Source organism: Adiantum capillus-veneris, chromosome 21 (genome assembly GCF_014529385.1).
Source record: "Adiantum capillus-veneris isolate H3 chromosome 21, ASM1452938v2, whole genome shotgun sequence".
Taxonomy (NCBI): Eukaryota; Viridiplantae; Streptophyta; class Polypodiopsida; order Polypodiales; family Pteridaceae; genus Adiantum; species Adiantum capillus-veneris.
This window is the reverse complement of record NC_140951.1, coordinates 146,587,842-146,732,020: the sequence shown is the minus strand read 5'-3', so window position 1 is coordinate 146,732,020 and position 144,179 is coordinate 146,587,842. Positions and strand designations below refer to the sequence as shown.

Genomic DNA, 144,179 nt, shown 5'->3' with positions numbered 1-144,179 from the left:
ATGAGTGGAAAATCGCATATTCCTATTTCTTTTGCTGGCGAATTTTGGTAAAAAGGGCAAGAAGACGATGCATTGCCATTATTGCAAAGCTAATGATCACTTGATAAAGCAGTGTCCCAAGTTGAAGGCAAAAGAGGCCAAGAAAAAAGAGGCCAAATCCACTACAAGTGCAACTATTGTAGAATCTTCTGGGTAAGGAGATTGTGATGTTGATGTAGATGCAAAGTGGGCATTTTGTGCAAAGTGTACTTATGATCCTTCTGTCCATGATGCTTGTATGTGAGTTACTATAGATTCACATGTGTGGTACTTTGATAGTGGTGCTACAAAGCACATTACTTCACATCGTGACTTCTTTACCTCTCTCGAGTATGTCTTTCATGGGAATACAATCACGTGCCAACAATGCCTCTTATCTGGTCAAGGGAATTGGAAAGATTGTGCGAGCTACTACAAATGGCATCTTTTCAATGCTTTTGATGCACTTTATGTACCAAGCATAAAAAAGAACCTTATGTTTGTATCTACACTTGCTAGACTTGGTCTTTTGTCAAATTTGTGGATGATAGATGCTTAGTTCATGCTCCATTTTGGTGATGAAATAGTTGCATCTAGCATTTTTTGTGGTGGGTTGTATAATGCTCACTTTGTATGACAAGTGGGGGAAATTTTTTTCAAATGGTATTGTGGATTCAAAGGTTGTTTAGATGCAAAACTTTAGCATGCATGTTTTGGGCATATAAATTTTGCCAGTTTGTTGCGTTTGCAAAAAACTAATGTCGTTGCTTCTTTACTACTAAGCATGTTTGTGAAAGTTATATTTTGGGTAAGATGCAGCGTTTGAAGTTTCTAAAGGTAAGGGCTACATGCAAGTTGCAACTTGTGCATAATGATACTTGTAGACCTATGCAAACTCCATCCTTATGCAATTACCTATACTTTGTGATGATTACTCTAGGCATGCATTGGTGTATCCACTTCAAGCTAAGTCTGAAGTGCTCATGTGCTTCAAGCAATTTCTGGCTATGGTTGAAAATGACTCTAAATGTACTATGGGCACCCTCTATTTCGATCGAGGGGGGGAATATATGTCTCATGGTTTAATGCATTTCTAGCTAATCATGGGATAAAGCACCAATGCATAGTGTCATATACACCTTAGCACGACACTATGTATGGTCAAGAGTCAAGCTTTTCCACATTCGCTTTGGCTTGAGGCTTACCGTGTGTGCTACTTATGCACTTAATGGGTTTCCTAGCAAAGCCTTGCAGTCTATGACTCCTTATGAAGCATGGCATGATAAAAAGCCATCTATTGATCACATGCGCATTTTTGGTTGTTTAGCTTATATGCTTTGGTGCCACAAATGCAGCATAGAAAAGTGGACGATAAGGCTTTTAAATGCATTTTTGTTGGTTATAGTACTAAAAACAAAGGTTATAGGTTATACCATCTGCAAACAAAATGTACCTTGGTTGCACGAGATACTGTGTTTGTGGAAGATTCTATTCAGCCTTTGTATCATGTACTAGAGACAATAATGTAAGCTCATGGGACAGTAATGACACTTTGTTGCCTCTTTTTAATGGTGGAAACTTGAATGTAAATTCTAATAAGGCAAATATGTAGCCTATATGGATTTCTAAAAATGTTATGGATCAACCTATTACTGATGTAGATGTACTTGATGTGGAAAGGGTTGAGAATGAGGAGGCTAGAGGTATGCCAAAATGGTTGGTGCATACTTTGCGTGACAATAAATTGGATGCACCTATGTCTAGTTGTACTTGTTCAGGTTCTTACCATGTATCTTATGTGTCAAAATGTCATGCTTTGGCCGTTTCTAACCTCTTTCTTTTTGACAAAGCATAGGATCCAAAAAATTGGATGGTTGCCATGCAATCACAATATGATGCACTTATATAATATGACACATGGACTTTATGTGATTTGCCTCTTGGTAAAAAGACCATTGGTACGATGTGGATTTACAAGTGGAAACATAAGCCAGATGGAGAGATTGATCACTAATATTGATTGATCAAATTGCTATTGGATGCCTTATTTATGTATGCAATACGAGGCCAAAAATTCAATTTACAAACTAACATGTTAGAAAATCTATGCATAGCCCATGATCTAAGAATTGGGAAGATTGTCAAGAGGATCTTTTGCTACTTGAGTGGCACTTTATATCTTGGGTTGTTTTATCCCAAGGGGGGTTTATTGCCACCAGATTTACATGCTTTCTCGGCATTGGGCTGGTTGATATTGTTAAGTATGGAGCCTAATTCACCCCTTGTAATTTCTAGTCTTAAAAATGCACATTTGTAAGGCCCCCATTATGAGGAGAAGCCATTGTGCGTAAGAAAAATCACTCACCGAAAAACAAAAAAATCATCGGAATATTCTCTTTGTGTCGAAATAATATGGTCGGACGGTGGCTGGAAAGTGGTCGCAAAATGGCCAATCGGTTTATGGCCGGTGGCCAATGGGAAAAAGTCTTTGGCCAGTGGCCAATTTCTAGGCGAACTTGTCTTCTCAAGGGCGGCTACACATGGGCACACATGGGCACATTGGAGAGGCGGACTTGTCTACACAAGGGCGGCTACACATAGTTGTCGCTCATGAGAGAGGGAAGCCTTTTCTACACACATAAAAGAAGGCCTTTTCTACACACAAAATGCATTGTGAAGTTGTTGAAACAAGGTGTATGTGAGGTAGTGAGAGTGAAGCAAGGTGGGAGATCCATTAGGGGTATAATCCCATTGTAACCTACTTCTAGTTTGAACTACTAAAGCCATTGAGTGGCTTCTTTTTTGTGGACGTAGCCCGCATTTAGTGAGCACGTATATCGTGCTCTCTATCTCTCTCTCTCTCTCTCTCTCTCTCTCTCTCTCTCTCTCTCTCTCTCTCTTCTATAATCTCTGGTGTGTGAAAATTATCTCTCTCCAGTAAGTAAACTACTCTAATATCTACTTAGCTACGTCCTACTTCCTGAGTGGGAGTAATGGTAGAGGAAGGTAAGCTCAAGATCGAGAAGTTCGACGGAAAAAACTACCAACATTTGAAGATGCATTGAAGACTATCTCTACCAAAAGGACCTTTATTTGCCACTAGGCGGTCTTGCAAAGAAGCCCACAATGATGGCAGATGAATCATGGATTTTCCTTGATCGAAAGGCATTAGGAACAATCCGGCTAAGCTTGGCATCAATGGTGGCCTTCAACATTTTGGAGATGGACCACAAAGGACTTGATGAAGTCACTTGACGGCCTCTATGAGAAACCATCAGCATCCAATAAGGTATTTCTCATGAAGCGCTTGTTCAATCTAAAAATGGTAGAGAGTAGTTTTATTGCAAAACACCTAAACGACTAACACCAACATAAGTCAACTTTGATTGGTGAAGGTCAATTTTGACGATAAAGTGCAAGCCCTCCTTATATTATTGTCTATACCGGATAGTTGGGATAGTCTTGTGATGGTTGTAAGTAATTTGGTCTCCGACACAAAGATTCTTAAGTTTGATGATGTTGTGGGTGTTCTCCTAAGCAAGGAAATGCAAAGGAGAAGCACATGTGAATCATCATGTAACATTTAATGGTCTAGTAACTTGTGTGTAGCAGAAAATAGCATGAACATAGTGAGCATTTCATTAGAATAGCTTCCTAATGAGAATAACAAGAGTGCTTGGGTGGAGAGAGCAACAAAAAGCATAACACCTACTTAGATAGCATGAACAATACTTCAAAAGAGAGATAAATTAAGCAATTGACAACACTTGAGGACCGCATTTGCATGGAGCCGGTTCCCCCTCCAAAAGGCTTTCTATTATGGTTTCTCCCATCAAGAGAGACATTTTACAATACATTTCTTTGTGTTCTTCAATACTAGCTATTGCAATGAAGATGGAAACTTCATGCACTAAGAAAAACACTTATCAAACACAACATCGATTCCCTCACGGTCTCAGACCCAAGACCTCAAACACCTTCGAAGATGGTGAGAGATAGCGGGGTATGAGAGTAGATTGAGAGGAAGAAGGAGTATTCTTACGACAAAGATGTACATCTCCTCACATAATCACTCATATTAGCATAGCTTAGCTTAGTAATTAGCATGGTAGAGGAGATGAGCATGCATGGAAGCTTGGCTCTTGGTTGGATTTGCATCACAAAGCCAAGAGTTGTTGGTGTAGGCCTTCCTTCTCACAAGCTTGGAGTAGGTGATAAGCTTTCCATTAAAGCTTGAAAAGGAGAGAGAGTCTTCTTTACTTCACACATGAGATTGTGTGAGTGTGTGTGTGTGTGTGATAATGCCTTGCAAAAATCAGTCCCCCTCTCTCTCTTGGTCGACCCCTCTTGCTATTTGCTCTTGCTAGCACCCTATTGGACCTCCCCGGGCTTAGCCAAAGGTAATTAAGCAGCATAAGTGATAGCCTTCTGACATGTGTCCCCCTTTCCCCTTTTGTGAGAGCTTTAGGTAATTATTTAATTCAACTTAACTCTCATTGGACCCCTTTGCCTCCTGGCCAATAGGAATCAGGCAAGCCATTGGGCTGCTGAATGCTCATTGGTCCCCTTGGGAGATTGTCCAATAGTCTTCTAGAGAGCTTAATTCTTATTGGTTCTTTTATTAAGTGTTTTTAAATTAATCAAACTAGATTTACTCTAGCCTAATTCTCATTGGTTCACCTCCAAGGCCATACAATAGGAATTGGGTACACCTTGTGGGCATCTGGGCTAGGGAGCTGACATATGTCCCTCATTCCCTTTGTGTAAAGGGAGCTTGTGTGTGTGTGTGTGTGAGAGAGTTTCTCTCTCATCCCCTACTTGCAAGGCTCGCCCTCTCCTAAGTAGGGATTGACAAAGACTTTTTGTGACACACACTAAGCATCCAATTTCCCTAGTGTTTGGCCTTTCGACACAACCTTTTGAATTTTGGAACTCTTAATGGGATGAACCTTAGGGTCTTTTAAGCCCATTGTTGCACATTTCTCTTTTGCAGATGCCCCCCCCTTTGGATTCCTATTGTGGCCCAGTCTGCTAGCTTAACTCATATTCTAGCTTATTCTCCCTTGGCACTTCCCCATATTAAATGATCAGTTTAACATGAGAAAATCATTTAGGAGAATTAGATATTGATTATTATGACATTACCTCTCTCTTGAAATCATAGTCGTCCTCGACTATGGGGTAGAGAAGATAAAGCATATTCATTTGTCCTTTTTCTTAGCGGGTAGAGGATCCCTATGTTACCCTACAACATCATTCCACAATGGATGACTAGTCCATTTGGTGCTTGAGAGCCTGAGGCTTCCGCAAGCATGTATGCACATTAGTCCTATCATCTTCCATAGTAGAGTGACAAGATCTACTTGGTGTTATACAACAAAAATTTTGTTCATTTTTAACATCTGTACATTTGCTTACTCTTGGGAAGCATTGTAAGCATTGACAAGGTTTAGGTTATCCTTTAATTGTATGCCTTGCATCCATCTATCATCTTCAAAAGGATAATTCTTAAACTTAATAAGATATCGTCGGATAGTCTTACCGCCTCTTAGTCCCTTGTCTTCATGTCGAAGAATGGACTCGGGCTGCAACACCTCTTCTTGGTCCTCGATCTCCGGTGGGTCTTCAGTAGTTGGTTCTTGAGGTGGCTCTCCTTTGTAAGGCTTTAATAGGCTCACATGGAAAGAATTGTGTATGAGCCAATGGTTGGGAAACTTGAGTTGATAGGCCATCTCATTGATTGGCCTAAGAATCTGGAAGGGACCATAGTACCTTTTTGCTAACTTAGCATAGTACTTTTGGTGTCCCGTAGGATTCTTGCCCGTCGTGTGCCTTAATCGAGCCTTGGGAAATTTGAGTAAGACCCAATTATTTTCTTTTAAAGGCTTGGACTCTTTTGTGCTTGTCAGCAGCAGCAGCAACCTTTTTCCTTTGCTGTGAGATAGAGATTGCATCCTTAATCTTTTCGAAAGATTCTTGTAGGTCTTAGTTATGCTCATCTGCAGCGAAGATCTTCCCGTATACCTTAAGTAGCAAGGGACTTTTTGATCTTCCCTCAATTACCTCGAAAGGTGCTTTTCCCGTGGAAGTATGTACAGTGTTATTGTAGGCATACTCCACTAAGGGTAAGTACTTCTCCCATTGGGATCTTTGATCTACTTCCATTACATAGGATTTTAGAAGATCGAGAATTGTTAGGTTACATATTTCACTTTGGCCATCCGTTTGCGGGTGACTAAATTCTCAAAGAGACCCTTCCACAAATTATTGGTCATTCTAGGATCTCTATCCAACACTATGGCCATTGGCAAGCCATGGTACTTGAAGATTTGTGAAATGAAGAGGGTTGCCATTTGATGGGCTTTGATAGTCTTTTTTGACAGGCATAAAATGAGCTTGTTTACTGACTCGGAACCTGTCTACTATCGTCCATATTCCCGTATTCACATGGATAGACTTAGGCAATCCAAAGATAAAATCCATGGATATGCTCTCCCATGGTGAATTAGGGATTGGCAAAGGTTGAAGCAATCCAAGTTTCTTCCCTCTATCAAACTTCGTCTTTTGGCATACCACACATTTAGAAACATACTCTTCTATGTTTGCTTTCATGGTAGGCCAATAGAAATATGTTTCAATCCCCTTTAGGGTAGACTGAATCCCTCTATGCCCTACATAAGGAGGAGCATGAGATTCATACATTACTTTCTCATGTAGTGAGCTAGTAACGCATAGTCTATTGCCATAGAGAAGATAACCATCTTGTAAAGTAAATGGTTCCTCTTTCTTCCCTAGGGCAATAAATGAAATCACATCTCTAAAATCAGGATCAATAGCATACTCATCTATCATAGAAGATAGATCATTGTGAGTTGCTATGGAAACCGCATTCACTCTCGGTCGTCTTGAGAGTGCATCCGCTACTCGATTATGCTTGCCAGCAATGTGAGCAATATGAAAATGAAATTGCAAAAGGATATTTTCCCACCTCATTTGTTTGTCAGAGAGCTTGGTCTGCGTCATGAAGTACTTAAGACTTTGGTGATCCGTTGAAAGGAGTCCCCAATAAATAGTGCTTCCATGAGTCTAAGGCATGTAGAATTTCAAGGAGTTCCTTTTCATATATGCCTAGAGCTTGCTCAACAGGGTTGAGCCTTCGACTTTCATAGCCTATGGCGTGCCCTTCTTGAAGCAAAACACTTCCAAGGCAATCACCACAAGCATCACACTGGACCTCAAATGGCTTTGAGAGATCCGATAGTGTAAGGACAGGTTGAGAGATAAGCTTTTTGAAAGCATTGTTCTCCTTTGGCAGACCATGTGTACCTAACGTTTTTCTTTGTTAGGTCATGTAATGGTCCTGCTATTAGTGAGAACTTGTCTATGAAGCGTCTATAGTATGCACACATACCTATGAAGCTTCTTAATTCATGAAGATTCCTTGGTTTAGGCCATCCTTTTATTACCTATAACTTAGATGGATCCATTTGGATGCCATCTTGAGAGATAATGTGACCTAAATATTGAATCTCTTGTAAGAAAAATTCACTTTTCTTTCGATTAACATAAAGTTTATTCTCTCTTAGAACTTGAAATATTACCTGGAGGTGTTGCTTGTGTTCATCTAATGAATTAGAGTAGATGTTGATATCATCAAAGAACACTCCAGTAAAGGTTCGGTGAGGCCTGAATAGCTTCTTCATCAAACGGTTGAATGTGGCTGGTGCATTGGTCAAGCCAAAAGGCATGACAATATATTCATAAAGACCAAACGTAGTGTGAAATACGGTCTTTACAATGTCTTGATCAACTATCCTTATTTGATGATAGCCACTTTTTAGGTCAATCCTATTGAAGTAGGTAGACCCTTGTAGCTTATCAAATAGGTCTTCTACCCGTGGAACGGGAAACCTATTTTTGATAGTGATCCAATTTAGTGCTCTATAGTCGACACACATATGTGGCGTCTTTCTTTTGCACTAGTAGCACAGGAGAACAAAATGGAGATGAGCTAGGCCTAACCATTCCCTTGTCAACTAACTCATGCACTTGCTGCATAATCTCCTCTTGTTGAGCTTGAGAAACTCTATAAGGAGGTTTGTTAGGCGGTGAACTTTCTGGAAGAAGTTCAATTGCATGGTCATCATTGCCTCGTTTAGGAGGTAGCTCACAAGGGATGTTGTCAATAAAGACATCTTGAAACCCCTTAAGAAAATTGGATAACTCTAATTCCTTTTGATTGTGTATATTTTCTTTTGCTAAAACATTAGGTTCATTTTGAGAATCTTTAACAAAAATCATATACATGGAAATAGAGCTCTTTATTGACTTGTTGAAAGCTTGTGTATGTACAATGGGTATAGTGTTACCCATTTTCTTAGCATCTATATACATATCTTTTTCCCTGAACTTAAAGGAGATTCTCCTTTCAGGGAATTTAACATTGGCAGCCATGCAATCAAACCATGGTGCCCCTAGGATTACATCCTCATGCTTGAGAGGAGAGATAAAGAAGTCCTCTTTATCCACATAGCTTTGGACATGGAGCCTCAATTTCCCGATTAAGGGAGTGACTGAAGCTTCTTGCCCCTTGAAAGCACCGTCTGCGGGTAGGACATCTCCCATCTCGTAGGCTTGTATGCCTAGCTTGGTGGCCAACTCTATAGATATAAAATTGTGAGTAGAACCAGGGTCAAAGAGAATAAAGGCATCATGTTCTCTTACCTTTCCCCAAGCATGGCATAGAGGAGATCCTTTGTGGTGAGTTTCCTCCTCTTGGATTTCAACCAAGGTAGCTCTAGGAGGATCATGGCGGTTGTTCTTTTGGGGACAAGCGCAGTAGGCATGCCCTTGTTCGCCACACTTGAAACACCGGTTATCCTTGCGATAACTCTCAAGCTCTTCAGGAGAGAGTTTATTTTTGCCTTTGTAAACTCCCTTCTCCTTAGCTTTGTTGGAATTTCCCTTAGGAGACTTTTGGACATTGTCTTTCCCCTTAGGCTCATTGGAACCCTTGTTTTTAGGGGGCTCAAAATTCCTCTTAGGCCCTGTTTGGACATTGATTTGAGAGGCCACCATAGTATGATGTATTACCGCCGATATGGTGTGTGGCCTTTGGGAGTTGACATACTATGCCATTTCTTCGGTTAAGCGCACACAAAATTGCTGCTTTTGCTCTCCAAAATCCAACTTTTTGAAGACTTTGGCTTTGAGTTGTAGGTCCCAAAACTTGTCTGCATATTTGTGGATGTATTCATAGGTAGAGAGCTTTAAGCTTCACCATTCGGTGAGTACTTTGTCTTTGGCATTTGTAGCCAAAAACTGCTTTATAATGGAAGCTCTTAAAGCTTTCCATGTTCGTGGAGCTTCACAGTTTGGCCCGTAGGCTAGACCACCATTGTCTGGCGGACTTTTGAAAGTGCATAGCTACATGGTGTAGCTTAGAGGACTCCGTGAAGCCCTCATCTCCAAACGCCGCATCAAATTGTTGGATAAAGGCCAAGACTTTGTCCGTAGCACCAAAAGTGCCATCATAGGTAAGGAAAGAGATGCTCTTCCCTCCCTCTTTGAACTACTTGAGCTTGGATGACCTCTTCCACGCGGCATAGGATTTCCTATGCCCTCTTCTTTGTTATGGTTCAAAGGTTGCACCATCACTTTCTTCAGAAGATGAAGAATTTGAGGAAGATGGAGAAGAGGCTGACCTCTTTCTCACCTTTTTCTTGCCTTGATCTTCGTTGTCTTCACCATCACTTTCATAAGAGGAAGAGGATGAAGAAGATGGAGAAGAGGGTTTCCTCTTTCTCGCCTTTTTCTTATATTGCTTTTTGTCATCCCTCTTTTGAAGTATGGTGTGGAGAAGTATGCGATGGTCTTCTCCGTTTTGGAGGCGATGGAGAGCATTTAGCCCGCCGTCTTCATGGAGCCATCTCCGCCGAGGTGGCGGGAGACTCACTTCTTTCTCGTTCCTTCAGTGGAGGCTCTTGAATTCTCCTTTGAGAAGGAGATGCATCATCAAGGAGCAAATTTTGTAGCCCTTCATAGGCATCCTCTTCTTCTTCCCGAATCGGAGAGAGACCTCTTTTGGAAGTCTCGCAAGGAGGCTTCCTAGGTGTTCTCTCGTCATGGTGAGGAGCTTGGAGAATCCCATGAGCACGAAGCTTCCATTGCACTTCACTTTGGAGGGATAGATTGCCCATGGCTTGTTGAAGCCTAGAAACAATATAGTTAACAAGCATCGGGGCATCATTAGTAGCTTGCTCGTTAGCAAAATCAAAGTTATCAACATTAATTTCAATCTCTTTACTATTGTCAGCCATTCTAAAAGCTTTTAGGTGTAAACTTCCTAGGTGTACTTTGGCACTTCAAGCTCTAGTTGCTACTCCTCTTTACCCCTTTAGAAAAAGCACTCAAGCTACTGTACCCGTGGCTCCAATACATAGCTTAGCTTATTAATTAGCATGGTAGAGGAGATGAGCATGCATGGAAGCTTGGCTCTTGGTTGGATTTGCATCACAAAGCCAAGAGTTGTTGGTGTAGGCCTTCCTTCTCACAAGCTTGGAGTAGGTGATAAGCTTTCCGTTAAAGCTTGAGAAGGAGAGAGAGTCTTCTTTACTTCACACATGAGATTGTGTCAGTGTGTGTGTGTGTGATAATGCCTTGCAAAAATCAGCCCCCTCTCTCTCTTGGTCGACCCCTCTTGCTATTTGCTCTTGCTAGCATCCTATTGGACCTCCCCAGACTTAGCCAATGGTAATTAAGCAGCATAAGTGATAGCCTTCTGACATGTGTCCCCCTTTCCCCTTTTGTGAGAGCTTTAGGTAATTATTTAATTCAACTAAACTCTCCTTGGACCCCTTTGCCTCATGGCCAATAGGAATCAGGCAAGCCATTGGGCTGATGAATGCTCATTGGTCCCCTTGGGAGACTGTCCAATAGTCTTCTAGAGAGCTTAATTCTTATTGGTTCTTTTATTAAGTGTTTTTAAATTAATCAAACTAGATTTACTCTAGCCTAATTCTCATTGGTCCACCTCCAAGGCCATCCAATAGGAATTGGGAACACCTTGTGGGCATCTGGGCTAGGGAGCTAACACATGTCCCTCGTTCCCTTTGTGTAAAGGGAGCTTGTGTGTGTGTGTGTGTGTGTGTTTGTGTGTGTGTGTGTGTGTGTGTGTGTGTGTGTGTGAGTTTCTCTCTCATCCCCTACTTCCAAGGCTCTCCCTCTCCTATGTAGGGATTGACAAAGACTTTTTGTGACACACACTAAGCATCCAATTTCCCTAGTGTTTGGCCTTTGGACACAACCTTTGTATTTTGGAACCTTAGCATTTTGGAAGTCATAATAGGCTGAACCTTAGGGTCTTTTAAGCCCATTGTTGCACATTGCTCTTTTGCAGATGGCCCCCCCTTTGGATCCCTATTTTCCCTCCTTTGGATCCCTAATGTGGCCCGGTCTGCTAGCTTAACCAATATTCTATCTTTTTCTCCCCTGGCACTTCTCCATACTAAATGATCACTTTAACATGAGAAAATCATTTAGGAGAATTAGATATTGATTATTATGACACATCAAGTGCTGCATTGTCAGTGGAAACGAGGGGAAGATAAATGGAGAGGTTCAAAAACCAAAAGGGTTGTGATCGCTCAAGGCGGAGCAAGTCACACACAAAGTCAGTTCTTGAATATTGGAACTGTGGCAAGAAGGGCCACGTCAAGAAGGATTTCTGGTCCAAGAAGAAGAAGAAGGAGTCACAGTCTCAAGACAACAAGCCAACATCGGAGGCTAATGTGGCAGGTAAATTAGAGTAAGATGCTCTAATTATGTCTTTTGAAAATGTGTCTAATTCTTGGATAGTAGACTTTGGGGCTTCATTCCATGCGGCACCACTCAAGCAACATTTCCGAGATTACATCAAAGGTAATTTCGGGTATGTATACTTGGGAGATGATGAGGCTTGTGAAATTGTCGACAAAGACCGTACATTTTGTGTCAAAGTTTCTAATGGAAATAAATGGAAGCTTAAATATGTTAGGCATGTTCCTTCTCTTCGCAAAAAATTGATCTCTACAGGACAATTGGACGATGAAGGGCATAACATTGCATGCGAAAACAAATGTTGGAAGATCTCAAAGGGATCTCTGGTGGTTGCCAAAGGAGAAAAAGTTGGTACACTTTACTTGTGTACTGTTAGCACGCATCTTCAACTTGTGCAACAGCTTTAGAAGTTGACATGCGGTGTGGCACTACCGACTTGGGCATATGAGCACCAAAGGAATGCAATCCTTCAATTGAAGATGCTTCTACCAGGTTTGAAAGAAGTGGACTTAGAGTTCTGTGAAGATTGTGTTTACGGTAAACAAAAGAGGGTAAAATTCCTAAAAGCAAGAAATGAAAGAAAAAATAAAAAGCTTGAATTGGTCCATTGTGATGTTTGGGGTGTCTTGCGAGTACACCATCCCTTGGTGGCTCATTGTACTATGTAATATTCATAGACGATGCGACTAGGAAAACATACGTTTATGTAATGAAGAATAAATCCAACGTGTTTTTCATATTTCAAAGGTGGACAGCCTTTGTGGAGAATGAAGCAAGTACTAAGCTTTAATGCCTCAGATCCGACAATGGAGGCAAATATTGCAGCCAAGATTTTAAAAGATTTTGTGCTAGCAATTGCATTCAGAGGCAAAGGACAACCCTAAGGACACCTCAAAAAAATGGAATTTTTGAAAGGATGAAGAGAACAATCATGGAACGAGCATGAAGCATGCGGCTACATGCAAGCTTATCGTTTGAGCTTTGGGTGGAAGCAGTAAGTACGTCTGTGTATTTGATCCACCCGTCACCCTCAATGGCATTGGATGGGGTAGTTCCAAAGGCGGCATGGATAGGTAAAATTGTGAACTACTTATTTCTAAACGTTTTTGGGTGTGAGGCTTTCATGCACATAGATAGAAGCCTAAGATCAAAGCTAGATGCAAAGTCCAAAAATTGTTTCTTCATTGGCTATGGAGAAGCCTACTTTGGGTATCGCCTACAGAATCTCAAAGATAGTAAAATCTTTAAGAGTAGGGAACTAATTTTCAACAAAAAAAAATATGCATAAAGAAATCATCAAGATAGTGGTACTCGAAGTCCAATCGATGGATGTTGGATCACTGATTCAGAAGTTGCAACTCAAATCACTGTTTATTTTTGATATCTGACCTGACAAGTTTGTTACAAACACTGTAGAAAGCATAAATATCAAGTCTTGACCCAAATTGATGAAAAGGACATCATACGCGTATGATGTCTTTGACCTAATTTTGGACATATTTTGATACTTTGCCAACACAGATCCATTGTAATAGCTGTCTAGAGGTTATATTTCAAGTTTCATCCCGTTTGGATCACAATTGACCCAAAACAAGTCAAAAGCGAAAAATTGCCAAGAAAAGCCTAAATTAGCCATAACTTGCTCAAACAGAGTTCAAACTGAATTTTGTGAGTGGACAGAGCATAAGGGGTCTACTGAGAGTGAGCATAACCAGAATAGTCCAAATCTGTGAAAAAAGACATCATACGCGTATAATGTCTTTTTCAGCATAACTACAACAAAATTCTCACTTGATGAAACAGAAGTTGTCTAACTGACAAGATTAAACAATTGACCAAGTATCAATCAGTTTGGATCAATTCTGACCACAAAAACTTGGGAAAATAAATTGCCGAGACGGAAAAGTTAAAGTCCTTTAGGGGAATTGATGAATTTGAGATCGGGCAGGAATCTCCAGAATAACCACCAAAACAAGGGGAACAAGCAAGTGTCATATTAACCGAGGGAAGTGTGAACCAAAGTTGGGTGCAACCATTAGAGCCGATCTTTGAAGGAAGTGTTTCTGATACTTCTTCGGAGAGATCTTACAAGATTTTCACCGAACACTTGGAACACTTGAACCTGAACAACAGAGAAAATATGGCAGCAGGATCATCAAACCCTTCCGCCACAATGAAGCTATTGTTCATAAAATACCAGTACGACAATGAGCAAGGTTCCAAGATCTACAAAGATGGAATGGACCGCTATTGTGTAAAGATAGAAGATAGACCTAGTGAGTTCAAGGACTTAGTGCCTGTGAGCTATAGCGGAGATAGATATCTAGATGACGAGGGTACCATGTATTTGGTAGTCCTAAACCCTAACATTGTGGACAAGTGGGGATTGATGGGCACCAAAGCCAAAGTAGATGAAGAACTTGAGGAGAAAGCACCAATAATGAACTTCCCTGATGCGAGGTTAAGAAGAGAGAATGAAACTACAAGGATCAACACTGATAACATCTATGTGGGGCTATACAAATATAATAATGGGGAGCAAGATCTCTATTATAGATGTGAAGAACCCTACACCGGAGAGTTGACAGACCAAAAAAGACTTTATGTCTTTACCTACACAGAGGGATCGAAAGTGAAAATTGCCGCTTACGACAAGTATGGGAGGCAATACTCAACAATGGGCAAGAAAGAATTAGAAGGATATACATACTTTGGGGGACCACTACATCAGTATTATGTTACTTCTAGCTCACAAAGACCAGCACCAACAAATGGAGTGCAAAACCCAATGACAACAGGAGGACAAAGAACTCAGGCTGCTGACTCTTTCAGTCAACCTCAGTACTCGAAGCCCGGACCAATGGGATCATTACATTCCAGAGAGTCAATGGATACGAATCGAGGTAGTGCAATTCCAATCCCCACGTATACCACTCCAGGTCCAAGGTTCGAAGTGGAACCATCACATTTACCTCCTAGTAGTAGACTCAGGGCAGGGGAACCGACAAGGGTAACCCATGAAGTCCATGATGCTAGAGAAAGCTTTAGCCGAGACACAGGAGCAATGAGATTGGTAGCAGACCATAGACGTATGAGACCATCTCAAGTAGCCAAGTGTATGCCAAAGAAGTATGGTGGTTCAGGAGATCCGTATGCACATGTGTCACTCTTTAAGCAAGTCTTAAGAGCTGAGCAGATAACAGATTTCCATACACAATACGAGGGATTTGGCCTTACTCTAGAAGGTACGGCATTGACATGGTTTCAACCACTGAACAGAGGGGGATTCCATGACATTGACCATTTGCTAAGAGAGTTTGTTGAGGAATTCTCAAAACGAGGGATTAAGCACAATACGGTCTCACAAATATATGCTTTTAAACAGAGAGAACACGAAAAAGTGAAGGAAGCTTCACTTCGCTTCAAACAATACATTGAGAGATGTCCAATACGTGAACGACCACAAGATGACAGACTATCTGTTCTCTTTATTGAAGGATTGAGAAACGACACTCTCAAGAAGGACTTGCACTTGAAAGCTTGTACAAGTTTCAAGCAAGTAACGAGAGAAGCATTGTACTTAGTGGATAACTGTACGGTTTATGGAGAGGTGTCAGCGGATACAGATTTTGCATCCAGTAGCTCTTCCTCCATAGCGAGCGAAACTACCACTAAAAAGAATGTTCAAACAACAACCATGCCAAATGTAGAGCAAATGATAGAAGATGCTCTAAAAAGGATGGCACCAAACCAAAAACCATTGCCAAAACCACTAAAATGGTGTGCTATTGAACAAAAATGGACCAACCATCCAACAGAGGAGTGCTATTACAACAAAGGGTATGTAAGGGAGCGTCAGTATGCACCTCCTGCACAATTAGTACCACCTCAGGTACATCCAGTACCTCGATACCCAACGGGAAATGTACCAGGACCTATGGAGATAGAAAGACCGCAACCGGTATTGGGACAACAACCACCTTTACCAGGAGCAAGACCAGTGGGCATTAGATATGCACCAACCTTAGAGAATCAGGAAGAACAAGCCTTAGTGCCTCACGCCTATTATGAAGAATCTGGTGCACACATATCTCCAACTGTGTATTACCCACCAGAAGAACCCAAACAACCAGAACCATGGGGCATGATTGGGAATGTTGGAACACCAACAGTTACAAGTGCTTCTGATGAAGAGAGATACAATTTGGACGCAAGAACATTGATGTTCATAGCTCATGGAGGGTTAACAGGACAAAGACCATCCTATCCACAAAGGATGAATCAAGTGGGACCAAGACCAGCACTAGGACCTTGTTACAAGTGTGGAGGTGACCATCTGATGAATGTTTGTCCACATACGGAAATCATTAGAATTAACGGTTATTGCACTGAGTGTGGGGTTACTCACTTCATTGAGGATTGTTCAAAGAATCCAAACAAAGTGCAAAAGATGACATTGAATATGCTAGAAACTATTCCTACCAGCAGTGGGTCCGAAAATGAAACTTTGATACCAACGCAAGTTGTTACTAGGGCTCAAGCTAAGAAAACCACTAGAGAACCTGAGAATGAAAAGTTAGCGACTGAAGTGGTTAGTCAAGGACCGCGGAGTCAGAGAAACACATGGAAAGCTAGAAAAGCACGCATGAAGTTGAGAAAAGAACGTGAAGACGCTATTCTAGCTGAGGAACTAAAGCAAACTAAAGATAGATTAGAAAAACTTGAGAGTCAAAACGGAAAACGAGAGATGAGCCCGGAAAGAACGAAACAAAAGAGTATCAAAGAGACAACGAGCTTAAGCTCAGGGGGATCAGTGCTAGTCGACAAAGTACACGAACCATTGGACGCACTGATGAGAGCTTACGAAGCTAGGTTAAAGAACAACCAAACACAAGAACAGAGGTGGATGACATACCCAAACGCGGAATTGGAAAAGCAGAGACTTGAAATGTGCCAGAGAATGATCGAGAATGCACAAGCCTTATTAGAACCACCAAGAGAAACAATGAATTGTGGAACGGAAAACCCAATTCAGCAAGAGACTATCATTTCACGGGTAGCTGAAAAGACTCCCAGTGCACAAAAGCCTGAAAATACACACAAGGATGACCGCATAGTATTGAACACAACCGATCAGGAGATAGAGAGTTTTCATCCAGTCATATAGAAGTCTTACGGAAGAGATGAGGATTACAATGAATTTTGGAAACAAGTGAGAGAGGCAAACTTTGCAAACGAGCTAAGTTGCCAAGCTAATCAGACAAATTGGGAAAAGGACATCAGGAATCCTCCCATAGTGGAATTTGAGGCAGGATCTCAAGTGGACTTGGATCTGCAATCTTACTGGGGAGATGGGGGCTCTGTTAGAACAATGGAGAGCAAACCTCATTCACTGAATACCTTACCTTCATACTTAGTAGAGTATGAAGCAAAATCCGAGATTAGAGCACTTCCCTCACGAAGAATCTCATCAGAAAAAGTCATGGACTCGCAAGGATTGATAGAGATCTTGTCAACACCAGTGACATGCACTATCACTCTAGCTGAGCTTTTGAGGCTAAGACCACATATGTGGACCACTGTAGGAAAATGCTTGGAGAAATTTGGGATAAAAGACCCAACATCGAGACTGCAAGAGGGTATACAAGAGCTGAGCAAACCACAAAAGAACGCTAAGCATGTACCCTTAAACAAGGTCGGAGAGTATTGCGAAGGTGAAGAGGGGAATACAACCTTACCAGTTGAATTCCAAGGCGTGAACACGATGGCAATACTAGACAGCGGAGCTGGGGTAGCCATTGCTACAAAAGAAATCTGGAAAAAATGGAGGAAACCAGCAATAAGGAAGACTAGGTTGAAACTCCAATTAGCAGATGGACACATGGAGAAACCTATGGGGTTATTAGAGAAAGTCGTAGTGACTTCTTGCGGCATTGAATACGAACATACTTTTGCTATTGTCGATTTTGGCAAGGAGAATAACTATGATATCATACTGGGAAGACCATTCATGAGACAGTTGAAAATGGTCCAGGATTGGGGCTACGATCACATATACCTGAGAAATATGGAAACCACTACACGTGTGAACCTGAAAGACCATAGCTACAAAGATGTGAACCGAACACCGGTAGAGGAGTTTGATTCAGCTACTTTGGCGGGATCCGAATTTCCAGCTTGGTTAGGTAAGCCCAAGGAGTTATGGATGTGTGGAGCCTCGAAATGTGGAAGTCTGAGGCGAGAAGAATATGTTTTAGAAAGGGATATCGAAAACGAAACTTATATAGGAGAACCCTTTCCAGAGGACACGCTTGAACCATTAGAATGGACACACATTCTAGCAACTCTAGATGTTTGTGCAATTCCGGATGGTCCCACAACAAAATTTTGCGACAAGGACAGGTACGACGTGGTTCCGTACTTCATGCTGAGAACTACACTCAAAAAATAAACTGAAAAGAACGATACACTGGAAAAGGAAGATGAAGAATTGGTGTTTCACGACATTCCCGATCATCCAAAGTGGGGAAATGAAGCAGACAACGAGTCAACGGACAATTCAAGCGGAAACGAAGAAACTATAACGGATGTCAGATTTTATGATTTTCCGAACCAAACTAAACAACGCCAGAAACGCCATAGAGCAAAGAGAAAAACAAAGGGGGTTAGAACCAATCCGATGCCTAGAATAAGAGGAAAAAATCAACTCCTAATGCTAGTAAAGGCGGAAGATTGTGTTAAGGACAAGATTTCTGGAAGAATGAGAGGCAATGATCAAAAGAGCTTACGAAAAGACAAAAGAAGCTCAAGAAATCAAGTTCAAAGGAATGAAACGAAAACTGAAACAGAAAAATCAGAAAAGAACAAGCGCAACAGAGAACACACGGAGTCCAAGTTAGAACGTAGAAACAAGTACAGAGAGCTCAAGAAAACTCTGAAAGAAGTTTGGACGACAGAAATTGAGAGTGGAGAGGACGAAAACGCCAAAATCAAGAAAAACATGGATGTTCCCTCTCACTACAGGAAATTCACAATTGAGGATAGGAAGGTGGTATTAACCCAACCTATTCGAAAGAGAAAGGGGGAACGAATCTTATGATGGACCGGAGGATGCAAAAAAAGTTGATTTAGCAGCTCCGGGTGAGACACCTAGACCGGTGTACATAGCCACAGATTTGTCTCCAGGCGAGGAAGAGAGACTTTTGAGTCTTCTCAAAGAGTATAGGAATGTGTTTGCATGGTCTTATAAGGACTTAAAGGGAGTTGACCCATCGATATGCCAACACACAATCCCACTAAAACAAGATGCAAAGCCTAGCAGACAGAGACCATACACATATAATGATACGTTTGCTAAGCGAATCAAAGAAGAGATAGATAAGCTAATGGAAGTTGAATTCATATACGAGATTGAACACATCGATTGGGTATCTCCAATTGTGGTGGTACCCAAGAAGAACGGAAAACTCCGAGTGTGTGTCAACTTAAAGAAAGTGAATGCTGCAACAATCAGGGACAATTATCCCCTGCCGATAACTGATCCTGTTCTAGAGCGTGTATCAGGGAAAACAACATACACCTTTCTTGATGGTTTTTCAGGATATAACCAGCTAGCCATAGCACCGGCAGATCAACATAAAACAGCTTTTGCAACGGAGTGGGGAATTTATGCTTATCGGGTTATGCCTTTTGGTCTAACCAATGCTCCCGCAACCTTCCAGAGGCTGATGACGCATGCTTTCAAAGAATACTTAAGGTTGTTTCTAGAAATATACATGGATGACTTATGTGTACATTCTCTTCTGAGAGATGAGCATCTAGAACACCTAAGAAAAGTATTTGAGAAATGTAGGACATATCGCATTTGTCTCAATCCTGAGAAATGTGTGTTTATGGTCCGACAGGGCAGAATTCTGGGACATATTGTCTCACAAAACGGAATATCCACGGATTTAGAGAAGATAAAAGTTATAGTGGATATGCCTAGACCAACCAATGCGAAACAAGTACAGAGCTTTATGGGACATTGCGAATATTATAGACGATTCATTTACATGTACGCTAAAATAGGCCAACCACTTTACAGGCTAATAGTGAACTTTGAATGGACAGAGGAGTGTGAGGAATCATTCAAGAAATTGAAAGAGGCACTCATTACTGCTCCAGCCTTGAAATCACCAGATTGGGAGAAGATATTCCATGTGCATATAGATGCTTCGGCATATGCAATAGGATGCATTCTGGCTCAGCCAGAAGAAGGAAACATGGATTTTCCTATCTGTTACGCCAGTCGACAGCTCAACAATGCAGAGAAGAATTACACCACAACAAAGCGAGAAGGATTAGGCATGATATATGCTGTGAAGAAATTTCGGCATTATCTTCTAGCCAACAAGTTTGTGTTTTTTACGGATCACCAAGCCTTACTCTACCTAGTGAATAAACCATGCAATACCGGGAGAATAGTGAGATGGTTCATTATCTTACTGGAATTCGACTTCACGGTAGTAGTAAAGAAAGGAAAAACACATCTTAGAGCTGATCATCTTTCGCGATTGACGAATGGAGAAGACCCTATAGGAGTAGATGACGACATGCCAGACGCGTACTTGTTCAACATAGAAATGATACCGAAGTGGTCTCAAAATGTCGTTAGCCTATTAACCTATGGAGGAGAGTTTGATAGAAGAGAATACAACCACAAACATATTGCTATTCAGCAATCCAAGAATCTTCAATTGGTTGCAGGAAGGTTGTATCAATTGGGAAATGATCATGTTTTACGACTATGCATCAATCCTGAGGAATATAATATATATCTGTGCGAAGCACATGTTCAGGAATGTGCATTTCATTGTTCAAGAAGGAACACATATAGGAATTTGTTACAATTGGGAGTCTATTGGCCAGGAATGAAAGAAAGCGTACATGAATATGTCACTGTATGCATTGTATGTTCATCAAAACCGCCAGCAGAGTATTCGACATTATATCAGATAATGATCGCTCCAGAATGGAGTCAGTATATTGTTGAATATCTCACAAATAGAACTTTCCCAGAAGGAACGTCAAAAGCTCGTCAGAAATCTGTAGAGACAGAAGCTAGAGATTACGCTTTAATAGGAGATCAACTCTATAAGAGAGGTAAAAACAACCAGCTTAGGATTCGCGCATCAGAGTCTGAGTATGTGATAACCCTGGAGCAAGCTCATAGAGGAGTAGGCGGAGGCCATTTCTCAGGTGATAAGACAGCAAAACTTGTCTTAGCCGCAGGAATATGGTGGCCAACATTACATATGGACGCTGAGGAATACGTTAAACGGTGTAATGACTGTCAACGGACCAAAGTACCACTTAAAAGAGATGATATGCCGCTTAAACCAATGATGGGGGCAAGAGCTTTTGCAAAATGGGGGATTGATTATGTCGGACCCATTTCACCTCCTGCAGACTATCTAACAAAGTGGGTCGAAGCAAAGGCAACTCAAAAAGCAGATGCCAGGACCACGGCACAATTTCTATATGAATACGTCTTTGTACGATATGGATTTCCAATAGAAATTTTGAGTGATCGAGGCACACATTTTATAAATGAAGTGATAGAGATCCTTCTACATGAATTCATGGTAATCCATAGGAAATCAGCCCCGTATCATCCACAAGCAAACAGACAAGCTGAAGCAACAAACAAAACCATATGCACGGTCCTTACGAAGATTGTATCTGAGTCGAGAACTGACTAGGACCAGAAGTTTCATTCAACATTATGGGCATATAGGGTAGCATATAAAACATCAATAGGAACGACCCCATATAACATGGTTTTTGGGCTAAATGCTATCTTACCAATAGAATTCTTGATTTCAACCTTAAGGGTGGCTAAGGATCTAGAGTGGACAGGGCACGAGCTTTCTGATAGAATAGATGACCTGGAAAAGCTAGACGAGCTTCGCCTAAAAGCAGTAGCTTCTATCTACGCTCAAAAAAGGTGACAAAAGGAATTTTTTGATAAGCATGTGCGGACTAAAGAGTTTAAGGTTGGGGACTATGTCCTAGTTTACACTCTGAAACAGCATGCTAAGAAGCTTAAAAAGCGAGGGATGGGACCTCTGGTGATTAAAGATCTATCACCAAGTGGAGCCGTCAAGCTTGCTACATTAGACGGAGAAGAAATGCCCAATTGGATTAGTGGATGCAGAGTGAAAAAGTATCTTTTGCCGCTAACCCAAGACATGCTTCTCAAAATACATCAATAAAAGCTGCGTGTCCAGAAAAAGAAAAAGATTGTGGAGGAAGCGCAAGCCGAGGCGAAGGAAAGAATGGAGAAAAGAAGACTACTACGTCATAAACAGCGCAATGAAGGAGCAATACGAATAAATGCAGTCAGTATAACAGAAATGGATAATGACAAAGAAGAACCCATCATTGAATGCAAAGTAAGAACCAACCAAATAAAAAACAGAGCACTATTGGATTCAGGAGCTCAAACTAACCTACTTTCACTCAGTTTGTATAGACAATTGACAAATGACGCTAAATTACACAAGCAAGAGTTAAAGAGTTACTCTGAGAATTCAATCAAAACTGTCGGATGCACAATTTTACATATACAGTTAACCAGTATGTGTATCCTCATATGTTTTACGTGGTTGAAGACCAAGCTACACAACATCCATTATTGCTAGGATAACCATGGCAGAAGCAATACAATGCAATGATTGACTGGAGTTCTAAATCAGTGCTTATCAAATACGAAGGTGAAAGTCAATCAGCTAAGTTCACCAAAGGAGCAGAGCCAACTCCAAAGGAAGAATCCAAGAACAAAGGTAAACAACAACCAGAGAAAAACAAGAAGCAATGGAAACCAAAAGTTTCTATACAACTGGATTGCTCTTCGACGAGGAACTCTCAACATTGGATAAGGAAGACAAACAATAATATAACAGCTCAACCTTGGGAAAAAACGGAGTCAAAGTTGGTATGGAGACCAAAAAAGGTTGTGCCAGAGAACACAAAGGTGGAAAACAGAGTCTTCAATACCAGACAACAGAGTGATTCCAGACAATCAAGGACAGTGAAATAGATCTGGATTCCAAAGAAGTTCATGACGGCACAAAGCTATAGCAAGAAAATTTGGATCCCAAGGATTTGTAAACAGGAACTCCCTTCAGTACAATCCACGGAAACTCCTAGGTATTTCAAGGCGAGGAAATCAACACAAAGAACAAAGCAGGTTTGGGTCGCAAAGAGTTTGTGGCAAGCACAAGCGAAGCGGAAGCAGATTTGGATTGTGAAAAAGAACAACCAGGTAACGAAGAATCCATCTACTGATTCTACTACCGAAGTGCCAAAACCAACCCAAAACCCAACCACCAATCCTTCAATCAAACAAAGAGCAGCTTTATTGGAAAGACTGTTGTATCATCGCTCTACAATTGCATTGGGAACTTATGACCAAAACAACTACAATGCTTCGCCCACAGACACTTCATAGTCGTCCAGGAGGACTCAGACTAGGAGGGGGGGAGGTATACAGGTATACAGGAGCTACAAAGCAGCTACAAGAAAAAAAAACAAAAACAAAAAAACAAAACAAAACAAAAATTATATTACAAGGGCAGTGTCTTACATGATTTCGCAATTTTTATGTTTGATTGCGGATATTGATAATATTTATGCCCTTATATATCTTGTTTTGCAACAAGAAGAGATCAAATGATGAATTTGGGTCTCTAGACGTGTAAATATCACTAAATAAGAGTGTTTTTGGAGCTAAAAAGTGGAAAAAAGTGGTAGTCCAAGTCCAGAAATCACAAATAAGTATATATTCATATACACAGGGTTACCAGCTATTTGTTGTGTATGTTTGGAATTTTTTGGCTTCAATTTGCTATTTTCCTTTATTTTTTATGATTTTCTTGATAAAAGTAAAAGAAAAATAAAAAAGCAGGTGAAACGAGATCAGAAAAAAGAAAAGAATAGATGGTGATGATCCTAATGACAAGGGCAACCCATGGTAAAAATTGAGTACAATTCGGGAAAAGTTGCGGAAAGCCCGAAATGACAGAATTTTGGCAAAGTGGACAGATTTCTCAGAAAAAGGTCAAACGGAGTCCAAATTGAGAAATTTCAAATCCTAAAGTGCATTTCACGACGAGATAGGAGCACATGTCAAATTTGGTAACAAGTGATCCAAGAAGTCCAAAGTTAAGTATTTTTGACTTCACTTACAAGCTCATTTGCACTATTACCCACTTGGAGAGAGCAAAGAGCACACAGGAGCATCCAACCTTCTACGACTTCCACGAGAGCTCAGAGGACACCAGACATGAGAGGTAGACTCGTTGCCATAAGCTTTTGATGCTTATCATTAACTTTTGTCGCGAAAACTGACCAAAACCAAGAAACAAGAGCAGACGGGGAATGGGGTAGAATGCTAGGTAGTGGCACAACCGCCTAACCAAACCTGCAAGAACTTATAGGTGGGTTACCCTAGTATAGAATATGGGTTTCTAACACTCAAAGCTCGAGAAAGAACGACTGAAAAAACCCTAGGTCAACAGAGCCTGCAAGAGGCAAACAGGAAAAAGTTGTCGAAACGACACAAAACTTCTCAGGAAGCTTAACAACATCGAGGGCAATGCAACCATGAAGTATCTCCAGGTTTGGACCACCAAAAGTGGGTCAAAACAACCGATTCGACGATAGACACACAAAGCGTCATTTTGGCATAACAGCTGAAATTGACGACCGAATGAAATGAAACTTCACAAGCAGCTTCAAGTAACTATTGATGACTTATGTTTGCAAGCAAAACCCAAAAGAAAGCTGATTCACTTACCGATGGTGAAAAAGACGCTTTCGGGCAACCAAATGGAGAAAGATGAAGAACGGGGAGCCAAAGTCAAGTTCAACCAAATAGATGGCTTCACAACATATCCAATGAGCTGGAAATGCAACTCTCGAGAAGAAAAGTTGAAGAGATTCAACTCCAAGGCAAAAAGACGACTTCGGAGACTGAAATGCCTATAAGGGGGCTTTTTAGCTAAACTGATGACTTTTTAAGTTGAAAACTAGCTAGCAGGGCTTAGGGCACTAGCACAAAGCATTCTTTGCACAAAAAGACCAAGATTTCAAGAAAAGACATCATACGCATATGATGTCTCACAGCATGAATTTCACATCCATTTCAACATTTGAGTGCATAGCCTCATTCCACATGTAAATCACATCCTATGAACCAAGTATCATGAGAATTGGAGTTAGAAAACCCAAGGAAAACCAAAAAGACGCAAAGTAGGCCATAAAAATGATTTTTGGTCCTAATTTTGTCAAAATAACTCCAAACTCATTGAAACTTTGTAGGATTGTTGTTAAACACATCTACAAGCTATCTGGAACCAAAAAAGCACCATTTTGACACAAAAGACATCATACGCGTATGATGTCTATTTGCACTTACAGAGCCAAAACTGCTCATTTGTCATCATACATCCATTATATATATCTAATATATGCTACATATGAAATTTGGAACCATTTGGTCAAGAGGATCACCCCATTAGCCCAATTGAGGGAAAATCCTTCACCTAAAGCCTATTTTTGGCCCAAATCTAACATACTCAAGTCCAAACCAAGATTTGAGTAGGAACAGTCGTTCACTAGTACATGGGGTATCCATAGAACCAATCCCATGCAAAATTGATGAAAAAGACATCATACGCGTATGTTGTCTCTAGAGCCATTTTTAGCCCAAAATCTATCCAAACTTCATAAATCCACTGAATAAGCCTATCTAAAGCCAAATCTAAGCTTATAGAGAATTTTGGTCCAAAAATACACTAAAAGACATCATACGCGTATGATGTCTCACTATGTGATTTTGGCACCTAAGGGCTTCAACCACCAAACAGAAGTGATCTACATGCCATTTGAAAGTGAACCACCAAGTTTTATCCAATTTGGATCATAAAATCCAATTCCCTTTCAAAATTTTGCCAAGAGCCGGAACTGGACTAAAGTGGCCAAAACTTGACCAAATGGTATCCAAACTCAAATCCAAGCATATGATAATCACGTATACACTATCAGCTACAAGCACAACCAATATGAAGTCATTTTGACACAAAAGACATCATACGCGTATGATGTCTCCAGCATGATTTTGAGCCCATTTTGCATATTTTTTCACCTACCTTGCATCCTTAGGCCCTGAATAGCTCATGTCTCAATTTTCAAGTCATTTGGATAGTTAAAAGCTTCATTCCGGCTTTCAGTACTAAAAAGACGCTAACTTCTGAAATTGGAGTTACAGGATCCATGGATTCCACCAAGTCATCGGTAACGAAGAGAAAAAGACCGACAATCAAAGATGCTATTGCAGAAGCGGAACCCTTTGACATTCCAGCAGAAACCCTCAAGCCAACCAAAACTTGGGTGGAGGAAGCAGTATTGGAGAAAGAGGGAATAAAGATCTACCAGGGGACTTTCAGAGATCCTCAAGGGCAAGCGGTGGATGTACCGATGATCCCACAGGAATTGGTAGATTATAGCAGGTCAGGAGACATCAGCAGGTACCTGGAAAGGGCAGACTTGCACAGTTTCTTCACCTCGAGACCATCAGGTGTGGATACAAGAAGAGTGTACGAGTTGGCAACATCCATTCAGAAGGATGGAAAAGCCACATTGACAACCATGGATGGAGAGAAGGTAGAAGTACAGATCACTCCACAGCTAATTGCAGACGCATTGAAGCTACACAACAAAGGGAGCTCAGTCAGGGAAAGAAGAGAGGCCATAGAGGTCTATGGGCCCAAGAAACAGAATGCGACCTATGGAGATATGGCGGACCCAAGAGCGGCAACCCTTTGCCGACTGTACAACCAATTTCTTCATGTTTGCAGTAAAAGACCGCAAAAGTATACGACACCACCCCATGCCATTGCGACCACCATCACATGGGCATTAAAGAGCAATATGCCAAAAGAGGTGAATTACGCTCAACACATCCACGAGCAAGTAATTGCCATGCACAACGAGAAGCCAAAATACATAGGAGGAGCGAAAATTCTGACAAGAATAGCTTATGAAGCTATTGGAGCTAGAGATCAGTGGCCAAAGGCTCCCTCCCAGAATGAGTGGCTTAGAGAAGCCGACGAGGAGGAAGAACAGCCCGAAGTACCCAAGAGGGTATCCACAAGAGCACGCTGGAAACTAGAAGTAGTTTCAGAACCTGAAGAAGATGTGGACGAGCCACTTAAGAAGAAAGTAAAGAAGAAGGTTGCTCCCAAGCAAACCAAAAGTCAGAAAGCGGCAAGGATGGAAAGATTAGTGGAGCAGTTTAGAGCGGAAAGGGCTCTAAAGGGTGACTTTGAAGAAAAGTGGGTGCCAGACCCCACTAAAGTCAGAACTAGCTCGGCCAGGCCACATATTGATCAATACGATCAATATATTAAAGCTTATGAGGAGTCAGAGGCTATTTTGGAGCAGCAACCTGTCGAGCCATACACTGAAGAGGAGGTACAACAATTAAAAGCTAAGCTGAAAAAAGACGACAAGGGGAAAAGGAAAGTAGATGAGTCTACTAAGCCTCAAGAGAAAGATGGGCAAGCCGACAAGGGGAAATCCAAGGAAGCTGAGGACAAACATCCCTCTATGACTGATGTACCAAGCCCGAAGAAGACGGAAAAAGTTGTGGAAGAGACCACAGTAGAGGTGGACACAGATGTTTTGGAAAAGCCAGAAGCCGAGACCAAAGAAAAGAAGATAGATCCAATTCAGCAAAAGAGAACTGATTATGAGGATCTGGTAGAGATAGGATACACCGAAGAAGAGGCCCTTGAGGCAGTTTATGGGATCACCCTACAAAAACAAGATGAACGGAGAGGGATGGAGAAAAAGACAAAGAGTAAAAAAGAAAGTGAAGAGAAACTGGACGAACCGAAAGTACTAGAAGAGCCAAAGCCAGTGGAGGTGGTGGCGGAAAGAGATTTAGAGTTGACAGATGATGATGAAAAAGACATGCACATGGTGCATGAACTGCTCAGCAAGATAAAAGAAAGGTCCAAGGCAAAGGAAGTAGAGATTGAGACAGCCAAACAAAGGGAAGCGGAGTTGCAAAGAAATTTAGAGAATGCTATGACTGAATCTGAAAGTCATAAAGCATCACTCTATGACGCGGAAAACGAGAGAGATGGCTTGATACTCCAACTAGCCGAGGCTTCAAGAGAAGTAACAAGTGCAGAGGAAGCAAGGGAGCGGATAGAGGATGAGTTGGAGGTGGCTAAGGATGAGCTCATTGAGCTAAGGGAAAGAGTCGAGCTCCAAGAAAGAACAATCACTAGACTCAGGTCTACCCCTAGAGCTAGCAGAGCAGGAACCGAACAAGAGGGAGCTATCGTACCAGTGTTGGAAGACCAGGTCCGAAGCTTACAAAGAGAGCTAAGATTAGAGCAAGTGCAAAGGTTGCACATTGCGGAGGGATCATTGGCCGCAGAGGAGAGGCTCACATTAGAAAATCAAACACTACGGACAGAGAATGAGGCCCTCCGCAAACAGCTCCAAGATCTACAAGAGCAACAAAGAAGAGAGACAGAGACACCACAAGAAGAATCAGGTGGAGCAGCCATAGAGCTACCAGAAACTGGAGAGGCAACCACAATTGAAGATCCAGCCCTAGCTCAAGAGGTGGCCTCGACTTCAAGAATCTCTGAAGAAGAAGAACAAAGGCTCCATGACCAAATAGAAAAGTCAGTAGAGGAGAGTGCCAAGGCGGAAATGGAATGGGAGAGGAGACTCCTAATCTCCATTAGACTTCAAGGACTAGACACAAAAGTGCTCCATGAACAGTGGATGCAACCCAGCCTGCCTTTCCCTTTGATGAAATTTGAAGTGCTAAAGACGAAAAAGAGAATAGAGGAGGAGCAGTATGTCGCTCTTTACGAAGGCGACATCACAAAGGAGGAACAATCAAAGAAGATAGTAGATTCACAATCTAGATGGAGGAAAGGTTGGCTGAACAAATACCCAACCTACCTCATCTACTTGGTGGAGGCACCAAAGGAGATCCGGGAGGATGCAACCTTCTGCCCGGTGCCAAGAGTCAGAAACTGGAAAGAGCATGGCAGGATTGCAGAAAAGAAGCCAAATTGGCTTAATTATCCCAGGATACCAGGACCAAAGGCAGGAGAGAGAATAGGTAAAGCCTACATGGTGAAAACCCTAACGGGCACCATCAAGCTCTTTACTGGCTCTCCTGACCTTTCATGTCAGATGCTCAAGAAAATCTACAGGACTCTCTTAGCTTGCATTGAAGTGTTCGCGCCAGATAAAGCCACGACCTCGAGTCTACTATCGATGGCCGACACGGTGACTGATATGATGTACGATCTTTCATTGCAGCCTTCTCCAAAAGTGTTACACCTCCTATACCAAAGGATTATGTTTTTGCCTAGCTTCCATATGCAAACATTCGAAGAAGCTTTCTACACCGGCTTTTTCACCCACGAAAGCAAAATATTCGGCCCAACCTTGACCATCGGCAACCTACGATACGAATCACATTTGCAGATGCTCAAGACGACAGGACTTTATTGACCAAGCATAAAAGTCATGTCAGGGACGACATGAACGCGGAGGGGGGGAGTGTTGAGCCAGCAGAGGATCACACGCACATTTTTGCTCACACTCATCATTTTGTAACCATTGATTTTAATAAATGTCTTTCCGACATTAATTTTGATTTGATCCATTCATTAAGTAACGGAACTCAATTGAGTTTCCAGCTTGTAATCCCGAAGTAATTTCACTTGCTGATGTAATTAGTTAGAGATGTTCTCACCTCCAAGGCTGAGGTATATAAGCCAAAGTTTTTGTAACCTAAGGGAGATCAATTAATCAAAGTGAGTTTTTGAGCGCCGTGACTGTGTCAGAGAGAGAGAGAGAGAGAGAGAGAGAGAGAGAGAGAGAGAGAGAGAGAGAGTCTTATCTACTTGCTACGCGAGCTACGGAGCCGCCATTGGAGAAGCGACACCGCCATTGTGTTAGCAACGGCGAGAGCTACGCACAGATACCAAGAGTGCGCGCTATCGGCTTCTATGTGTGGTAAGTTCCTACGAGCTTTGGTGTGAGTTTTCTTCCAACTCGTGTGTCGGAATTGAGCGTGCAACATATCTATAGAACCACAACGAGTAGAGCTACACATTAGTACCATCGGGGTCAAGTTTCGATCACCTGTATTTTTTGGCTTGTCTTCATACGCGTTTACCGCACAGAGTGGTTATAGGTTGATTTTGCAGTTCAAGTCTTTAGGGTGTTGTTCTTACCTAGTGTATAGACTTCCCCTTCAGTTTGAGATCGATTCAATGATTCTAGATCTTGTTTCGTATAGCATTCGTTCGTAGTGCGGATTTCAGTCACTTGCGTATTTTAGAACTTAGATTTGATTTCCTTAGTAGTGATTGACATTAGAAGGTCGAGTAGGTGATTTGACACCCACCTAGTTGTTTCCATGCGCCTACGGGTCAAGCTCCATCCTCGTCTGACAAATTCTGTTGTTGGTTGAGTTCTCGCTATTTAGCTTCCGCTAGCGGCGTAACCGCCTAAACAGTAAGGAAAGAGATGCTCTTCCCTCCCTCTTTGAATTTCTTCAGCTTGGACGACCTCTTCCATGCGGCATAGGATTTCCTATGGCCTCTTCTTTTTGATGGTTTAAAGGTTGCACCATCACTTTCATAAGAGGAAGAGGATGAAGAAGATGGAGAAGAGGGTGTCCTCTTTCTCGCATTTTTCTTCTCTTGCTTTTTATCATCCCTCTTTGAATTATGGTGTGGAGAAGAGTGTGATGGTCTTCTCCGCTTTGGTGGTGATGGAGAGCGTTTAGTCCGCCATCTTCGTGGAGCCATCTCCGCCGAGGTGGTGGGAGACTCACTAATTTCTCGTTCCTTCGGTGGAGGCTCTTGAGTTCTCCTTTGGGAAGGAGATGCATCATCAAGAAGTAAATTCTTGAGCCCTTCGTATGGATTCTCTTCTTCTTCCCGAATCGGAGAGAGACCTCTTTTGGGAGTCTCACAAGGAGGCTTCCTAGGTGTTCTCTCATCATGGTGATGAGCTTGGAGAATCCCGTGAGCACGGAGCTGCCGTTGCACTTCACTTTGGAGAGATGGATTGCCCATGGCTTGTTAAAGTCTAGAAACAAGATAGTTAACAAGCATCGGAGCATCATTAGTAGCTTGCTCATTAGCAAAATCAAAGTTATCAACATTAATTTCACTCTCTTTACTATTGTCAGCCATTCTAACAACTTTTAGGTGTAAACTTTTTAGGTGTACTTTGGCACTTCAAGCCCTAGTTGCTACTCCTCTTTACCCCTTTAGAAAAAGCACTCAAGCTATTGTACCTGTGGCTCGAATACCATTAATTGCAAGGAATAGTCGAGAGGGTCTTTCAACACCAAAACAACACCGGCTCCTGTCAAGCTTCTAATAGCTCAATAGTGGTTAAGCAGTAGGCAAGCCCCGTAGGACTCCACTATTAAGACCATAGCTCTCGACGGTGATGCCCCGTTAACTGCACGAAGGCAGGTGCACTGCAAGGCTGAAAAATCCCTATTCTACTTACTCACAGGAAATTAATAATACCAACCATTTATAGCTAGCTTGAGGACCTCCCTTCTTGAGCAAGAAAAGAGAAACCTTGTGCTCTGATACCAATGTAACATGTAATGGCCTAAAAACATGTGTGTAGCGGAAATTAGCATGAACATAGTGGGCATTTCATTAGAATAAATTTCTAATGAGAATTACGAGAGTGCTTGGGTGGAGAGAGCAACAAAAAGCATAACACCTAGTTAGATAGCATGAACAATACTTTCAAAAGAGACAGAAATTAAGCTATTGACAACAGTTGAGGACCGGATTTGCATGGACCCGGTCCCCCCTCCAAAAGGCTTTGTATTATGGTTTCTCCCATCAAGAGAGACATTGTACAATACAATTCTTTGTGTTCCTTCAAGACTAGCTAGTGAAATGAAGATGAAAGCTTCATGCACTAAGCAAAACACTTAGCAAACACAACATCAATTATCCCCGGTCTCAGACCCAAGACCTCACACACCTTCGAAGATGGTGAGAGCTAGCAGGGTAAGAGAGTAGATTGAGAGGAAGAAGGAGTATCTTACGAGAAAGATGTACATCTCCTCACATAATCACTCATATTAGCATAGCTTAGCTTAGTAATTAGCTTGGTAGAGGAGATGAGCATGCATTGAAGCTTGGCTCTTGGTTGGATTTGCATCCACATTCCAAGAGTGTGTCGATGTAGGCTTCTATCTCACAAGCTTGGAGTAGGTGATGAGCTCTCCATTAAAGCTTGGGAAGAGATAGTCTTCTTTTCTTCTCACATAGACTGTGTGAGAGTGTGTGTGTGATAATGCCTTGCAAAAATCAGCCCCCCCTCTCTCTCTCTCTTGGGCGAGCCCTCTTGCTATTTGCTCTTCCTCCCCCCTCATTGGACCTCCCCAGGTCAAGCCAATGACTATTAAGCAGCATAAGTGATAGCCTTCTGACATGTGTCCCCCTTTCCCCTTTTGTGAGAGCTTTAGGTAATTTAATAATTCAACTAAACTCTCATTGGACCCCTTTGCCTCCTGGCCAATAGGAATCAGGCAAGCCATTGGGCTGCTGAATGCTCATTGGACCCCTTGGGAGACTGTCCAATAGTCTTCTAGAGGACTTAATTCTCATTGGTTATTTTATTAAGTGTTGTTTAAATTAATTAAACTAGATTTACTCTAGCCTAATTCTCATTGGTCCACCTCCAAGGCCATCCAATAGGAATTGGGTATATTTTGTGGGCATCTGGCCTAGGGAGCTGACACGTGTCCCTCATTCCCTTTGTGTAAAGGGAGCTTGTGTGTGTGTGTGTGTGTGTGTGTGTGGCTTTCTTTCTCATCCCCTACATGCAAGGCTCGCCTCCTCCCAAGTAGGGATTGCAAAGACTTTTTTGTACACACACAAAGCATCCAATTCCCGTAAGGTTGACCTTTGGACACAACCTTTGACTTTTGGAACCTTAGCATTTTGGAAGTCTTAATGGGCTGAACCTTAGGGTCTTTTTAGCCCATTGTTGCACATGGCTCTTTTGCAGATGGCCCCCCCTTTGGATCCCTATTTTCCCTCCTTTGGATCCCTACTGTGGCCGGTCTGCTAGCTTAACCAATATTCTAGCTTTTTCTCCCCTGGCACTTCCCCAAATGATCAGTTTAACATGAGAAAATCATTTAGGAGAATTAGATATTGATTATGATGACAGAGAAACACGAATCAGTGGTTAGTCTTTCTTTCATACTCCCAAGACCAACGCAATAACCTCCTTCAACAGCCCTTGAGAGTGAGAAGCACGAATCAATGCTCGCTCTTTCTCTCACACTCCGAGGACTAGCGCAATAACCTCCTCTAGTTCGCTCTTTCTCTCACACTCCCATGACCAGCGCAGTAACCTCCTACATCAACGGACATCGAAGCATCTTTTATGAGCAACATTGTCATTTATGAGGCCCTACTCTCGTCAAAAACCACATCATCAAAGATAAGCGTCACCATAAGCAGAAAACCCTCTTTCAATCTAGACTGAGGTGAATGGCCTCCCTTGTACTGTATTGCAATTTAACAAGACACAAAACAGAAGTGCAATTTGGCCACAATTGAGAGATCACCTCTTGTTCAAACCTTGAAGTGGACAATCATCTCTCTTGTAGTGTATATAGGACACACGGTTATATACAAAAGCTATCGGATCCTCCCAATTTCAACGCCACAGAGCCGATCACCAGCAATTACTTCATTGGCCTTTTTATCAAATGAACGTGGAGGAGACTCCACGTCATCCAATTCGTTGACATCTGATTCATGGCATCAATCACAATGCTAGCAACTTGTAAGAGTTAGAGGAGCTTTCTGTCTGGAATGTCATCTCTTGGAATGCACTGATTGTAGGATATACTCAATAGGGGTAGGGCATAAAGCTTTGAACTGTTTTTAATGGATGAGGATCGAGAGCATTTATCTAGATGCAATCACCTATGCTTGCATCTTGAAGGCATGTGGCACTAGGAGAACGCCCATATGGGCAACATAATTCACGATGATATTGTTAGTCAGGGGCTCTTGAAACAAAACGCTAATGTAAATTGCTATTGTGGACACACACATGATGAAGGCAATGATATTTGTGCTAACTCCTATTTTGTGTGTGACAAAAAAGACATATATTCAAAAACAATGGACGATTCGACTGCACAACCACGACTCCAACTCGACAACAATGCAAGGTCCGTTATGTGCATCCAATTTCCCATGTCTATGTGTTTGATTGGGGCAACACAAAAATGCTACGGGGCAAGGTACGGCTTTTGTTTCTTATAATTTATGGAGAGACCACAATGCCAACTCTCCACCATACTTTTGTATGGCACTTTTGCATGACTGCACTACATAATTAGCAATTTCACTTTGTGCCTGCCTGCAAAGTAAAATGTTAAACTATTCACATTGCTTTTATGTCGCTTGAATCAAACATTGTCCGTCAGCTTGCACAATTGGATGACACGCGTACACGATTATCAGGTCGGTACTTCAATTCAATTTTTATAGTCCATTGATGCTTTATGTATTTTTTGAGTTTGCCAAAACTTCCTTAAGTTTAGTTTAGCCACATGTTAGAACATGTAACTCTCTCTCTCTCTCTCTCTCTCTCTCTCTCTCTCTCTCATTCATGTTCTATGAGAAATAAAGGAAAATTGACTATGCTTGATTGAGAATAAGTTGGGTGTCTCAACTACGGTCTAGACACTAAATAGTCGATATTACCAAAGTAAGTTAAGGAGTAGGTTAAACTACAACCCTTTTTCTCGATTCAATTCTTTAGTAGCCCTTTGTTGTATAGGGAGTACTATGGGACACAACTTGCTTCTTTCCGATGCTCATCAAGTCCCAAGCTGAGCTATTATTGGTGCCTATCAATTGGCTCTACTCATCTGCTCGTGTTCCACAACAAAACCCGAGGCAACATCAATCACAACCAACTAACCAAATTACCAAATGCGCTCCAAAATCTATCAGACCATGTGCCCACCAAGCAAGGCTAGTTTAAAGATGTGACCTTGCCCGTGTTAGTTAGAGAGGAGGTTAGCATGCTAGGCCAAGTCCTTCGTCGTCGACGTTCGGGAAAAATCATTTTTCCAAGCATACAAAATTCCTTTCCTTGAATTTTTTAAGAGGAAATTTTAAAAAATTAGTTTACTTTTTCAGGTTTCTACACTATGTTTTTCCATTTTGGGGCGGAATTTCTCCTACTCCCCTTGCCCTCAACCGGCATTTTGGAAATTCAAAAGGGCACGATATTAAGCTGAGACACATTTTTCCCAAACACTATTCGTCGTCCACATTTAACCCCGCGGGACCACCAGGTCAGTTGACGGTTTCTCTTCCCCCCTCTCTCTCTCTGTCTCTCTCTCTCTCTCTCTCTCTCTCTCTCTCTCTCTCATGCACGCACACGATGTATGCGTCTGAGCGCAGTTCGCAATCGGGAAACCGGCATGAAGTTTGCGTCATGGCAGACTCAGGGCGATGAGCAAGTAACCAGAAGCATTTGTGGTTCTGAGCCTGTCGAAGCTCTTATCTCATGCTGCTAGCTTGCCCAATTTTATATATAATGGCCAAACTAGCACTACTACACGCTGCCATCTTTAGAGTCATGTTAAAGTTAACGGGATAACTACACTGAGCTTTTCAAAGTGTTAGGTCAAAGAATAGCTATAACTAGCGTAATCCAAAACAAGCTTGCTCGATTGAAATTTTATGAGTATAAAATAAGAGGAGCATAGTTTCACAAGCCGAGTTGCACTTGGCGATAGTAGGGATATAGCGAGGGCGCCTCACTTGAGAGAGAGAGTGGAATGTGTTGGTCACTTAAGACAACTATTCCAAGTGAAAGATTTGGTGTTAGTCAGATTAGATTAGATATTCAAGCTTTAGGTCCATACTTCAAATAACAGACAAACAAGACAAAGACTGAAATGGAAACATGAAGACAAACAAGACAAAGACTGAAATGGAAACATGAAGACGAGACTGGAATTGATATGTATTCATATATTGGAAAGTTTACAATTGGCACCAGATAGAGCTACGAAAGAGTTAATTGATGTTCAAAGCAAATGCTCAGTAAGTACAAATGGGTAACTCTAGACTCCGGAATGACTAGCCCTTAAAATGAAGTAATGGGTCCTACTTATAGGTATCCGAACTAAGCTCTGACTGATTGTCTATTGTGTAGTTACTATGGTAACACTATCCGGAAATTGCCAATTTCTAATGACTGTACCGGCATTCGACAAGGGTTTGTTCCCACTGTCTATATACACACACATATATAAGGAACACCAATGAATTCTGTATCAATAGCTCAGAACCTTCTATTTTGAAAGTGCTAGTAGGGCTTCAAAAAAAACACGTCTTAACTCCTCGAAGCGCGTCTAAGGAACACCAATGAATTCTGTATCAATAGCTCAGAACCTTCCGTTTTGAAAGTGTTAGTAGGGCTTTTAAAAAAAACACGTTTAACTCCTCGGAGCAGCTTTGGATGAACTTGATATGGAAAATTCACTACCCCTTCTAGTTTGTATTAGTGAGCCTTGACTCCAATATTGATGGTGTCACATGTGCACTTCACTTGTGCCACGTGGATACGCTTCTGCCATAGTCTAGCGTCAGTCTTAGCATAGGACTGAGCTTTGTACTTTGTGAGCCTCTAGCAGGACGTGCATGTCCAGGCCGGTCACAGTGGCATAGCCTCTCTTGCACAAGAACAATCATTTCATCATGCAGGCATTTTATTGGGTGAAACACCTCTTACAAGTCATTTTATTACCGTACCTTTCAGCTTCACCTGCAATGTTTTTACGACAGGACTATTCGGGTGGTAGTGCTTGCTTGCAGGCAGAGTCATGACGGAGGTTGGTATTCCGCAACAGTAGTAAGGCTACCTAGTAACTCGCATGGTCGATGTGTACATCGCAGTAGTGTCTACATCCGTAGTATCCACCCGTTTGGAGGAATTTTCATTGGTGATGCATCCACAGCATCAGAAGCATTCATCAATCAGCATCAAAAGTACAAATAGAGTTCGGTAGGTGTGCCTCACTTTTAACAGGAGGGAATGTCACGTGCGCACTTCTTGTTAAAAGTGAGGCATAGTTGCCGAACTTCTATCTGTACTTCTGATGCTGAATGATGAATGCTTTTGATGCTGTGGATGCATCACCAATGAAAATACCTCCAAACGGGTGGATACTACGGATGTAGGTACTGCTGCGATGTAAACACCGACCATACGTGTTACTAGGTAGCCTTACTACTGTTGCAGAATACCAACCTTCGTGCTGACTCTACATGCAAGCAAACACTACCACTTGAATGTCATGAAAACATTGCGGGTGAAGCTAAGGGCTGAAACTGAAACGTTGGTGGCTGTGGGCTGAAAACGAAACTGATGATGCTTGAGAAAACGTTGGGGAGCTTGAGAGTGCCTGTCGGTCTGTTGCGGTGCCTGTCCTTTCTGTGTCGCTGCTTTTTCTGCTTCTATTGCGTGCCCAATGGGTTTCATTTATAGGAATTATATGCTGGGTAGGGCAAAGCTTCGCAACAAACTTACAAAAAAGAATTCCAAAAGTCACTTTTAATAAAATAACTTATAAGAGGTGTTTCACGCTGTCACAAGACGGGCACCACATGCCAATAGAAAAGAACAGACTGAACAGCCTTTTAGCACTTCAATAAAAACAGAACTGAGAGAGAGGTGACACGTGACACGGAGTGGCGGAATTCCACCCCAGAGAGTATTGGCCCCAAACCTTGGTGCCCCTTTCGGTATTTCTTTATATTGCATCAACATAGTACAAGCCGGTACTGCCGACTCTGCCCCTTCTCCAGGAAGCATGCCAGAGAATGAGTCCATGGCCTCATATTTAAAGGCCCTAGGTCCCAAAAGCAATTTACAGTGAAAAGCCTTCAAACTCATAAGCATCTAGTCCAAAAGCAATGCCCAAAAGTTGCCAGCATAAATCACGAAAATCTGTACAACTGCCACGTCAGCAATCAACGCAAAACGTGGAAATCCGTACATCCTGCCACGTCAGCACTGTCAGCGTAATTTTCGGAAGCTGCCCGTACAGCTGCCATGTCATCAGTTTTTGGTGCAAGTCTTTCTTTGTGTGTGTGTGGGTCCTGCTTTATTTTAATCCTTTATGTCACTTGGGCCCCATCGGACGGGGTCCACATAAGTTGGTAGGACTTCTTCTTCTGTTACTTGTTCTTCTTAGCCCCTTGGCCAGAATCTGTAAGTTGGCTCCATTCTTCAGGGCTTTGACACGTTAGCAGTTTGTGACATCTCCCCTTCTTGAAAGAGAGTAATCGTCCGCGATTACAACATATCTGCAACAACTCAAGCTAGCTCAAAAATTTCCGAGGGACAATCAGTTTGCTCTTTTTATTAAGGAGTTAGCTTCTCCTTTCTGCTCTTTGATCAAGGAGTTAGCTTCTCCTTTCGGCTGTTTTGATCAAGGAGTTAGCTTCTCCTTTCTGCTCTTTTGATCAAGGAGTTAGCTTCTCCTTTTGTCCAGATCGGAACTCTTGATATTCCGGCGTAGTAAAATTAGCCATCACACCCAGACTGTACTGATCTTCCACGGGTGTCTTGATGCACTAAAATTACATACCCATGCAATCTCATCAATTAGGAATTTTCAGTAATTGACACATCACAATGCAACACAAATGCTTACATATGCATGTTACAAGACACAACAAACAGCGCTGCTGAGCACTACCCCGAGACAAACAGTCTGCGGTATGAAGCTACTCAACGACTACCTCTTCACTCCCCCCGCAAATAACCTAAAAAGGTCCGGCCCATGAGCTCAGAGGACTGTACAACCAAACGCTCCCCAGACCGCAGTCTGCGTCGCTTGGAGGTTCAAGCATACAACTAAACGCTCCCCACGCATCGGCCTGCGTCGTTTGGAGGTTTTCAAACATACAACGAAACGCTCCCCATGCATCGGCCTGCGTCGTTCCGAGGTTCAAACAATACCAAAACAGTATTTCTCACTTCTCCACCCGGGAGTAAAATCACCAATCAATGAAACCAATATTAAAGCCAGAGTCAAACAATTCAAATCGGCACCAAGACAGGTTCAAAACAGATACCATCCATTTCAAACAAATTCCAAACAGGATCACCAAACAAGTTCTCAAACAGATTTCAAACTTAAAAAGCAATCTCGACATCAGTCGAGCTCGAAAAGTCGACTGACTTTCCGTCCTGGAACCTGCACCAAAAATTAGGGTTAGGTTCATTCCGTAAGGTCGTAGCCGAGCACAACATGGTCCACCAGCTCTTGGACAAACAGTGTTTCTTTGGCGGTGATGGTAGTCCCAAGAGATAGCAATCACACCGAACCTCCAAGGTCATCTGCTCGTGAAGAGACATCTACTGGGAGATGTCGAGAAATCTCAAGTTATAATCTGCTAGGGTTTCCGTGGCAAGCATTTTAGGATACCCCACTCTGCCAGAAGTAGCACTCCGAAGGAAGATGTCAGAAACCATATATCTTCGGGCAATTTTTTTTTTTACTTGAAAGCTTGCCAAGTCCTTGGAAGTGTGCAACATGGTAGCTATAGACATCTGCATGGCACTATCTCTAAGAGAAACAACAACTTGAAACAAATCTTGGATCCTTCTCTTGCAAGTGATCTTAATGGCTTATGCCCTGTAAGACATGAGCGGTGAAGATGGGAGCGCGCCCGATGCGTGATGAAGTAAGGGTGGGAGTGGCTAATAAGTTCGCGTTGGAGGGCGAAGATACCTCAAATAAAAATCCAATAGCTTTGTCTGCTCTTTTGTAGGACCGGTATGCTTTCAGAAAAGCACACGCCTGATGCTCTGATACCACTGTCACAAGACGGGCACCATGTGCCAATAGAAAAGAACAGACTGAACAGACTTTTAGCACTTCAATAAAAACAGAACTGAGAGAGAGAGGCGACACGCGACACGGAGTGGCGGAATTCCACCCCAGAGAGTATTGGCCCCAAACCTTGGCGCCCCTTTCGGTATTTCTTTATATTGCATCAACACAGTACAAGCCGGTACTCCAGACTCTGCACCTTCTCCAGGAAGCATGCCAGAGAATGAGCCCATGGCCTCATATTTAAAGACCGTAGGCCCAAAAGCAATCTACAGTGAAAAGCCTTCAAACTCAAAAGCATCTGGTCCAAAAGAAATGCCCAAAAGCTGCCAGCGTCATAGTTACCAGGAACGGGAAACCGGAACGGGAACGGGGAACGGGGAATGGGAACACGGAACAAAATGCCATTCCCTGTTACGGGTACTCACGTTTGAAACATGGAACGGGGATACGGAACGGGAACTTGGAATGGAAACGGGGAACGGAGACCTGAAAACGGCCATTCCCTGTTACTATGGCCAGCGTAAATCACAAAAATCTGTACAACTGCCACGTCAGCAGTCAGCGCAAAACGCGGAAATCCGCACTGTCAGCGTAATTTCCGTAAACTGCCCGTACAACTGCCACGTCATCAGTTTTTGGCACAAGTATTTCTTTGTGTGTGTGTGGGTCCCGCTTTATTTTAATCCTTTATGTCACTTGGGGCCCCATCGGACGGGGTCCACATAAGTTGGTAGGACTTCTTCTGTTACTTGTTCTTCTTAGCCCCTTGGCCGGCATTTGTAAGTTGGCTCCATTCTTCAGGGCTTTGACACGTCAGGAGTTTGTGACACACGTGGTAAAATGCCTGCATGATGAAATGACTGTTCTTGTGCAAGAGAGGGTATGCAACTGTGACCGGCCTGGATATGCACGTCCTGCTAGAGGCTCACAAAGTGCCAGGCTCAGTCCTACGCTAAGACTGACGCTAGACTATGGCAGAAGCGTGTCTACGTGGCGCAAGTGAAGTGCGCACGTGACAGATGGATGATGGATGGGAGGACTCAGGAAGCTCCATTTTCAGTCTCAAAAATTGTATGTGTTCTAGATCACGAGACTTGGTCACACATTCTTTTTGAAAATGAGTTGAAAGCATGCTGCACATTAGATATCATTGTGTGAATGTATATGAGTATTTTCAGCGAGAACTTCATAATCTTGTTCCACCATTTTCGCTTATGTGAGCACTCATGTTTGCAAATGGGTTTCAAGAACAATTATGTTCAAGACAACCATAACGACAACCTATTCTCTTTCAAAAGATCTCTTTAAAGATGAATATCATAGGCTTTGTATGTGTTACAAGCTTCGACACCCCAAGCGAGAATTTAATAGCAACACACGACCTGAAGCTGCACAGAGAGAAGGAGAGTCAACACGGAACGGTAGAGTTCCCTCCCTAGATGCACTGGCGTCCCTTTCAGTATTTCTTTTTTATTGCTTCACAAAGGTACAACTCCTAAGGGTCCAACTCTCTTTGAGACCCTGCGTCCAGATGCTCTTCGGAACAATGGTCCTTTGGGCACTTATAAACGTACAAGGGATGCCCTAAAGCAGAGTCTCAAAAGCTTCAATTCCAAAAGCGTCAACATCCACACTGCAGAGTCTCAAAAGCTTCAATTCCAAAATCTGAGGGTTCCGTACTGCTGCCACGTCAGCATATGCACCCAAAGGCTGCTGAAAACAGTGAGCGCAAATTGAAGCAATCCGTATTGCCTGCCAGGTCAGCATGTCAGCTCATTGAGTTTAGGTTTTAGGCCCCTCGACTGGTGCTCCTTAAGTTAGTAGGGGTTAGGATTTTAAGATTCAGTTTCTCTTTTCCTTTTGGCCAGTTCTCTCTAGTTGGGCATGCCACATCATCACTTTGTGACATTCCCCCCTCTTGAAAGAATTGTAGTCGCTCTCGATTACACCTGCAAATTGTCTAAAGGACAAAAATTTTCTTCAATAGACACTGACTCTATGTACCCATGCACTAGACTTCCTTAAATCTAGCACTTCTGCCAAGACGTCTGTCACGTGCGCACTTCACTTGCGCTACGTGGACATGCTTCTGCTACAGTCTAGCATGAGTCATTAGCTTAGGACTGAGCCTGGCACTTTGTGAGCCTCTAGCAGGACGTGCATGTCCAAACCGGTCATAGTTGCATACCCTCTCTTGCGTGATGTCGACGATGAGGTACTGATGGGTCTATGTCGACGACGAGGTATTGATGGGTCTATGTTGACGACGGGTGATGTCGATGATGAGGTTTTGTGGGATCGCTATGCTGAGCCAAGGCACAAGGAATACTGTGTCGACAACGAGGACGCTAAGGCTGAGTACCGGAATCTGCTAGCGATGTCGATGGCAAGGGATCTGCAACCACGACGAGGCTAGGCTGAAATCTGGTGGCGCTTCAAAATGAAAACGCTGGCTGTCTTGGGCTGAAAATGCTGATCAGGCTGGCCGAAAAACGCCGGTCTTGTGGCTGAAAACGCTGATGAGAAGAAGGCTGGAAACGCTAGGTGTTTTGACCTGCAAGCACCGAGTCTGCAGGTTTTCGTGTTGTGCTTCCTGTTTCTTACTGGCGCCTAAGGGCTCCTTTTATAGGTGGTACATGCTGGGTCGAGCAGGGCAAAAGGAGACCCCAGGACCAGCTGAAAATTAATTGATAAATGGGTTAGATGTGGTTCACACGTGGCAAAACACCTACATGGTGAAAATGCTATATTGTCATCGTCGACATAGACCCATTGTCACAAAGTGATGACGTGGCAGCAGTACGGAACCCTCATATTTTCCGCTGACATGCTGATGTGGCAGACTGTACTGACAGTCCCGCTTTTTGCACTGATAGTTGTATGAAATTTTCGTAAATTGTACTGACTGTTTTTTGTAGTTTTTGGACCAAATTGCTTTTGGAATACTTTGCTTTTGAGTTTAACTGCCTTTGGGCTTTGCTTTTGGCATCCCTTGTAAGAATAAAAGAACCCTTAGGGGCCTCACTTCTCAGAGAAACTGGACGCAGAGCCTGAGAGCGGAGGTCCCCTACGGGCCCTATGGGAGTTGTACTTTGCTCAAGGTTTAATAAAATAAAGAAATACTGAAAGGGGCCGTCTCGTCTCGAATTGAACTGTGATTTAAGTTGTGAAGTATTTTTAGCGGATCTCTCTCTCTCTCTCGTGTCTCGACAGATTCTAGACTTGGGGTGCCCAAGTTTGTTACACCCATCAATACCTTGTCGTTGTCGTCATTGTCGTCGACATAGACCCCATCAGTACCTCGTCGTCATCATCATCGTCATCGTCATTGTCGTGGACATAGAACCCATCAATACCTCAGTACCCGCAATACCTCTCTCTCTCTCTCTGTGTCGCTCTCTGTATCTCTCTTGTGTCTCTCTCTTTCATTCAGTTCAGTTCAGTTCTTTCAAGTGAAGTAAAGTGTCCTTTGTGTTTGTGCAGAGTACTAGATCCGAGCTAAATCGATAAACACTTCCGCTGCACCTGACATTGGTATTAGAGCTCTGTGTGCATTGCACTTGACATTGGTATCCGAGCTCTGTGTGTGCTTTAGCTTAGCGAACTCAAGGGAAGAACCCCGAAGAACCCCCAAAGAACCAAGAACCTCAAGAACTCAAGAACCCAAGAACCTCTCTCGTTTTTTTTCCGTGAAAGAATCTTCGAGTCCCCATCATGGACTTATTAGCTCCCATGTTCATTGCCATGTCTTTGAAGGAAGATCGACATCGGATACACGACAACCCAGATCTTGAGAACCAAGATCTACTAGCCTCGTATGCGGACATGAAAGGAGTTGGAGACAGGAAGAAAGGGTTGGAGGCAGGATCCCTAACCCTCTTTTGCATTCTCATTCGCATGTAGAGTGCATCCACTTTCGTCGACAAGAAACCCTTGGAAATACCTCCGAGCACCATTACCTTTCAATTTCACCCTTAATGTTTGCACGACAGGACTATTTGAGTGGTAGTACTTGCTCGCAAGGCAAAGTCAGCATGAAGGCTGGTATTCTACGACAGTAGTAAGGCTACCTAGTAACTCGGTTGGTCAGTGTTGACATCGCAACTGTCTCTACTTCCGCAGTATCCACCCGTTTGGAGGAGTTTTCAATGGTTATGCATCCACAAGCATCAGAAGTCCAGAAAGAATCCAAGAATAGAAGTTCAGCAGTTGTGCCTCACCTTTAATAGGGTGGGATGGCATGTGCGCACTTCACTTGCGCTACGTGGACATGCTTCTGCTACAGTCTAGCATGAGTCATTAGCTTAGGATTGAGCCTGGCACTTTGTGAGCCTCTAGTAGGACGTGCATGCCCAGGCGGGCCATAGTTGCATACCTCTCTTGTACAGTATAGCATTTTCAGCATGTAGGTGTTTTGCCACGTGTGAACCACCTTTAACCTGTCATTTATCAATTAATTGATTTTCAGCTGCTCGTGGGGTCTCCTTTTTCCCTGCTTGACTCAACATGTACCACCTATAAAAGGAGCCCTCAGGCGCAAGTAAGAAGCAGAAGAAGCAGAAGCACAGCAAGAGAACCTACAGACTCAGTGCTTGCAAGTCAGAGCACCTAGCGCTTCCAGACTTCTTCTTATCAACGTTTTCAGCCAGCTTGATCAGCATTTTCAGCCCAAGACAGCCAGCATTTTCATCTTGAAGCGTTAGTAGATTTCAGCCTAGCCTCATCGTGGTTGCAGATCTCTTGCCATCGACATCGCTAGCAGATTCCGGCATTCAGCCTTAGCGTCATTGTTGTCGTTGTCGTCATTATCGTCGACACAGTACCCCAACACCTAGTACTCCTTGTACCTTGGCTCGGCATAGGGATCCACAGAACCTCGTCGTCGACATTACCGTCGTCGACATAGACCCATGAGTACCTTGTCGTCGACATAGACCCATCAATACTTGTCGTTGTTGTCGTCGTCGTCGATATAGACCCCATCAGTACCTCGTCGTCGTCGTCGTCGTCGTCATCGTCATCATCGACATAGAACCCATGAGTACCTCAGTACCCGTAGTACCCTTCAATATCTTAGTAGTACCCAACATCAATAGCATCAGTACATTAGTATCAGCATCTTAGCACTTAGTCATTGTATCAGCATTGTGCAAGAATAAAGAAAGTATTTGCTCTGGCAACAGAGGAAGGGGGCCCTTGAGGGTTTGGGACCCGACATTCAGTGTCGTCTCTTCTCTCTCTCTCTCTCTCTCTCTCTCTCTCTCTCACTCATTCAGTTTAGTTTAGTTCTTTCAAGTGAAGTAAAGTGTCCCTTGTGTTTGTGCGGGGTACTAGATGCGAGCTAAATCCTTGAAACACTCCGCTGCACTTGACAATGTAAGTCATTGATTACTCACATTTCTGTCGAGGGTTTGAGATACAAATCACGATCATTGTAATTATTTAGCAATCACATTTAGACGGTGCTGATCTTTTCATAGATGTCTTGATCTACTAAATCTTGTTACACCAGTTGTATTTCAATGCATAGGTTGCATCCACAAGCACTGAACCATGAAAATCAATCAGCCATATAAGAGGCATAGGAAGGCTTGGAGTAGTTGAAATTGTCTTTCACTAGCAGCATGTGCATAACAGGCTTTGAAGGGAAGAGAAATGGCTGAAATTAGCACTTTATTCAAAGCTACCGCAAAGGCTCAGTCACGAGTTTTCTCTTGAGAATAAGTAGCTTCATGCTACAAAAGCAAAGTGTGAGGACACATGTCCTAATTGAAGGCTCTTTATTGTCACTTGTCATCAATCTAGAGGCCCTTTTTTCATAAACTATATGTCTAAAAATATCTCAAATGCTCGGTAATTTGATGTGGAACCTTTGGCAAGTTTGGACACTTTAGAAGGTTTTGCACCTTTTGAGGCAAACGCAATTTGTATCGAGAGTCAAGACTCGCCAAAAACAAGAACCTTCTCTAAATTTTAGGAGTCTAACTCTTTGTGCTCCTATGCTTAAAAAATACATGTAAGCTCAAGCAAAGGCTTAAATTGTTGTATATGGAGGTGGATAGTCCCCTATTCCCAAAGCTTGTACCTTCTTTGCAAGTTGTAGCAGGGCTACAGTGTCACTCGCACAAGACAAGCAATTAGTTGTAGTTGGGCTGGAGTTCACACTGAACAGACTCTCGCCTGGGCAGTGACATGTGGCAAGTGATACGGATGGTGGTCCAGTAGACACCGTGGCCAGATCACCACCACCTCAGTTTGGAGATAGGCTTCGCTTAATAGCTGGATTGGGATATCTGCCAGCCGTTGGTGGCCCTTTAGGAGATACATATGTGTTGTTGGTTCTAGTCGGACGCGATCGGCATCATCTACTTTGTGTGGTCAGTCGTCTAGAGTCTAATATCTTGAGTTATACACAACACGTCTGCACCATCCCTGCACAGTTGAGCCTTGAGACCCCATTGTACCTATGAGTTCTTGGTTGGAGCTGAGTGTGCTGCCATTGCCAGAGTCTGTACTGGTTACTTTGAGTTAGTCGAGTCCCATATGTTCAAATTCTACTGCTGAGTCGCTGTGTTTGTTTGCTCAGTCATTTGGAAAGTCCTTCTGATCCTTTGACGTCTTTACGCAGGGAACTTGAAGCCCTGAAGTTACAACGAGCTCTTCAAGAGGAAAGATCCTTCTCTCTTCGAGAGGAGAAGCCTCCACATCACGAGGCTTTGGACTAGATCAAGCGCGAGCTAGAGGAGCAGGAGACTGAGCCTTGAGGCTATGGTTTGGTGTAGCTCATGCCGCTCTTGAGGGCACCCTCTACAAGAATTCCCCCTTTGGGCTTTATGCCACTTCTGTGAAAAGTCTGGACATGAGGACAAGGATTACTACTACCTCAAGGGATTGCGAGAAATACAACGAAGTCTTGGTCCTACTCTTCAACAAGGGTTAGCACGTGCATCCAACATGGTTTCCCCCTATGGCCATCCAAACCACATGCCACCTTTGCTGATAGCCCCTCCTATGCAAGGTAAGCAGAGCACTTTTCCCTTTCATAGCTTTTATCATGCAAATGCTCCCTCTGCCCCTCAAAGCTTCTACGCCTCCACCTCCACTTCCACCTCCATGCACCAGGAGCAAGGACCACCTTGCCAATCGACTCGCCCATCGAATAGGCCCATTTTGTGCTACAAATGCGGGGATATGGACATTACCAAAGCAAATGCCCCCTATCAGAAGTGTCCCCTCCCTGTCGTCATTGCCCTGAAGCGAAGGATCACTACAGTAAGGATTGTCCCAAACTCTGTGCATCCACGGCTTCGAGCCCAAGTCAAAACCAAAATGAGTTTACCTTTCCCAAGATCAATTTGATAGTAGTTAGCACCATCCCTCAGCCGCCTTCTTCCGCCCATGTCGTTACCCCTCAAGACAAGCTGCAGTTGGTAGAGGAGCCAGCGGGCGTCCTCACTCGCCAGAGGGCCGCTCTCGTCTTAGCATTCCAGCAAGTTCAACTCCCCCACACGTTCTCACACCAGTGGATACCTCTCTTCCCGAGCACTGTTCCTGGCGTGTAAAACTGATTTCCAGGTGCATGACCAGCCATGCTCTGGAATATCGATCCACCTCCAAAATAGACAGGGTGTACTGAAGGTGGTGGGAAGACTTGTTGCATAGCCTGTAGGTTGCTTCCCTGCCCATTAGAACCAGCTATAGGCTGCTGAAAGGTGGTTGGCTGAACTGGTACAGCTTGAAAGACTGGCATTTCAGCCACCTGTTCTTGCATTCTTAGGCACAGGTTGTGGAGACTGCATGTTCTCTGTCAAGTGTACAGGTGTTTCCATTGACTCTGCAGTATGAATCACCTGTGCTTGAGCCTTAACAGGCTTTTGAATATGATCCAGTGAGCCAACTTGCTGAGACGGAAGAGGAGGTTGCAGAAAGGCTAAAAACCTCGGGTTCTGCATTACTTGTGTGAACATAGCCACAGCAGTAGCCAACTGGGTCCTGAATTGGGTCCTGAATATATCATCATCCGGATGTCTGTGGTGGTTTTGAGGACTCACCCACTTCATGTGTCTGTTGACCCTGTGAGGAGGAAACCTCTTCAGTCACATCATATGGTCTGTCAGCCATAATTGCAATTCCCTGTGTCTGGTCTATGATCCCCTGTGTCTTCAAGCCCAAACTGACCAAGGCTCACTTTCTATGGGAAAAAGTGATTTAATCTCGGGGATAGAACCATGAAACCGGCCTGTTTAATCCAAAAAGGGCGGTAGATCTTAGATTTAAACCTTATTTGCTTTCACCCATTTAATTTGTCGCCCACTTTACCTGTACTTTCAAGACACAACAAAGGGGAAAGGGATACAGGCTATTAGACTGCACCTGTATGAGAAGACCGACACCAGACTGGCCCCTAAATTAGGCGCCTCTTTCGGTATTTCTTTATTCTTTAACAGAGGGAATAAAAGTTGTGGTTCCCTACAAGCTGCCCCGCACGATCTTGGCTGAATTTCAACTGTTCTGGCCTGAATTCGGCAGCATAATTGTACTAGGACCCTTCGCAGTCAGTATTCCCACGTATTGGATGACTTTCCCGACGCATACAGACACTCTGCAAAACCTGGCGAGAATCTGCAGCACGCTGAATTCTTTGTTTTCTGCCCTGAAAATGCGCCAGATGACCTGTACAGCGGTCCCCTCGCGTCCCCGAACCTCCTGGGGGTATTAGGGTCCGTTTAGGGCCAAAACCCTAAACCTGCAAAAATACACAGCAGGCTGTAATTCACTATTTCGGGCTCCGTTTTTGCGTGCCGGTCGCATCCGTAGCAAGCCCTCTAGCTACCGCACCTGTAGGGCTACTTGCCCTTTGAATCGGACGAGATTTCGCACATGAAACCTCTCCAAATCACCTGTACCTGCGGGGGATTAGCCGCTAGCTAATCCAGTACCTGTGCAAGAGGCTCTTGCCTTGGCAATCGCGCATGAACCCACACAACCGTACATTGGTCAATTGAAAAGCCCACTAGAGGGGCATAACATACTGCCATAGGGGAGAGAGAGGGCAGTGCGTAGCGTGCAGGGATCACTCCTGGCACCGCACTGTACATAAGAGGGAAAGGAAGCACTCCATAGCTCTCAACCTGTGACAAAATGCAACTGAAGGCCTCTCCCAGCTTAAAAATCAGCGCCCATTTTTCTACATGAGGCAGGTTCATGAAAAACTGCCACTTGGCGCTTTTACAAGCATTTTCCCGTTTTGGGTTTGCCGCTTAAAAATATCTCAACTGACGCGTCAGTTGACTTCGCGGCAGAGTTATAAAATGTTCCCCTTGTCATTCCAGAGGTAATGACGCGAACACATTTTCAGGTCCCAAATAGCAGTTCCCTAAATTTTAGGAGATGCTACCATTGTATCTTTCTAGGTCATCTGACCCTCTTTGTACACTCCAGCCACACCAAGAAGTGAAATGTAGTCTCTGTAGCAAAGGATTCCACTTTGGCTAGTCAATGACCCCACTTTGGCTAACCATAGTCCTTGTCCAACCTTAGTGCTCTCTTGCCCTCAGGCCTGGACTCCCTCTGAACAGTTCCACACTAGCTATGCAATGCAGAGCAGCTAGATTTCCCGAGGGGTGTTTCCAAAAAGTGAAAATAAATAAATAATAAGAAAGAAATCAACAAAAAGGATAGATAGTAGTCACACGCTGGTGACACTTTCGGTATTTCTTTATACTTTTAGAGGGTAAATTACAAAGTAGAGTCCTGGGAATCCTTTACCTGTATCCCGCTAGATACCATCTGTTTTGGCCAAATTTCGGTAGCATAATAGTCCCAAAACATTATAATAAAATTTCGGTAGCATAATAGTCCCAAAACATGAAACCACACAGCCGTACATCAGTCAAATGAAGAGCTGAAACCGGCCCATGGTGGGGCGGTAGGCGTTGGCTTTCACCCGAAATTCTTTACTTTAGACACACACAGAGCACTTTGCAAAGGGAATGTGCGACGGGAATTAACACTTAAGCGCACACACAACTCGGAAGCTAGAATGCCCCGAGCAGACGTCGACAACCTGTAGGCCCCAAAATTGGCGCCCCTTTCGGTTATTTCTTTATACTTTGAGAGGGTAAATTTACAAAGTAGAGTCTTGGGAATCCTTTGTCTATATCCAACTAGATACCACTTGATTTGGCCAAATTTCGGCAACATAACAGCCCCAAAACTTGCGCGAAACCAATTTTCCTGCTAGAACTCACTTCCACTGGCATAAACCCTTTGATTCCTGCCCAAAAACAGTAAATGCAGCACGCTGTATTTATTGGTTTTTGCCCTGTTTTCAGCCCCAAACAGTCCCCTAACTGTCCTCTGCCAGTGGGGCACTATTCCCAATGGTTCTGGCGTCCGTATGGTTGAAAGACAATCAATTTACAGCGCATACACAGCGCTGAAAATGCACCTGTATGGTGAGGTTATGACCCTCACTGGTGCCTGCTTTGGAGTAGTGGTTAGTTACCCCTGTTCCTGCTCAAGGAGGCTCTTGCCTCAGCACAAAAGCATGAAACCACACAGCTGTACATCAGTCAAATGAAGAGCCCGCTTGTGGGGCATCACATAATTGCACGTAGGGGAGAGAGAGAGCAATGTGTAGTGTGGAGGTCATCACTCCTAGCACCACACTGTACATAGAGAGGAAAGCAAGCACTCCATAGCTCTTAACCTGTTCTCAATGGGGCATTCCCCCAAGCATAAATCAAGCGTCCGCTCTTCTGCCCTTAACCTGTAATGCATCTGTGAACAAATAGATGCAAAAAGGGGAAGATTTCCATGGCTGCCAAAACTTGCGTATCGCTGAAAACGCAGCAAAACAGCCCTGTAAACATGCATCTGATGTCTTCCAATGCTGAAAATGAGCTCCTTGGTTTTAGATAAAGTCATGGGAAGCTCAAAAATGGAGAGAAATGGCTAAAAATCACAGTTATCAGCCTCCAAAACTGCTCCAAAAAGTCAGTTACCAGTTTTGTTCTCCCAAACTTGGTAAATTGGCCAAAAAGTGCCACTTGGCACTCATACATGCAATTTCCCCGCTTTGGGCTTCTTGCTTAAAAATCTCTCAACTGGTGCATCAGTTGACTTTGCAGCAGAGTACTAAAATGTTCCTCTTGTCATTCCGAAGGTAATGACGCAAACACATTTCATGGCCCAAAATAGCAGTTCCCTAATTTTTAGGAGATGCTTCCGTTGGGCTCCCATTGGTCTTCTGACCGTCTATCCTCATTGGGACAGTATCCAAAAGTGCAATGTGGACCAATTGTCGGATACTTTCTGTTGGTGATCCCACCTTGACTTTATGCCTTTATTGAGTTCACTTCCTAGTATCCACCAACTTGCTAAGTGCGACGGGGGGACCTACATGATCATGAACTGAGCCTAGACATCCTTTTACTTTACGAGTTGCAGTGCCGACCAACTTCCCGTCTGCGGGTGAAACTACCGTTCACATTGGCCATACAATGTCCGACCATTTGCAACTTCAAAAAGAGGGTCTCAAAATTAAACAAAAATCATTGGAAAGAAACCAACAACTAAGGTTAGTAGTTGCCACGTCCTCATGACATACCCCCCTCTTGAAATCGTAAACGTCCTCGATTGCATACCATAAATACATGCCATAGATGATCTTGTGTGGTAAGCACCCTTTTATCATCGCATGTATCCGCAAGAAAAACTGTCAAAACATATGTACTAATGACTTAATGAGACCTTCATACTTTTGTCAAACTGTACACTGTTGTTGCACTGAATCCATGAGTACATTTAATGTGCTAGCTCTATCATTACCCCTCCTTTGCAGAAATTGGGTTGGGGCATAAGTAGGCTGTAACCCAAAGACCTCAAGGTAAAGCTGCAATACATTTGGTGACTCTGATAATTCAGTGCTCTTCCATCCACTTTCCATCCATAGGTGGATAGTTCTTGAACTTACCACATAGCATCTTGCAACCTGTCCCTTAACTTTTTACCTGTGCAAAAGGTTGTTGCCTCTTCAAACGAGCATCACTCCTAGCACCACACTATACATGAGAGGGAAAGAAAGCACTCCATAGCTCTTAACCTGTGAGACAGGTTCTCAATGAAGCATCCCCCCAGCATAAATCGAGCGCTCCCTCTTCTGCGCTTGACCTGTAATGCATCTGTGAACAAATAGATGCAAAAGGGGAAGATTTCCGTGGCTGCCAAAACCTGCGTATCGCTGAAAACGCAGCGAAACAGCCTTGTAAACATGCATCTGACGCCTTCCAATGCTGAAAATGAGCTCCTTGGTCCTAGGTAAAGTCATGGGAAGCTCAAAAATGGAGAGAAATGGCTGAAAACCAGAGCTATCAGCCTCCCAAGCTGCTCCAAAAAGTTAGTTACGAGTTCTGTTCTCGCAGACTTGGTAAATTGGCCAAAAAGTGCCACTTGGCACTCATGCATGCAATTTCCCCGCATTGGGCTTCTTGCTTAAAAATCTCTCAACTCGTGCATCAGTTGACTTTGCAGCAGAGTAATAAAATATTCCCTTTGTCATTCTGAAGCTAATGGCGCGAATAGATTTCGTTGCCCAAAATAACAGTTCCCTAAATTTTAGGGGATGCTTCCGTTGGACTCCCATTGGTCATCTCACTATCAGTGCCCACTGGGACCGCATCCAAAAATGCAATGTAGCCGAGCTGTCGGATACTTTCCTTTGGTGACCCCACCTTGACATTGTACCTTTATTGAGTTCACTTCCTAGTATCCACCAACTTGCTAAGTGCAACGGGGGGACCTACATGATCTTGACCTGAGCCTAGACATCCTTTTACTTTACGAGTTCCAGTGCCGACCAACTTCTCGTCTGCGGGTGGAACTATTGTTCACATTGGCCATACAATGTCCGACCATTTGTAACTTCAAAAAGAGGGTCTCAAAAATTAAATAAAAGTCATTGGAAAGAAACCAACAACTAAGGTTATAGCAGTTGCCACGTCCTCATGACATCACCTCAGCCTCCTCGGTGTCTGACTCTCCCACCAAGCCAAAGCTCTCCTCTGTATATGATGAACTTCCCTTTGACAAGCTTCCAAAAGGGTGGTTACAAGAAGAATATGTTGTCCTTATCTCTATTGCCATTCTAGTCACCTCTTTAGCCTACAGAGCTTTGGAACTGAGAAGGTGGGGTTCTTCTTCTCCCCTTGTGTCCTTGTCTGGTTTTTCTTTATTAGCGGCATTGGCATCTTCAACCTCTTCAAGCGTGATGTGGCACCTTTCGGGCATTCAGGATCTCAAGTATTTTCAAAGAAATTTTTTGTTCTGCTCTGAGGCTTTTGCTTCCGCTGGTCACATGGCAGCATGCCATTGTCAACCTCACCATCATCCACCTAGTCCCCTACCCACCCTCCCTCCCCCTCTCGCCCCTACTCACCCCCCTCGCCCCTACCCTCCCCTAACTCGCCCCTATCCACCCCCCCTCGCCCCTGCACTCCCCTCAGTCGCCTCTACCCACCCCCTCAATCTCTCCTCGTCCCTACCCTTCCCCTCTCGCCCCTACTCACCCCGCCTTACTATAACCGGCCTTACTCAATCTCTACTCGCCCCTACCCTCCCCTAACTCGCCCCTATCCACCCCCCTCGCCCCTGCACTCCCCTCAGTTGCCTCTACCCACCCCCTCAATCTCTCCTCGTCCCTACCCTCCCCTAACTCGCCCCTATCCACCCCCCCTCGCCCCTGCACTCCCCTCAGTCGCCTCTACCCACCCCCTCAATCTCTACTCACCCCGCCTTACTATAACCGCCTTACTCAATCTCTACTCGCCCCTACCCTCTCCTAACTCGCCCCTATCCACCCCCCCTCGCCCTTGCACTCCCCTCAATCGCCTCTACCCACCCCCTCAATCTCTCCTCGTCCCTACCCTTCCCCTCTCGCCCCTACTCACCCCGCCTTACTACAACCGGCCTGTACAACGTAGAGGGTGGTACTATTTCAATTACCTGTTAACTTTACACAGAGCACTGAGAAGAAAAGAGAATGCAGTTGCGTCCAGCGAATAGAATGTCACTGCGTGCACAAGACCGACACCCTGTAGGCCCCAAAAATTAGTGCCCTTTCGATATTTCTTTATTCAATTATAAGTTGACAATCCGTACACTCAAGCCAAACTCTCACAAAGCTGTCCAAACTTGGCGAGGGCTGAAAACGTAGGTTTCTGACGTGCTTTCGGCAGCACAAGGGCGCAAAAACCCCTATAGGTAAAAAACACCCGTCTAGGACGGATTCCCTCGCAATTTAGGAGCTTTCTGGTGAGCTGTCACAGAAATTCAGCGTGCTAATTCTCTGTTTTTCTACTGTCGGGTGCCCAAAACCTTGTATACGCATCCCAAGGCTCTCACGGAGCTCCCCTGGTGTTCCCTTGCAGTTAGGTACGAAACCCTAAACCTGTAGAAAAACACATCAGGCTGTAATTCTCTGTTTCGGATCGTTGTTAGCGGAGCGAACATGCCTACACGTGTCTGAAGGGCTCCTGCAGGCAATGGGATAGTTCCCTTGTGAATTGGACGAGTTTTCACTCGAGAAAACTCTCCAAACTCGCAATCTTTCGCGATGGAACTGTGCGTACCTGTGGGGGATTAGCAATTAGTTAATCCGGTTCCTGTTGAGAAGGCTCTTGCCTTGGCAAATGCGCATAAACCAGTGTAATAGGGAACGGGCGGAATGCAGCACAAATGTTCCACAACGGCGTTCCGGACGAGTCCCATTCCGGAAACGTAGTCGAGAACGGAACAGTTCCGGAACAGTGTGTAACCGGAACGGTGTTTTGGAACCAGGGGGAACAGGGTGGAACGTGAGGTGGAATGGCGGAACGTGGGGCGGAACGGGCAAAAGTAGGCATTTGGGGGCAAAAAAGTAGACATTTAGGGGCAGCTTTGGGGCTGTTTGAGGGACATTTTTGGGGCAGTTTGAGGGCAATTTTGGGATTGTTTAGGAGTCAATTTAAGACTAAGCCGAATGGAGGGAATTCAAGCCTTACTTTGGTCGACCGTTCCGGCCCCGTTTTCCCGTTCCGGGCCCCCTCCTCCTCCCCGTTCCCGTCCCTCCCGTTCCTGCTCCCCGTTCCCGTTCTGGGTAACTATGGCATAAACCCCCATAACTGTACATATTCATCTGAGTAGCCCAACTAGTGGGGCATTACCATATGTGCCAAAGAGGAGAGAGAGATGCACAAGAGCAAATCATCGCCCTACATGAGACAGAGGAGAAGGCAAGCGTTCCATTAGAGTTGTCAACCTGCACCACTCACTACTCACACACACATTGTAGGTCACTTGAAGCAAAAATCAGCCTTCTCTCTCAAATTGAGCGGGGCCTCTTCATGCTGGAAGTGGCAAGTATGCCTGGAGCCGCCATGTGTCCAGTTTGCCCCTTTTGAGTTAATTCTCTAGTTCCCACTGACTTATAAAGTTGTAAGTGACTTTCCGAGTGGCCCAGATTTCATTTGGTGCACACAAGCTTCCATACTCATCAGAATTCAGTGCTAACGGGCCCGACCAGTCCCAGAGATCGACCGACCTAGACTCCCGATGTGAGAAACCCGTTCAGCCGCCGCAGCCTTTTCACACTGGCCATGCAATGTCCACTTGCACCTTTTCAAGGGTTCCGAGGAAAACAAGTCAAAATAAAATAAATAAAAATATGTAGTACATATTTAAAGAAGGCAACATGAAAAATACACCTCTTGGTGACACATCCCACCCTTGAAATACTGCAAGCGACCTCGCTTGCATGCCAATTATATATGCGGATATCTCCTGATTTCACATATATTCTATGATGGGAATTCAAGATATACATGCTTCTGGAAATGTAGCGTTAGACGATTAAACAATCTCACCAACGTGGCTACCACACATATATCAAGCATAGAAGTCTTCTAGTGTACTCTCAAGCACAAACTTCTCTAGCTAAATTCTGTATGGAAAGAGTAGATACAATTGCTTAACTACTTTCTTGAGCATCATGAACCATGCCCTTACCTTGCTCCAAAAAGGCTACATCAAGTCACTGTGGGTTCCATCTGAAAGGCTTCAAGATATAATTGCAATGGCTAAGGCGAATCAACCAATTCAGACTCTTCCATCCATTTGGTATCCAAAGATGGATAGTTCTTGAACTTCACCAGGTAGCGTCTTGCAACCTTTTCTCTAATCTTCCTTTCTTTATGTGCTAATATATGTTCAGGAACAAGAATCTCATCCAATTCTTCCACTTCGGGCTGTTTCTTATCAAGTATATTCTCTGGCACATCACTAACAAAGGGTCTTAAAAGGCTGACATGAAAAGCATTATGTATTTTCCAGCCTTTGGGTAGCTTCAACCTATAAGCTACGTTGCTGATCTTTTCTGAAATCTCAAAAGGACCATAATATCGCATATTGAGCTTAGGAAACAAACGTTCCTTGCCTTTCCTTTTCCTTAACGTGGCCTTTTCAAAGCGCAAAAGCACCCAATCACCAAGTGAAAATACAAGTTCACGACGGTGACGATCAACAGCTTTCTTTTACTTAGCCCGAGTCTTCTCAAGAGCAATCTTTATCTTCCTGTATGTTTCATCCATATCTTGCACATACTTGTCTGCCTCAAATATCTTGTCCGGGACTTTCTTCCCTCCTCACACTATCTCAAATGGTGCCTTACCTGTCGACGTATGCACAATGTTATTGTAGGCATATTCAACCAATGGGAGATGTTGTTTCCAAGTTTCCTTGTGCTCTGACACATAACATTTGAGCAGATCCAGGACAATAGAATTTGCCTCTTCTGATTGTGCATCTGTTTGTGGATGAAAGGAAGAAGAGAACTTTAGCGTAGTGTCCATGTTCTCAAACAATGCCTTCCAGAAAAGACTCATCATACGTGGATCCCTATCACTGACAATTGACTGAGGCATCCCGTGATACTTAAAGATATTGCTCATGAATAACTTGACCATGTGCATTGTGTTCTGGCTTTATCTTCTTCCTAACAGGAATGAAATGGGTCTGCTCACTGAACCTACAAATGATAGTCCAAATCCCATCATTGCATGTTTGTGTCCTTGGAAGATCAAAGATAAAGTCCATTGCTATGCTTTCCCATGGCCTATCAGGGATCGGCAATGGCTGCAACAATCCCGGTTGCTTTTGTCTGTCAAAATTTGACTTTTTGGCAAACTAAGCACGATCTTACAAATGTGTCAACATCTTGATGCAAAGCTAGCCAATAGAAGAATGCCTCAACCCCTTTCACTGTCGCATCAATTCCATGATGCCCAGCATAAGGTGGAGCATGACTTTCCATCAAAACCTTTGGCTGTAACTGTTTAGTGACGCATAACTTTCCATGCATCATGATAAAGTCATTCTTAAGCATATAGTGCTGATGATGTTGCCCCATCAACAAGCTGATCATAGATCGTTGCAAAATCTGAATCTTCAGCATATTGTGTCTTCATTCTGTCTAGTTCACAATGGTACGGACTTGACACTGTTGAAATTTGGGGCTTTCATGACAACGCGCCAGCCACCACGTTCTTTTTCCCTTGCACATGCACAATCTGAAAATGGAACATTGACAAGATGTTTGCCCATCGCATGTGTTTCTCAGACAACTTCGTTTGTGTGAGAAAATATCGTAAGGTTTGATGATCTGTTTGGACAACAAAATGAGCCCCTAGTAGATAGTGTTTCCAACTAGTGAGAGCATGAATTACTGCAGCAATTCTTTTTCATAAACTTGCAAATTCCTTTCGGTCTTTAAAAGTATTCTACTCTCATATGCGACTACTTGGCCATTCTGCATTAGAACTGCACCAAGACTATGGCCACATGCATCACATTGAACCACAAAAGGTTTCGAAAGATCTGGCAAAATGATTACCGGATCTGAAGTCAGCTTCTTTTTCAAGTGTTTGAAGGCTAAAATTTCCTTGGTTGTCCCCTTGAAAGTAACTCCTTTCCCTTGCAGTGCATGGAGTGGAGAAGCAATCTCAGCAAAATTTCGGATGAACCTCCTGTAGTAGGAACATAAGCCTAGAAAGCTTCAAATGTCATGTACGGACTTCAAGTTTGGCCATGACCTAATTGCTTCCACTTTAGCAGGATCCATGCGTACCCCATCCTTTGAAACAAAGTGCCCAAGGAAGTGAATCTCTTCCAAAAAGAATTCAGTCTTCTTTGCATTAATGAGTAGCCTGTTCTTACGTAACTTATTGAAAACTGCGGTCAAGTGGTCCCTATGCTCCTCTTCAGACTTTAAATAGACAATCATGTCATCAAAGAAGGTACCACGAAGTTTCTATGTGGTCCAAAAATTCTGTCCATCATTCTATTAAATGTGGCAGGAGCATTTGTGAGACCAAATGGCATGACAAGAAACTCATAGAGACCAAATGTTGTCCTGAATGCAGTCTTATGGACATCTTCTGGCCTAATGCGTATCTGATGGTACACACTCTTTTTTTCTCCGAGAAAAAGATCCTTCTATTAGTTAATGAACTGCCCATAGGGCTACAACCACCTCTGCAAGAGAGGGCTACAACAATCATCATGGGGAGACTCTCCCAATGAAAAAATAGCATATGTACAATGAGGCTAAATCAAGAGATGGGAGGAGGGAAGAGCCACACAAGTGGACGGTAGTGCCATCTGAGCACACCCTGGACCATGGTGAAGAAAGGCCCAGGACGCCAGAGTCGAAGGAAAGCCTCTCTACGCTCCCGCATGCGGTCAGAGCTGCCCTGGAGTCTCACAAACTGTTCTCTGAGAGTATGGATCAGCTCTAGCCAAAGATCCCGAACAGTTTCTGCTGGTGGTACAGGGCGAGCCTTGAAGATACAGAAGCAGCGGGCTTTCAGATGAACTAGAGTGTCAGGCCGCTAATGAGCTCCCAACACTCCTCTCTCACACTGCACCACTCCTCTGGAGTAAGCTCTGTAGAAGCAGGCTGGAGTGTAGGTCGACCCCCCTGCATCGCTATCATCCTGTTGGTGGAGGATAGCTCAAATTGAAGCGTGAGAGTAGACCAAGCAGCTGCTCCCCATGTGTACTGCCGAGCTGTGGAAAGAGCTCGCATCAGTCGAAGAACACGAAGCCACACCTGCTGTGCCAAAGGACAGTCCCAAAGACAGTGACGCTGACTCTCCACAAGATGGTCACAAGTTGCACATGCGGCCGAGAGACCACAATGTACAAGCCAGTTCCCAACTGCTGTAGCTCGGTGTGCAACCAGCCATTGGAACAAAGTGACTCGCCTCGGCTGTTTGGAGTCCCACAACCTCTCCCAAAAAGCTGCCAAGAACTTAGCTGTGAGACACTCCTCCTACCAATGAGGTGCTGCACAGCAGGACGAGCCTCTCTCTGCGCTGCCAGTATGTGACGTCCCAATCGAATAGTGTACTGAAAGAAAGGGACACCTGGATGGTCTGCTGAGGAGAATGGGTCCTTGCAAAGCCACTCTCCAGGATCCCACTGTACTCGTGCCAGTGGACAGCTCTCCCAAACCCACATTCTCCAGTGGCCAGTCTCAAGAGCTAATGAGTCGGGATCTATGACACAAGTCCTCCCACGAATGCTCACCACTCGGATCATTTGAAAACAACACTTCGCCACCTGTGGAGCCTCTACTACAACTCTATGTAGACATCCCTCACCTTGTAGCTCGAAAAACAAGGAGGGTATAGTCTCTGAGCAAGCCCAAACTGAGATGAGAACCTCCAGTCGCGTGAAGGCTCCCATCCATCTGGGCGCTGCTGACTCGAGAGGCGTGAGCCACTCGGCTGGTACTACCTCCTCTGAGATGTCCTGACACATGCTCTGCACCCCTCTCATGCCGTGTAGCTGAATGGTCTGAAGCTCCTTTGACAAGCCTGAAAACTACAACCAATCACCTAAAGAGCGTGCTGGACCCTCTTCCATGGGACCCCAGGAAACATGAGGCCGACTACCAACCAAGTGACCTCTCTGTGTGCTAACCATGGGGTTCCAAACAAGGGGCTGTCTCAGGCGTGCCTCCTTGCAAGTAGGCTGACGCTGCTCCAGGCCTCTCCGTAGTTGCTCCCAAGATTGGAGGAGACTCATAGCGAAGCGGTCCTCCAGTCTCCTGCTCAAGAAAATCTGCACATCTCTGTGAAAATCCATCTAGTCGAGGGTCGCCAGGGGCCTCCAGCCTGAGGCACCCTAGCAGTAAGCCGTTGGAGCAAGAACTCCTTCCAGGGCTCCTCATTTGGAAGAAGTCCTCTGACGATAAACTTCCCAAGAAGGGCTCTGCTTCGTTGTGTTGGGTCTATGATCCCCAACCCTCCCTGAGAACAAGGAAGAGTGATGACCTGCCTGAGGCTGCCATGCCACTTTGGCCCGAGCTATCTGAGTGTCCCGCCCCGACCAAAGGAAGTTCCTGATCAGCCTCTCTACCTGACTGATACAAGAACTCGAGAAGATCCAACAAGAAGTGATGTACCACATAGTAGCCAACAACACCTGGTTGGCCACTACAACTCTGCCTGCCAGAGAAAGTCGTGCGGAGCTCCAATGTAACAACTTCCTCCTGATAGACAGGAGGAGGGGAGCAATCTGCTGCTCGGGAGACAAGTCCAAACCAACCTGACAGCCCAAGTACCGAACTGCAGTCCCTGGGGGAATCCACCTGAAACCCTCACCTGGCATCCAGTCGGTCACAGGAGCACTACCAACCGAGAAAGCCACTGTCTTTCTCCAGTTGATTAGTGCGCCAGATGCACAACAGAAGGTCTCAAGAGCCTATTTACACCTGTGAAGGTTGGCCTCCTGGCCATTCAAGTACAAGGCTGAGTCGTCTGACTGCAAACTCAACGTCCAATAGCTCATCTCCCCGAATAGGGAGCGCTAAGCCACGTAAACCAAGTTGCTGTGAAACCAAAAACCTGCTCATCGCCTCAACATAGAACAGAAAGAGGAAGGGGGCAAGAGGGTAGCCCTGTCTGACCGAACATGTAAGCATGAAACGATCACCTCTACCTGTGTGCCCATTTGTACAAAGATGACACCTCTTTGATCCAAGCATCTAAGAAGCCCATCCTGCGTAGAGTGCCCTCCAAAAAGTCCCAGGCTACTCTGTCGTAGGCCTTCTCAAAATCGAGAAGAAGAATCACCGGATCCTCACCACGGAGCCGCCCGAGGGCAGAAGCGTCCCAAAAAGTAAAGATGTTGTCAAGGATACTACGCTCCTTGACAAAACCTTTCTGAGTCCCATGTATAATGCTCCCTAGAAGTGGCTGAATCCTCAAATTCAGAGCCTTGGCAAGAATTTTGTAGGCTGAGTTGAGGATAGTGATGGGGCGCCACTGGCGAATCTCATCCAAGGAGCCACCCTCCTTGGGAACGAGGTAAATCAGGCCCTCACTCATGTTGTCAGGCATCTCTCCTGCGTGGAGGATGTACTGAAAAGCTCTGCAGAGCTCTTGGTCAAGCAAGTCCCAGTACTCCAAGAAAAAGCTGGGAGTCAAGCTAGCCTCACCTGGATAGCTACCATGGGGGAGTGCCGTGTGTAGCTCCTCTAGCTGAAGAGGCAGCTCAAGGCTCTGGCGCATCTCCTCAGTCACAAAACAAGGCATCTGTGCCCACACCTGCTCTCTGCATGCATCCTGATGCTCTGACTGAGGCTCTGCAGACAGTAAATCACGGTAGAAGTCAGTAGCAACTGCACACATGTCCTCTGGCTCTGAAGTAACTGACCGTCGGGCCTCCTCAACTGACTGACCTTGGCATGCGTATGCCGAGGTCCCACTGCCTCAAAGAAAGCACCCGTCACTTTGTCACCCACCTTGGTCCACGGGGATGCCTATCGATGGAAAGCAAACTCATGGCGCCTCTCCTCTGTGCTGACGAGCTTCTGGTGAGCCTGTTGTAACTGCTCCTCCAACCAAGGATTGTTTGGATGCTGCTCCTGCATCCTCTGCAAAGAAGCAACGGCCCGTCGCAGACGCTGCTCCTCCTCTGTCGTTGCAGCTAGGCGAGCCGAAGACCTGAAGAAATTGTCGACTAAGCTGAGCAAGTCCCGAGGCCACTCTGTCAGCAGGAGAATCCTGCATGTCTAAGCTCCCTGTCCAAAGAGCCTCCACTTGCTCTCTAAGCGCTGAGTCTAGCAAGACCCTCTCTGGGATGCGAAGCATCGTGCTCCCCCTCCTCTGCCTATCAGCCACTGTAAGGATCACTAGAGCATGGTCCGAAAAGGAAGTCCTTGCCAGAATGCCAACTGTCCCACCCAAGTCACAAAAGTGGTCACTAGTGTAGAAGCGATCTATCCGAGATAGATTCACTCCTCCCACTCTGCGGTCCGAACGAGAAAAGGCCAGCAGGTTGTCTGGGGGCCTCACAAAGCTAGAATGTTGCCACACATCTGAAACCCACAGTGATACAAAACCTCTCCCAGGCTGCCAACTCAACTCCCGGTACACTAGTATGGCTACCACCCATCCTGTCAGAGGGGTCCTGCAACATGTTGAAGTTCCCCCTATGCAACATTGCTCTGCCTGCGGCAGAGAAGACTGAACAATCTGAGACCAAAACTTTGCACGTGCACTCGCCACATTTGGCACATAGATGTTCAGGAAGCCCACGAGGCAACCTTGATCCTGCATAGTGATCCACTGAGCCATGCCTGGCACAATAATCCCTCTGCCCACAATGGCCTGCTGCAAAGAATCCGCAATAGTCATACATACCCCGCCCTGGATACCTCCAAGTCCAAATGCAGTTGACCAAAAAGTCTCATATCGTCCACACAAAAGTTGACCACAACGTCTAATGCGGCTCTCACACAGATGATGCTCCTGTAGCATAAGAAGGTCAATCTCTCCTCCCACAAGGCATCGCTGAAGCTCCTGATGCAGTTGGCCCCTCTGACGCTGAAACTAGGGCCCACCTAATTCCTGTACGTTCCATGAGACGATCCTCATAGGGAACGAGAGAGAACTGCTATTGCAGCAGTAGCTAACCGTGCTATCTTCGAGGCAGGCTTAGATGGGGAGTAATCCGCATCCAAGCGTCCTCGAGATAGGCGTGACTGCAAAGAGTGTCTAGCCCAAGCCCAAGTAGACCGAGACGTGCGCAAAGCAACCTCCTCTGTCCAAGAGTCCTTATGTATGTGTACATAACATGACAGGCTGTGCGTGTCAGCAAAGAAGTGAACCACAATGTGTCTACATCCTGCTGCGTCTTGAGGTGTCACTAAAAACTTGGCCAGCGGCCAGAGGGTCTGAAGCAAGTCTGTAACCCCTAGGTCTCCCATGTGATGAGAGAACTCTAGGGCCTGTGTCTGTAGCCACTGCATCACTAAGTCTAATAGTCCACTCAGACTGGTCCCTGCTGCATAGGGGACAAGAGAAGCCAACCGCTGAGTTCAAGGCCTCTATCCCCCTAGCTACAAGGAACATTACATGAACTCTGAAGCAGGCTGCCTCAAGGTCTTGTGAGGGGTCGCCGAGAAACCGTGTAAAGTCGTAGGCAAAGAAATCCCAACGGCGACGAATGTCGAAGCTCGTCAGACCACGAGGAACTGTTGCAAAGGGAGACGTCTGCACCAGAAGAGGGGGTCGCAAGAAAGGATGTCCCTCTTTCGCCAAGCGACTCGTGGCAAAGGCGCTGCCAAGAGACCTCCTAGCACCCGAGGAAGGCCTTGCCCCCTGGGAGGGTTGAGGGACTGGAGCGGGAGGGGATGAGGGAGCAGGGGGGGGAGAGGGAGATCGGCAAAGGCAGGGGGGGGAGGTGGAGAGGTAGAGGGACGGGGGGGGGGGGGGGGGGGGGGGGGGGGGGGGGGGGGAACTCGGGGAGAGGAGGGGTTGTCGAAGGTGAGGCTGAGGTGGAGGCTGGAGCAGGGACCTCGTCATGCTGTAGAGGGTCAAAACAGTTCCCCGTGGGAACCCAGTGCTGTTGGGCAGGAGCCTGGGGACCACTCTGAGTGCTAGGCTGGCGCGGTGGCCCCTGCCGACATCAACCATGAACCTGCTGCCAACCCTCCTCTGCTTGAGCCCCAGCCTTGGAAGGTGGCTCTGCCTGCGTACTCTGTGACTTTGCCTGCTGCTACTGCTGGCCAGCCTTTGAGGGCTAGGGATGGGCCTGTGGAGTAGGTTGGGGCCTCCTCCATGAACATGCCTTCGCAAGATGGCCCATTTGCCGACAAATGAAACACTGATTCGGGAGGCCCGAATACTCCACGCTTTGTCTAAACCAACCACCACTCACCTGAGGAAGAAGGATGACCTTCGGGAGAGTGTGGGTGTCCTGAACGAGAACATGTACTGTGGGGATGCCAGCCGCCTTGGCAGCTACCGAGGCTGCCGTGCATGGTGTCTCCAGGACAGTCCCAATCGCTGAGCCTATCCTTGAAAGGAGCGGAAGGTACTCGAGAATCTTGCCCACCTCTGCGAGAAGGCGGGCCTGAAGGAGATTGCGCACTTCCCCTCTGCTTGGTCTGGTGCCGAGAATCTTGCAAATAGCAGAGGTGGCCTGGAGGCGCACCACCTTTGCCTCTAAACTCGCTTGCTCTGTCGGTGAAAGAGCAAGTCTGATGGTGGGTTCTACGGGGTTGGGCGAGGGGGCTGCAGTGGAGTCCCTCTGAGGCGGAGCAGAATCCTCCATCTGTGTCTATTGCTGCGAAGATGAGCGAGAGGGAGTCGAGGGCGTCGATGAGGGCGAGGTGAGACGAAACGGCGAACCGATGCCGCTGTGGAGCGACTCCGAAAGAGAACACGCGGGGGGGTATAAGGATGGGGGGTTTAAGTATGCGTGGGCAGCGTTGGCAAAGCGGGCAGCTCAGGCTTGAAGGGCAGCGTAGAGCGGCGTGCAACAGGCAGCTGCTAGCAGCACAAGACAGCGCGCAGGGGCGGGGGGCAAGCAAGGCGAGCGCGAGGGGAGGTAGAAGGGTAGCGAGGGCGAGCGCGAGACGAAGCAGCAACAACGAGTTTTTATTTCTTTGATTCATTCCTTTATGGTACCCACTCTTTAGGTCTATCCTTGTAAACAATGACGCTCCCTCAAGGACATCAAGAATGTCATCTATCCTCGGTATGGGGAACCTGTTCTTGATGGTATTTTTATTCAAGGCGCGATAGTCAATGCACATGCGCCATGAACCATCCTTCTTTTGCACTAAGAGTACAGGCGAACAAAAAGGGGATGAACTGGGCTGAATCAGCCCCTTCTGTAAAAGCACGTTGACCTGACTCATAATCTTTCTGTTGGGTTGCACTAACCCTATATGGTGGTCTATTCGGTGGACTAGAACCTGTCACAAGATCTATGGTATGATCCTCAAGTCTCTCAGGAGGTAACTCCCTTGGCAAGGAGTCCGAAAAACAATCACTGAAACCACTCAAAAAAGTTGACCTGTCTTTATCTAAAGGTAGACAAATTAGATACAACTTTAGGTACTTCTTTTGCAAAGATCAAGTACGCAAAAAGATGATTCTTTATTACAGATGAAATAGCAGAAGTAGAAACAACTGGAACAGACTCGCCTTTAAGCTTTACATCAAGGACATGAGTCTTTCCTTTATGTACAAGGGTAATCTTTTTGTTGTAAGTATCCACCATAGCATGCAATCTGTGACACCATGGGATACCTAATAACACGTCACAGTCTCAAGTGGCATAATATGAAACTCTTCCGCATCCACATAACTCTGAATGTGCAGACGAAGCTTCCCCAAAATGGGAGTAACAGGCTTTGAATGACCTAGGCATGCCAAACCTGCTTCACGTGTCATACCCATCTCCTTTGCACGAATGCCCAACTTTGATGCCAATTCTGGTGATATAAAATTTGCACGGGCTCCTGGATCAAAGGAAACCAGCACTGTCTGGTCTCTAACTTTGCCCCAAGTTCTGTACAGTTCCGTCGCATCTATGTTTGGTTGGTCTCCAACCAAATCTGGAACAAGTCCTGGACTCGGCTTTGGCTTCTTCCCTTTATGGTCTGACTTGTCATTCTTATCCTGTGACTTCTTGTGTGGGCATTCATTTGCAAAATGTCCTTCTTGTTCACAAATGTAGCATTTCTTGGCCTCTTTAAGAACTTTCCTTTCTTCAAAAGTTTTGCCAAAAAATGCCTTTTTGGTCCTTGTCCTCGTCCTAAAGAAGATTTAGATTGCTTCTTAGACGTATTAGCTTCTTCAGTGGAGGGCTTCTTTGTGGGAGGCACAGAAGGCTTTGCTGCAACATTGCCCTTGGTTGAAAACTGTTTGCCCTGGGACCCTTTCTTGTGGCTATTAAATCCATCGGAATCTCCCTTTGACAGATTGCTGGCCACTCTTGCATTCTCAATCAACTGGAACATATTCATGACATTAATCTTTGTGCAGTAGTCCCTGATTTTCTTGGGCAATCCACAACAGTATTTCTCAATCTGGTCTGACAATGACACAAATCTGTAAGAGGTGACTAGCAACAGTGCGGCCCAAAACTGTTTATTGTACTCTTTCAGATTTGCACACTGTTTAGCATTCAACTCGTGCCATTTTGTCATCACATCCACGTCAAAAGTGTTTGTCAGCCATGTAGGCGCAAAAAGCTATTTGAATTGGACCCACGTTGTTGGGGCTTGACCCTGGTTCAACAATGCAGTCCATCATTGAAGCGCATTCGCTTTCAAGAAAGTGGCAGCCTTGTGTATCTTTGAAGATTCTGTGAAGTTTCCTCTAGCATAAGCTGCATCGAAGTGCTATATGAAGGTCAAAGCCTTCAATTGATCCTCAATTCCTCTGAAAGTGTCCAAAGGAGCCACGTTGTCATAAACAGGTGCGTGCATAAGTGGTGCTCCACGATTGCCCATTCCAACACTCGCATCACTTGTTTTACTTGTCATATCTGCATTTTGGGCGTATGACTGCGAAAAACTAGCCATACCAAATTGTGTTCCAAGCATTCTAAATTGACCATAGGCACCCTAAAAAGCTAGTTGGACACCCGTGTTCGCGTACATAGGGTTTACCCATGCCTGGTTGCATTGTCCCGTACACATTCCCTGGTATATAACCTATGGAAGGTCCAACCATAGCTTGAAACACTGAACCACCTCCAAAATAACCGGGATAAGTAATAGATAATGGAAGGGTCTGACGCATAGCCTGTTCGTTACTCCCTTGACCATTCACAAACGGTTCTTGTCCAGCTAAAGCAAGTTGCTTTGGATCATTGGAGTTTGGACACCGCTGGTTGCTCAACCACATGGGCTTTCCCTCGAGCATCACGAGTCCTCTGCGCATTGGAAATCTCCTTTTCTTGCAACGGCTCAATCATGCCCTGTGTACGAGGTTGAAAACCCTGTGTCGGAGCTTGAAATTCCTGTGTAGGAGCCTGTAAGAACTCCTGCATCCTTGGGTTGCTAGCCAACTGCTGAAACATGTCCATGCAGCAATGCAGATGAGCTTTAAACAACTTGTCCTCTTCTTGAAGTGTTGAAGGAACTTTCTCTGTGCCATGTGAGGAAGATCCCTCTTCAGGTACTTGGTCTCTCTTCTCTGCCATAACGACAAGCTCTGTGTTGCTTTCACCCACAACAATCCAAGCTGCACTTTTTGAAGAAAAAGTGACTATCCCATCGATGCAACCATATAACCGGCCTGTACAACGTAGAGGGCCGTACTATTTCAATTACCTGTTAACTTTACACAGAGCACTGAGAAGAAAAGAGAATGCAGTTGCGTCCAACGACTAGAATGTCACTGCACACACGAGACTGACAGCCTGTAGGCCCCAAAAGTTAGCGCCCCTTTCGTATTTCTTTATTCAATTATAAGTTAGACTATCCCTACACTGTGGCCAAACTCTCACAAAGCTGTCCAAACCTGGCAAGGGCTGAAAACACAGGTTTCTGACCTGATTTCCGCAGCACAACGGCCTGTAGGTCAAAAATACGTGTCTAGGACGGATTCCCTCGCAATTTAGGAGCTTTTTGGTGAGCTGTCACAAAAATTCAGCGTGCTGTAATTCTCTGTTTTTCTGCTGTCGGGTGCCCAACACCCTATACACGCATCCCAAGGCTCTCACGGAGCTCCCTTGGTGTTCCCTTGAAGTTTAGGTGCGAAACCCTAAACTTGCAGAAAAACACAGCAGGCTGTAATTCTCTGTTTCGGAAAGTTTCTAGCGGAGGAAACACGCCTACGCATGTCCCGAGGGCTCCCGTAGGCAATGGGACAGTTCCCTTGTGAATTGGACGAGTTTTCACGCGAGGAAACTCTCCAAAGTTGCAATCTTTCGCGATGGAACTGTGCGTACCTGTGGGGGATTAGGAGTTAGCTAATCCGGTTCCTGTTCAGAAGGCTCTTGCCTTGGCAAACGTGCATAAACCCCCAGAACTGTACATATTCATTTGAGTAGCCCAACTAGTGGGGCATTACCATATGTGCCAAAGGGGGGAGAGAGATGCACGAGAGAAAATCATCGCGCTACATGAGACAAAGGAGAAGGTAAGCTTTCCATTAAAGCTGTCAACCTGCACCTACTACTCACACACACACACTGTAGGTCACTTGAAGCAAAAATCAGCCTCCTCTCTCAAATTGGGCACCCCCTCTTCATGTTGGAAGTGACAAATCTGCCTGGAGCCACCATGTGTCCACTTTGCCCCTTTTGAGTTAATTCTCTAGTTCCCACTGACTTATAAAGTTGTACGTGACTTTCCCAGTGGCCCAAAAATTATTTGGCGCACACAAGCTTCCATACTCATCAGAATTCAGTGCTGACTGGCTCGACCAGTTCCAGACTGACCGACCTAGACTCCCGATGTGAGAAACCAGTTCGGCCGCAGCCGTTTCACACTGGCCATGCAATGCGCCATGCAATGTCCACTTGCACCTTCTCAAGGGTTCCCCAGAAAACAAGTCAAAATAAAATAAATAAAAATATGTAGTACATATTTAAAGAAGGCAATAGGAAAAATACACCTCTTGGTGACACTTACACTCACCCCCTTGCCCCTACCCACCCTCCCATCCCCTCTCGCCCCTACTCACCCCACCTAGACCCTACCCACCCTCCCTTCCCCTCTCGTCCCTAGTCACCCCACCTAGACCCTACCCACCCCCCCTCGCCCATACCCACCCTCCCATCCCCCCTCGCCCCTACCCACCCCAACTAGACCCTACCCACTCCCTCTCGCCCCTACTCACTTGCCCTAGACCCTACCCTCATCCATAGTTACCAGGAACGGGAAACCGGAACGGGAACGGGGAACGGGAACGTGGAACAAAATGCCATTCCCTGTTACGGGTACTCACGTTTGAAACACGGAACGGGGATTTGGAACGGGAACTTGGAATGGGAACGGGGAACGGAGACCTGAAAACGGCCATTCCCTGTTACTATGCCCTCATCCCCTCGCCCCTACCCACCCCCTCTCGCCCCTACTCACCGCCCCCTAGACCATACCCACCTCCTCGTCCCTCTCTTACCCCCCCCTAGACCATACCCACCCCCTCGTCCTTCTCTACCCCACGTCCCCCCTACCCACCCCCTAGACCCTCTCTAACCCCTCCTCCCTCCCCCTCTCACCCCTAGCCATCGTCCTAGCAACCGCTCGTCCTTACCACCTTCTCTCATCCCTCCCGTGCAATTTTCTAAGGACAAAAGATTGAACCTCCATGCCACTTGGCAGTCTCTTCGAAGAAAAATGGCTAAATGTGGAGGGCCTCCTTCAAGTTCTGCTCTCTGTCAACCTATATTATTGTGGCAGGTTGCTTGCTTCTTCCTCATATTCTGAAAATCCTTACATTTCATCATTTCTTCTCCACGGAGCTCGAGTTGGGTTGATTGCTTTTTCTTGCTAGTTTCAGTGGTCTCTCCTAGTTTCAATGTTTTCTCTAGTTTCAGTGTTCTCTCTCACCGGGACGGTGAATGGTCTTATGGCAGGCGACCTGTAGTAGCAGGGCTACAGTGTCACTCGCATAGGACAAGCGGTTAAATTGCAATTGGGCTGAAGTTCACATTGGATGGACTCTCGCTTGGGCGGTGACACGTGGCAAGTGATATGGATGGTGATCCAGTGGACATCGTGGCCAAATCACCATCATTTCTTCTCCACGGAGCTCGAGTTGGGTTGATTGCTTTTTCTTGCTAGTTTCAGTGGTCTCTCCTAGTTTCAATGTTTTCTCTAGTTTCAGTGTTCTCTCTCACCGGGACGGTGAATGGTCTTATGGCAGGCAACCTGTAGTAGCAGGGCTACAGTGTCACTCGCATAGGACAAGCGGTTAAATTGCAATTGGGCTGAAGTTCACATTGGATGGACTCTCGCTTGGGCGGTGACACGTGGCAAGTGATATGGATGGTGATCTAGTGGACATCGTGGCCAAATCACCACCACCTTAGTTTGGAGATAGGCTTAGTTGGATTGGGATATCTGTTGGGATATCTGCCAGCCGTTGGTGGCCCTTTAGGAGATACATAAGTGTGGTTGGTTCTGGTCGGACGCGATCACCATTATCTACTTTTTGTGATCAGTCGTCTAGAGTCTATTATCTGAGTTATACACAACACGTCTGCACCATCCCTACACAGTTGAGCCTCGAGACCCCATTGTACCTATGAGTTCTTGGCTGGAGCTGAATGTGCTACCATTGCCAGAGTCTGTACTGGTTACTTTGAGTTAGTCGAGTCCCATATGTTCAGGTTCTACTGTTGAGTCGTTGTGTTTGTTTGCTTTGTCATCCATTGTTTCTGTGTTTTCATTTTGCTGGAGTGAGATGTCATGCACATTGCACTGAGGAGCACCCACTATAGAGAGCACAACACATTATCTCCGCTACACAAGTGGGCGTCCAAAGTTTGTATTCTTGACAATGGCAAGGCTGGTGACATTCTCCTGGACTTCTTCGCAATTGACTTCAACTTATAACTGCCATCATCGAGATGCTATTATGAAGATGCAAATACGAATACCATGTATCCAAAAACTGAAAGAAATGTCTGAAGTAAAGAGATAGCTAGATCAAGATAAAGATGCAATAGGAATTCTTGAAACCATGTATCCAAAAGCTAAAAGAAATGTTTGAATTAAAGAGACAACAAGATCAAGATGAGAAGTCAAAACCATGTATCCGTAATATATTTGCAAAAAAACAAAACTGCAAATGATCCTCTTGAATGTTGCACCACAACATCTCTTTCCTTCTACTCGTCATTGCAATTGCATAAACATGCACATCTAGTCCACAAAGTAACGTTGCGATTGCATAAACATGCACAACTAGTCCACAAAATGTAGGAATGGGTGCAAGAGCTGCCTCATTGGACTTCAACTCCAAATCTGGCTTCTTGAGGAAATTCCTCTGAGTCTGCTCCTCTTCCCTCACTTATAACATATCACCTCCTCCTTGAATCTCTCACCAGTACCAGATGCATCATCCTGCTGTGCCTTCTTTGAATGTGGACCTTCATAACTGGTTCTCTTGGTCCAAGACCGTGGGAACAAGCTCCTCTCATGTCAAATCCCTAGTCCTCCCAAAAGTAATCAAGATTAAATAGAAAGCACTGTACTCGGGACATTTCCAGTGCCTGTCACGTACAATTGAGGGAGATAAAAGACCACATCCTTGCATTAAGCTGATCCCAAGGGCGTTGAATCTCTGCAAGCTTCGTGGAAAAAAGAGACTTGTGTGTAGGAGCCTTTGGTCACTCAATCTCGTCGTGCACCATCAAGGTAAGGTCATAGGTCTCCAATACTGCCTCCATAAGCACCTTCCACTCTTGGTAGCTATTGGCATCTAGCTTTTGATCTTGTGGAAACACCGAAACCTTTCCCTCAAGTAACTACTGCAATTCCTTGCTATGCGTAGACTTTCACAAAGGCTCCAAAGCCTTATCCATAGTATCCACGTAGACTTCGTCTTCTGTGTACCTTCATGAGTACTCTCTGCAACATCATTCTTCTTCAGTGCCATTGTCAAGACACGTCAAGGGCACAAAGCAATTCTCCGTAGACAATTATCAAAGCTGCAAGCAACCTCCCATCGTAGGTACACGCGTTGAAATCAATCCAAAATCAGCCCCCTCTTCCGCACAAAAGTCTCCAACCGCCTGGCTGAACAACTGCAAAGGTATCTGGCATGGACCGTTGCACATAGCACCTTCAAAACCCCAAAAATCAGCCCATATTTCGCTCAACTTCACGCTGAAAATCAGCAATATTCGCTCAAAATCAGGCTGAAGATAGCAGGTACACAGGGGTTCTTCGCGACAAAAACGTTGCGGAGACACCTCTTGAAGAAAAACACAAGAGGAGAGAGAAGAATGCTAGAGAAATAAGATGGACAGAGAGAGACTATGGACAAGTGTTGCGGGGCAAACTCTGCTATCACGAGTGAGTACAAGGTTTTGCATTGCTACAATATCAAAATGGGGTCGCCCCCTCCTCCGTGTAAAGGGGAGCACATAAAATGCCTGACCCAGTCCCATAAAACCCTCATGAGAGACCCCTAAAGCTCCCTGCTAGGCTTCTGAGGACCCCAACTGATTCTCTTGTTTGTTGCAATGTGCCTTGATGAGAGACTACATGGGTGGAAGGAGGTGGTTGAGGGTTGGAACTGACATGTATTAGATTGATTTTTAGGAAGGTGAAGTCAGATTGACTCTGGCCTTGACCGGACGTAGAAGCACATTGCTTTGGGCAATCCTTACTGTAATGCTCGTTTGTATCTGGGAAGTGTCAGCATGGTGGAGGTTCTTCAAGAAGAGGACACTTGCTTTGATAATGCCCATACCCACGACGTCTGTAGCATAAGATAGGGCATTTGGGACTTGGGTAGCCGAGTAGGCGGACAGAGTGATCGTTGTGTTTACTCAAGGATGGCCGGAAGAAACTGTGAGGATTGGGACAAAGCTATGCAACGGGATAGACCTTGGCTTACTTACATTGCACAGTAAAGAGAAATAATCCTCCGGCTTTAGGGAATAGATGACTTTCACAAAACAAGAGGGTTTATACGGAGACTAGATAGACATTTCAAGTGAGAGGTAAAAAGAAGTGCACCTAAAACTCTAGAGGAAGCAATTAAATTTGCACAAATTTATGAAGATAATACTCGCTTGATAGCTTCTATTTCCACTCAGACCGAGCCCAAGTCCACAGATACGGGGCACCACAACCTTTTCTAAAGGAAATTCCCATTTAATAAGGAGGGTAAACCATTGTTAAAAAAGAGGGTGGTAAAAGGACCCAGGTTGAACCAAGAGGACTTTGCAAAGGCTAAAAAAGAAACTTGTGCTTCACTTGTTTGTCACTTGACCACTCTCAATGGAATTGTGCAAAGAACAAAAGAAAAAAGGACGATGAAACAGATAAAGGTCGTGGAAAAATAAAAAAGACAGGCAAATCCATGTGGTCCAAACACTTCCGATAAGTGGTAATGAAAAGTATAAATTTATAGAAGTGTTGCACGAGGACAGATTGCATCATTGTTGTTTATCAACCAACATGTGGAAATCAAGTTTTGGTCCACTTGTACTCGTGAAAATGCATGGGTTTGTAAATGGGAAAAGGGTTAGAGTCATGATAGATGACTTCGACACACATAACTTTGTGAACTACGATGTTGTTAAGAAATTAAAACTTTCTCAACAACCAAGTGCTCATCAATATGTCATCTCCATGGTGCATGGTGAAGACAAGAAGATATGGGATACACTAGTATACACTTTGAAAAGTTGAGATGCAAGCATATAAAGAAATGCTTGTCTTCCAAATTATGTGTCACGTGCACATAATTTGGACAAGCTATCTCAGGTCTAGGGTTCAGGTCAGCTTAGGAAGTGTTTTGGCACCTTTGTGAGCCTGTGCGCAGGCCGTGCATGTCCATGCACTTAGATTAGTTGCATATCCTCTGGTTGCACACAACATGATCATCAACAGGACATTCAATACCCACCATGAGCATTTTACAGTGCATAGAATCCTTTTTGCCAAAATACACATTTTTCACTTATTATGTAATAAATGAATTTTGTGGAAAGTGAGTAGGGCAAATTGCTAAGGCTCTATAAAAGAAACCTAGAGCTAGCACTTTTTGGCAGAAGAGACAGAAGAAGTTCCAGCAACTTACATTGCACCTTCTCAGCAAGACCGGTAGGAGACTTAGCGTTTTCAACCACAAGACACTTGGCGTTTTTGGACATCCCAGATGAGCCAACGTTTTTAGATCCCAGCAATTGGGCGTTTGCAGATTGCAGATCAGGCCTAGCGTTTTTGCATCTTGTAGATTGCCTAGCGTTTTCAGTCACTAGCACTCCGATCCAGCCATACAGGTAGCGTTTTCAGTTTTCAGCCCTTAGCCCTTGCAGCTTGACCCCTTAGCTTCACAGATCTCACCTATCTGCAGCACATCCTCGCCATACCGTTGAGTTAGCCAGTGTTTTCAGATTCAGCCCGTTGTTCGCAGATTTCAGCATGTGCGTTTTCAGCGCATTGTCGTCGCCATCGCCCTCTTGCCGACACAGTATCAATATTCAGCAGAGAGTCAGCAGTTAGCAGATTTCAGCTTTTCAGCCCTAGCATTTCCAGATTTCAGCCCGTCCTTGTTGTCGTCATCATTGTTGTCGACATCGTCGGCAAGTCCATTGCATCTAGACCATTGTACCAGATTTGTGCAGTCAATAGCATAGACCTCTCTCGCCATAGAGAAAGGGGCCCTTGGAAGAGGGTTTGAGAACCGTCTGGTGTCGTATTCTTCTCTCTCTCTCTCTCAGTACCTTCATTCACAGTAGTATTCACTTTGTTTGTGATCATTGCACTCTCTCACTAAAGGAACAAAAGACTCTCCCTTCCGTAAGTAAAAAGGAACCCTTGAGCACAGTTCGGAGCACTCATCTTGAGCAAAGTCAACATTCACTTCTGTTGCACCTTACATTAGTATCAGAGCTTTGGCAGTGTTCTGTATCACTCAAGAAAAGAACCATAATAAGTTTTTTGCTTGTTGCGGTTGCACGTAACCCAAGTTCACTTGGGCGTGTCGTGGTTAGGTTTATTCCAACCAAATCTGATGTTAAAACTCTTGACTAGATTATTTGTAGAAAATCTCTCTTGACTATATGGTTTATCAGCAGATATTGTGTCAGATAGAGACGGGATGTTTAATAGCCATTTTTGGAGAGTGGTGTTTAAGAGGTTGGACACTAAAGAAAGCATGAGTATAGCTGAACATCCTCAAACGGATGATCAAACAGAAAAGGGTCAATCAAATCCTAGAAGATATGCTATGAGCATATGTAAGTAAACGTCAAACTTATTTGGAAGAGTACTTACCTATAGTAGATCTTGCATATAATAATGCCAAGCAATCTTTTACTACATATAATCCATTTATGTGTATGGGTTTCAACCTAGTACTCCTTTTGCAGCTAAAAGTTTTTAAGAAGATATGAATGAAATACTTGTTAAAAACAGTATTAAAAAGGCTCAAGATAGAGCATTTACATATATTGGTTTGCATAGAAGCTCTCTTACCTTTGAGGAAGGGAAGCAAGTCTATTTGGAAGTGCTTGAAAAGTTTGAAACCATGAAAACGGGACCATATCGATCCAAAATTATCACCAAGTATTGTGGACCTTTCACAATACTAAAGAGAATTGGAGATATGACTTACAAATTCCAATTACCAGAGACAAATTGCATACCAGTATTCCACGTTAGCAGACTCAAAAAGAAGTTGGGTCAATATGATAATCTTATTCAAGATGATTAGATAGTGGAACTCGTAAATACTCAATCTCTTCCACGTGAGTCGGAGAAATTATTAAAGATTAGAGAAAAAAGAACTAGAAATAGGATCTATAAAGAGTTTAAGTGGAAAGATTCCACTGAAGAGAGCTCAACATGGGAGCGAGTAAGAGGGAAAAGGTTTCCTAACTTTAGGATTGTTCCTTCCAATGAAATTTTTGAGGACAAAAATTCTTCTAAAGGGGGAAGGAATGTGAAGTATCCTATGGTTTAGGGCATGTGCACATTACACGTGGCTAGGGATCGTGGACCGTTGGAACCGCCTCTAAGTGCTGATAAGGGCCAAGAAGGTCAAGCGTCGAATGGATGATGTGTCCATAGTTATAGGGAATGGCCCTTTTCAGGTCACCGTTCCTCGTCCCCAATCTAGCTATCCGTTCCGGATCCCCGTTCCGTGTTTCAGACGTGAGTGTCTAAAACAGGGAATGGCATTTTATACCGGTTGCCGTTCCCTGTTCCGATTTCCCGTTTCAGGTAACTATGGTTGTGTCTACCCATGCAAACTGGTGGTGGCCTTTACGTGTCATGAGAATGGGAGCTGTGTGTGTGAGAGAGAGAGAGAGAGAGAGAGAGAGAGAGAGAGAGAGAGAGAGAGAGAGAGAGAGAGAGAGAGAGAGAGAGAGTTGTGGCAACTGTGGCACGCCGTAGCTTTGCAACACTAGCCATAACCTCACAATACAAGCCATAATCTCGCAATACCATGGAATGCGGCATATACACTTATAAGGTTATGCCATTTGGCATAACCAACGCAACAAGACAATTGAAAGATACATTGGCATAATTGAATTTATATACATCAAGGAAATGGACTAGAAACAGACACAACAATAGACTTAGTATGAGCCCAAGAACTCTCAATGTATCAACTACAGACTGGCTAGTAGCACACATAGCTCCATACCAAGTGCTTATAAGGTACAATGGGGTGTCGAGGCTTAATAGGATAGGGAGAGTGCTGTGACAATGACTTGATTCTAGACCAAAGACTCGCATTGCTAGACCGCACAAGATTGAGTACATATACAAAGAATACATACCATCCATAACTACAAAGAAATACCTTTGAGAGACAACTACACATATTTGGAGTGGGGTGAGAAGTGACAAATTGGCCACGGTGTCCACTCAGCTACCACTACTTCATGTTCCTGCTAGCACCTCTAGCCCACTAGACTACTAACGACTAGGTAGTAGGTCCACCAGCCAAGTGACCACCCAAGTGTGAACTGAGACCAACTATAACTACTAACTGCCTGTCCGGTGCATGTGACACTATAGCCCAGCTATATAGATGCACGCATGTTCTTAGTTTTCAACCTTATACGCCGGGTAGCAGAGGAGTGTCATCAAGTTATCCTCAGGCCGTGGGCTCAGACCACTATATTCTTCACACGAGCACGAGGTAGAGCTACATGGCGTTATTCTCTGCCACTGCGCTTCATTCTATATGACTTCTATCTGCCACCTTGAGCTGGGAGCACTTGTACGTATTTCTCTTCTCTTGTAGGGTTCCCTGAGGACATGCACTTAAACATCCTTTGGGGCCATCAGTACTGAATAATGCAACCCTGTTCTTTTGCAAAGAGAAAAAGAAAAGGGCTGTGCATGCAAGAAAAAACCCACATCTCTCTCTCTCTCTCTCTCCAATTGCACCCCGTGGTTTGGAAATCTCTCCCTTCTCTCTCTCTCTCTCTCTCTCTCTCTCTCTCTCTCTCTCCACACACACACACACACACACACACACACACACACACACACACAAGTACACACAAGCTTCTTGTTTGTGTGAAAAAAGTCTCTTATGTGTGATGTCAGATCTTAGCTTAAAAAGATGTCTCTAAACTTGGATTCTGTGTCGGAAATAGCAACAATGAACACCATTAAAGTTTGCTCTACCTTGGGCTCTGCAACATCTACATCGAGAATGCTACATCATCCTGCACATGGAAATTTGTGTCTGCCGCCTCATTTGTCTGCCCGCCAAAGGACATTTCAGCCGTTTGTCATCACTTGCTCAGGTAACACCCCCATTTGATTTTGATGTGTACCAATAGCACATACTTGGTATTTTACGCGGATATCTTTTGGCTTGTTCTGAAGCTGATTGCAAGCCGTAATTTCACAAATCAAGCCTGTAATTTTATTTGCAAGGGTGAATGCCTTGTTTTTCTCTTATATGTACTGAGAAAGTGGATCAGATTTGTTGTGTTCTGTGTCACATGAGACTAACAAAATAGAGATGGCGGCTGCACCATAGAGTGTGGGATTTATCTTGACATAACTATGAAAAATTGGCCTTGGAGTTTCGGGAAATTAGCATAAGAGCGGTATAGGCCTTCTTGAGATTTTTAGCTACTTGTTTGGTCCAATCTACACGGGCTTACCATGGCTTGGATACCGTCTTTCCACTATTCTCTAGATGCCTCCTCACTCAAATTGCATTGCTCAAAGGAGAAATGGATTTTACATGGCATTGATGAAACTCGATGTGAGGTAGATTTGGATATCGTTTATAGAGAGGGAGGGATGAAGGTGAGCTTTTATAGGGACCATTTTGTATGCCTTGATGAGTATCACTTCCTTTCTTTTTTTTTTCCAAGAAAAAGATCATTCCATTAGTTAAGAAAACTGCCCAATGGGCTACAACCTACCCTTGCTAGAGAGGGCTACATCAAAATGTGGGGAGACTCTTCCAGTGAAAAGGTAAGATATGTACAATGACGGCTAAATCAAGATATGGGAAGAGGAAACAACCACAATGGTGGGCGTAACTGGCATCTAGGCCCCCCATGAACCATGGCGAAGAAGGGCCCTCGTTGCCAAAGTCGCAGGAAGGACTCGCGGTGCTCCTGCGTGCAATCGGAGCTGCCCTGAAGTCTCTTAAATTGTCCCCTTAGTGTATGGATGAGCTCCAGCCAGATGTCACATAGGACAAAAGTGCAGCCTATACATGGGTAGCGAGCCCGGAGACATACTAGCCGTACAAGTATGCTGTAGACCAATGTGGAGCAGCAGAGTGGTGTAAATCTAACACCCCCTCTCAGCACCATGCTGAACAAACCGCATGAAGCGAAAGATGTGAGGCAAATGCTGAAGATGTCTTCCAGTGAAGGACAATACTCTGGCAAACTCCGGGAGTGTAGCAACAGTTTGGGGTGTCCCGACCACTAGGAAATGTCCATGGAAAGTGCCGTCACGAGCAGTGTAGTAAAATGTTGTACTCCGTTGATACAGGGTGAAGATACTGCATGAAGGTCCCGAACTGTGTGTAAAAAACAACTTCTTGTCGTAAAAGAAGTGCCAATAGACCTGCAAGTGTCCTGCATAATAGGATCTATAGACTATGGTGTCTGTAGTTGTCACAAAAAAAATATGGAAGCGTAAACTGACGTTTAATTGCACTTCAAATACTTAAGAGAATTAGAGGGAGAGAGAAAACTTGACACTCCATTGGGGACCAGAAGATGGGCTGGTCCCCCCCCATAAAGAGAATATCTTTATTACTAAGGGAGAATCTTTACAAGCACAGGAACGGGGCATACGCCCGTCCTCTATTCTTTCTTCTGTTCTGTTCTGACTACTGACTGAGAAAGTGTTTCCACTTTCTTTCTGCTTAGGGGATTTCCCCTCTTCTGCGAGACTAGTTGGAAGCTCTCGAAAAGAGAGTCTATCTTCCAAAACAGCTCATCGGAAGCTCTCACAGAGGAGAGTCCATCTTCCGTTATGTGTTGCCTTCATGCTCATTCATTTATGCATCGAACACAAAAGAGAAACAAGCAAAATGCACACGCACATGCTTGCTGTAATTTTCTGCACATAACCTGAAATTCTTACCTGTGCACACCCCTACGCCGAAACAGAGGTCTTCTTCGCGATGGAATCACGCCAAACTTGATGTAGACTTAGGATAACGAGAGAGAAGAGAATTTCTATGGCTGATCTGCTGAAAACAGCCCTAATCGAGGTGATTAGGGGCTGTAAACAGAGAATTACAGCAGCCGCACTCTGCTAAGAGAACGTCTACGGCAGCTTTTCGCGATGAAACTTCACCAGAAGGTGTCTATGACTGTGAGATCCCTTGTTCTTGACAATGGGAGCACAAGGCTACCACATATGTCGCAAGGGGCTGCTCTCAAGCTTCAATGGAGGGCTCCACCGCGTAGAGCACGCTCACATTTGGGGGGGGTAGGTGCACTGCCAGCCCTGAAAATGGGGGAGGGGGGGCTCCTAAATAGCCATCAGGGAGAGGGGGCGCTAGGAAGAGAGAGAGGGTGAGAGTGAGAGTGTGAGAGAGTTAGTTTGCATTGGTAAGTGTGCCATTTGGCACACTTACTTTAAAAACTTAAAAACCATTCAACTTTTGACTTTAAAAACTTTTAGCTCATTAATTAAAAATGTGCAACTAACTAACAATGCTACCAATGATTCTTTTATGAGAACACCAAAGGTCTGCCGGCGCAATGCCGCACTGGCACTGCACCGCCTTTACCTGTTCACACTTGTCCGACCGCCTGCCCGGGCACGGACAATTAAATTTAATTTAACGAAACTTATCCTAAGGCTTTATTAGCTTTATTAGCCTTAGGGTCACTGTTCTAAGGACCCCATCTCATTCATGTGCTTGTACTGACACGCGTATTTTTCCTGAGCATAAAATCTGAGGCTACTGCTTACCCCTTTCTGAAGACCCGATTTCCCAATCACTAGGGCTTCAGGGTAATTTCTGCTAAGGTCCCTCTGAGGTGTTGTGGCCCGCATTTAGGCTCACCTGAGGCCTTAGAACTTCTAGGTCTATTCTGGTGTACACACAACTAATTAGATGATTCTGTTCTCGTAAGTAAATTAATTATTTACAAAGTCTGACTTAGTTACATCACTCTTGGTTCTAAACAATTGACCTCAAGTGTAGAGCGTCAACATAATTGTGCAAGATGTCAGGGTAGTCCTTAAGATCGGACTCAGTCATCCACTTTGCATCTAAAGGAGTGTAATTCTTGAACTTGACTAAATACTTTCGATGTAGACTCCCCGACTTGAGTTGTCTCTCCGAGTGGTGTATTATCTGTTCAGGTTGAAGGATTTCCTCAGTCTCTTCGACTTCTGGAGGATCTTCTTGTACGGGCGCCACTGGAGGAGGTCCAACATATGGTCGGAGGAGACTGACATGAAAAGCATTGTGGATGCGCCAATTAGAAGGCAAATCCAATCTGAAAGTCACATCATTGACTTTATCTATAATTTTGAAAGGGCCGTAAAATCTATGGGAAAGTTTGACAACTTTCCCTTTGCCGACACGCTTTTTCAATCTAGCTTTCTCAAACCGAAGCAGGACATATTGTCCTTTTTCAAGATTGAGATTCCTTCTGTGCTTGTCTGCTTTTCTCTTCTGTTGCTTGTTGATGGGCAATATCAATATTGCGCACAAATTCATCTGCGGCGAAGATGTTTTCTTTGGTCACCATAATAGGAAGTAAGAGTGGCTTCCCATAAATAATTTCGAAAGGGGCTTTACCAGTTGAGGAATGTATGGTATTATTATACGCAAACTCAACTATTGGTAAGTACTGTTCCCATTCGGATTGTCGTTCTGAAACATAGCACTTGAGGAGATCTAAAACAGTGGCATTAGCGATTTCGCTTTGACCATCTGTTTGAGGATGATAAGCTGATGAAAAATCAAGCTTAGTTCCCAAGTTTTCGAACAATGCCTGCCAAAATAGACTAGTCATGCGGGGATCTCTGTGGCTCACAATAGTCTTTGGCAATCCATGGTGTTTAAAAATCTGAGCTAGAAATATTCTAGCCATGTGATCAGCTTTGATCGTCTTCTTTACTGGAAGAAAATGGGCTTGCTTACTGAATCTGTCTACTATAGTCCAGATTGCATCATTTCCATTCTTGGATCGAGGAAGATCCGTAATAAAATCCATGGCAATACTTTCCCATGGCATGTTAGGCACAGGGAGCGGCTGAAGCTTGCCATAAACTTTATGTCTGTCATATTTTACCTTTTGGCAGACTAAACACTCACGTACATGTTTTTCAATGTCCGCACAGAGTGTTGGCCAAAAGAAATACCTTTCGAGGGCACTAGTGGTGGAAGCAATTCCCCGATGCCCGGCATAAGGAGAATTATGTGCTTCATCCATCACCTTTTGTCGTAAGGGCTGAGCTATGCATATTGCTTGTTGACGATAGAGTGTATTATCCCTGATAGAATAAGGTGGCTTTGAGTGACCAGCTTGAAGATCTGCCCAAATTGTGGCGAAGTCTGGATCTTGAGGATACATCTCGCTGAGAGATTCTAGTTCCTCATGATAAATTGTTGTTAGTGCATTGATCTTTGGACGCCTGGAGAGAGCATCTGCAACTGCATTCTTTGTTCCAGAAGTGTGTAAAATCTGAAAATGAAACATTGAAAGAAAGTTGGCCCATCTCATCTGCTTTTCTGATAACTTTCTCTGTGTGAGAAAGTAGCGAAGACTTAAATGATCTGTATTGATAATAAAATCAGCTCCTAATAGATAGTGTTTCCAAATGGAAAGAGCATGAATTACTGCCATTAGCTCTTTTTCGTATATGGAGGCATGCAACTCTGCATCTTTAAGGCGCCGACTTTCATAGGCTATCGCGTGACCCTCTTGGTTCAAAACTGCTCCTACACAATCTCCAGATGCATCGCAGTATACCTCGAAAGGTTTGCGAAGATCAAGGACGGTGAGAACAGGTCCGTGACTGAGTAGATACTTAAGCTTTTCGAAAGCTTGTTTTTGTCCAGACCCCCAATGGAATGGAATCCGCTTCTTTGTCAGGTCATGGAGGGGACCTGCTATCGCGGCAAAAGCTCGAATGAAACGCCGATAATAAGAACAGAGGCCAAGGAAACTTCGTACATCATGTAGTGTAGTTGGCGTAGGCCATTCTACAACTGCTTGAATCTTATCAAGGTCCATTCTCACCTGGTTGTGAGATACTATATGGCCCAAATAGTGGATTTCTTTTAGAAAGAACTCACTCTTCTTAGCATTCACAAATAATTTTTGTTTGCGTAATTCTTCAAACACTAAGGCGAGATGCTTATAGTGTTCGTCTTCCGTCTCTGAGAAGATTAAGACGTCATCAAAGAAAACGCCTGTAAAGCTTCTGTATGAGTGGAAGATTCTATCCATCATTCTGTTGAATGTAGCTGGTGCATTAGTGAGCCCAAAAGGCATCACTAGAAATTCATACAACCCGAAGGTTGTTCTAAATGAAGTCTTATGCACATCCTGAGGAGCTATGCGGATTTGATGATAACCGCTCTTCAAGTCTATACGACTAAAGACACTGGCTCCTTGTAACTTATCAAGAATTTCGTCAATCCGAGGGATTGGAAATCGATTCTTGATTGTGATCTTGTTTAGAGATCTATAGTCTATGCACATGTGGAATGTGCCATCCTTTTTCTGTACTAGCAAGACAGGTGAACAATATGGAGAAGTACTAGGCCTTATTAAGCCCTTCTCCAAAAGTTCGTTAACTTGCTTGAGAATTTCCTCTTGCTGCATTAGACTAACTCGATAAGGGGGCTGATTTGGAGGAGAACTTCCTGGGATCAAATCAATTGTATGATCCTCAGGTCGCGCAGGTGGGAGTTCATTTGGAAGTTCATCTGCAAAAAAATCTTTATATCTTTCTATTAACTTAAGTCTTTTTTGCTCTAAAGAGGAAGAAAGTTGTGAAATAGACACATCTCTCTCTCTTGCAAAAATCAAGTACGCTGAAACACACTTTTTCATTTCTTTCTTGATGGCAATGTGATTGGCGATAGGAATACGCCAATCACCTGCATCTGCAAGTACAAGATACTCCTTTCCTTTATGAGCAAAAGATAAGGTTTTCTGAACATAGTCAGGAATGGGATGCATCTTGTAGTGCCAAGGCATTCCCAAGATAACATCGCATCCTTCAAGTGAAGCTAGTAAGAAAGACTCTTGATCCTTGTAGTCGTCGACCTTTAGATTCAACTTCCCTATGATTGGAGTAGAGTTTGAGTTCTGCCCTTTGAAAGCAGATTGCGCTTGAATAGAGACTCCAAAATGATTGGGCTGCAAGTTCAGGTCGTCAGCTAGCTTGGTAGAGATGAAGTTGTCTGTACTACTAGGGTCAAACAAAATAAGAGCCCGCTGGTTGTTGATACTACCCCATTCTTTGAGAAGAGCTCTTTCTTTTCCATCCTTGGTTGTATTTCCCTGTACATCTGGGACTGCATTGGAAGAGAGTGGTTGTGGAGGTTTGGTTGGACAGTCACCCTTCATATGACCAACTTGTCCGCACTTGAAGCATCTTCCTTCACTAATGTAGGTTCGCAACTCAGCAGGAGAGAGATATCTCCCTTTCTTGGGCTGATTTGGCTTTGCTTCTGCTTAGGAGGCGGTTCTTTTCTTCTTTTGAGAAGAAGTACAAGAGGTAGGCTGCTCATGGAGAGCCTTCTGCTTGGCATGGTAAGTTCTTTGCTCCATCTTCTTGGGAGTACCCTTGTCATGTATTCCATCAGCTATGTGGGCTGATTCCATAAGTATCTGCAAGTTACCTCGAGGGTAAAGCTTCATAGCCTTTTGCAAGGCTTCATGCAAACCTGATTCAAACTTGCGCATCTTCTCCGAATCGTCAATCTTCTTGAAAGGAGTGACTTTCAAGAGAACGTCCCAAAACCTATCCACATAGCGTGGAACAGTTTCGTTCTCTGACTGTGAAAGTCGATCCCATTCTTTCTTTACCTCTTCCTCATAGTCTGGAGGAAGGAACTGTGCGTAGAACTCCTTCTTGAAGGCAGTCCAATCTTGGGGTTTGCGATCTTCCAGGATAAGGGTTAACCACCAATTGCTGGCGGTGCCTTTCAGGTACAAACTGACATGGCGAAGCTTGGATCTTTCCTTGAAATTCCTTTCTGCAAATGCAACTTCAAATTGGCGGATGAAAGCCAAAGCTTTGTCATTATCACGCCGTCCATTGTAGGTGTCGAATTTCACATCTTTATCTCCCGACTTGAATGTTTTCTGCCTATGGTGTTTCTTCTTATGATGCTCCTTCTTTCTATGCTTAGACTCCTTGTGGACAGGAGTCCTTTCCCTTGAATGCACTTCTTGCTGCGACGGATCGTCGAGAAACATGTCTTCCGGAGCAACTATGTCATCCAGATCCTTCATGAAAGAGAACTGAGGGGAATCTTGCTCTTGAACTTTTGGATTAAACCGCACATGACGTTCTGGAGGTTTCTTTTGCCTCTCGTGCATGCGGGAGGTTCCAATCAAAGGATCTTTCCTTGGTTGTGGCGCCTTTGGGTTCTGCGGGATTTCTCCCGACCCCATCGGCATTTTCTCCTTCCCTTTTTCAAGAGTATGGAGAATCTTTTGGACTTCTGGATGGGAGAGAGCTGTCTGCAACTCTTCCACTTGCTGTTGAAGGAGAGAGAACTCTATCTCGCGTCCTCCCATTTCTGCAGTCTGCCAAGAGTCGTCAATCCCTTCAGGAAGAGAGAGAGGACCTTGCTCTGATACCACTGTCACAAAAAAAATACGGAAGCGTAAACTGACGTTTAATTGCACTTCAAATACTCAAGAGAATTAGAGGGAGAGAGAAAACTTGACACTCCATTGGGGACCAGAAGATGGGCTGGTCCCCCCCCATAAAGAGAATATCTTTATTACTAAGGGAGAATCTTTACAAGCACAGGAACGGGGCATACGCCCGTCCTCTATGCTTTCTTCTGTTCTGTTCTGACTACTGACTGAGAAAGTGTTTCCACTTTCTTTCTGCTTAGGGGATTTTCCCTCTTCTGCGAGACTAGTTGGAAGCTCTCGAAAAGAGAGTCTATCTTCCAAAACAGCTCATCGGAAGCTCTCACAGAGGAGAGTCCATCTTCCGTTATGTGTTGCCTTCATGCTCATTCATTCATGCATCGAACACAAAAGAGAAACAAGCAAAATGCACACGCACATGCTTGCTGTAATTTTCTGCACATGACCTGAAATTCTTACCTGTGCACACCCCTACGCCGAAACAGAGGTCTTCTTCGCGATGGAATCGCGCCAAACTTGATGTAGACTTAGGATAAGGAGAGAGAAGAGAATTTCTATGGCTGATCTGCTGAAAACAGCCCTAATCGAGGTGATTAGGGGCTGAAAACAGAGAATTACAGCAGCCGCACTCTGCTAAGAGAGCGTCTACGGCAGCTTTTCGCGATGAAACTTCACCAGAAGGTGTCTATGACTGTGAGATCCCTTGTTCTTGACAATGGGAGCACAAGGCTACCACATATGTCGCAAGGGGCTGCTCTCAAGCTTCAATGGAGGGCTCCACCGCGTAGAGCACGCTCACATTTGGGGGGGTAGGTGCACTGCTAGCCCTGAAAATGGGGGAGGGGGGGCTCCTAAATAGCCATCAGGGAGAGGGGGCGCTAGGAAGAGAGAGAGGGTGAGAGTGAGAGTGAGAGAGTTAGTTTGCATTGGTAAGTGTGCCATTTGGCACACTTACTTTAAAAACTTAAAAACCATTCAACTTTTGACTTTAAAAACTTCTAGCTCATTAATTAAAAATGTGCAACTAACTAACAAATGCTACCAATGATTCTTTTATGAGAACACCAAAGGTCTGCAGGCGCAATGCCGCACTGGCACTGCACTGCCTTTACTTGTTCATACTTGTCCGACCACCTGCCCGGGCACGGACCGTTAAATTTAATTTAACGAAACTTACCCTAAGGCTTTATTAGCTTTATTAGCCTTAGGGTCACTGTTCTAAGGACCCCATCTCATTCATGTGCTTGTACTGACGCGCGTATTTTTCCTGAGCCTAAAATCTGAGGCTATTGCTTATCCCTTTCTGAAGACCCGATTTCCCAATCACTAGGGCTTCAGGGTAATTTCTGCTAAGGTCCCTCTGAGGTGTTGTGGCCCGCATTTAAGCTCACCTGAGGCCTTAGAACTGCTAGGTCTATTCTGGTGTACACACAACTAATTAGATGATTCTGTTCTCGTAAATAAATTAATTATTTACAAAGTCTGACTTAGTTACAGTAGTCAAACCAATATGGAGAAAATGGAAAAACCAGGAACTGTCATGAGAATGATCAGAAGCGTGTCAATGCATGAACCTGAAACCCAGTGTGGCCAGGTGGCTAAGCTGTGTAAAACTCCAAGAAGGCCAAATGTAGCAATCTGCACCGTAAACGTCCTTCGAATCAAGGAAAGCTAGACTAGGCAGGCTGCAATGTAGAAGCCACCGTAAGCTGCAGCAGCCACTGATAGACCGCATGGACCACCATTGGATGGTGTCCTGTCAGTATGTAGGGTAATCCAAGATGAGGGGAAAGCCAGACTCAAGAGTCTGCGCTGAGAAGAGGTGTGGTCAGACCAAGCTGTCTGCACCGTGATCATCCTGTATGAAGAAGGGAAGCCAGACTTGAGAAGTCTGTGCTGTGAAGAATCTCTGAGAAGAGGAAAGGCCAGACCAATCTGTCTACTTTGTCTTGCCTATATCTTTTGTCTCCAATCCTCCAGTGTCAACCAAAACTAAATTTGCGCCATCAACGCCATCAAACCGCAACTCGATGTGGCTCTCAATGTGAATGAGCTGGGAGTGGCCTAGTGCCCAGGTCGGGGGATAAGTCTGCTGTAAGGTTACCGAGGGTGAGTGTAAGCAACTCCGAAGGTAGAATACAAATGATCAGGAGTGTAGAAGAGCAACTGCACTACCATCCAAGCCAAGCTCCGGGTGACTCCGAATGTAGTCGCGGGATGCCTAATCTCCGCATCTCGCGGGTAAACCCTCCAAGAGAGACCAAAGAACTGAAGTCCCACTCTAGTCTGTAGATCCAAGCAATGAACCTGTCCAAGAAGAGATCCATGATCCTCTCCCTAAGTCCATGTAGATGCTCCTATGTAAGCAAGTGATCTGACGTGTTGAGGTCAAGTGGTAAGTGTCTGTCTAGCCAAGATGGTGGTGTCCTCTCTGGGAATGTTGGAATCCCATATGCCATGAGCATGGCCATATCTCGTGTGAACTCCTCTCATGAGTGCATAGGTGTGTCCAAAACAATCCACAAGTCACCACCCCCTCTGGAGTGTGCAACCGCTGAAGGATGGCTAGAATGAATGGATCTCCCAAGGATTGTACGCCCGTAGATCATCAAGCCGATGTCGAAGATACCGTGTACTGCAGCAGTCATTGAGAGACCACACGGACCACCATTGGATGGTGTTCTGGCAGGAGGTAACTTCATGCTCTGTGAAAAACACAAGCCAAGAGGCTGCTGTCCACCCAAAAACGCAATTGGGAGGTGATGAAAACGCTGCTGTCCAGCGATTTTCACTGTGCTTGTACGCTCCCAGCATGGTCCGGAGTGGTGCAGAGGGTGTGAGGAGGGTTTATCTCTGTGTGCATAGCCGTTGGAGGGCTGAAAACAGAGAAAAAACAGCAGGTGTATATGGCTGAAATCTGTAGCAGATGAAGAGGAATCAGGATGGCAATGCACCGGATGCAAGGCCGTGTGTTGTAGGCAAGATCCAGATGGGCAAAGCTGAGAGGTGCCCCCTCTGCTGCAAAAACGTAGCAGCTGTCCATAAACGCAGCAAGGTGTAAAAACGCAAGCTGTCCAAAAACGCAAGTGGATCTGAGGGTTTTCCGGCGATAGAAATGTAAGGTAGCGCTAGCAGCCTCATGCAAAAACGCTAGGCCTGATCTGCAAAAAAAGCAGGTATGGCTGAACATCCGTCGCGATGGATGTTGTCGAGGTGATGGTGCCACCCTGTTTGTGCAGAGATCGCTGGCTGATTTGGTGGTTATTGCAAAAAATGCTGGCTGTTGCTGATCTTGGGAGAAGTTCTAATGCAATGTAGCACCTTGGAATTGGCACAGCCTGAAGCTGCTGATACAATGTGCTGGCGATTGATAACATGAGAGAGTGCGCGTGTACGGAAGCATGAGAGAGGAGGGGGAGAGAGAGAGGCAGTAGACCACAAACGCTGTAGTTGGGAAGAGGGGGCGATCATCCTACCACAACCACCAGAACAAGAGACCAGTACAATGCCAATCGTATGTGAAACTTGTACCCCCCTAGCCTCATATATAGGAGTGCCCAAGGGAGTCCATACTGGGCGGGCGGCCGTCCCAAATCTGGGCGGCCGGACAATAGTGCAGCCTATACATGGGTGGCCAGCTTGGAGACATACTAGCCATACAAGTATGCCGTAGACCTATGTGAAGCAGCAGAGCGGTGTAAATCTAACACCCTTGAAGAAAAACGAAAGCGAGAGAACCCTGCTGATGTTCTATCGCAAGAACTTCCTGCGTGCTGCTCCAGCCTTCTGTGTCAGCGCCAGCGGGTGTGGGTGAGTGTGTGTGTGTGCATGTGTGTGTGTAGGTTGTGGGAAAAATAGCCTGCTCGCGTCGTATCTCTGCAGTGCGTGGTCTTCTGCAACGCGTGGAACACTCTGCTCGCGGGAATCTACAGTGCGCATGCGCGTCAGGACTCTGTTGTGACCTCTGCGACCTCTGCCTGCGCAGTTTGTGTGGTGCGTGTGGAGGTACAATCGATCTATTTGACATAAGTGGTGTTCAACAAAGGTTAAGCAAGTCACAGGTGTATAGTCTAGGTGTTTGTTCAGCAGCAGTTCAGGGTTTGATGCTTTGATGTAAGGTTGTACATACCATAGACAAAGAACTTTTTTGGATACTACAGTGTACAAAACCTTTTTTGTTTGGTTTCCAGTAGTCACCAGTACAAACATTAAGCTCTCAATGTATGTACGATTCAATTGTGCCCTTTATTAGTTCATACAAATGCAGAAAACAGATGGCACCTGAGTCTTCGGAAATGGGTGAAATCCGAGCATATTTGTTGGACGATTTTGAAGGTGCTTGGAACGCTTGGAAGGGGCAGGAACCCGCTACTGAAGTGCTTATTCCTGTTCAAGCTTTGATGGACCCAGTGGCGCAATATGCTTTAAATGCAGTTATTTTGTTCTTCCCGGGCAAGATGCCTACCGCACAAGATGTGGGTTAGTGGGTAGACTTTCTTCTTAAACGCCAGGTGGTTCGAGGTGTTTATTTCGGTGCAAAAGGATTTTATGAAGTTTTGTTGGCAGACACCGATGCACGTAATACGTTGCTTGAGTTGTCACCATTGTTCTTTGGTACTCAGATGACGCATGTATTGCCATGGGCCCTTACCAAGGACTATCAAAGTTTAATCCGTCACAAGTGCCCGGTATGGGTGGAAATTCTCGATTTCCCACGCACTTGGCGTCACTTTCTTCCTATGCTTGCTTCACGTTTGGGGAAAGTAATTTGTCCTCCTAAGCTTGATGCTAATACAAATCGCTTTTGTGTGCTTTGGGATACGGATGTTCCCACTCCTGAAGGTATTATTGTCAATTCGGGAGACCCACTCATTGGAAAACGTCCTTTTAAGCTCAAATGGGGAAAATTTGCAAATTCATGTTTTCGTTGTGGGAAATTTGGACACATGCAATCTGACTGTTCTGAGCCTATTTGCAACCCCCTCCTTCAGACGTTCCTCAACTTGTGGTTTCTACTGAGAGGAAAGTCCCTCACTCCAGATTTGCCGCAGCTGCGGCTTCTGTGTTGCCTGACGTTTTATCTATGGAAAAAGGCAAGGTCAAACTTGCTGTTTCCTCCAATCCTCAGGGTAAAGGAAAGTCTGCGTCTACTCCTGAAACCAAAAACAAGGGAAAAAAGGTGGATTCGGCGGATGGATCTCCTTGGGTGACTCCCAAGAAAACTGTTAAGATGCGTTCACAGCCTTCCTCTCGTAATTATGTACCTCCTGAAGTGAAAGCTGCGGGGCAGAAACCTCTTCCCTGTAATGATAATCGCAAGAGATAATCGCACTCTTGCGGATGCATGGAATAAGGTGGTGCACTCTTACAGAGATGCTGTGGTTCATGGTACTTCTCAATCACTTGCAGGCCCTGTTGCTTTTGAGACTAGCTTGTAGAATAATCGCACTCTTGCGGATGCATGGAATAAGGTGGTGCACTCTTACAGAGATGCTGTGGTTCATGGTACTTCTCAATCACTTGCAGGCCCTGTTGCTTCTGAGACTAGCTTGTAGAATACTGTGGTTGAGTTGCGGGCTGTTGATGTTGATGTGCTTATGGGCACGTCAACCTAGTCCCTCCCTTCACTTGCCTCTGCACATATGTTTTCAATGCATAGTTGTGTTAAATGCATTTCATATAATGTGCATGGGTTATGTAACCCTGACAAATGGAGATTAACGTGGCACTATGTACGTACATGTATGGCAGACATTGTGATTTTTCAAGAACACAATCAGCATGATTATGCTGGGCAATGCTCCTACTTTGCAGGATACTGGATAGCATATGCCGGTTTGTCGGATTTTTCTGGTGTTTTGATTATGGTTAGGCATGAGCTGCAGCCAGTTCTGGCGTATAATGATCCAGAGGGTCGTTGGATGGTGGTCCAATGCACGATCAATGGTCAGATTTATGAATTTGGTGGAGTATATGTGTATACAGCCTCGGGACAAGGAGCTACTTTGTGGCATGAGATATCTTCTTATCCGTGGCTATCCAATGCGTTGCTTTGTGGTGATTTTAACAATGCACCCGCTTTTTCGGATAAAACCATAGGGCATTCCCACATGCTGAGTATAGAATTGCAGGCATGGGAAAATCTTGTTGCATGCACACAGATGTTGGACTTGTGGACTCTCTTGCATCCTAATGTTTCGGGATACACATTTCAACATAATGCCTTTTCTACATATCGTGCAAGATTAGATCAGTGGTATGTCCTCGGCATGCAACAATTTGATGAGTTTGTATGCAAAATGCGAATAGACCATTCTTTGCTTTTATCTGATCATGCTCCTGTTGTGATGCTGTTGTGCTATGGGCAACTACACTCTGATCAGCCTCTTTCCAAGAAACGCCTATTGCACATCAACAATGCTTATCTTTCGCATGAGGCATTCCGCGGAATGATTTATGATGTTATTCCCCCCTTGGTTGCTCAAATGTATCTTGATCTTGATGTTGCTTGGGTTCGCTTTGTTGCACAAGTGCAAAGTGTAATTCAGGACTATGGAAAGCACTACATGTTTCAATTACGCGGCGATGTTGAGGAGGCGAAAGGATGGGCTCACTGTGGATTTTTTTATCTCCTTTTGGGAGCCTCTGAAAGAACCTTCGCTTTACATGATGAACATTGCATGGGCGAAGCAGTGCTTGCCGATGTCTTGGAAAGAGGGTTTGTTGAAGTTACTGCCCAAACAAGCGCTTTGTGAGAAGTTCTCACATTGGCGGCCGATAACCCTTATGCCTGTTATTTATAAAATCTTGGCTAAAATCATTGTGAACCGCATCAAGGAACCTCTTATGGCTGGTATCCATTCTGCGCAGTATGGCTTTATTCCTCGTCGCCAGATTTTGGATAATTTGGCTAATGTACTGATTCGAATGGAATATGCAAAGTATACCCAACAAGATGTACTTGATATGCAAGTAGACATTGAAAAGGCTTTCGATACGGTTCAATGGGATTTCATTGCTGCCACGATGCAGGCCCTTGGATTTGGTCCCAAGATGGTCAATGTGGTATACTTCTTGTATGCTCGCAGTACATCTTCAGGTCTCCTTGATGGCAAGCTGACAGAACCTTGGCCTCTTGGATGCTCTGTGAGACAGGGTTGCCTGCTTAGCGCTTTGTTGTATGCCATTGCCACCCACCCCTTGTTGCTGTATTTGGATCATTTGATTTCACTCGGTCGTCTTCATGGGTTGCAATTACCGAATGGCAAAGACTTTGTAGGGCAGGCCTATGCTGACGATTCATTGTTCATGCCTCGTAATAACCAGGGTGATGTGTATGAAATTATATAGGCATTGGATACATTTGGCCTGGCAGCAGGCCTTAAGGTTAACTTTCACAAATCCAAACTCTTGCCTCTGGAGGTTTGTGACTGGCATCATCTTCTGTGGCCTGTGAGATTCTTGCTCCTCATGTGGTGGTCAGGCACTTAGGATACCCTATCGGCTAGCATGTAACCAATACATAGCAAATTGATTGGGTTATGCAACGATTGAATGTCAAGTTGCACTATTGGAAACTGTCTGCATGGCCGCTACATGTTCGACTTCGTATTGTGCAAAGTATCATGATGGTGTATGTTCAATTTTACTTGCCGTTGTTGCACTGGCCTCGCTCTCGTCTCTCATTGCTGATGTCTAATATTGTATCTCAATTGTGGTGCACTAGTTCTCATAAGAAAGGCCTCCGTTTGTTAGCAATGCAGAAGCTTTGCACTCCGAAGCGTCTTGGGGGCCTGAATATTTTGGACCTTCGTCGCCATGCATTGGCTAGGAAGGCAATGTTATTACCAACTCTTGTGCGGCAATCTCAGCCATAAAGCAGCAGGAGTGCAAATGGATCCGGCCAGGATAGAGACTATACGTGATTGGTCCGATTTGAAGAATGTCCATGAAGTTAGAAGCTTCTTGGGACTGTGTTCGTACTACAGGCGGTTCATTCGAATGTTTGCAGAGGTTGCTTCCCCTTTGCATATCTTGACACAGAAAGGAGTCCCTTTCTCGTGGGGATCCACAGAGGTGACTGCCTTTCAGACATTGAAAGAGAAATTGACTACAGCACCAGTTTTGACTTTGTCGGACTTGCAGAAGTCATTTGAAGTATATTGTGATGCTTGTGGTCATAGTCTGGGTGCGGTCTTAATGCAAGAAGGCCATGTCATTGCTTACGAGAGCCAATTGTTCTCAAGGCCGGAGATGACAGCACAGATTTATGAGAAAGAGTTTTTGGCGGTTATCCATGCTCTTACTCAGTGGCAGCATTACCTACTCGGAGCGGATTTTACTGTCTTTACAGACCATCAGAGTTTGCGCTACTTCTTGTCACAGAAGCAGCTTTCGGAAAAACAGTTGTTACAACCTTTACCCATACCCAGCCGCCCCTAGGAAAGTATTGCAATGAATTTCATTTTTGATCTCCCGAGAACACAGAGTGGTCACGATGGTATCTGGACTGTTATTGACACATTTAGCAAACAGGCTCATTTCATTCCAGTAAAGAAAACAGTCAAGCCGGATCACTTAGCGAGACTGTTTGGCCCAGATCTTCAGATTACATGGCATGCCTGAGACGATTGTCTCCGACAGAGACCCCAGATTTACGAGTTTGTTTTGGAAGGCAATTTGGGAGAACATTGGCACGCGGTTGCAGTTCTCGTCATCGTTCCACCCGCAGACTGATGGGCAATCTAAGATTGCAAATTTAGTGGTTCTAGATTTATTGACGTCTTATATCTCGGATTAGAAGACTCAATGGACCTTAGATTCATAGCTGCTTCTTGTAGCACAACTTTGATTGAGGTTTCCAAATGGCTTAGTTATTGTTTCAAAGCTATTTTACCTAGTGTAAATAAGTTGTGGAAAAATCTGCTAAAGAAAGCAGACGTACCTACCGATTCAAGGTGGATTTTAAATGATTCAGTAGGTGTGATTCCTGCAATTAAGTTTCAAAGAGCATTAAGGAGAATCTTCTCCTCTATGTCTCCAAACTTTTGACTTTACAACGCTATATATGAAGCTAAATTTGGAGGATCTTAAATTCAAAGTCAAGTCTCTTATTTCAAAAGTTTTCACATACAAGTTTCAAGATAGGTATAAGGCATTGCTAGTAGAAAAGTCAGTCTTGAACTTTGACTTATTATGGTTAGAAAGTAAGAATGTAGACGTAGATAAAGGAAGAAAGAGATTCAGTAGGATTGTAGATGACATTGACATCCTATCTTGGTTAGATTTGCTTTTGGACAATTTATATATAATCGTCGGTGACTCTCATTTCAATCAAACAATCGGTATCCCTATAGGCACCAATTGTGCTGTTTTTCTTGCTAATTTCTATCTTTTTACTTATTAGTTTGATTTTATGGAGCGTCTTGTACTTGCTAACACTGCCCAATATTTTTGCACAAGTTATGCAATGTAAGACGCTTGGTAGATGATCTTTTTGTTCTTGGTGTTCCTTTTTTTCAAGATTTTATGTACTTGAATTCAAGTTCTGTGGGTGGAGGAATTTATCCTAATAAGTTTTGTGAACTTAACTATACCACAAATAGTTGTTGTTGTGCCTTTTAAGACCTTAAGATTTTTCAGACTCCCTTGGGATTGGAAGTAGATATCTATGATAAACGCCTTGAACCAGAATAGGCCAATCTAAATATCATCCGTATGTCTCACAATTTTTCGAACATTCTCTTTTAGCCAAGTACTGTGTCATTTGCTCTCGATTGTTTAGATTTTCTCGTCTTTGTTCTAGTAAATTTGATTTTGTTTTTCAGTCGTGCCATCTTATTTCTTTACCAGTTGAGAAAGGATACACATTCAAAAGAATCATGGAAAAGTTTGTTCATTTTTGTATCGTAGTAAGTCTATTTTTAATGTTTCTTCCTTTGGAATGTTCAAGAATGACCTCTATACAAAACTTGCACTTACTCTTGGGCACTGGTGACGTGAGTAGGGATGTCATAGCTATTGTCCAAGCTATGCATGATAAAGGTGATAATCTTTTCTTCCTGTTTGGACAAGCAGTGAAGTTTAGGTCACGAGGTCACAAATTGTCAAGTTTGGATCTTTGTACTTCTTTGGTTATTTTTAGCCTCTTCTTCGTAGGTTTGTAGTAGTATTCATTTCTAGTATTTAGCTTACATTAGGACATAAGAATTTGCTCCTTTAGAAGTTGTTATGTGGAGTTTGATTTCTAGGATTAAGTCTTTGAGATGTCTTATCCTTTTTAGTTTGAAGTTGAGTACTTGTTTCAAGTTTTAGCAAAGTAAGCTGCTTCAACTTATTTTGCGTACACCTTTTCTAAAAAGATTTTAAGTTAATAATGTTTTGCTTTATCTAGTTTTGTTTTAGTAGCAAATAAAGTGATTTAGTTTGTTTTTCCCCTTGTGTCGCTTGCTTTTGTAGTTTTATGACTGTTCTATCCCCTCTTATAATTCGTGAGTTGAGACTATTCTGAACTTATGAAGCTATATAAATCGTCAAGGGAAGCTATCACATGGTATTGTAGCTGATAGGGCTATGTAGTTACATTGCTTGAGAGGGCCCAAGCTTAGAGCTAGAATTCTTGTTCAGTCCGCATACATTGACAAATCTGGACACAATTGTGAGGGATTGTGCGAGGCCCACTCGATTTTTCACCATGAAAGAGATTGATGTTATCAGTTGATCGGATGGTCCCGCCCATCCCCCCAAAACAACCACCACCACGAGGAGGGCAAGAAGACCATATAGACGGTGAGGAAGCACTTGTAAAAATTCTATGTCTTTGGGTGCTGGTGCATGTGTAGGTTTTTATACGAATTAGAAAGTTGAGGGACAGCATATGGAGTGTTCAGGTTTCATCTCGCGTTTCTCTCAAGTCTCAAATCTGCCAATGAAGGGTTTGGAGTTGGCTGCTGACTAGAGCATCTGTGGGTTTGTGCACTAACAACCTTAGTAACAAGTATGAGCATGGATGCATAACACTTACTCTGTAATCAACCTTGAATGTCAATGTACTTGTAGTCACACGTCTTAAAACCCATTGCCAGTCTTTTGAAGTCAAAATTTCTATAGTAAAATTAACATCTTATTGCTTTTTGGCTACTATTAGACAAGGTCAAGATTGAGCCAGTTACAAATGTGAAGTTTCCCACTTCATTGATGGCACCGGGGGGTTCTTCAATGCTCTCTTTAGTTGGGACAGGTATGTTTGCTATGAGTGAGCACCCGTGGCACATAGATGTTTAGGGGGTTGTCACACAACTCGCATAGTTAAGTTTTGGCTCTTTGAAGCAGGCTGTAGAGAGAAGAGCATTGCTTTTATCAAAGTCAAGGTGTATGCAATTGGTGTGTATGTGGATGCTGGCATAACAACGTCCTTGGCAATGTGGAAAGGCAGATCAGAGGATGACCTTCGTAAAGATGCATCTTTCTTCAAAGCAATCACAACAGGTATGAACAAATGAGATGCTGATACGTTTGATAGCTCAAACATGAAAAGACAAAAGCACAAAAACGAAAAGGGATACACCTACCTGCTTTTGTTTGTTTTTCTTTGGAACGTCTGTCTCTCTCTCTCTCATCTCTCTCTCTCTCTCTCTCTCTCTCTCTCTCTAGAGATTGAGCAGAGACGAGAGCAGCCAGAGAGGAGGATACAAGGCATATCACTAGCAGAGGTATTCTGAGTGATCGAGCAGCAGAGCTGTTGAGATCCAAGTTGCTCAGGATGAGGGGATGCTCCCATCACTGGAGGAGGTTGCAGCAGAGGATCAGATCTATATTGGCGAGACATGGGAGACACCCTGTGCAGACTCTCACCATGGAGAACAACGAAACGGTCATGCACTAACCAATGTGAGCCACCTTCGGATTCTGATACACACACATATCCACCATTTTGTATTTGTTCTTTGATATACACACCCACCTTTTTGTTAAGAGTTTTGGCATCTCAAGTAACTTGCCCAATGTGGTCCCATTATTTATTCTGGCTTTTAGGTATTTATTTTACTTATTTGTCAAAGTCTGGGTAGGGCAATTTACTGCGGTTGCTATATAAGCAACCCTCAGCCCCCATTGTATACACATTCAGTTATTCATTGCCAAGGTGATAGGTGATATATAGCCTCAACTGAAGAGCACGACGCCCTCTACGCATTGATGTAAAGGCAGAATTTTTCTGAGCAATGGAAGGCTTTGCTGTAACAGCATCTCGGAATTAAACAAATTGTCAAAACTTTGCGTTTTTGTTGCCGACTTGAAGGCAATGTCGGACAAACTTGCAAGGGTGGAAAATCCACACTCGCCATGGTGAATGATGCAAAATCTCCAAGGAATTTGGATGCTAATCCAACCACATCGTCTACAGCAAACAGAAGCAATGATCATGGCTTACTTGGTCTCATTACAAGAAATGGTCAACAAGCAAGGTGAAGTGGTGCGCGCACTTGCAATGGAGAATGGCACTTTAAGAGTTCTTGTTGTGGAGAATGAGCACCTCAAGAAGGTTCTTGAAATGCAAACAACACGCTTGATGCATCTTGAGAATGAAGTTCAACCTATCACGCAAGCCGTTGTCCAAACAAAGGATGTGGAGAATGTGGACACTCAAGAATTGCAAGAACGGCAAAAACGCTCAAAGAACATCGTCATTTGTGGAATCAAGGAGGAAAGCATGGAACACCCCAATCTCTTGCGGTTGCTATTGAAGAGTTTTTTGCTACATACTTTGGCATGTCTGGAATCATGGCTTATGGTGCACATCGAGTTGGAAAACAAGGAGTCCCTCGCTCGGGAGAAAGACCTATTGTATGTACCATGGCTGATGAGATAAAGAGAAAGATCCTTCTATTAGTTAATGAAACTGCCCATAGGGCTACAACCACCTCTATAAGAGAGGGCTACAACAACATGATGGGGAGACTCTCCCCAATGGAAAAATAGCATATGTACAATGAGGCTAAATCAAGAGATGGGAGAAGGGAAAAGCCACACAGGTGGACGGTAGTGCCATCTGAGTACACCCTGGACCATGGTGAAGAAAGGCCCAAGACGCCAGAGTCGAAGAAAAGCCTCTCTGCGCTCCCGCATGCGGTCGGAGCTGCCTTGGAGTCTCTCGAGCTGTCCTCTGAGAGTATGGATCAACTCTAGCCAAAGATCGCGAACAGTCTCTGCTGGTGGTACAGATCGAGCCTCGAAGATGCGGAAGCAGCAGGCCCGCCAAATGAACCAGAGTGTCAGGCCACTAATGAGCTCCCAACACTCCTCTCTCTCACTGCACCACTCCTATGGAGTAAGCTCTGTGGCAGGCTGGAGCGTAGGTCGACCCTCTTGCATCACTATCATCCTGCTGGTGGAAGATAGCTCAAACTGAAATGCCGGGCCCGTGAGAGTGGACCAAGAAGCTGCCCCCCAAGTGTACTGCCGAGCTGTCGAAAGGACTGGCATCAGCCAAAGAACACGAAGCCACACCTGCCGTGCCAAAGGACAGTCCCAAAGACAGTGACGCTGACTCTCCACAAGATGGTCATAAGCTGCACATGCGGCCGAGAGACCACTATGTACAAGCCAGCTCCCAACTGCTGTAGCTCTCTGCAGGGCAGGGGCGCGCGAAGCTAAGTGGGGGGGGGGGGATGGTAAGCGATGGCGAGAGTGGGAGCGCACAGCAGCAGTGAGCTCTTCATGTTCGTCTCTCAGTTAATAGTTGGGCGGTCTTCTGGTTGCTACATGCCTCACTATGACTCCAACTTTTATGCTTGCTTGGATATGGAAAGAGATCAGCCCTTTGTTGAACTAGAGGAAGGTATTACTCATTACAAAGACCAGGGTGAAGTCATTGTCTTTGGAGACATGAATGCTCGCACAAATACGTTACAACACGACACACAACTAGTTGTCATGCCGTATGTCTCAAGAAGAATGGATGACTCATACATGTATAATCGAAGTTCTAATGATGCAAAAAAATTGGATCACTATGGAAAGTCACTTCTACATATGTGCAATAGTACCGGAATGCTCATTGCAAATGGTGTATCTTTATGGCAAGGCACCAATGACTTTACATGTAGAAAGCACAATGGTGATAGCGTGATTGACTATATGTTGTTTTCAGAAGCCACTTTAGAATGCATACAAAGCTTTACACTTGGTGAATTGAATCCGGAATCGGATCATAGTATGTTATGTATTGACCTCAAGTGTCGTAAAAGAGCTGAGCATGTAGCCTCCAATCATGATGTGAATCATTCGTACCTACGTCTAGACTTCAAATGAGCACTTATATATGCTGATATGGTGGACCAAATGTTAAGCATAACAGAGCATCAAGAGAGCCTAACATTAGAATGCAAGTGGAAAGTTTTCAAAGAAGTAATTTGCTCTTGTGCGAAGGAATACTTTTCGGTGAAACACGTCTTGCAAAAGATCTAAGAAGGGTAGCACCAAGAAGGAATGGTTTGATATGGAATGTAGTCAAGCCCGAAAACACTTGCTAAGTTTGGATGCAAGCAAAGACAAGGAAGTTTACTTGGAACGTTCACACACATACAAAGTACTTGTTCAAAAAAAGAGGAGGTGGGAAGTCAAAAAACAACTTCTTTTAGCGCAAGAGAAAGCACATGCATGTGGCAAGTTTTGGCAAAATCTAAAAGGCAAGTGTATTGAGAGCTTTGGTGACTTGACTCTTGAGGATATGTATACGCATTGCAAGAACCTCTATGAGCAACCCAATGTTAATAAGATGGAGTGTTGTAGCTCCCTTCCGTTTATGCTTCCCTTCTTTACCATTGAAGATGTATACTGTGTGCTTGAGAAACTTGCTCCTTGCAAGGCAGCGGACCTTCAAGGTGTCAAGGCTAAAATGATTAAATGGACAAGCGAGAAAACACGATATTGGATACGCGATATGTTTAACCTTGCACTTCAGCATGACATGCCTCATGATTGGAGTGCAAATTGGATCAAACCTTTGCACAAAGGAGGACATGTAAACAATGTGAACAACTATCGCACTATAATGGTTGGTTCTTTGATGGCAAAGTTATTTGGATGTATCATGGAGATGAAGATAAGTGAATGGGCTGAAAAGAGCGGCAAACGTGCGCTTGGCTAAGTAGGTTTTTGAAAGCATCATAACACTATTGATCACCTTGTCACTCTTCGAGTTCTTATGGAAGCGTATCGATTGAAAGGAAAAAAGTTGTATTGTTGCTTTGTGGATTTCAATAAAGCTTTTGATATGGTACTGCGAGGAAATCTTTGGAGACGTATGCAAAGCCTTCAAGTGCCGAGAGAATTTATGCATGCAGTCTTTCGCATCTACCAAAAAGTGATATGTCGACTACGTATGGGAGATGGAATTTCAGAATTTTTTGTAAGCACCATTGGTGTCAAACAAGGATGCCCACTTTCCCGATCCTCTTTGGGCTACTCATTGATGAATTGGAATGCATGGTTCTTGATTTTATGCAGCAAGAAGGCATAGAAGAGGTTAAGATCGGAAATGCGGTGATCATGCTTTTGCTTTATGCCGATGATGTAGTGCTCTTGGCACATACTTTAGAAGATGCACGAGTGTCTTGGAACGCTTTTGCCTACATAGCGGGCTGATCGTGAATGGATCCAAAACCAAGGTTATGCTTGTAAAGACCCTCAATGACGAAAGTCCATGCACTATATACAACTATGAGCAACTTAAAGTGGTAGATAGCTTCAAGTACCTTGGCCTTGAGGTTCCATCTAATCATAAATGGAAGGATTGCGCAATGCGTCGCTTGGAAGCCGGAAAGAGGGCTTATTATGCATTTGAGACATGTGCAATGCTGGAGAGATCAAGTGTTGGGCTCTCAAAAAGTACCTCTTTGGCATGTTGGTGACACCGGTGCTTTTTATGGAGTAGAGGTATTGGGTGGTAGCATCGGGAAGTCTACTTGGAAAGAGTTTGAGAATGTCCAAAAGCGTTTTCTCACCAACTTTCTCCAAGTTAAGACACAAACACCCTACATACTCTTACTTCTTGAGTCCGGATCGCTTCCCATTGAGGTCTTGGGCATGCAAAGGGTTGTGGAGTACATGCTTAAGACACAACGTAGCCCTTTGTATCGACTTCCTAGAATCGCATATGATGCAAGTCAAAAGGTCCAAAAGACATGCAAGAGCAAAATACTAAGTTCGGGGTGGATGCTTGACATCAAGAAATGGTTTGGAAGATGGGATGCATGTCACTTGGTCAAGGATGCCTCGATCGACTCCCAAGTTAATGAGGCCTTCTTACAACGCCAATGTATCACGGCTTGGGAGAAATCCGGAGGTTCTCGCTTCGGCTATTACACCACGCACGTTGCCCCAAACTACAAATCTCTCTTCTTCTCCAAACATCCTACATCCTTGAGCCCATCCCGTTGAGTGCGATCCGCACCATTGCATCCATTCGTCTTAGCTCCCATTCTCTACGCTGCGAGACAGGACATTGGGGCACTGGCGAGGAGTCCCATCGACTTTGCACCTATGCCCTCGTCAAGTGCGAGAGAGTGAGTACCACACACTACTTGAGTGCTCAGCTTTTGACCACATTAGGTCCTCTTTTCCCCAGATATTCAGCCATGAACTCTCCCTACATACCTTCCTCTCCCAACCACGATGTGAACTCTCTATTGTGACGCTCATTTTAGCCATTTTTGAGCATCGACAGTCACCTTATGACCTCCACTCACACCACGTGACATATTCATTTTGTGCCATAGGTCATATTTGACCTCCGAGAACGATAATAGAACACTCTCTCTCTCTCTCTCTCTCTCTCTCTCGTGCTCTCTCTCCTTGGTCTCTACTCTTCTGCATCGTCAACTTTGACATGGTATCAGAGCCGTGTGCTTGAAGACCCTTGGTGGAGGCGGAGCTGCACAAAGAAGAGAAGAAGAAGAAACACCACCTTGTCGCCAACGTCCTACTTCCCCACCCTCTGCTACCTGCGTTTCAAAACGTTGCTGTGTCCCTTGGCCGGCGCCGTTCTTTCCCAACGACAGCGTTTCAGCAAGCTGTCCGACAGCCCCTTGGCGACGCCCCTTGTGCCCCTACGCACATTTTAAAAATACCCGCGCCAGTGGCACCTAATGCCCCCTCTGTCTCTAAGCATTTCGAAACGCTGCTCACAGCAGGCGTCAATTAAGAGCCCCGCGACCTACGTTTTAAAACTCTGCTCTCTGCAGCGCCTTTGGTAACGACTCTCCCCCTACCATTTCTTTTGTGGCCAGTGACACCTTAAGGAAGCCAAGAGGGATTTGTTGGCATTGTCTTGGATCGAATTGGACGGGCCGTGCTGAGGTTTGAGGAGTGGCTTCGTTCCCACCTTGCGGCCATTGTTGAAGGGCTTAGTGGCGGATCGGGAGAAGTGCAGTGTGGAGCTCTATGTGCAGAGGAGTCGATTAGCTTGGAAATTTTGCGGCTTGGGGTTAGTGTGGCCATCCTTGGAGTGGGAGAAGGCTTCCCAGATTTCTAGGTCTTGCAACTTCAACATGGCCCCCCCTTGCTCGAGCGCCAACGACAAATTGAACGGAAATAATTGGTTCTCACGGAAAGGCCTATGGGACATTGTCGAGGGCTCGGAGCCCCGTCCACGAGGGATCCCAACAAAAGGTGCACCCGCCTTCAAGATCACGAATATCTCAAATCGTGTGTCGATTGGGATGCGGCTAATGCGAAGGCAATGTCGGCCATTGCGGAATCTCTTACAAAGGACATTTCTCCAACCATTCAGACTTTGAAGACTGCCAATGATATGCGGTTCAAGCTCGTCGGAATGTTTGATCGTGATTCTACAATGCGAGCAGTCACCCTTCTTGGACGGTTATTTGCCATTTAGTTTCCACAAGGAAGTTCCATGCAATCATTTCTTATGAAGGCTAAAGTTATTCTTGATCAACTATCGGCTATGAAAAGTGCACTGACGAGTACTCAACATTTAGCTGCTTTGGTTCTCACGAAGTTGCTTGAGGCATATGAAACGGTGTCTAGAATACTTCGGCTACAAATCAAGAAGGAAAAGCTGGAATTTGATGCTCTCAGCTCTTTTCTCGTTGAGGAGGAAGCCGTGTTGATAACTCAAGGCAAAATTCAGATTCTGAGAAAGGTGAGGAAGCACTTGCTGCTTCGGATTCCAGAAAGAAGACCAAGAACCTTTGTTACAATTGTGGAAAGCGTGGTCATTTGGATAAGGATTGGAGATCCAAAGGCAAAGACAGAGGTTCTACAAAGGACAAAGGTTAAAGCAAGCATTAGGAGGAACGCAGTGATAGTGACTCAGGGACGAACAACAAGAGGCTTCGCGTGAGGTGGATAGAACTTGAGCAGATTGAAGGAGTACGAGCGGAAGTGCGACGCGAGAGAGAGTGCGAGAAGAAGAGCACGACGATATGGTGAACTTGCTCTACTGTAATGTGTAGAGCATAGTGAGTTCTTATTAGGTTTTTACAAAAAACTATGTGTACATACTTGGCGGCCCGCCCACTTACCTGGGCGACCACATTGGGCTTTATGCCCCAACAACCTCCCACTTAAAGTCCAATGTGGTACTTTAAGTGTGAGAGAAGCTACTATACAAGCTAATATACAAGAGATGTAGAGAAGTGATGTACTACCCTACACCTAACTGCTTGCGAAAATGCGCAAAGCTCTCTGAGGGAAGTCCTTTTGTAAGTAGATCAGCAGGATTTTCTGTGGTGTGAACTTTGACAAGCTGAAGTTGCTTATCCTCGAGCATTTCCCTGATGAAATGATACTTCACATCCACATGCTTTGTCTTTGAGTGATAAACTGGATTGCGAGCCAATTGTATAGCACTTTGACTCTCACAATATAACACAGGCATCTCTTCTTTGATTCCCAAATCTGTTACTAGTCGATTAAGCCAAATTGATTCTTTGCATGCCTCTAATGCTGCAACATATTCAGCCTCTGTAGTAGACTGAGTAACACAATCTTGTAATCTAGAACGCCATGATACTGCTCCACCAGCCAATGTAAAGACATACCCTGACGTAGACCTTCGGCTGTCTAAGTCACCTGCATAATCTGAGTCTGTAAAACCCTTTACACTTAGCTCCTGACTCCCATAGCATATACGCATACTCTTTGTAGCTTTTAGGTATCTCAATATTCCTTTCACTGCCTCCCAATGTTTCTTGCCTGGGTTTGACATGTATCGACTTACTACTCCCACTGCAAATGCAATGTCTGGGCGAGTAGCAATCATTGCATACATCAAACTACCCACTGCAGATGCATATGGAATCTTATCCATTTCAGCTTGTTCTTCCTCAGACACAGGACAATCTTGTTTGCTAAGTTTCACATATGGTGGCAATGGAACACTCAATGCCTTTCCCTTCTCCATATTGAAACGTTGCAAAACCTTGTCAATATAGTCTGTTTGAGATAACCAAATCAACTTCTTTGATCTGTCTCTCTCAATGCGCATACCAAGTATATGACTTGCCTCACCCATGTCTTTCATGTCAAACAATTTTGCCATCTTTGAATTCAAAGCTGAAATTTCTTCCAAGTGCTTGCCAGCAATCAACATGTCATCCACATACAAAATAAGGATCAGCCAACTGCCATCCTTAGCCTTCTTTGTATATAGACAGTGATCGAACTCACTACGTTTGTAGCCTTGAGAAAGCATAAACTTGTGGAATTTATGGTACCATGCCCTCGGTGATTGTTTTAAGCCATAAAGACTCTTTAACAACTGGCATACCCAATCTTCCTTGCCTTTCTCAACAAACCCTTCTGGCTGCTGCATGTAAATTTCCACATCTAAATCACCATGCAAGAACGCTGTCTTGACATCCATTTGGTGCAACACCAAATCTAATATGGCAACCAATGCAAGAAAGCATCTCATTGTAGTCATCTTGACCACCGGAGAGAAGACTTCATCAAAGTCAATGCCTTGTTCTTGCTTAAAGCCCTTGGCAACAAGCCTTGCTTTGTACTTTGGCTGACTATCATGAGCAGTGATCTTATACCTGTAAACCCATTTACAAGGTAGAGCCTTTTTGCCCTGTGGTAATTTAACTAGCTTCCATGTCTTGTTTTTATGCAGAGCTGTCATCTCTGACTGCATGGCCAATTGCCAATTCCCGGAGTCCTTCATTTGCACTGCTTCCTTGTAACATGAAGGCTCATTGCAATCAGTCAACATGACATAGTTTATAGATGGAACAAACCTATCAGGAGGTCGCATGACACGTCCAGATCTACGCACAATAGGTGGCTCAGGCTTAGCCACAACCTGTGGTTCCACTCTATTCTGTCCTTGCTCCTCTTGAGCCGTGACATTTTGTCTTGTACGTGCAGGTCCATCTTCTTGGAAGACAACTCTTCTAATCTCCTCAACCCTCTCTGGTTTAGAATGATATTTGGATTCATTAAAGTGAACATCATTGCTGCGGACAACCTTTCTGGATTCGGGATCCCAAAGTCTGTACCCCATCTCACCAGAATTACCATAGCCTAGAAAGATGCACTTTCTACTCTTTGGCTCAAGTTTGTTCCTAAATTCCTTTGGAACGTGAGTATATGCCTCACAGCCAAAGACTCTGAGATGCTTGTATGAGGGCATTTTGCCTGACCATACCATCTCTGGCACTGAATCCTTCTGCAAAACCTTGCTAGGAGATCTATTTACAAGATGAACAGCTGTTGATACAGCTTCAACCCAAAACCCATTTGGCAACTGTGCATTAGACAACAAACTTCTGACCTTCTCTTGTATGGTCCTATTCATCCTCTCAGCAACACCATTTTGAGGAGGATTGTAAGGAGCAGTAAGTTCACGTTTTATACCTTTTGACTCACAAAAGTCCTGAAAGGCCTTTGAAACATACTCTCCACCATTGTCAGTGCGTAAGCATTTAAGCTTCTTGCCACTCTGATTCTCCACAAGTGTCACAAACGTTTTGAAAACACTAAACGCTTCATCCTTGTGCTTGAGAAAATAAACCCATACTTTCCTCGAGTAATCATCTATAAATGTCATAAAGTAAGAAGCTCTCCCTAGAGATAGGTTAGGCATAGGTCCACACAAATCACTATGAACAAGTGCCAACTGTGTATCTCTTCTACTGCTTCTATGCTTATGTGGCTGCTGTGTTTGCTTACCATACAGACAATGTTCACAAAATTCAAAATCATTAAATGAAAAGCCAGGCAAATAACCAGAACGAGACAAGATTTCCATTTCCTTCTTGGACATATGTCCTAACCGGCTATGTTACAAAGAAACGTTCGGCTGCTCGGTTACATTGATTACATTTTTAGAGACATTTGATACATAAATCATGTAAAGTCCTCCAGACTTTACTCCATGTGCTACTGTCATAGAACCCTTGGATATCTTCCACATGTTCTGTCCAAAAGTGGTGACGTAGCCAGCATCATCAAGTAAACCTGTGCTGATCAAGCTCTTTGTAATTGTGGGAACATGTCTCACATTCTTCAACGTGAAAGAAGAGCCATTTTGAAACTTCAATTGAACATCTCCAACACCTAAGATCTCACATGTCTGCCCATTGCCTAGCCGAACATGATCTTTAGTGGTCACATAAGAAGTAAACCACTCCTTGTTTGGAGACACATGAAGTGATGCCCCTGAGTCTATAATCCAGTCACTCAGTGCATTTCCATCAAATGCTGTAAGAAGAGCTGAGTCCATTGTATTCTTCAAGAAGTAGATGTCTCCTGACACTAGACTGTCATCCTCTGCAACAGTGTTTGTCACATTTATTTCTTGAATCTTCACTGAGGACTTGTTCTTTTCACCATGGTCTTCAGTTTTCTCTTTGCCTTTTTCTGCTTTCCATTCTCTGCAGTCTCTTTTCATGTGACCCTTCTTGCCACAATGGTAGCATTCTATGTCACTCTTGCCTTTAGCATTGCGGGACTTGCTACGAGACTGATTCCTCTTTCCACCTTTGTACTTTTCTTTGGTCCTGCCCCTGACAACTAAGGTTGTTCCTTTGCCTTTGTCCATTGTCTTTCTATTGGTTTCTTCAGTAAGCAGACTTCTTTCTATACCTGCTATGTTCAAACCATCTGGAGGTGCAGAATTACTCAAAGCTGTGCGAAAAGTGTCCCAACTTTCCGGCAATGTGATCAACAGGAACATAGCTCTAACAGGTTCATCAAACTTGACACCTTGAGCTGACAACTGACTATAGATTGTGTTGAATTCATTCAGATGATTGGACATAGGTGTCCCTTCTTTCATCTTCAAGTCAACAAGCTTCTTAAGCCAGTATACCTGTGAAGCTGCACTCTGCTTCTCATAAAGATCACTCAGCTTTAACCATGCTTGATAAGCCGACATCTCGTCTGCTACATTGAAGTAAACGCTTTCTGCCAAAGTCAGCATAATGGTAGAAAGTGCCAATTCATCCATTTCGCTCCATTCATCTTCGTCCATATCTTCTGGTTTTATCCCCTTGAGCTTTATAGGTTTTATCTGCTTCTTTTGTACCAACACGTACCAAATCTGCTGCTTCCACAATGGGAAATTATTTCCATCCAGCTTCTTGATATTGTAAAGAGCAGTGTCCTGTGATCCAGCCATAGCTACGCTTCACAGTAGTTTACTTTCCTGGGAAAAATTCGGCAGAGTTTCCCCTGTAAACTGACCTCTGAACCAATATCAACCTGTCAAATGAACCAAGAAAGCTTCAGATTTTGCATAAATTTCGGCAGAGTCTCCTTTGTAAAATGGCTCTGGTGTACTCAAAAACAGACCAAAAAACAGCTCAAAAAACACTGTCTCTCTGATACTGTAAGCTGTGGGTAAACCTGTCCTGCACATGTACTGTCTCTGACTGTCCTGTCACTGTCCTGTAAGCATAGACTGCGACAATGCCTCAACGGCAGTAAAGCAAAGATGCAATCCCAACTGTCTAACTCACAGTCAATACATCCTAGCTGCCTATCTAAGGGTGCTCGAGGGATCGCTCCAAGACCTGTATCACCGAAAGGATCTCAACATTCGAGAATCCCCCAGCTCAATAAAACCTCACTCGACCCTCAACAAAGGTTGCAGTAAATCTGACAGTACATAGACTTCCCACAAAGTCATACATCCACAAATTTCCCACTGTATGCTGTAACCGCTGCGGCGGTTGTTTGCTGCGTGACTCACAGCTAGCAAACCCTCAACAGACATACATCATCTCTGACAATACATCCCATGTGGAAGTACCTGCAATGTCAAGATGAAATCTGGAATATCAAGCAGCAAACACAAGCTACCTGATGAACTAGTGGATGTTGCCTACAGTCTGTGTGTAGATGCGCCCGTGTCGTATGTGACACGCCTCCAAGAACTGTGAGCCGTCCTTCGATGTGTAGACAGCCACAAATCAACACTCTGGGAGTGTCGATATCCTCAGCACCTACAGTCGTAGGCCGAAAACCCCAAATTTGCAGAGTCGGATCTGCACCCGCTGAGACCACGTAGTCGAAAATGGCCTGCGCAGAACTTTGTCGAAGCCGAACGGTGACCGAGATGACCTCAGAATGAAATTCTGAGCACACCTAGCCCTACGGGTTGTCCCACAAGATTTGGGGCCGTGTCTTTGCCTGTCGAATTTCACTCCAATCTGAGCTGGTGACTCTAGCCTCCTGCAGTGCTGCCCCGAGCCTCGATCTGAGCTCTGATACCAGTTGAAGGAGTACGAGCGGAAGTGCGACGAGAGAGAGAGAGTGCGAGAAGAAGAGCACGACGATATGGTGAACTCGCTCTACTGTAATGTGTAGAGCATAGTGAGTTCTTATTAGGCTTTTACAAAAAAATATGTGTACATACTTGGCGGCCCGCCCACTTACCTGGGCGACCACATTGGGCTTTATACCCCAACACAGATTTGTGTAGGCTTATCACAAGCTAGATAACTACATTTCGTTACCTGACTAGAGTATCTTTATTCCTAGATGTATCCTGTGGTTTATTTTGGGATTTTCCCCCATGATCTCATTGTATATCTTTCAAGGTTTTTCCCATCTCTTCCATATGGACCTATGTCAATTTTATGTAATGCAAAGGGTTAAAAGCCGAGAGAGAGAAATGAAATGAAATGTTATATTAACATCTTCAAAAGGCCAAAATGACCTATGAGACCAAAAGGTTACATGTGGTAAATCTAATACCAGGTCTGGGTACAAAAGTACAAAGAACTGAAAAGAAAATAGTGGGTAGGAGTGGGGTGAAAGCTAATACAAAATGAATACAAAGGGTGAGCTGATACAATGCAGCTCTTTGACAGTCGAGGCATCATATACATATGCATCAGTATCCAAAAGGCTATAGAGATTCAATGTCCTCCAAGGTAGGCACTCTGTCGAGACGGCTCCTATGTCGCGCCAGTATGGTATGGATCCTCTGTCGCAATCTGCGTCGATGTTGAGAGGGCCCCCTCATCCGTGGGCGACGGGACCGCCCCAACTCTATTGCCCAATCAAGCAGTCGCCTCTGGTGCCTATGATGTTGTTATGCTGTGGAGGCTGCTCGAACTTCTCTATCTGTGACTGAAAGAAATCTGTAATCTTCCACTGTCGCTAGATCCCTCTCATTGTGCCCCTCTTCAAGAGGTCCTCTCTGTGTTTGTGAATCTCCAGTAAGTACTAGGCATCTTTGATCCTGGTATCTCATGACTCTAGAAAGTGGCCCAAAACCCTCTCTGAATAGAGAGTGAAAGCGGCCTCGTATCTCATAGTATACTGGGCAGTGACATATGTAATGTAGCTCTGTCTCTGGCTCTATCTGGCACACCTGACAAATCCTGAACTCAGCGGGTACTCCTCTAAATCTGTCTGTCTCGATCTCTAGATAATGTGAGGATGTGTGTATCTGACCAATAGCACATCGTATCCCGTGGGATAGATGAGTATCCATGTATCTTGGTCTGATCACAAAACCATCTTCCGTGAGTTGGAGAAGATGCTCTCTATAGAAAGTCATCTTCGTACCTAGCTCATGTGTAGGTTGTATCCATGTCCTCTTCGTATCCAACTAAATCAAGTTCTGTCTAATGAGCCTGGTAATCTCTGCCCTAGTGAGGGAGATGGAGGGTGCATCCAAAGTGTACTGAAATGGGGGTAGCCGATCCATACTAAAGCCATGTAACTGAAACCAAGATGCCATCTCTGCATACCAACATGATCTATCTCCCTGCAATGCTAGCTGTCGCGAAGACTCTAGTGCTAATCGAGTATATCTGTCTCTAGGGAGAGTCCAAGTGCTATGCATAAATAAAACTGATCGAGTGAGTGCCTCCACTACCAATGGAGGAGCAGCGAGCTCCGCCCTAACAATGTCATGTGGTACTGAGGCCTTGGCCCTAATCATCCAAGAAATCATAGACACCAAGGGCTTCTCCATACATCTCCATCCATCAGTACTGCCAGCTCTGCTATGATGATCAACTGAGGGGCCCCATATCTCCACTCCGTACAGCATGGCCGAAGTGACCAAAGTGTCAAAGAGCCAAAGCTTTGTCCGAGGTTCCTGGAACTGTACCTGCGAACATATCCTCTCAAGTCTCCCCAATGCTGCATAGGCTCTGGTCAATCGCGTATCTGCTGCACACCTCAGGGAAAATACTGGACCATTGAAAACTGCCCCAAGATAAGTGTATGTATTTGCATACTCTACAGTCTCTTGACCATATGTAAAAGTGGGGGCGGTCCTCCTTACCCACTGCGCCGTGGTGTTAAACACCATTACCTTGGTCTTACTAAGGTCCACTGTTACCATATACATGTGGTAGTGATGTGTGTGAACACACTAGGACCGCCGGGGCATTTTGTCCCTCTTCAGGAGGTTTTTTCCCCTGTGCATTGTATATACGCCCATCACTCTAGGGCTATCTATCTTTCATTGCACACTAAGTAACACACTCTCTATTGTGTGCCTTGAGCTTCCTTCGTCTTCTCCAAGCTGTGTGTGTTTCTCTGCAACCCTAATTCCAACAATTGGTATCAGAGCAGGTCACGTCCTCCCGGGCTTAGTCGCCAGCTGCTCCAACACACGCCTGCTCACTTTCTCTGATTTCAGTGACCTTTGGCAAGCGTTCGCAGGTCGACAAATATTTTGGGCTCATTTCGACCTCCGTTTGCACTACAGGCAGTACTGCACAGGCTATTTCGACATTTTGTGTAGAATTTCTGTCAGTGTCGTTTTCTGCATAACAGGTGCCTTATAGTCTTTTATGGTTTGTGCTATATAGCACAGGTTGTTCCCGCTCCGTTCTCTTATTTTCGGGCAGTTTTCAAATCGGGTGCAACATTTATCATGGCTGACAACAACAACATAGATGTGTTCAAGATGTTTGCTGCTGAGGACAGGTTGGATGGGGACAACTATCCTATGTGGGCTTATATGATGCAACATGTTCTTGTGTCAAAGGGTGTTTGAAACATTGTGCAGGGCATCGATGTATGTCCTGGTTCTGAGGATGTAGGTGATGTTGAGGATGTTGCAGGTCTTGCTGCAAGGATTGCAACTGTTAGAGTTGTTTTGCCTACGGCAGAACAAGCTCGTTGGGATGTTAAGGATGCACAGGCTCATGCATTGATTGCATTGTCTGTGAAGCGCACCATTGTTCCTCAGATCCGTTCGGCAAAATTTGCAAAACAGGCTTGGGATATTCTAGCAGGTCTTTATGCAAGCCGCAATGAGGCTAAAATTGCTTTGCTGCGTAAAGAGCTGGAGTCGAAGATTATGCATGAGGAAGATGATATGGACACTTTCCTTGCTAGTGTTAAGGATATCAATGAGCAACTTATTTCTGCAGGTGAAGTTATTTCAGACAGCTTCCTTGTGCAGACTGTTCTTGATGCCTTATTAGATTCTTACCAGACTTTTGCTAGTACTTGGAGACTTATGACCCAAGGAAATCCAGAAGTTGTCAAGTTTGATGCATTATGCACATTGCTGTTGCAAGAGTCACTTTCCAGAAAAAACAGGACTAGACAGCGTGCAGTTGAACAGGCTTTTATTGCTTCTCAAAGAAAGGGTGGTAACAACAATGCAGTCACTTCTTATGGTTCTGCTGCTAGTGGCAAAAATTCTGTTCCTAATGCTTTTGCTGGCAGCAATTCGTCTGGAAATTCTGATGATAAGGGCAAAAAGAAGATGCGTTGCCATTATTGTAAAGCCAATGATCACTTGATCAAGTCGTGTCCTAAGTTGAAGGCCAAAGAGGCTAAGAAGAAAGAGGGTGGTTCCATTGCAAATGCTGGTTCCACTACAAATGCAGCCATTGTTGAGTCTTCTGTGAAAGGAGACTATGTTGTTGATGTTGATACAGAATGGGCTTTTAGCGCAGAGTGCACTTACAATCCTGCTGTCCATGATGCATGCTTGTCAGTTGCTGCAGATTCACATGTGTGGTGTTTCGACAATGGTGCTACAACGCACATTACCTCACATCGTGAATTGTTTACCTCTCTCGAGTCTGTCCCTCATGGGAATTCAGTCACTTGTGCCAACAACGCCTCTTATCCAGTTCAGGGAGTTGGAAAGATTGTGCTCACTGGCAGAAGAACAAAAGGCTCGTTGCTGCTCTTGCGCGCTCCCCTCCCCCCCCGCCTGCTCCTGCTCCCCCTCGCCATAGCCCCCCTTCGCCTTCGCCCTCGCGCTGCCCCCTGCCTGTGCGCTGTCTATCAGTAGCGCGGATAATGTTTCGTGCTCTCCACAGTGTGGGTGCCGCTCAGTGCAATGTGCGAGACAATCTCACTCAAACAAATGGAAACTCACTCTAACAGAATGAAACACGGAAACAATCGATAACAACAGAACAACAGAACACAACAGTGGACCAGAACATGTGGACTCGACTATCTCAAAGAACCATGTACAGACTCTGGCGTGGCAACACACTCAGCTCCAGCCCAGGACTCACAGGTACAAATGGGGTGTCGAGGCTCAGATGTGTAGGGATGGTGAAACAGTGCTCTGTGTAAGACTCGCTCTAGACGACTATGTCCAAGATAATGATAATGACTCAACGACTACTACTCATATATACAATCATAAAGAGCCACCAACAGCTCATAAATGTCAGCCAGCTAAGTGTGACCTGGCCACATGTCCACTAGGCCACCATCCGTATCCCTGCCACGTGTCACTGCCCAGAGTGTCCGTCCAGTGTGAACAGACTGTAACTGTAACTGTGTCCTGTAGTAGTGACACTATAGCTTGCTCTACAGGTTGTCCGCCACAAGACTGGTCATCGTCTCAGTGAGCCAAACACTGAATGAAACTGCAAAAGTAACTATATGTACAATGAAAGGTGGGCAAGAGCACAGTCATGTCACCCAAGGGAAAGTGTCGTCGCCACTGCTGCCCAAGAAGTATCCGGATCGGGAGGAGCCATCAGATCGATTGTGTAACGATGCGGTTGCTGGACTGTGCTCTGCATAACCTGGCTTCCTGTGGTTTGAGCAACCATCTGCTGCACAGCGGCGGATGGAAGCACCTGCCCTGAAGTGAACTCTGGACGCCTAGTAACACAACCATGGCGGTGTGCACCAGCAACACCGTCACAGCAAGGAACACTCTGGCTCTGCATGGGTGGCATCTGGACTTGAGACCCCTGCTGAGTAAAGTACTGGAACTGGGGCTGTGGGTAGTGTCCCATGAACTGATGAGAGGGCTGAGAGGGACCTGCTGGTGTTGCAAAGCCTGCTGGATTCTGGACCTGTATCCCTGGCCCAGTCCATCCATATCCCACAGGAGCCTGGGTAGGCCTGTTACCATACATAAGAATTTCTTGAAATCCCCGCACTTGTGCTTTTAGGTCATCAATAATCCTTGACTTTATCTTCAATGCTTGCTGTAGTGCAAAAATCGTTGCATCTCGATCTGCGATGACACTCTCTGCAACTCGCAGAGATCCCTCCATAGCTGCGTATGTGGTGGAGTGACGCTGGTGCGTTGCAGCTAGCTGCTCTGCGCCTAGCTCAATGGTGGCAATAGCAGCTCTGGAGTCCTGAAGTAACTTCTCTGAAAGCTGAAACAGAGAAGTGGAGTCGGCCATACCTGAAGATCCCTCAGATGCATGTGATGCTGGAGGGTGCACATGTGGCATAGCCGGCGAGCTAGAAGTAGGTACAGCTGGTGTAGTAGGTGCCTCTAAGATTGTTGTTGTAGGTGGAGAGAGAGATATGTTGACCGGTGTATGAGTGAAGATGGGAGAAGAAGGAAGAGGATCCTGTATGGGTGAAGTGACCATCCTGTCCTGAGGAGCGGCAGTAGACACTGGCGCCGGCACAGCAGAACCAGGGGTAGAAGTAGACGTGTGACGCTGAAAATGTACCCTAGTTTGCTGGCTCTCAGAAACTGGCAAGGAGAGTAGAGACTTCACTGTATCCTTCACCACTTTCGCCTTGATCTTCTTTTTCTTGGTGACTATGGGGTCAACCTGCATGCTCACGGTTTTCCTTTTCCCTTTCGAGGCTCCCTGCTCCTCATCCACTTCATTTGGGTTGATAGGTATGTTTATGACCCATGCCAAGAGAGGTGCCGCAAAGCTTGCTGTATCAGAATAGGAGAGAGCTTTACTGGAGAAGGTGATCGGGAAGATGGGGAACCTGATGAAGGAATGGGTGATGTGGTATGTGGAGGTATAGGTGATGAGGTTGAAGGATTTCTACAAGGTGTCAAAGGTCGTCTTCTGTGATAGTACTTCAGAGGGCTCAGTAGTGCGCTTTGACGCTCGACTGACCTCCTTGTATGTGTCATGCAGTGATCACCAGTCCAACCAAGCTTGGGGCAAGAAAACTTGTGACAGGTCTAGACTCCACCAGACCAGACCAGACCAGGTAAGTGACTAGACCCGGCTGGACCAGGAACGAGACCAGGGACGAGGAGGACTAGACCAGGGTCGAGGAGGTCTAGACCAGGGACGAGGACAGGTTGGACCAGGGCGAGAGAGGACTAGACCAGTTGGACCAGGCGAGAGGGGACTAGACCAGTTGGACTAGGCGAGAGGAGAACAGTGCAAGGCAAGGTTGGCGAAGGTAGGCGAAGCTAGATAAACCTAACTAGCTTCAAGATTTGCACTTCACAGAGTGAGATTTCAGTTGAGGTCCCACCGTGATCGCCAAAATGAGAGCACCTGTAGAGCGGATAATGTGTCGTGCTCTCCACAGTGTGGGTGCCGCTCAGTGCAATGTGCGAGACAATCTCACTCAAACAAATGGAAACTCACTCTAACAGAATGAAACACGGAAACAATCGATAACAACAGAACAACAGAACACAACAGTGGACCAGAACATGTGGACTCGACTATCTCAAAGAACCATGTACAGACTCTGGCATGGCAGCACACTCAGCTCTAGCCCAGGACTCACAGGTACAAATGGGGTGTCGAGGCTCAGATGTGCAGGGATGGTGAAACAGTGCTCTGTGTAAGACTCGCTCTCGACGACTACGTCCAAGATAATGATAATGACTCAACGGCTACTACTCATATATACAATCATAAAGAGCCACCAACGGCTCATAAATGTCAGCTAGCTAAGTGTGACCTGGCCACATGTCCACTAGGCCACCATCCGTATCCCTGCCACGTGTCACTGCCCAGAGTGTCCGTCTAGTGTGAACAGACTGTAACTGTAACTGTGTCTTGTAGCAGTGACACTGTAGCCTGCTACACTGTCCGCGAGCGCTGCCGAGCTTGCACCCAGCCTGCGCGCAGCCCAGCCAGAGTGCAGCCCCGCCTGCTGCCCCCCTCTTACTCGCTGTCCGCTGCCCTCGCCTCTCCAGCCCCTTATCCTCACGCCCCCCCCCCCTCCGAAGATTCTAAGTTGGATTCTTCTTGCCGAGCTCTCAAACGTTAGCCTTCTCGTCCGCCCTTCTCCTTCAGAGTAGCAGACACTAATGGAGGCTCATGCTCCACCTCAGAGGGACTCCTCCGAAGCCCCCTTGCCCGACTCCGCTGAGCCCACCATTCGACTTGCTCTTTCACCGACAGAGCAAGCGAGCCTAGCCGCAGAGGTAAAGCATTTGCAGGCGACCTCGGTCATTTGCAAGATTCTCGGCACCCGACCTAGCAGAGGAGAGCTGCGTGACCTTCTCCAGGTCTGCCTTCTCGCATAGGTGGGCAAGATCTTGGATGTCCAGATTCTCGGACGGGGGTACTACCAGATCGAGTTCGAGACCTCCGAGATGGCTTTCAAGGTAATAGCTATGAGTCCACTGGCCATCCGAGCATCACGCGCCCACTTTCGACAGTGGCGACATGGTTTTGACCCGACTTCGGATGTGCTAGTAGAGGAGGCAGACATCCCCATCTCAGTCTGCTTTCCGGGTTTACAAAGGGAGTACCTACCACTTCTCTCCAAGATTGGCTCCGCCATCGGGACTGTCCTGGAGACTGTTGGGGTATAGGCGTCTGTGCCTTGCCCGGCCGCCCAGTGTCTGGGCGCCCACTGACTTGTATACCTTATACATAGCATAAGTGTATAGGGGGCTGCTCACTCTTTGAGTCTCCCCACCCATATCTGTGTCGTGTGTCTCCTTCTCTCTCGCTCACTCTCCGTCTGTGGTGCTCCCCAATCCCCTTCAATTGGTATCAGAGCTATGGTGACCGCGGAGAGCACGACGGCTTTGAGAGCTTCGAGGCGATAGCTCGCTCTCTCTCGATGGTAGAGAGATTAAGAAAGCAGAAGACTTGCTGTGAGAATGCAATGGGAGCTTGTGAGCTCAGTTGAGAGTGACGTATGCTCTTGTGGAAGCTCAGAAAGGAGTGTGGAAGATTGTGTGTAAGCGAAGGTGCTGCTCTAAAACTGTGTGCGCAGCAGCAATGTTTTCAGATTCGTTTTTCTCCTTGTAGAATGCAGATCTGAGAATTTTGTTCAAGGTCCCATCCGTTTCGACGTGGTCTACAACTTTGCAGAAGAAACTTTTTGCAAATTCCTCACCGTTCTGCTGATATTCAGCTCAGACTGACTGTATACAGAAATTTCAGATTTTCTGTTGTCGCATTGTGTGCAGGTTTGATGCACTTTTGGAAGCACGGGAGATGCTTGAAATTGAGTGCATAAATTCTGAGCTGAAGATGCAATTGCAGCTTGTGTTAAGCTTGTGGTTTGAGGGTTTTTGGTAGACTTGGGCAACGAAGTACAGAGGCGTTTACACACCACCGAAGCGGTCTCTTGAGGGACGCAGTTTTTTGGAGCACACAGGTGGAGCTTCTTTCACTGGTTTTCACAGGATACTTTGGCAGTGATTTTGTGCTTGGATTCATGGTCTTTGCGGATGGTTTGCATATGGTTATGGCGCATGGTTGATGCCCATTATACATGCATTTTGACGAGCACTTTCAAGTGCCGGTGAGCTCTCTTGAGAGCATTGTTTTCGCATTGAATAAGTTTCCGGATTGCAAATCTTTTGGCGCTTGCTTATGCGCGGTCACTCCGTTGATGTACGTTGAGTGCGGATTGCCATTGTATGTGAAAATGTGGAGCCATTTTAGCATTTCTACTCATTGGCATTGAGTAGTGTTATGGTTTATGGTAGAGATTGTACTTGATTTTTTTGCTCAGTTTTCAGGGGAAATTCTGTCGGATTTTTCCCAGATTCTCGCCATAGTTTGTGATCGAGTGTTTACTCTCACTCTGACAGGTTTTGTCAGTTTGGACACAGTTTTGTGTTTTTGTATCCACTCTCGCAAGAGTGAGGAGTTGTGTATCTTTCTTTGCTTGAGACAGTGGTTTGCTCTCGGGTGGGAGAGTCTTGTGATCTCGAGCATTGTTTGCCATAGTTTTGCAGAGCTTATGCATGTATGTTGAGTGTAGTTTGATGCGCATTGATTGCTCATTGTATTGAGCTTGCAGGACAATGGTTATTTTGTGTTGATAGCCATTGTGCGTCGAACCATTGTGCGTCGAAACTCTGGCGAAATTTTCCCAGGAGTTTTATGTGTATCATTTATGCGATCTAGGTAGAGATTGCGGGTTGCACTCAGAATTTGAGTGCGGTGTTCTCTACAGGTGGGAGATTTGTGCGTGTGTATGCATCGATACCGCACAGTGTGGGCTTGGTGATTAGCTCACAGATGTATGCTCTATGACGGCATGTGTGCAGGTGATCTTCAGACCGAACAAGTCATAACTTCTTGGAGAAGTTTTGGGCTGAGAATTTTGTAATTTTGGGCTGAATTTCAGGGCTGATTCGGTGAAGATTATGCACAAGGTTATGGTCGTCATGAATGCGTCTTGTAAGTAGTGTGTTTGATTGCAGTGTGATACTAGAGCAGGCGAGGCTTGTATTGACATTGCGGGAGCTCTATTTTGGAGTGTGTCTCACAGGTTTTACATTGTGTTTCTGGCCATATTGGTAGACAGTTTCCAGGTGTTGTTGGTGAGGCGGTTTTGCTTTCTAGTTTGCTACATTGTGCTCAATGCAGAGACAGGTGATCGCTCAGGTTATGATCTCTCCGAAATGTGCATGTTTGATGGGTCAGACTTTGCAGCATGGAGAGAGTGTATGCTTGATGCATTGACACAGCGAGGGTTGCATCGACCATTGAGTGGTGATGCAGGTAGACCTTCAAACATGTCTGACGATCAGTGGCAGGAGCTAGAGGAGATGGCACTATCTACGCTCTCTTTGCACCTTGCAGAATCTGTATATGCTCTTGTTATGTATGAGACTACTTCGAGAGCACTCTGGCGCAGATTACATGATATGTATGATAGATCTGAGTCATCACGGACTCGTGTGAGACATGTACATTCACGAGCACGCCGACAGGTGACATGTTGGTATTGTGGTCATTCTGGACACGTTAGACGGCGCTGTTTTCGTCGTATGCGACATCGTAGGAGACATGGCAGTCTCAGAGATGTATGTAGTGATGCCATGGACTCAGTTGCTTTGACAGTTGAGGCACATGTAATGTCGGAGTATACTAGTGACGGGGATGTCACTTTTACCTCGAGCTATGCACGAGATGCTATACATGTGGATAGTGCACTCCCTTCGCAGTGGTTGCTAGATGCAGATGCTATGTTTCATGTCATGCCGCATCGTGCATGGTTTTGTAGCTATTCTAGCGGGATGCTTGGCAGTGTACGTTTGACCGATGGATCGGTGCATGCGATAGCAGGTGCAGGAGATGTGAGACTGTCATTACCGAGTGGTGCATCTTACTTGTTACGACATGTGCGCTATGTACCAGATTTGACAGTGAGTCTGATCTCGATTGGTCAGCTTAGAGATTGTGGATGTCAGATTTCGCTACGAGAGCGAGATTTTGTGATGCATTTGGGTTCGCTAGTGATTGCGAGAGGTGCCAGGAGTGGTACAGGTTACCCATTGCATGTGGATCACGGGAGAGACGGTGTTGTCTCTGTGATCATGCAGCCAGGTAGACAGCGAGAGAGCAGGCGAGTCTCTTTTGCTTGTGGGTTGCAGGATGCTTTGCATGGAGTGTAGAGTAGTGAGCTCGTTGTGCACACAGTTGGGGCATGACTTGAGCAGTCACACAGAGAGGTGACAGAGTCAGACATGCATGCTTTGCTAGTGACTGAGCAAAGCAGAGAGTCAGTTGTGCGAGATACTTCTATGCAGGATAGACAGGTAGAGCGGTCTTGCTCTAGTGAGTCACGACAGGAGGACGTTGTGCAAGAGTCTATGCATACGGAGTTAGAGCATGAGAGCTCTAGTGAGTCACAGTAGATTGAGTGGTCATGTTTGCAGTGGATGATTACAGAGGAGACTGAGATGTCAGCGATTATGCAATCATTCCTTTCTATGCTCGACAGTGAGCATGGGGATATAGTTGTGCAGGATGTCTTCCAGCAGACACCTAGAGCAGCTGGTGTGCTATGAGATTGCACGACAGGTTGATGCGTCTTTTGTGGACAGTCAGGAGATGCATGTGGCTGACACGCTTTGTCAGTCAGAGATGCCTATTGCCAGGGATATATATGTTGATGCATGCTTCGTAGAGATAGCAGGGCCCGCTAGCATTGCATCGGCATTTGGTGGTCTCATGTATGAGATGTTGATCTTGAGACCGGATATTGCAGCTGCAGTGGGAGCATTTGCAGTTGGGGTTGTCAGTCGTTTGTTGACTGATGATGGTATAGTGCACGAGGGAGATATGCAGGTATTGCGTACATACTTGCAGTACGTGTGCGGTACGTCTGGTGGTGTATGGACTTACACGAGAGCAGGACAACCGGATGCACACGATCACAGCCAGCCAGTGGGCATCGGTTGAGACCGGTTTTCTCTCACCTTTTGTAGTCTTTAGACTAGGTTTCCTTGCTTAAAGGCACAGTCGCCTTTAAGTGGGAGGTTGTTGGGGTATAGGCGTCTGTGCCTTGCCCGGCCGCCCAGTGTCTGGGCGCCCACTGACTTGTATACCTTATACATAGCATAAGTGTATAGGGGGCTGCTCACTCTTTGAGTCTCCCCACCCATATCTTTGTCGTGTGTCTCCTTCTCTCTCGCTCACTCTCCGTCTATGGTGCTCCCCGATCCCCTCAGAGACACCTCGTACGGCAGCGTCAGTAGCTGCCAAGGTGGCTGGCATCCCCTCAGTTCGAGTTTTGGTCAGAGATACCCACACGCTCCCGAAGGTCATCCTTCTGTCTCGGGTGAGTGGGGGTTGGTTTAGACAGAGTGTGGAGTACTCGGGTCTCTCGAACCAGTGCTTCATTTGCAGACAGATGGGCCACCTAGCGAAGGCCTGTCCACGGAGGAGGCCACGACCTGCACCTCAGCCTCAGCCCAAGCCTGCCAAGGCTGTGGCCGCAGCCACAGCCAACGGCACAGAGCACAGATTCAGAGTCACCCTCCGAGCCTAGGGCTCCAGCGGAGAAGGGGTGGCAGCAGGCCCGTGGCCGTCGACGCCAGGGGCCACAGCGACAGCCTGGCACTCAGAGTGGCCCTCAGGTGCCTACTCAACAGCAGTGGGTTCCCACGGGGAACCGCTTTGGTCCTCTTGAGCAAGAGGAGCCCCCTACGCCAGCCTCCACCTCCGCTTCACCTCGCCAGCCGCCCCCCCTTCAGAGTTCCCCTCCTCCTCTCATCCTCCCCCCCGCTCTCTGCTCCCGTCCACTCCCCCCCACCTCGCTCCTCTACCTCTTTCACCCCACCCCGCTTTTCCTCCCCTCCGCGCCCCCCCCCCCCCCCCCCCCCCCCCCAGCTCCTTCTCCCCCCCCCCCCCCCCCCCAGCTCCTTCTCCCCCCCCTCCTGCTCCAGTTCCACAGTCGACTCGGGAGACTGTCCCCTCGCCGGTGGCTAGAAGATCTCTTGGTAGTGCCTTTGCCACGAGTCGCCTAGCGAGAGAGGGTCAGCCCTTCTTGCGGCCCCCTCTACAGATTCAGAAATCTTCCCTTGCAGCTATCCCTCGTGGTCTGACGAGCATTGAACTCCGACGCCGCTGGGATTTCTTCGACTACGGGTTCACTCGCTTTCTCGGCGATTCCGCAGCAGACCATGAGGCAGCCTGTTTCAGGGTCCATGAATTGTTCCTCACCGCTAGGGGGACAGAGGCCTTGGACTCAGCAGTTGGTTTCTCCTTCCCCCTCTGTGGTAGGACTGAGACAGAGTGGTCCCTCGACTTAGTGGTGGGATGGTTGCATACATAGGTTCTCGAGTTCTCTCACCACATGGGAGAACTTGGAGTTACAGATTTGCTGCAGACTTTGTGGCCACTGGCCAAGTTTGCGGTGACACCCCCAGACTCAGCAGGATGTAGGCACATTGTGGTGTACTTTTTTGCTGATACTCAGTGTTTGCCTTGCTATGTATACATTCATGAGGACTCCTGGACAGAGGAGGTTGCTTTACGCACGGCTCGCTCTGCTTGGGCTTGGGCTAGGCACTCACTACAGTCTCGCCTATCTAGAGGACTCTCGGATGCGGATTACTCCCCATCCAAGCTAGCCTCGAAGATAGCCCGTCTTGCTGCTGCGGCAGCATCTGTTCTCTCTCGCTCCCAATGAGGATCGTCTCGTGGAATGTGCAGGGACTAGGTGGGCCCCAGTTTCAGCGACAGCGGGGCTGATTGCGTCAAGAGCTTCAGCGTTGCCTTGTGGGAGGAGAGATTGATCTCCTTATGCTACATGAGCACCATCTGTCTGAGAGCCGCATTCGGCGATGTGGTCAGATTTTGCGTGGACGATATGATACCTTTTGGTGTGCTGCTTTTGGACCTGGAGGCATCCAGGGTGGGGTATGTATGACTATTGCGGACTCATTGCAGCAGGCCATTGTGGGCAGAGGGATTATTGTGCCAGGCAGGGCTCAGTGGATTACTATGCAGGTTCAGGGTGGCCTTGTGGGCTTCCTGAACATCTATGCGCCCAATGTGGCGAGTGCTCGTGCAGAGTTTTGGTCACAGATTGTTGAGTCTTTACCACAGGCTGACCATTAGTGTGTAGGAGGGGACTTCAACATGTTGGAGGACCCTTCTGACAGGATTGCAGGCAGCCATGCTACTGTGTATGGAGTCGAGTTAGCAGCCTGGGAGAGGTTGTGTATGACTTTGAGGGTCTCGGATACATGGCAGCACTCTGGCTTTGTGAGGCCTCCAGAGAGTCTTGCCTTCTCTAGGTCGGACCGCAGAGTGGGAGGAGTGAATCTATCGCGGATAGATCGCTTCTACACTAGTGACCACTTCAGTGACTTGGGGGGATCAGTGGGCATCCTGGCAAGAACATCCTTCTCGGACCATGCACCAGTGATCCTCACAGTGGCAGACAGGCAGAGGAGTGGGAGCACGATGCTTCGCATCCCAGAGCGGGTCTTGTTGGACTCAAAACTCAGAGAGAGGGTAGAGGCTCTTTGGACAGAGGGCATGGACAGCCAGGCTCTACCTGCAGACAGAGTGGCCTTAGGCCTAGCTCAGCTTAGCCACTTTTTTCTCCAGGAGTCTCTAGCTCGACAGGCTGCAGCGAGAGAGGAGGAGCAGCGTCTCAGACGAGGCATTGCTTCACTACAGAGGATACAAGAGCAGCATCCAGACAGTCCGTGGTTGGAAGAGCAGTTACAGCAGGCTCGACAGGAGCTTGCTTGCACAGAGGAGAGGCGTCATGAGTTTGCCTTTTACCGATAGGCATCTCAGTGGACTCAGGTGGGAGACAGAGTGACATGTGCTTTTTTTGAGACAGTGGGACCTCGGCACTCGCATGCCAAGGTCAATCAGTTGAGGAGACCCGATGGGTCAGTTGTTTGTGAGCCCGAGGATATGCGTGCAGTTGCTACTAACTTTTACCGTGAGTTACTGTCGGCTGAGCCCCAGTCAGAGCAGCAGAATGCATGCAGGGAGCAGGTTTGGGCACAGATGCCTTGTCTTGTGACTGAGGAGATGCGCCAGAGGCTAGAGATGTCTCTTCAGCTTGAGGAGCTGCACACGGCTCTTAGGGCCCTCCCTCATGGTAGCTGTCCAGGTGAGGATGGGCTGACTCCCAGCTTCTTCTTGGAGTACTGGGACCTGCTTGGCCCAGATCTTTGTAGTGCCTTTCAGTACATTCTACACACAGGAGTGATGCCATATAGCATGAGTGAGGGCCTGATTTACCTCATTCCAAAGGAGGGTGGCTCCTTGGATGAGATTCGACAGTGGCGCCCCATCACCATCCTCAACTCAGTCTACAAAATTCTTCCCAAGGCTCTGAGTTTGAGGATTCAGCCACTTTTGGAGAGCCTTATACATGGGACTCAGACAGGTTTTGTCAAGGAACGCAGTATCCTTGACAACATCTTCACTTTCTGGGAGGCTTCTGCCCTAGCACGGCTTCGTGGGGAGGACCTTGTGATTCTTCTTCTCGATTTTGAGAAGGCATACGACAGAGTTGACTGGGACTTTCTAGAGGGCACTCTACGCAGGATGGGCTTCTCAGATGCTTGGATCAGAGGGGTGTCAGCTTTGTACAGACAGGCTCACAGTCAGGTGCTTTTGGCAGGAGGTAGAGGTGAGTGCTTCATGCTCACACGATTGGTCAGACAGGGTTGTCCTCTTGCCCCCTTTCTCTTTCTGTTCTATGCGGAGGCGATGAGCAGATTTTTGGTGTCACAACAGGTTGGCCTGAGGGGCTTAGCACTCCCTATACGGGGAGATGAGCTTCTGGACGCTGAGTTTGCCGACGACTCAGCCTTGTACTTAGAGGGCCAGCAGGCCAATCTACACAGATGTGAGCAGGCTTTGGAGACCTTCTGCTGTGCATCGGGCGCACTGATCAACTGGAGAAAGACAGTGGCTTTCTCGGTTGGCAGTGCTCCTGTGCTAGATTGGATGCCAGGAGAGGGTTTCAAATGGATTCCTCCAGGGACTGCAGTTCGGTACTTGGGTTGTCAGGTTGGTTTGGACTTGTCCCCCGAGCAGAAGATTGCTCCTCTTCTCCTGTCCATCAAGAGAAAGCTGTTACATTGGAGCTCAGCACGACTTTCGCTGGCTGGTAGAGTAGTAGTTGCCAACCAGGTGTTGTTGGCAACTATGAGGTACATCACTTCTTGCTGGATGTTCTCGAGTTCTTGTATCAGCCAGGTAGAGAGGCTGATCAGGAACTTCCTTTGGTCAGGTCATGACACTCAGATTGCCCGAGCCAAGGTGGCTTGGTTGGTCATCACACTTCCTTGTTCTCAGGGAGGGCTTGGGATCATTGATCCAGCACAGCAGAGCAGAGCCCTTCTTGGGAAGTTCGTTGTCAGAGGACTTCTTCTAGGCGAGGAGCCCTAGAAGGAGTTCTTGCTGCAGAGGCTTCGTGCCAGGGTGCCTTAGTCAGGAGGCCCTTGGCAACCTTCGACCAGATGGATCTTTACAGAGTTGCGCCGAGTTGGTTTGAGCAGGAGACTGGAGGACCGATTCGCTGTGAGTTTGCTTCGATCTTGGGAGCTCTTACGGCGTGGCCTAGAGTAGAGACAACCGACTTGCACGGAGGAGCGCCTATGGCAGCCCCTCGTTTGGAACCCCGTGGTTAGCATCAGAGAGGCCACTTGGTTGGGAGTCGGCCTCATGTTTCTTGGGGTCCCATGGCAGCAGGTCCAGCGCGCTCTCTAGGTGACTGGCTAGAGTTCACAGGTTTGTCAGAGGAGGTGCAGGGTGTCCAGCTACAGGGCATGCGAGGGGTGCAGAGCATGTGTCAGGACATCTCAGAGTCAGTTCCAGCTGAGTGGCTCACGCCTCTCGAGCCAGTAGCACCCCGGTGGATGGGAGCCTTCACACGACTGGAGGTTCTCATTTCAGTTAGGGCCTGCTCAAAGGGCCTGCTCAGAGACTGTCCCAGCCCTGTTCTTTGAGCTTCAGGATGGGGGACGATTACAGCGAGTTGCAGTAGAGGCCCCGCAGGTAGCAGAGTGCTGTTTCCAGAGGATCCGAGTTGTGGGCATCTGTGGGAGGACTTGCATCATAGACCTTGACCCAACAGCTCTTGAGACTGGACACTGGAGGCTATGGGCTTGGGAGTGTTGTCCACTAGCACGAGTACAGTGGGATCCTGGTGAGTGGCTATGGAGGGACCCCTTCTCTTCTGCAGACCGCCCGGGAGTCCCCTTTTTTTAGTACACTATTCGGCTTGGACGTCATATACTTGCAGCATAGAGAGAGGCCCGCCCCGCTGTAGCACGTCATTGGCAGGAGGAGGGCCTCACAGTCGAGTTCTTGGTAGCCTTTTGGCAGAGGCTGTGGGACTCCAGACAGCCGAGGCGTGTCACTTTGTTCCAAAGGCTGGTTGCACACAGGGTTGCACACAGAGCCACAGCAGTAGGGAGCTGGCTTGTGCATAGTGGTCTCTCGGCCGCATGTGCAGCCTGTGACCAGTTGGTGGAGAGTCAACGTCACTGTCTTTGGGATTGTCCCTCAGCCCAGCAGGTGTGGCTACGAGTTCTTCAGCTGATGCCTGCCCTCTCCACGGCTCGACAGTACACTTGGGGGGCAGCGGCTTGGTCCACCCTCACGGGCCCGGCACTTCAGTTTAAGCTATCTTCCACCAGCAGGATGATAGTGATGCAGGGGGGGCGACCTACACTCCAGCCTGCTATACAGAGCTTACTCCACAGGAGTGGTGCAGCAGTAGGGAGCTGGCTTGTGCATAGTGGTCTCTCGGCCGCATGTGCAGCCTGTGACCAGTTGGTGGAGAGTTAGCGTCACTGTCTTTGGGACTGTCCCTCGGCCCAGTAGGTGTGGCTACGAGTTCTTCGGCTGATGCCTGCCCTCTCCACTGCTCGACAGTACACTTGGGGGGCAGCGGCTTGGTCCACCCTCATGGGCCCGGCACTTCAGTTTGAGCTATCTTCCACCAGCAGGATGATAGTGATGCAGGGGGGGTGACCTACACTCCAGCCTGCTAGCCTGCTATACAGAGCTTACTCCACAGGAGTGGTGCAGTGAGAGAGAGGAGTGTTGGGAGCTCATCAGTGGCCTAGCTCTCTCGTTCATCTGGCGGGCCCGCTGTTTTTGCATCTTTGAGGCTCGCCCTGTGACACCAGCAGAGACTGTTCGTGACTTTTGGCTAGAGCTGATCCATACTCTCAGAGGACAGCTTGAGGGACTACAGGGCAGCTCTGACTGCATGCGGGAGCGCCGCGAGGCTTTCCTTCGACTCTGGCGCCCTGGGCCTTTCTACACCATAGTCCAGGGGGTGCTCAGATGGCACTAAAGTCCACCTGTGTGGCTCTTCCCTCCTCCCATCTCTTGATTTAGCCTCATTGTATATATGTTGCTTTTTCATTGGGAGTCTCCCCATCATGCTTGTTGTAGCCCTCTCTTGTAGAGGTGGATGTAGCCCTATGGGCAGTTTTCATTAACTTATAGAAGGATCTTTTTCTCGGAAAAAAAAGAAAGATTGTGCTCACTGCTGCTAATGGCAGTTCCTTCACACGTGTTGATGCACTTTATGTACCTGGGATCAAGAAGAATCTCTTGTCTGTATCCGCACTTGCTAGACTTGGACTTGTAGTCAAATTTGTAGATGACAGATGTACAGTTCATGATCTCAGTTTTGGTGATGAAATTGTTGCATCTGGGCTTTTGTACCATGGGTTGTATAAGCTCACTTTGTATGACAAGTGTGGACAAAATTTTGCAAATGCTGTTGCAGATTCAAGGGCTATTTCACATGCAAAACTTTGGCATGCACGTTTTGGTCATCTGAATTTTGCCAGTTTGCTGCGTTTGCAGAAATCTGATATTGTTGCTTCTTTGCTGCCTCTTGAAGCACATGTCAAACATGTTTGTGAAGGCTGTATTTTGGGTAAGATGCAGCGTTCTAAATTTCCAAAGGATGGTTCAGTTCGGGCCACATGCAGGTTGCAGCTTGTGCATAGTGATGTTTGTGGGCCCATGCAAACTCCGTCCTTGGGCAATTACCTGTACTTCGTGACTTTCATTGATGATTACTCCAGGCATGCATGGGTATTTCCGCTTAAAGCGAAGTCCGAAGTTTTTATGTGCTTCAAACAATTTCTAGCTATGGCTGAAAATGTCTCGAAATGTACTATGGGCACCCTCCGTTCCAATCGAGGGGGGGAGTATATGTCTCATGAATTTAATGCATTTCTGGCTAGTCGTGGGATAAAACACCAATGTACAGTGCCTTATACACCTCAGCAAAATGGTGTTGCTGAGAGGAAAAACAGGTCACTGACGGAAATGGCACGATGTATGGTCAAAAGTCAAGCTTTGCCGCATTCTTTTTGGCTTGAGGCCATCATGTGTGCCACTTATGTACTTAACAAGTGTCCTACGAAAGCTTTGCAGTCTATTACTCCGTATGAAGCATGGCATGATAGAAAGCCTTCTATTGAGCACATGCGTGTTTTTGGTTGTTTGACATATGCTCTGGTGCCACAAGTGCAGTGGAGAAAATTGGATGATAAGGCTGTCAAATGTATTTTTGTTGGTTATAGTGCTGAAAGCAAAGGTTACAGGTTGTATCATCCACAAACAAAACGTATTCTGGTTTCACGGGATGTAGTGTTTGTGGAAGATTCTGTTCAGCCCTTGTTGTCATGTACTAGAGACAGTAATGTAAGCTCACAGGACATTTATGACACTTTGTTGCCTCTTTTCAGTGGTGGAAATACGAATGTAAGTTCCAATGAGGCAAAGGTACAGCTTATGGGGGTTTCTGAAAATGTTTTAGATCAGCCTATTACTGATGCAGATGTACATGATGTACTTGATGAGGAAAGGGCTGAAAATGAGCAGGCTAGAGGTATGCCAAAATGGCTGGTGCACACTTTGCGTGACAGTAAATTGGATGCACCTTTGTCTAGTCGTACTCGTTCAGGCTCGCGCCATGCATCTTATGCATCAGATTGTTATGCTTTGGCTGTGTCTAGCTTACATGATGTTGAGGAGCCTCTGTCTTTTGATGAAGCACAGAATTCAAAAAATTGGATGGCTGCCATGCAATCGGAATATGATGCACTCATAGAAAATGACACATGGACTTTATGTGATTTGCCTCCTGACAAAAAGGCCATTGGTACGAAGTGGGTTTACAAGTTGAAACGCAAGCCGGATGGTGAGATTGATCGCCATAAGGCTCGACTTGTTGCAAAGGGTTATGCACAACAAAAAGGCATAGATTATGAAGAGACTTTTGCTCCCACTTGTCGTATGACTACTGTGCGTTTTCTATGTGCATTGGCAGCTCATTTTGGTTGGGATGTACATCAATCAGACATTGTTACTACTTTCTTGAATGGTGACATATTTGAGGAAGTTTATGTAACGCAGCCTCGCGGTTTTGTCATAAAAGGACAAGAGGGCAAAGTGTGCAAATGTAACAAGGCTTTGTATGGGTTGAAGCAATCTCCTCGTGCTTGGTATGAGAAAGCTGACACTCATTTGGTCAAACAAGGCTTTCGTAACAGTCCAATAGAAAGCACATTGTATGTAAAGCGTGAGGGTGATGTACTTCTCATTGTGGTTCTTTATGTTGATGATTTGCTGATCACTAGACCAAATGAGAAACATATTGCTGAATTTAAGGCTGATTTGAATGCTACTTTCAAGATGAAAGATTTGGGGCTATTGCATCATTACTTGGGTGTACAGTTTAAGCAGTGTGACGGTGGTATTGCCTTGTGTCAGAAAAGTTACATAGAGACATTGCTATGTAAGTTTGGACTTGAGGATTGCAAACCTATTGCCACTCCCATGGAAACAGGTTTGAAGTTGAGTCTACATGATGCTGGCGATCTTGCTGATGTCACTCTTTACCAAACTGCTGTTGACTGCCTCATTTATGTATGCAACACGAGGCCGGATATTCAATTTGCAGTCTCACAGGTCAGCAGATTTATGCATAGCCCAGGGTCTAAGCATTGGCAGGCTGTCAAGAGGATTTTCCGCTACCTTAGTGGCACTTTACATCTTGGCTTGTTTTATCCCAAGGAGGGATCATTGCCGCCAGACTTACATGCTTTTTCGGACTCAGATTGGGCTGGTTGTTTTGACACGCGAGTGTCCACAAGTGGTTTTTGTTTCATGCTTGGCAGTTCATGTATATCATGGTTGAGCAAGAAGCAACCTACTGTGGCCACTTCGAGTTGTGAGGCTGAGTACAGGACAGTCTTCATAGCTACGGTTGAGTATGTATGGCTCAGACGCCTTACGGCTGATTTGGGTGTTTGACAGGACACTGCCAACACTATCTACACTGACAGTCAGAGCGCATTGGCAGTTGCGAGGAACCCAGTTTTTCATGCTCGCACAAAGCACATTGAGGTGCCTTACCACTATGTCAGGGAGAGGCTCTCAACAGGAGAGATCAGCTTGGCTTATGTGCCAACACAGGACAACCTTGCAGATCTTTTCACAAAGGCATTGTCTCGTGAGAAGCTTGAAGCTTACCGCAAAGCTTTGGGCTTACTCCCCTTTGTGGACTGATCCTGTCCTCAGGGCATGGCACTTTCCTTTACTCATGTGCCAGCTCTCGTTCACCGCATCACTTCAAGGGGGATTTGTTACCATATACATGTGGTAGTGATGTGTGTGAACACACTAGGACCGTCGGGGCATTTTTTCCCTCTTTAGGAGGTTTTTTCCCCCGTGCATTGTATATACGCCCATCACTCTAGGGCTATCTATCTTTCCATTGCACACTAAGTAACACACTCTCTATTGTGTGCCTTGAGCTTCCTTCGTCTTCTCAAAGCTGTGTGTGTTTCTCTGCAACCCTAATTCCAACATCCACAGACAATCCACTGTCCCGTGCAAATACATGCAATGCATCCAAATGACGTTGAATCCCCTCTGGAGAATCTGAGATCAGCACAATATCATCAGCATATAATAGCAACGGAATCCATGTCCCTACAAGCTGAGCACCTCTATCACCCTCTGTCTGTACATAATCTGAAAACTCATCTACATATATCCCAAAGAGAGTCGAAGATAGGGGACAACCCTGCTTCACCCCAATGGTGGAGTGAACCATGTTGGACATGCCTGAGTAGTGCGTACCTGTCCTACCACTGTCCTGTATAAAGCTAAGATCCCCTAGATCAGCTCTGTTGGCACCCCCATGTCTTGCAATCTGCGTATGAGTCTGAGAGAGAGAGAGAGAGAGAGAGAGAGAGAGAGAGAGAGAGAGAGAGAGAGAGAAATGCTATATTTAATGTCTTCAAAAGGCCAAAATGACCTATGAGACCAAAAGGTGACATCCATGTTTGACTCTAGTACATAAAAATGGAAATAAATGAGGATACCTAGAGTGGGTAGATATGTAAGCCTACCCTACATCCTCATCATCATCATCAACATCACATAATACATCATTTGAGGACATATGGGGAGGGGTACAATCACATGAGGACTAGTGAGATGTACAATGGTGATAATCTCATGAACTCTCTCATGGGTCTGCAATATGGCCCCAATGTCCTCCATAATCAGCTCTCTAGGGGGGCGTGCTCGATGTTGCTCAATGATGCTTTGTAGCCTCTTATGTAGACCTTGTCTATGATGTGAAGATCCTCGCATCCTCGGGCTCGTGAGCAGCGAAGCTGGGTGGCCCAGTCAAGAAGGATGCCCCAATGAGGGTGTGACTGGGTATCTCTCTGTGAAAAATTCCCAATGTATGGATCCTATATGTGAAGGTCATGTGCTCCTAAGAGTAGTCTCTCTAAGTCTACAAACCTCCAGTAAGAAGAGGCCTAGGCACCTCTGATAATAGTAGTCCATGATGCGGGATAAGCCTCTCTGAACAAGCAATGAAAAGTGGATCTCATAGTATGATGTTCCTTGGCAGATATAATACTCTTTTGTCTCTGATTCTCTCTGAAAAACCTGGCATACTCTCTCCTCTGGGGGTATACCTCTGTATTGGCCAGTCTCTATCTCCAATTGGTGAGATGAGGTGCATAGCTGCCAATAACACATCTAATGCCATCAGATAGGTAAGTGTTCATATACCTAGGACGTGAGATAAACCCATCCTCTGTCTTGTGGAGAAGATGCCCACGATAAGAAACCATGTTCGTCCCCTACTCATGTGATGGAGACAACCAAGTACTCCTAGTATCAAGCTGAATGAGATCATGTTTGATAATTCTGCTAATCTCTGAATGTGTGAGGGTGAGGGATGGTGCATCCAAGGAATACTGAAAAGGGGGCAGCCTGTTCATACTAAATCCATGTAGCTCAAACCAAGATGATATCTATGCAAACTAACATGAAGTATCACCCTCACTTGCGAATTGTCACGATGACTCAAGGGTTAGTCGTGCATATCTGTCTCGTCGGAGCTCCCATGTGCTATGAATGAAAGACATCGGTCTAGCAAGAGCCTCCACTACAATTGGTGGTGCACTCATCTCAGGTGTGATAATCTCATGTGGCTTTGAGGCTTTTGCCCCGATGAGCCTGAAGATCATAGATACATGTGGTCTCTCCATGGATCTCCGTCCATCATGACCAAATTAGCAGTGCACCTAGCTTACCCTTGTGTTTTTTTCTTTTTCCCTGGGACCTATAGGTTGCTTCTTTGTCCACGGGCACATCATCTTGAATCCTCGGAACTCTCTGATGAACTATCAACTGGTTCCCTCGGTTCTTTCTTTGGACACTTCGCGAAGACATACCCTTGTTCACCACAGCTATAACACTTGCTGTCTTTAAAGTACTCAGCACACTGCTCTTCTGCCTGATCCCCTCTGTAAAGCATGTATATGGTGAGAGGGCATCACCCTCTTTCTCTCCCTCCATTGAGTCTCGTCTCTCTGTATCCTCTTCCATTAGCGCAAACTTTGACTTTGATGGGGCGAAGTAGCAAAGAGAAATTCATATGAGACTCCCCTCACGAAGTTGTAGTCTGATCTACATAAAGTGAGTCTCTGGATCCCCTGCCAAGATCTATATCCTCCCCTTCACTTCTCATCCGTACAAGACTGCTACTCCTCCTGAGCCCTAGAAGTGGAGTGTTGCATACACACATGAGACTCCATTCATAGAGATACACCTGGCGGTATGGAACTGTTATGGTTCCCTATGGACACTTCTAGGGCGTCTTGAAAAGGTGATGGAGGATAGAGACACAAGAGGCTTGAGAGGGGATTACCAAAAGTCACGACTATCTCATTTCAAGATTGCAGATAAGAGCCCTCTTCTTGATTGTGTCTTTGCTGGCTCTTCATGCTTTGCTAAAGGGGAGGGGCTCCTCTTCCTTGTAGAGAGAGAGAGAGAGAGAGAGAGAGAGAGAGAGAGAGAGAGAGAGAGAGAGAGAGAGAGAGAGAGAGAGAGAGAGATGGAATGTTGTATTAATTTCTTCAAAAGGCTAAAATGACATATGAGACCAAAAGATTACATCCATGTGTGACTCTAGTACAATGTCCGGGAACCATAAAGATCAAAATAAATGAATCAAAGAGAGAGAGAGAGAGAGAGAGAGAGAGAGAGAGAGAGAGAGAGAGAGAGAGAGAGAGATGGAATGTTGTATTAACTTTTTCAAAAGGCTAAAATGACCTATGAGACCAAAAGATTACATCCATGTGTGACTCTAGTATAGTGTCAGGGAACCATAAAGATCAAAATAAATGAATGAGAGCTAGAGAGAGAGAGAGAGAGAGAGAGAGAGAGAGAGAGAGAGAGAGAGAGAGAGAGAGAGAGAGAGAGAGAGAGAGAGAGAGAGAAATGAAATGAAATGTTATATTAACGTCTTCAAAAGGCCAAAATGACCTATGAGACCTTACAATGTGGTGGATCTGATACAAAGTCGGAGTAGCAAAAATGAAATGACAAAAAGATGAGATATAAATACTATGAAATCCTAAGCTGGTAGGTGTGAAATAAGCAGCTAACCACGAGTCACAAGAGATCCAACATTGGTCGCTGGCAGATCTCATCAATCTCCTCCATGGTCAGAAGTCTGATCGGGCGTCGTGCATGTCGGGCCAAAGTGATCCGGATCCTCTGATGTAGCCTCCGTCGATGTTGTGTAGTCTTCCGCATTCGTGGGCATCTGGATCTCCCCAATTCAGTTGCTCGGTCGATCAGTGTGCCTCTGGTGTGAGACGACAAGATCTGCTGTGGTAGTAGCTCCTCCGGGTGTCCAGTGTCTGCTCTAAAGAAGTCTGTGATGTGTCTCTGGGACTGGCTGACCTCTCCTCTTATCAGGCTCTCTCTGTGTCTACGCAGCTCGAGCAGAAACAAACCCAGGCATCTCCGATCCTCGTACCTCATGACTTCGGAGAGTGGTCCAAAGCCCTCTCTGAACAAGCAGTGGAAGCGGCCTCATATCTCGTAGTAGACGGGGCAGTGGCATGTGTAGTGTAACTCTGTCCCAGGCTCCATGTCACACAGGGGGCATGTCTTGGCCTCTGCTAGTACTCCGTTGTATCTCCCAGTCTCGATCCTCAGCTGGTGTGAAGATGTGCATATCTGGCCAATAGCGCACCGTACCCCATGAGACAAGTGGGTGTCCATGTATCTAGGCCTCGTCACAAAACCGTCCGCTGTAAGCTAGAGAAGATGTTCTCTGTAGAAAGCCATCTTCGTGCCCAGCTCCTGTGTAGGTTGTATCCATGTCCTCCTAGTGTCTAGCTGAATCAGGTCCTGGCGGATGGGCCTGGTGATTTCGGGCTGTGTAAGAGTCATGGAGGGTGTGTCCAGTGAGTACTGGAAGGGGGGCAATCTGTCTATATTGAACCCATGTGCCTAGAACCAGGATGTCATCTCCCCATACCAACATGCCGTTATCTCCCTGCATGGCTAGCTGTTGAGAGGACTCAAGTGCAAGGCGGGCGTATCTGTCTCTGGGAAGTGCCCACATGTGGTGTATGAAGGAGACAGATCTAGTGAGCGCCTCAACTACTGGTGGGGGGGCAGCTAGCTCTGCTCGGATAATGGCACGTGATAATGAGGCCTTGGCTCTAATGAGCCGCGAGATCATAGAGACCAGGGGCTTCTCCATGTCCCCCCATCCATCAGTGCGACCCGTCCTCCCGTGACGATCCAATGAAGGCCCCCATATCTCAGCTCCATAGAGCAATGCAGAGGCCACTAGCGTGTCAAAGAGCCAGAGCTTCGTCCGAGGCTCCTGAAACTAAACCTGTGAACACATCCTCTCCAGTCCACCCAATGCCAAATGGGCTCTGGTCAATCTAGTCTCTGTTGCTCTCCTTAATGAGAATGCTAGTCCACTAAAAACCACTCCAAGGTAAGTGTAAGCATTTGTATACTCCACTTTCTCCTGGCCGTATGTGAATGCGGGCACTGACCTCCTGATCCACTGTGGGGTGGTATTAAATATCATAACCTTGGTTTTTCCAAGGTTGACAGACAAACCACTTTCATGGGCAAACCCATGCAAAGCATCCAAGTGACGTTGCATCCCTTCCGGAGAGTCGGAGATCAACACAATATCATCAGCGTATAACAATAGCGGGATCCATGTCCCTGCCAACGGTGCACCTCTATCCCCATCTCTCTGAATGTAGTCAGAAACCTCATCCACATAAATACCAAATAAATAGAGTAGGAGAGAGCGGGCAGCCCTTCTCCACCCCAATAGTAGAGTGAACCGATGTAGAAAGACCCTTTGAAGTGCGTACATGCCCTGCTATTGATCTGTACAATGCCATGATCCCCCAAATTAGCTCTGTGAGTACTCCCATCTCCTGTAATCTGCGTATCAGGGTAGTGTGTCAAATGCTTTGCGGAAATCCACAAGCTACAATAGATCTGTCTCCACGGGATCTACCCTCCTCGATGATGGCCCTGAGTGTCAAGATATGGTCAAGAGTAGAAAAACCTCTTCTGAATCCTGCTTGCCCGGCTGCACGTAGTCCCTCTCTCTTTGCCCATCTACTCAGCTGCTGCTCAAGAATGAATGTGTACAACCGTGCCAATGTGTGTCCAATCGTGATAGTGCGATAGTTCCCAGGCTCCATAGGGTCTCCTGATTTGAAAATAGGTACAATCGTAGATAGGCTCCAGGTATCAGGCAAGCCCTCGCACATGGCACGGTTAAACATGACTCCTAGAAGCTATGCTAGTAGATCTTTGGCATGTATGCAATGCTCAGGCACCAAGCCATCGTGATCATATGCTCTCCCAGTCCTCATCCTGTCAATAGCCTTCTTCACCATCTCGGCGGTGAAAAAAGCACATGTGTGTGGGCATGGGTATGGGGGGTCGGGAAGGGACGGCTGTCTAGAAACTGTGTACAAAGCTGATGTGTACGGATCCCAAGTCTCTGTAGAGGTAATGGGCGGGGGGGGGGGGGGGGGGGGAACAACTCATGAAAGTGCCGCCATGCCTCACGTGAGTCCTGACTCAAAAATAGCTGGTAGAGATCTTGCTCTAGCTGGGCCAAAAATGCCCTCTTTTAACGCCGTACCAAGCGTCGGAAGTCAATCTGTGACTGTCTGTGAGTGATGTCCCCCAAAAGCACTTCCCTTTGAAGCATAGTAACAAGGAATGGCCATTTTTAGGTCTCCGTTCCCCGTTCCCATCCCAATTTCCCATTCCGGATTCCCGTTCCATGTTTCAGACGTGAGTATTCGAAACAGGGAATGGCATTTCATGCATGTTGCCGTTCCCCGTTCCCGTTCCGAGTAACTATGCTCTGAAGTCTAGCTCTGTTGGCGGCATTCCTCATCATACCAGCTGTTCTGGGGCATGCTCCCAGAACGGCATCTATGCTCGGGTTGGGTGTGTGGATATGCCTCTGCTGCTGCATCATGTAATGTCTGTCAGTATAGTCGTAAGCTCCTCCAGAGGTCGCCCTGGCTCCTTAGAGCTAGGCGTCTGTAGATCCCGTCTATGTATAGCAAATCCGTCTCCTGCGTGAAGGTATAGTGAGTAGGAGCTGCCACCCGTGGACTGTGTGCTACACTGAACTGGAAAGAGATGGTCAACGACACAATAGCATGATCCATTGCCACCCCAACAAGTCTGGGCCCAACTATGAGATCCTAGATACTAGCGATGAGGCTTGGTTGTGCCATGACATAATCCATTGTGCTCGCTCCATGTCTGTGTGGAAAGCATGTGAAGCCTCCCGCATCGGGAAATCTGAGTAGGCCATTCAAGATGGCCAATCCATGTGCAGTCCCCATGTCTATTAGGTGTCGTCCATACTCAGTATGTTCCCCATCTTGTGATAGTCTGGATAGGCCAGTCTCTGCAACAGCCAACTCTCTCAGCATCTCCTCTGAAGTACAATAGAATACTGTCTGATGATGTGCAGTCCTAGCATTGAAGTCCCCTAGAATGATAATGTCGCCATCTCTGGAGAATTCTTATATGTCATCATCCAAAATAGAGAAGAGGGACTGTCCTCTAGGTGGTGCATATACGGACGTACTCGGGGGAAAGTAGCAAATAGCAATTTAGAGATATCTGCCAGTCTCTACTCTCAATCTCACCCACATGTACCTAGCTTGCTCATCCCTGGGAGCTATATGTATCAATGGCTGTAGACCCTCCCTGAATAACACTGCCACTCCTCCTGAGCCCCGCCCTCTGTGCTTTGATCGTGTCTCCTGTCTATAGGCTATCTCCCATCTGTATCCACTAATATGAGGCATAGATTGCCCAGGGGCCTGATGTGTCTCAGAGTAGAAGATGATGTCTTCCCATTAAAACTATCCTTAAAGGCACCCACATCAAGGCACATAGATTCATTACAATTCCAGGCGGCAACTTTTAGTGTGGTCCCATAGGTCTCGCACCGTCATGTGGCCCGTGGCTCTAGTATTACCACTCTTCCATCTCGTAGAAAGCAATCTTGCCTTTTTCCCTTGCCGCTCTAATCTCCGGCATTACCTCCTGCATATGAGCGATCTGCGAGAGGGTAAGATCATCCCCGAGAAAGATGCCTGTCTTCTTGAGAGTTGGCCTTTTCTTCAAAAAGTCCTTTGCTTCCATGGACGGAAATCGAAGAATGAGTGCCCTTTCTTTCAAGGTTTCCCCATTGCTTCCATTTTTCTTGTTGCCCACTCTCCAAGCTCTTGTGTGCATCGGTTCATGAACCCTCATCAGAGCCATGAGCTCTTTTACTTCTTCGTCCTCATTATCTTTGTCTTTAAGGCCGCAGATTCTTACATATACAACGCGCACACGTCTTCTTTGCTCCTCCTCTAGTGTCAGATTGATAAAAGTGGGTGTGGGCGTGGATGTTATTTCTTTGCCTTTCGCTTTCTTGGCAACCTCGATCCATTTCTCGGCTTTGTCCGCCTTCTGCTGGGTCTTGGTAATAACATCCACCCAAGAGGTTGTCATTTCTTTGTGCTGCTCTTCTCCTTCTTTGATGGCCCGTACTTGCTCTTTGATTGTGTTTAGTTCTTCTATCATGAAGGGTTGCAATTCTCCTTCTTCAAGCATGTTTTTTGATCATGCTTCAGCGAGATCCTTCTTGAGTGACGCTATCTCTTCATCTTGGGCTGTCACACGATCTTCCAGTGCATTCATTTTACTTTCTTGGATCAACACGCATCCTTCGAGCATTTGTATTGTGCCCAACAGGTTGCGGTTCATCTTGGTAATGGTTTCCGTCATCTCTTCTTTGCACTTTCGAACGTCATCCTCTAAGGGGTCGGCTTTAGCATTCTGCTTCATCATGCTCAGTTTCCGCCAAAGGGACCCACACTATGCACACCAACTTCCTTTCTCTCATCCATGTGTGACTCTAGTACAATGTCAAGGGAACATAAAATAAAAATAAACAAGGGTACCTAGAGTGGGTAGGTGGTTAAGCCTAACCTACATCTTCATCATCATCACATAATACATCAGTTTGGCTAGGGGTGCAATCACATGAGGGATAATCAGGTGCATAGCGGGGAAGGTGGATTATGGTGATCATCCCATGAGCTCTCCCATGGGTCTTTGCAGTATGGCCTCAACGTCCTCCATGGTCAGTTCTCGTGGAGGGCATGCTCGATGTCGCTCAAAGAGAGAGAGAGAGAGAGAGAGAGAGAGAGAGAGAGAGAGAGAGAGAGAGAGAGAGAGAGAGAGAGAGATGAAATGAAATGTTATATTAACGTCTTCAAAAGGACAAAATGACCTATGAGACCAATTTGTTACAAAATGGTGAATCTAATACTATGTCTGGGTACAAAAGAGAGAGAGAGAGAGAGAGAGAGAGAGAGAGAGAGTGTTTTGAAATCGTGGAGGGCACCTCGTGCCAGCAGAAATTAATAACTAGAACAAATTTTAAAACTTCAACCACTTGAACTGAAAAATAACTTCACACTTGTGATGAGTGTCAGAGAAGCAAACGGCTAACACATTGATAGCATTGAAACCGTGGAGGCCATCACTTGCCGACGAAAAATAACATTTAGAACAAACTTTAACACTTCAAGCACATGAAGCGAAAAATAACTTCATACTTCATATGAGACACAGAGTGGTAAGTTCCACTCCTAGATGCAGTGGCCCCTCAACAGGCGCTCCTTGTGGTATTTATTTAGTATTGATCTTCTCAAATACAATTGTCTATCTCCAACTCGCCTTACTAGACACTCGGCCTCTTGCTTTTACACGTGCTCAAAAGCACCAAAAATTGACTGGCATTTAAAGCTGACACTATCAAAAGTCAACGCTTTAATCAACTGATGCCCAAAAGCTCCCATGCTGGCCCACATCTGCCACACGGCTTGTGAAATGCGTCACGTGTTGCGTGCAAATCGCGGTCGGCTGTGGCCAGAGATGAGTCCTTTGATTTGGTGTGGTTCGGACTTGGCATCTTCTCTTCTGGTCCAGTGCCAGCATGCCACGTCACCAAGTTGTGACAAGCAACAGAGGACGGTTGGCGAGCAACCAACAGCAGCAAGCCTTCTCAGTTATTCGCGTCGTTAATAAGCATTGAGTTGGCATTTTTTATTGCATGTCATTGCTTGGATTTGACCAGCGTAACCGCGAAACGTTTCACCCTGAAACACGGCGTTTCACCACGAAACGTTTCAGTCCAAAATTAGAGCACAGTGAAACGTGAGACCGAAACGTGCGTTTAGTGACTTTGAAACTAAAACTATGGTAACTTATTGTTAGTGAAACGGCTTGTGTTTCACTTTGTGAGCGAAACGTTTCAAGGCCCGAAACATTTCACCCGTCCCGACCTGTCGAAACACGTTTCATGGTGACGCTGGATTTGACTGTTGGGAGTAGTAAAAGCATGCTGCCTGTGCTATCTTCAATCTGATATCAAGGATTGTGATCCTTGGCCCCCGTGCATAGTCCACTTCATCAGGAATTTGCAGGAGTAAAGAATGAGATCATCATACACTCAGGCCCTGAATTGATCACGTTGAAGATATTTGTTATCTACTTGTCTGAGTTGTTGCATAATTGATCCTTAACTTGGAATGAAAATGATAAATCAGCCCATGTTCAAGATGAGTATGGTATCATGTAAGCATACGAAAACACCACTAAAAAAGGGTTATTTCCAAAAACAATAACCGTTTTGGTCACTAAACCCATGCTTTGACAACCGATAGAAGTTGTTGGAGGATTTCCTTTCTCTTCATCTCTTAATCTTGTCTCTCTACCTCTCCGTAGAACATGCCCCAAGTCAACTGTTTTCTATTAGGAATCATCATATGTATGATAGTTAGAAAGACGAGTTCTGATTGATTTTCATCTATTGAGATCCTCCCTCTTCTGGACAATCACGCTAAACAAAGAATTAATATTAAATTTTTCATGAAGCCAGCACAATTTTGGACCTAATGGTGCACTTCTACATTTTCTTCTAGATTTACAGTAAGGACATTCATTCATAGTCAGAGAATTGAACATTGGCTTGATGCCACGTCCACAATTAATGGGTTTAGAACAAAGTTGCCTTCAATGTATTTTCTGCACTCAAAAAACCATGTGGATCAATTATTCCTTTTCTCCACTCAAAGTGTTAACATGGGTTTCTATGGTAACATGTGATCTGTATCACTTCACACAGTAAATCGTTAAAAGGTGTGGTGCCCTGTTCATATGCAGCATCAATGGAAAAATCAATTAAGATCGTGCTCGTAAGAGATGTGGATGGCGCAACGTTTTGGGGCGCTTTAGATGAAGCAGTGGCTCCAAGACTGAAGGCAGCCAATGCAGGGGCAGCAGGGCAGGAAGCATTGGATGCTTTTGGAGAGGTGTTTAGAGGCAGGTCCTTAAAGCAAGGAACGTCAATTTTCTTGACTTGGGTCCAACCATCTCGATTACAGGTGATACATGATGGTGTTCCTCTCACTTTTTAAAATGCCAAAGAATTGCACCAAAAAGGATGCATGTCCTGTGTAATTTGTGTTAAAAGTATAGTCTTATGAAGATTGCTAATTTCAAAGGCCGAGTATGTAAACTCGGTAGCTTATATTAATATCTCATTTTTTCCACTGTGATTTGTTGCATCTGATGGATGTTCCTTGGGACTGTAGGTTGCTGTTTCAAGCGATTCCATGGTTCCTGAGAGTGTGGAGGCCTCTATCGTATCTGCTGACCTAGTTTCTTCTCTCTTTGATGTTTATCTCGGAGAGAATCCAGTGTCACCCTCAACAAAGGCAGCTGTTGCATCAGGAGTTCGAGCCTCATTGTATGTTTGAGATTTTGGCGAAGCCTCACTTTGGTGATGGGCATATGCATTCCTCAAACGATTCATTGCACGGTGACCATTGCAATTTTTGAGAATAGGAGGTCAATGATCTCGGCTGACAATCAATCACTCTGAACTGTCTCTGAGAGTTGAAAATCGAGGTGTTCGACATCTTTAATTCATCCAATCTCACATGGTTTTGTGGAGTATGGGAGGTCAAAGACCTTGGCTGATAAGCAATCACTCTTTTACTGTCCGAAAGAATTGAAAATTGAGCTGTTCATCGTCATTAATTCATCTAATCTTCAGAATCACGACTATGAAAGAATGCGACACAGATGTGCAACAAATCTCCCTCGTTGAGTTATGCATTTGTTGTTGTAACATGTCCCTGGTTGAGTTATGCATTCTTGGGTGGTGATCTCAATAGCCTTTCTTTGCTTGATGATGGCACTTCTCCTTCTTCTCATATGCTCCATGGGAAACATGCCCATAGAGAATAATTAATTAGCAATGTAACCGCTATGGATTTATGGATGGATGTAAAACTAGGCCACATTAGTCATTACACAAGAGTTCAAAATTAGTCCCTTAACATCTAGGGTCGAGACCCTTCTTCTACAGGATGCCTTTTGGAGGTTCATTCACTCATACTATAGTTGGACTAGTCCTAATTTAAAAAGCATAGCTCATGCCTATGAAGAAGAGCCCTCATGTACTCACTTTCATTTAGCTCAATATTGAGGTTTAGTTTCTATTTCCGTTATCTTGTTATGTGTGATTATGCTTTTCTAATCATGAATATAACTTCTCTCTGTCCTTTCTAATCTATCAAGCGGTATCAAAGCCACAGAAGGGTGGGTAGGGTTAATTAGCACTAGTACTAATTGCGATTACTAATCATTGGAAGACTCACCATGCATGCTTTTCTAATCATGAACGCAACTTTGCTCTTTCCTTTCTAATCTATCAAGCGTTATCAAAGCCACAAAAGGGTGGGTAGTATGTTGATCCACTAGGGTTAATTAGCACTAGTAATAATTGCGATTACTAATCATTGGAAGCTTCGCCATGTATGACTGTGTTCTTGGATTTTTGTCCCTTGAGCCACTAATTATCTTGGCTAATTAAACTTTGATTATTAGGTATCCCTAATCTTTTCACCTAGTGTGTGTAGCTTTCATTCATTTGCATCAATAATAAATACTATGTTAATTGACTATTTGATGGATCAATTTGAGCCCCCAATGAGAGCATTAAGTTGAGCATCTAAGCTTTGAATTTGGTGCTCATTAGATCCATTAATTAGCCTCCTAATCTTCTTACTATTAGTAGGTGTATGTGAGTGGGATCCTCAGGTAACATTGACTTCATAACTTTTCCTTTAAGGCTTCCTTTCATACCAATGCCACAAGGGCAAAGTGGCTGGCTGATATATCCTATCTTTGGGTAGGATGTCATAGGCTCAAAGGCTATGAGATTTGAGAAAGAGAAGATAGTTGGATTTGATCTTGGACATCAATTTGGTTTACTTATCTGGTGGCTCCGTATGTAGCTTGTCGCATAGGCACACTAACCTCCTTTCCTTGATCGAGCGGCGGATGTGACCACTTCGCTCAATTTTAGTTTACATCCAAGGTTGGATCCAAAGATGAGCTTTCTGCAAATAGTCCTCTTGAGAAAAGCATCGAGAACCCTCTCTTCCTGAGCGGAAGCTCCCACCATTTGAGGAGCGTCATTTGTGTCTAAGAGCCCAATGCATTAGAGTTCATTGTAGCTAAAGAAGATCGCATGAAGCATTTCCTAATTAAGAGATGCATTTTCACAAACGATGAGCAATCCTCAGGGATCATCATTAGAGCACTTTACACAAACTATATGCATTTGCAAAATGAATATAGTGGTGCTTTACAGGCGCTAATGAGGCATGGGAAGTTCTTGATAAGAACTTTGGAGCAAGGAAGATGAAGGTAAGCTTGAAGAAATTGTATAAAATAACCATGGAGGGTGATGAAGATGTTGCTAGCCTTGTCAATAGGCTTGAAACATTGTCACACAACCCACTTACATTAAATGTGATGTATCTGAAGTTGGCAAAGTCTAGTAGCTCTATCCAATACTTAAAGAAAAAGGCCCAGCACCTCCTTTGCAAGAAGATGAAGGTAAGCTTGAAGAAACAATTGTATAAAGTAGCCATGGAAAGTGATAAAGATGTTGCTAGCCTCTTCAATAGGCTTAAAAGCATTATCACACAATCTACTTACATTAAATGTGATTTACTTGAAGATGACGAAGTCTAATAGCTCTACCCGTTACTTAAAGCAAAAGACCCAACACCTGCTTTGCAAGGTATGGCCAATTCACTTTAAAAGAAGAAAGAGAATCCAACCTAATACTCAATCTAATTACGTAATCATTGGCAAGGGAAATGGCCATATAGATGTGCCCAAAGATCAATGTTAGAGATAGTTAGAGTTGGGTGGTAATCAACTTAAAATCTAAAGAGTTATGAAGCAACTTAGTGCTTAAAGAGAGATAGCACTAAGTCTAGCATAGGGATTCAACCAATGTAATTAGAAAATACTGATTACATGCTAGCTTTGATGCAACATGTAAGAATTGTGGTAGCTTTTAGGGTTGAACGCTCTTTCTATCCCAAGAAGCCTAGATCATGGCTATAAAAATATTATTCTTCAATTCACTTTCATATAGTTCAATAATTAACAGTAGTTTCCATTTCCATTATCTTTGTGGGACGCGTGTCTAACCTCACTATCCTATGTTATTGCAGTTTTAGCGAGAACCACGATTAAATTTTCAATACATAGGATGAAGCTGACTCGACTAGTGTATAGAGGCTACAAGAGGTTGTCAATCTCTCGGA

General features: G+C 45.3%; 1 protein-coding gene across 1 annotated transcript; it reads left to right on the top strand.

Moving 5' to 3' along the window:
* The first annotated feature begins 35,177 nt into the window (after positions 1-35,177).
* FAP3 (Chalcone-flavanone isomerase family protein) lies at positions 35,178-141,609 on the top strand. Its single transcript, XM_086493057.1, has 6 exons — positions 35,178-35,299; positions 77,516-77,668; positions 96,357-96,449; positions 96,542-96,697; positions 140,710-140,930; positions 141,141-141,609. Exons 2-6 carry the CDS (start codon positions 77,521-77,523, stop codon positions 141,303-141,305), a joined length of 783 nt encoding a protein of 260 aa, XP_086349183.1. The 5' UTR covers positions 35,178-35,299; positions 77,516-77,520; the 3' UTR covers positions 141,306-141,609.
* Positions 141,610-144,179: the final 2,570 nt, after the last annotated feature.

Excerpts from the sequence above, each read along its gene's own strand:
- FAP3 (XM_086493057.1), top strand. The coding sequence starts at position 77,521 with ATGAACACCATTAAAGTTTGCTCTACCTTGGGCTCTGCAACATCTACA. Across the intron at positions 96,450-96,541 it reads GCTCTCTTTAGTTGGGACAG|GCTGTAGAGAGAAGAGCATT; the intron begins GTATGTTTGCTA and ends TCTTTGAAGCAG. Across the intron at positions 140,931-141,140 it reads TCCAACCATCTCGATTACAG|GTTGCTGTTTCAAGCGATTC; the intron begins GTGATACATGAT and ends TTGGGACTGTAG.